The 121,896-nt window shown below is 43.3% G+C and overlaps 1 protein-coding gene across 3 annotated transcripts; it reads left to right on the plus strand.

Moving 5' to 3' along the window:
• Window positions 1-61,812: 61,812 nt before the first annotated feature.
• On the plus strand, window positions 61,813-120,917 carry PLEKHG7 (pleckstrin homology and RhoGEF domain containing G7). Of its 3 annotated transcripts, none has more exons than XM_072146556.1 (18): window positions 61,813-61,867; window positions 90,439-90,894; window positions 90,980-91,147; window positions 92,464-92,486; window positions 101,389-101,516; window positions 103,231-103,271; window positions 105,408-105,506; window positions 108,171-108,320; window positions 108,531-108,626; window positions 108,810-108,911; window positions 110,515-110,628; window positions 111,795-111,969; window positions 114,458-114,573; window positions 116,146-116,239; window positions 116,319-116,398; window positions 117,148-117,301; window positions 118,154-118,251; window positions 120,544-120,917. In XM_072146556.1, exons 2-18 carry the CDS (start codon window positions 90,454-90,456, stop codon window positions 120,652-120,654), a joined length of 2,190 nt encoding a protein of 729 aa, XP_072002657.1. In that variant the 5' UTR covers window positions 61,813-61,867; window positions 90,439-90,453; the 3' UTR covers window positions 120,655-120,917. The 3 variants fall into 3 exon arrangements, with proteins under 3 accessions (XP_072002657.1, XP_072002656.1, XP_072002655.1); XM_072146555.1 differs by lacking the exon at window positions 61,813-61,867 and adding an exon at window positions 72,462-72,528; XM_072146554.1 differs by lacking the exon at window positions 61,813-61,867 and adding an exon at window positions 72,579-72,805.
• The last annotated feature ends 979 nt before the right edge of the window (window positions 120,918-121,896 follow it).

Below are 121,896 nucleotides of genomic sequence, written 5' to 3' on the forward strand. Positions count from 1 at the left end.
CTTAGAATAGATTAGACTTATTCTCTTATCAGGTATACACCAGATTCAGGTTTTTAAAAACAGCATTTCAATATTTAACAAATCCTTTTTATGTCAACTGACTTATGTTATTAACACACTAGGAAAAAAAAACGAAAATACAAAAACGCTTAAAGTCATACAGTATCAAAATAAAAGGATTATCATTGAAATGTAAATGCAGAATATTTAAAAGCTTAACACCTTTAATTCACAGCACAGTCAGAGCGACTACTAGGATATGCAAAGGATTCCGCTGGGACCACAGACAACAAAAAAGGATGGAAGAATCAGACATAATAGGAATTAAAAATTTCCTTGTTAGAGAAAGGATGTTAAGTGTTCCATCCAAATGCAGGTTAAAATTGAAACGTGCCCACTGTACTTTCTAATTAACGAACAGGACATTGCATAATATACTAGAAAATATCAAATTAAAATAATTTAATATAGCACGCTCTAGTTATTAAATTAGCCCATACTTTGAGTTTGTAGACACAAAGTTTTCTTACATTTTTTATTACATATTTTAGAGGAGAAAAGGAAACAAGAAACTACATCCGCTGTAACTGAAGTAAATATAAATGTATATATATACAATGTTGGAGTATACACAGGTGCTTACTATGCTCTATTCTATGTACTTTAATCAATGCATCTGTGAAAGTGTCCAAATCTATCATCTATATGGGGTCTGGTGTGCTGCTTTTCCATACATAGATTTCCAGATTAACAATAATGATATATAAAATCAATAAGTATTTTTTTACAATGCAAATTCCTGTAAGAACAACATCACTATGAGTACTGGTTTGTATTAAGAATCCAGTACACCTCTAAGCTGCATCATAGGCATCTCTTGTAGTCATATTCTTTGGGTTATACACTGACAGAGTACCTGTGTTCAACAGCAATAGAGAAATTCTTTTTTACTTTTGGAGAAGAGCTAATTTACAATAACACTAAAAAAGGGTGGAAGCATTAATTACATATGTTCTGCTACCATTTGGTTTGTGTGATGGTTTTCTGGTTTTATGTACATGATGTATACGTTGTCAAATGGAATCTTAAAGGAGGTTTGACCATACAAACAGTTTTGTGTATATTGTTGATAGAAACAGGACTGTGAATATGGATTTATATTCCTGGATTGTAAGTGGACTGGAGGGGTGTCCTCACACTGCTGTGCTGTCAGAACTCTGCTTTAGACTGCTCCACAGCCCCTCTCCTCCGAGTAACTGCTATAGACCAACCAGGAGAAAACTAAGTACTGTACTGGAGACCCTGGGGAGAAGAAAGAAGAGGTCTTTTCTCCCCTACTCTCCTTACAATAAAGTGCTTAAATAGTAGGGACTATTGAATTAGGCGCTCACTTGGTAAGCTGTGTTTATAGCATTAAGCAGAGCTGCTGGGTCTTAGCAGACTGACTATAGCTCTACCGAAGACTCCTGGCCCCTGTTCACTTGGTACTGCTGGGTCTTAGCAGACCGACTTCAGCTCTACCGAAGACTCCTGGCCCCTGTTCACTTGGTACTGCTGGGTCTTAGCAGACCGACAGCTCTACCGAAGACTCCTGGCCCTTGTTCACTTGGTACTGCTGGTCTTAGCAGACCGACTTCAGCTCTACCGAAGACTCCTGGCCCCTGTTCACTTGGTACTGCTGGGTCTTAGCAGACCAACTAGAGCTCTACCAAAGACTCCTGGCACCTGTTCACTTGGTGCTGCTGGGTCTTAGCAGACCGACAGCTCTACCGAAGACTCCTGGCCCCTGTTCACTTGGTACTGCTGGGTCTTAGTAGACCGACTACAGCTCTACTGAAGACACCTGGCCCTTGTTCACTTGGTACTGCTGGGTCTTAGCAGACCGACTACAGCTCTACCGAAGACTCCTGGCCCCTGTTTACTTGGTACTGCTGGGTCTTAGCAGACCGACTACAGCTCTACTGAAGACACCTGGCCCCTGTTTACTTGGTACCGCAGGGTCTTAGCAGACCGACTACAGCTCTACCGAAGACATCTGGCCCCTGTTCACTTGGTACTGCTGGGTCTTAGCAGACCGACTACAGCTCTACCGAAGACTCCTGGCCCCTGTTCACTTGGTTTTGCTGGCTCTTAGCAGACTGACTACAGTTCTACCGAAGACTCCTGGCCCCTGTTCACTTGGTACTGCTGAGTCTTAGCAGACCGACTACAGCTCTACCAAAGACTCCTGGCCCCTGTTCACTTGGTACTGCTGATCTTAGCAGACTGACTACAGCTCTACCGAAGACTCCTGGCCCCTGTTCACTTGGTACTGCTGAGTCTTTGCAGACCGACTACAGCTCTACCGAAGACTCCTGGCACCTGTTCACTTGGTACTGCTGGGTCTTAGCAGACCGACAGCTCTACCGAAGACTCCTGGCCCCTGTTCACTTGGTACTGCTGGGTCTTAGCAGACCGACAGCTCTACTGTAGACTCCTGGCCCCTGTTCACTTGGTACTGCTGGGTCTTAGCAGACCGACTACAGCTCTACTGAAGACACCTGGCCCTTGTTCACTTGGTACTGCTGGGTCTTAGCAGACCGACAACAGCTCTACTGAAGACTCCTGGCCCCTGTTCACTTGGTACTGCTGGGTCTTAGCAGACCGACTACAGCTCTACTGAAGACACCTGGCCCCTGTTTACTTGGTACTGCAGGGTCTTAGCAGACCGACTACAGCTCTACCGAAGACATCTGGCCCCTGTTCACTTGGTACTGCAGGGTCTTAGCAGACCGACTACAGCTCTACCGAAGACTCCTGGCCCCTGTTCACTTGGTACTGCTGGCTCTTAGCAGACTGACTACAGCTCTACCGAAGACTCCTGGCCCCTGTTCACTTGGTACTGCTGGGTCTTAGCAGACTGACTACAGCTCTACCGAAGACTCCTGGCCCCTGTTCACTTGGTACTGCTGGATCTTAGCAGACCAACTACAGCTCTACTGTAGACTCCTGGCCCCTGTTCACTTGGTACTGCTGGGTCTTAGCAGACCGACTAGAGCTCTACTGAAGACACCTGGCCCCTGTTCACTTGGTACTGCTGGGTCTTAGCAGACCGACTACAGCTCTACCGAAGACTCCTGGCCCCTGTTCACTTGGTACTGCTGGGTCTTAGCAGACCGACTACAGCTCTACCGAAGACTCCTGGCCCCTGTTCACTTGGTACTGCTGGGTCTTAGCAGACCGACTACAGCTCTACTGAAGACACCTGGCCCTTGTTCACTTGGTACTGCTGGGTCTTAGCAGACCGACTACAGCTCTACCGAAGACTCCTGGCCCCTGTTCACTTGGTACTGCTGGGTCTTAGCAGACCGACTACAGCTCTACTGAAGACACCTGGCCCCTGTTTACTTGGTACTGCAGGGTCTTAGCAGACCGACTACAGCTCTACTGAAGACACCTGGCCCCTGTTTACTTGGTACTGCAGGGTCTTAGCAGACCGACTACAGCTCTACCGAAGACATCTGGCCCCTGTTCACTTGGTACTGCAGGGTCTTAGCAGACCGACTACAGCTCTACCGAAGACTCCTGGCCCCTGTTCACTTGGTACTGCTGGCTCTTAGCAGACTGACTACAGCTCTACCGAAGACTCCTGGCCCCTGTTCACTTGGTACTGCTGAGTCTTAGCAGACCGACTACAGCTCTACCGAAGACTCCTGGCCCCTGTTCACTTGGTACTGCTGGGTCTTAGCAGACTGACTACAGCTCTACCGAAGACTCCTGGCCCCTGTTCACTTGGTACTGCTGGATCTTAGCAGACCAACTACAGCTCTACTGTAGACTCCTGGCCCCTGTTCACTTAGTACTGCTGGGTCTTAGCAGACCGACTAGAGCTCTACTGAAGACACCTGGCCCCTGTTCACTTGGTACTGCTGGGTCTTAGCAGACCGACTACAGCTCTACCGAAGACTCCTGGCCCCTGTTCACTTGGTACTGCTGGGTCTTAGCAGACCGACTACAGCTCTACCGAAGACTCCTGGCCCCTGTTCACTTGGTACTGCTGGGTCTTAGCAGACCGACTACAGCTCTACTGAAGACACCTGGCCCTTGTTCACTTGGTACTGCTGGGTCTTAGCAGACCGACTACAGCTCTACCGAAGACTCCTGGCCCCTGTTCACTTGGTACTGCTGGGTCTTAGCAGACCGACTACAGCTCTACTGAAGACACCTGGCCCCTGTTTACTTGGTACTGCAGGGTCTTAGCAGACTGACTACAGCTGGCCCCCTGGCCCCTGTTCACTTGGTACTGCTGACCCCTGGCCCCTGTTCACTTGGTACTGCTGAGTCTTAGCAGACCGACTACAGCTCTACCGAAGACTCCTGGCCCCTGTTCACTTGGTACTGCTGGATCTTAGCAGACCAACTACAGCTCTACTGTAGACTCCTGGCCCCTGTTCACTTGGTACTGCTCGGTCTTAGCAGACCGACTAGAGCTCTACTGAAGACACCTGGCCCCTGTTCACTTGGTACTGCTGGGTCTTAGCAGACCGACTACAGCTCTACCGAAGACTCCTGGCCCCTGTTCACTTGGTACTGCTGGGTCTTAGCAGACCGACTACAGCTCTACCGAAGACTCCTGGCCCCTGTTCACTTGGTACTGCTGGGTCTTAGCAGACCGACTACAGCTCTACCGAAGACTCCTGGCCCCTGTTCTCTTGGTACTGCAGGGTCTTAGCAGACCGACTACAGCTCTACCGAAGACTCCTGGCCCCTGTTCACTTGGTACTGCTGGGTCTTAGCAGACCGACTACAGCTCTACTGAAGACACCTGGCCCTTGTTCACTTGGTACTGCTGGGTCTTAGCAGACCGACTACAGCTCTACCGAAGACTCCTGGCCCCTGTTCACTTGGTACTGCTGGGTCTTAGCAGACCGACTACAGCTCTACTGAAGACACCTGGCCCCTGTTTACTTGGTACTGCAGGGTCTTAGCAGACTGACTACAGCTGGCCCCCTGGCCCCTGTTCACTTGGTACTGCTGACCCCTGGCCCCTGTTCACTTGGTACTGCTGAGTCTTAGCAGACCGACTACAGCTCTACCGAAGACTCCTGGCCCCTGTTCACTTGGTACTGCTGGATCTTAGCAGACCAACTACAGCTCTACTGTAGACTCCTGGCCCCTGTTCACTTGGAACTGCTCGGTCTTAGCAGACCGACTAGAGCTCTACTGAAGACACCTGGCCCCTGTTCACTTGGTACTGCTGGGTCTTAGCAGACCGACTACAGCTCTACCGAAGACTCCTGGCCCCTGTTCACTTGGTACTGCTGGGTCTTAGCAGACCGACTACAGCTCTACCGAAGACTCCTGGCCCCTGTTCACTTGGTACTGCTGGGTCTTAGCAGACCGACTACAGCTCTACCGAAGACTCCTGGCCCCTGTTCTCTTGGTACTGCAGGGTCTTAGCAGACCGACAACAGCTCTACTGAAGACACCTGGCCCCTGTTCACTTGGTACTGCAGGGTCTTAGCAGACTGACTACAGCTCTACCGAAGACTCCTGGCCCCTGTTCACTTGGTACTGCTGAGTCTTAGCAGACTGACTACAGCTCTACTGAAGACACCTGGCCCCTGTTCACTTGGTGCTGCTAGTCTGCTGGGTCTTGTTCTCTGCGGGGCTGTGTCGCGACTGATTCCATGTGATGCTGCACTCACTAGTGTAGGGACCTACTAATTTTGAAGTGGTTAGTGGGCCTATGCAATTTGATCAGAATGTAACATCAAGTTGATATTTAGCGACAATAGATCTTTGTATAATGTGAGGATGTGTGGTGCAGAACTCTTTTTCTCTAAATGTGAAAAGTTTTGCAAATGTAACACAATTTTGCCAGTCTTATGTTTTTCTAGTTCTTTTCTGCACTCCTCTCTCAATAGGAAGTGGTGCTGCTACAATCCAGCAGATAGGACATAGGACACGAGCCAGCTCATACACATACATAGGGAAGTTGCAGTACTGAAAACAAGTAGAAAAACAATTTAGCTGATATAACTGTTAGATCTACTGTTAGAAGGGAATAGTTGGGATAGTCATATTCTCGGTTAGGCTCCATACACATCCAAATGAGCAGACATGTGCCGTGAGCCATAAACCGAGGAAGCTGAGAGGCAGTGCCACTAATCAGGGTAGGCATAGGACCACCTTTTCTGGTGCCAAGTCATTTTTGCGGCTAGCTTACGGCTGCTTTTAGCGTAAGTGTGGATGATATATCCCAGTGGGTAACACGGGAATCTGCAATAAAAAATGGGGGTTCGTATTTTAGATTTTTAAGTTGCACCCCACCCGCTGGGGTCGGGGTAAAGGGCTGTGGCCAGGTATTATTGGAGAGATTTTGAAAAAATGTATGTCCTTAGTTTTTGGGTCTGACATGTATTTTGCTAGATATTGACCGTCCCAACATTTTGTTCCTCCCTGGATGTGAACAAGCAATAAAAAGTGTCTGAAGTTTTTTAACCTCCACATCAGCACAACTAATGGTGAAAACTCAATCAAAGCTAAGCTGCTGATTTGAAGAGAAAAACTAATGGTAATATCTATGATATATAAGAGTTAGGTTTTTTAGCACAAATTAGACCTTAATTGTCTTGCATTTTGCTATTATATCTCCACTATTGTGTCCTGTAAACCAATATATATTCTATCACAAAATGGATGAAAATAAATTCAGCCCTCAGGCACATGGCTCAAAGGCTGTCCAGAGGCATCTAGAGCTTTTCTCTGTCAGAATTCCCTGTAATATATTGCATAACTAGTCTGTTTCTGTGGGAAATGCTACAATAGCTAAAAGCTAAGCGAGGATAATAATAGTGATTTTTCAGTAGCAAAAAATATCTGCATCCACAAGGAAACCATAAAAGAACATTATACTTAAAGTGACCATAAGATGTGGGCTCTTGCTCTGTGGATCATCTTGGTTTACTATTTTCAAGATTTCAGAAAACCATCTATTTACTTGAGTGTAGCTAGTCTTTGTGCTTTTATGATACTAGATATCTTCATACTCATGATACCTCATACTGAGTGTGCAATCTATCCCTTCATATATATGAATTGTTTAAATGTATCTTTATATAACCCTTTCAATAAGTGAACACATTACAATTATGGCTAAGTGAGGTGAGATTATGATGTGGATAATTGAAGTTCGGAGAGAATGATGTTGTTCATTGGCCACAAATAGGATGATGCATGCATGGATTAATTGGAAATTTGGGCTGAAAGTTTGAGGAAGTATTTTGGTTCCAACAGCCGGTTATTGTTTTGCTGTGCGGCAAGCCACCTACCGGAAACCTGCAATATGTCTTTATGCCACAGACAGAGGGTCCATCTGACAACATATAAGGTTGAGGATGCAGCGGTAGACATGAGGCCAAGAAAGCAGCATGTTCTGGTTCAATTGGCACAATTTATTTAGTATAGCTCCCAACCGCTGTCCTGCCGTACCAGGCAGTTGGAAGATTGTCCCGGACTGCCAATCACTGCCTGGCTTTGTCCCGCCTCCACCTGGTCCAATGCATTACAGCTACATAGCAGCGGAGACATCAGGGCCAGAAAGAGGCAGGATCAGTTCCCAGCGACCTCCACACATATCTGCTTCTCTTAAGCAGTCATGTAAGGAGGTAGCTCCTCCCATCAGCTGGCATTAGGAATTGGAATTGTAACAAATGTCTGGGGAGGGCTTTAAAAATAGAAAAACACCACTCCCCTTGTCCAATTTAACTGGTGAATTTTTTTTTCTATAGAGCCCATCACTGAAAGCATTTGTTTGAGCTTGTACTCCTGCATGAGTTTCAGTGCAGGAAAGCAACTATAGACGAACAGAAGCTGACAGTGATGGGCAGTGCTTTTTTATTTTTAAAGCCTTTAAAGCATAATTTTAAAAAATCCTTTCCCCAGACAAATGCTTTAAGTAATCTAAAGTAACCCCATTTAGATCCTACAGAGACACACTGAAGTAGGAAAGTCAGCTGTTGGTCGTGATACATTTATTAGCATTCATAGCCCATCTTGAGTATATGACAGCTGAGCCTCCGATTTTGTTTCTAAGTTCATGCCCAGTAACTTTTATTTGCTGGGCTACATTTGCAGAAATGTCTGCATTGCTTTCATGCTTTACAGTCTTGTCCTGAGCATGTGTTTTCTTCATTATTCACTTCTAAACATATAAATGAGGCTGGCAGACAGCATTTTTTTTTGTCTATTTTACCAAAAAAAAAAACATTGTGAGCAGGTGGCACTAATGCAAGTGTCACAGCAATTTCATGTTTCTTAATCCAAAGATTAAGTGCTGTCTTTGGATTTCAGTTCCTTACTACTGTACTTTGTAACAACATATCTATGCTAAAAGTAACATACAGGAAGGTTTTGTCTTTATTTCCATATAGTAAATTCAGAGCTGGTGAAGGAATTTCTGAGAGTCCCATACAGGAAAATGTTGTGCCCTTCCTGTCCTCGGCATATATTACAGTTTCCAATCCTATAACATCTTCAGGCAGATCTGTGACAGAAGCTCCAAAAGGTATTCCCCTAATCAGTTGAGAACCTCTCAGGTTGGGGGTACGTACGTTCCAAAAAACAGCAAGTGTAATCTGTATGCACTGTGTAATCACAGGCGGCTATCCTGGAGCACAGCACTGTGGCACTGTGTGTATTCTCACAATTGTATCTGCTTGTTAAAGACGCCTCTGGGCCCACTTTTCCAATCGCCCTGATGGCGGCCTTGTGTATATTTGTAGTAAGACTGTGTATATTAATCATCCTGAGATCACCAAAATATAACATACCTAGACAAAAGTAAATAAAAAATTAATTATTTTATGAAAGAGATTTGCCAACAGTTATCCACTAATGTCTGATTACTTGCAGTTGACCACTGCCTTCCCCAACATTCACAAAAGCAGTTGTCTGCTCCGTATATTCACTGGTATCTGACTCCCAGCCCATAAAAGGTAAAAGAGCCTTAAGTATTAGCCTAGGGTGGGAAATGCATTGGTCACAGCCTCCACCCAGTATATAACTAGCTAGCCCCTTGCCCCCTAGGATATAGCCAGCCAGCCCATGCCCTCTAGTATATAGCTAGCCAGCCCATACCCCCAGTTTATAACTAGCCAGCTCATGCTCCCTAGTACATAGCCAGCCAGCCCATGTCCCTAGTATATAGCCTGCCAGCCAATGCCCCTTAGTATATAGCCATTGGACCCATGCCCCCAGTATGTAGCTAGTGAGCCCCCTTTCCCCAGTATATTGCCTGGCAGCCCATGCCCCCCAATATATAATCAGCCAGCCAATGCCCCCTAGTATATAGCCTGCCAGCCCATGTTCACTAGTATATAGCCAGAAGCCCCTGCCCCAAGTATGCCAAGTAGAGATGGGCGAATCGATTCGAAGTGGAATTTGATCTGAATTTCAGGGAAAATTCAATTTGTCATGAATCCGAAGTTTACGATGATTCATGGGAACAAAGTTTTTTTTTTCTCCTTTATTACCAAAATGGGCACGAGCACAACGTGTTACATGGGGCAGAGAACTCTGGGAAGAAGAAAGGAACACCCTTGATCACATGTGCAGACCTGTAAGCCAATCAGCGACCGTCAGTCTTATGTGATGTCACAGCCCTATAAAAACAGGCAGCCATTTCACATTGCATGTGCTGTCTCCAGCGTCTAGCTGTTTGTACAGTACTGTGCTGTAGTGATTTTTGCTCCAATCCCGGGTGTCCGTTTTGGAGGATCTGTATACCCCAAATAGCAGTTCTTTTTTGTTGCTGAAGTGAATAGGAAGAAATCTGTGTAAAATCCACTTAGTTTCTGTAGTGATTTTTGCTCCAATCCCAGGGTGTCCGTTTTGGGGGGTTTGTATACCCTAATTTGCAGGGTTTTTTTGTTGCTGAAGTTAATAGGAAGGAATCTGTGTAAAATCCACAGTTTCTGTAGTGATTTTTGCTCCAATCAAAGGGTGTCCATTTTTGGGATTTGGATACCCAAATAGCACTTCTGTTTTGTTGCTGAAGTGAATAGGAAGAAATCAGTGTAGAATCCACATAGTACTGTGCTGTAGTGATTTTTGCTCCAATCCCGGCAGTCCATTTTGGGGGATCTGTATACCCCAAATAGCAGTTATTTTTTGTTGCTGAAGTGAATAGGAAGAAATCTGTGTAAAATCCACTAAGTTTCTGTAGTGATTTCTGCTCCTATCCCAGGGTGTCCATTTTGGGGAATCTGTATACTCCAAATTGCAGCTCTTTTTTGTTGCTGAATTAAATAGCAAGAAATCAGTGTAAATCCACATAGTTGCTAGAGTGATTCTTCCTCCAACTCCAGGGTGTTCATTTTGGTGGAGCCAAATTTCAGTTCTTTTTTGGCAAAGACATAATAATTTCAGGGAAATTATAATGAATGATGCATGTAGCGTCTCTAATCTTCAAATTTAAATTAAAATTCAAACTTCGAATTCATTTCAAATTTTGGCCTACCATGTTGCTGCCACCTCCAGAATTTGCTGACCTCCTGCTGCTGCCACCTGACCTCCTGCTGCTGCCACCTCCACACACTGTTATTGTGCCTCACTGTGGCCTACCATGTTGCTGCCACCTAAAGAATTTGTCATCATGCCACTCTTTGACCTCATGCTGCTGCTGCTGCCACCTTTGCAGTTCTTTTTTTTTAGACATAAGATTTTCAGGGAAATTGTAATTAATTATGCATGTGGCGTTTCTACGGCACGTCAGTGGGGCAAGCAAGCGGAGCATGCCGGCAGAGGCGCACGTTCGCCGGCTAGACTTTCTGACTTCCTCCACACATGAAAGTCCTGTGTTGCGTCACTTGGGTGAAGCTCTCTTCCCCGCTTTCTCAGCCTGCTTTGCACCAGCGCCTTGACCTGGTCGTGGGACTCTACATTTTACACAACTGCTGTACATCACTGCATAAATGCCTGAGCCTTGCTCTCTACTTGCACTGCCTGCCTGAATGGATGGGAGTGATTGATTGATTGACTGACGCATACACACACTCTATCCCTTTGTTCCTCCACAGCACGTCACCAGGCGAGCGATCGGAGCATGCTGCCAGAGGCGCACCCTCTCCTGCATCACATTCCGCCACCTACCGGTCACACTTCCACACATCGAAGTCTCTTGTCTCGGCTCCACCCTCGGACCTTCAGACACACCAAAACTACGCCCACCAGGGGCGACCACACCCCGGAAAATTAAGCCCACCTCCGAATATTAAACCACTGACGAGTAATGCACCCGTTGACCTGTATTAGACCTGTGGCAGGTGGTCACAGTGCCACAGTGCTGTGCTCCAGGATAGCCGCCTGTGATTACACAGTGCATACAGATTACACTTGCTGTTTTTTGGAACGTATGTACCCCCAACCTGAGAGGTTCTCAACTGATTTGGGGAATACCTTTTGGAGCTTCTGTCACAGATCTGCCTAAAGATGTTATAGGATTGGAAACTGTAATATATGCCGAGGACAGGAAGGGCACAACATTTTCCAGTATGGGACTCAGAAATTCCTTCACCAGCTCTGAATTTACTATATGGAAATAAAGACAAAACCTTTTTGTATGTTACTCTTAGCATAGATATGTTGTTACAAAGTACAGTAGTAAGGAACTGAAATCCAAAGACAGCACTTAATCTTTGGATTAAGAAACATGAAATTGCTGTGACACTTGCATTAGTGCCACCTGCTCACAATGGTTTTTTTTTTTTCGTAAAATAGACAAAAAAATGCTGTCTGCCAGCCTCATTTATATGTTTAGAAGTGAATAATGAAGAAAACACATGCTCAGGACACTGTTAGTTTGTAAGATGTATGCATCTGTTAATAAATCCTGCTCTTGTTTGAAGTTTGAAGGCTCTAACTTATTTGCTGCTTATCAAACCTGCTAAATCTGCAGGGGGTTGAATACTACATGTAGGCACTGTGTATATATATACTGCAGTATAATTTTGTTTATTACAGGGGGCGTGTTCATATATTGTTAGGGCATTGTCCTTGTTAGATATGCCACTATAACGTATAAGTGGGTCTTCAAGTGCAGATATCACAAAATATCTATCACCATTATATAATTTTATTTTTTGAATCAATTGGTCCCAAAATAAAATAACAAGACTAGAGATGAGCGAACACTAAAATGCTCGGGTACTCGTTATTCGAGACGAACTTTTCCCGATGCTCGAGTGCTCGTCTCGAATAACGAACCCCATTGAAGTCAATGGGAGACTCGAGCATTTTTCAAGGGGACCAAGGCTCTGCACAGGGAAGCTTGGCCAAACACCTGGGAACCTCAGAAAAGGATGGAAACACCACGGAAATGGACAGGAAACAGCAGGGGCAGCATGCATGGATGCCTCTGAGGCTGCTTAATCGCACCATTATGCCAAAATTATGGGCAACAGCATGGCCATGACAGAGTGACAGAATGAAGCTAGATAGCATCTAAAACATCCAATAATTGACCCTGACACTATAGGGGACGGCATGCAGAGGCAGCGGCAGCAGGCTAGAGAGTGGCATGGCGACATACCCTAATTGGACTCAGGCTTCAAACCAATGGGTGTCAGAGAGGAACCAAAGGAGGTGAGCAAGAAGCGCTCAAATAATATCGGTACATGATAAAAGTTTGCCAGTATATTTTGTGGATTACACAGCAGGGTGGCGACAAAGTTAACATGGAAGCCATGAAAACAACCCAAAATTCTGCCTGACACAGCTCGTTTGATAAGGGGACCATGTATGCTTACAGTTCATGCCAGTCGCTGCACTGGCTGCCAGTCTCCTTTCGAATACAGTTTAAAATAATAATAACCCTCATCCATAAAGCTCTGTATAATGCTGCACCCCCCTACCTCTCCTCTCTTATCTCAGTCTATCGCCCAACCCGTGCTCTTAGATCCGCCAGTGATCTTAGATTAACCTCTACCCTAGTGCGGACCTCCCACTCGCGTCTCCAAGACTTCTCTAGAGCTGCACCAATTCTATGGAATGCTCTGCCCCGGACTATCAGACTAATACCTAACCTCCAAAGTTTCAAACGTGCTCTTAAAACCCATTTCTTTAGGCAAGCCTATAACACTCATTAACTGCATGAAGTTTTAACTCTTCTACTAACCCGTCCTGTGTCGTCCTCCCATCTGTTATCCAGCAACCAACAGGCACCAGACTTCTCTGCAGTCCCATTCACCCTGGACCTGGTATATAAGATGACGGCTGAGTGGTTCAAGCGACAGCAATTCCATTTATTATATTTTTTTCTATTCCCTAAGAAGAATGGCTTGACCATTAAATATTCTTTTACCTCGTGTTACCCCATCATCTTCATAAACCGTAAGCTCTGGCGAGCAGGGACCTCACTCCTGTTGTTCCATACAAATGTTGTGCTCTGTTACATTACATTTGTATTTGTTTCCTATGATTTGTAAAGCGCTACAGAATATGATGACGCTATATAAATAAAGATTATTATTATTATTATTATGGAGGCAGTGAACTAGTAGTAGATTAAAGGTGCTGCAACTATGTTAGTTGGATCTTGGGATGGAGCTGGCGCTCTGCAGCCAGGCGAGCTTTTGCCAATCCAAGCCCCTGTCTCTAGGCTACTCCCCAAACAGCACTTCTAAGAACCTTTTGTATAAGATCAAGTGTAGTAGCGTTCTTATAAGTTTAGGATATGGCGGGTGAGGGGAATGTAAACAGATGCGCAAGAAGCGCTGAAATAATATCCCTAAATGGTAAAAGTTTGCAAGTATATTTTGTGGATTACACAGCAGGGTGGCGACAAAGTTAACAACTTTGATGTGGAATGCCCTGTAATAGCTCTTGGGCGGTGTGCCTTTTATCGCCTAGGCTCAGCAGTTTCAGCACCGCCTGCTGTCGCTTAGCGACGGCACTGCTGCTGTGCCTAGAGCTACCGACTGATGGCGCCATGCCCACGGATGGTAATTCGGAGGAGGAGGAGGTGGAGGAGGGGTGGGAGGAGGTATAGTAGGCCTTTGAGACCTGGACCGAGGTAGGCCCCGCAATTCTCTGCGTCGGCAGTATATGACCAGCCCCAGGGTCAGACTCGGTCCCAGCCTGCACCAAGTTAAGTGTAGTAGCGTTCTTATAAGTTTGGGATATGGCGGGTGAGGGGAATGTAAACAGATGCGCAAGAAGCGCATGATGCGCATGGAGCTGGCGCTCCGCTGCCAGGCGAGCTTTCGCCAATTCAAGCCCCTGTCTCTAGGCTACTCCCCAAACAGCACTTCTAAGAACCTTTTGTATAAGATCAAGTGTAGTAGCGTTCTTATAAGTTTAGGATATGCTGGGTGAGGGGAATGTAAACAGATGCGCAAGAAGCGCTGAAATAATATCCCTAAATGGTAAAAGTTTGCCAGTATATTTTGTGGATAACACAGCAGGGTGGCGACAAAGTTAACAACTTTGATGTGGAATCCATGAAAACAACCCAAATTTCTGCCTGACACACCTCGTTTGATAAAGGGACGATGTATGGAGGCAGCTATATGGACGACTTTTGGAGGTAGCAATGGAGACAACGTGTGGAGGCTGCTATGGAGACAATTCAATTTGGATAGTGCCTGTATGTGGCAGTCCCAAACATTTTTCAAACCAGAGGAGCAGGTAGGTGGCCCTGCAGTAAAATGGAATAGATTGAGTGCCTGTATGTGGCAGTCCCAAAAATGTTTCAAACCAGAGGAGCAGGTAGGTGGCCCTGCAGTAAAATGGAATAGATTGAGTGCCTGTATGTGGCAGTCCCAAAAATTTTTCAAACCAGAGGAGCAGGTAGGTGGCCCTCCAGTAAAATGGAATAGATTGAGTGCCTGTATGTGGCAGTCCCAAAAATGTTTCAAACCAGAGGAGCAGGTAGGTGGCCCTGCAGTAAAATGGAATAGATTGAGTGCCTGTATGTGGCAGTCCCAAAAATTTTTCAAACCAGAGGAGCAGGTAGGTGGCCCTCCAGTAAAATGGAATAGATTGAGTGCCTGTATGTGGCAGTCCCAAAAATGTTTCAAACCAGAGGAGCAGGTAGGTGGCCCTGCAGTAAAATGGAATAGATTGAGTGCCTGTATGTGGCAGTCCCAAAAATTTTTCAAACCAGAGGAGCAGGTAGGTGGCCCTCCAGTAAAATGGAATAGATTGAGTGCCTGTATGTGGCAGTCCCAAAAATTTTTCAAACCAGAGGAGCAGGTAGGTGGCCCTCCAGTAAAATGGAATAGATTGAGTGCCTGTATGTGGCAGTCCCAAAAATGTTTCAAACCAGAGGAGCAGGTAGGTGGCCCTGCAGTAAAATGGAATAGATTGAGTGCCTGTATGTGGCAGTCCCAAAAATTTTTCAAACCAGAGGAGCAGGTAGGTGGCCCTCCAGTAAAATGGAATAGATTGAGTGCCTGTATGTGGCAGTCCCAAAAATGTTTCAAACCAGAGGAGCAGGTAGGTGGCCCTGCAGTAAAATGGAATAGATTGAGTGCCTGTATGTGGCAGTCCCAAAAATTTTTCAAACCAGAGGAGCAGGTAGGTGGCCCTCCAGTAAAATGGAATAGATTGAGTGCCTGTATGTGGCAGTCCCAAAAATGTTTCAAACCAGAGGAGCAGGTAGGTGGCCCTGCAGTAAAATGGAATAGATTGAGTGCCTGTATGTGGCAGTCCCAAAAATTTTTCAAACCAGAGGAGCAGGTAGGTGGCCCTCCAGTAAAATGGAATAGATTGAGTGCCTGTATGTGGCAGTCCCAAAAATGTTTCAAACCAGAGGAGCAGGTAGGTGGCCCTGCAGTAAAATGGAATAGATTGAGTGCCTGTATGTGGCAGTCCCAAAAATTTTTCAAACCAGAGGAGCAGGTAGGTGGCCCTCCAGTAAAATGGAATAGATTGAGTGCCTGTATGTGGCAGTCCCAAAAATGTTTCAAACCAGAGGAGCAGGTAGGTGGCCCTGCAGTAAAATGGAATAGATTGAGTGCCTGTATGTGGCACTCACAAAAATTGTTTCAAACAGAGGACCGGGTAGGTGGCCCTCCAGAAAAATTAAATGCATGAAGTACTATAGCAAGAGCCAGTGGGCCCTGTCAAAAAATAGCCATTTTCCTCTGCTTTACTGTACAAAGAGGAGGAGAAGGAGGAAAATGAGGAGGAGGAGGAGTGGATCAATTATTCAGGTTGAGCTTCCTTCACCTGGTGGAGATTGGAAATTCTGAGAAATCCAGCCTTTATTCATTTTAATAAGCGTCAGCCTGTCAGCGCTGTCAGTCGACAGGCGTGTACTCTTATCGGTGATGATGCCACCAGCTGCACTGAAAACCCGCTCGGACAAGACGCTAGCGGCAGGGCAGGCAAGAACCTCCAAGGCGTACAGCGCCAGTTCGTGCCACATGTCCAGCTTTGAAACCCAGTAGTTGTAGGGAGCTGTGTGATCATTTAGGACGATGGTATGGTCAGCTACGTACTCCCTCACCATCTTTCTGTAAAGATCAGCCCTACTCTGCCGAGACTGGGGACAGGTGACAGTGTCTTGCTGGTGTGACATAAAGCTGGCAAAAGCCTTGTAAAGCGTACCCTTGCCAGTGCTGGACAAGCTGCCTGCTCGCCTACTCTCCCTCGCTACTTGTCCCGCAGAACTACGCACTCTGCCGCTAGCGCTGTCAGAAGGGAAATACTGTTTCAGCTTGTGCACCAGGGCCTGCTGGTATTCATGCATTCTCACACTCCTTTCCTCTGCAGGGATGAGAGTGGAAAGATTTTGCTTGTACCGTGGGTCCAGGAGAGTGAACACCCAGTAATCGGTGCTGGAATAAATTCTTTGAACGCGAGGGTCACGGGATAGGCAGCCTAGCATGAAATCTGCCATATGCGCCAGAGTACCAACGCGTAAGAATTCACTCCCCTCACTGGCCTGACTGTCCATTTCCTCCTCCTCCAACTCCTCCAACTCCTCTTCTTCTGCCCATACACGCTGAACAGTAAAGGACTCAACAATGGTCCCCTCTTGTGTCTCGCCAACATTCTCCTCCTCTTCCTCCTCATCCTCCTCCACCTCCACCTCCTCCGATATGCGCTGAGAAACAGACCTGAGGGTGCTTTGGCTATCAACAAGGGAATATTCTTCCCCTGTCTCTTGTGACGAGCGCAAAGCTTCCGACTTCATGCTGACCAGAGAGTTTTTCAACAGGCCAAGCAGCGGGATGGTGAGGCTGATGATGGCGGCATCGCCACTGACCATCTGTGTTGACTCCTCAAAGTTACTCAGCACCTGACAGATATCAGACATCCACGTCCACTCCTCATTGTAGACTTGAGGAAGCTGACTGACCTGACTACCAGTTCTGGTGGAAGTTGACATCTGGCAGTCTACAATCGCTCTGCGCTGCTGGTAAACTCTGGATAACATGGTCAGTGTTGAATTCCACCTCGTGGGCACGTCGCACAACAGTCGGTGAGCGGGCAGTTGGAGGCGGCGCTGCGCTGCCCTGAGAGTGGCAGCATCTGGGCTGGACTTCCTGAAATGCGCACAGATGCGGCGCACCTTCGTGAGCAAATCAGACAGATTGGGGTATGTCTTGAGGAAACGCTGAACTATCAGATTTAACACATGGGCCAGGCATGGCACATGTGTCAGTCTGCCGAGTTGCAGAGCCGCCACCAGGTTACGGCCGTTGTCACACACAACCATTCCCGGCTTGAGGTTCAGCGGTGCCAGCCACAGATCAGTCTGCGCCGTGATGCCCTGTAATAGCTCTTGGGCGGTGTGCCTTTTGTCGCCTAGGCTCAGCAGTTTGAGCACCGCCTGCTGTCGCTTAGCGACGGCACTGCTGCTGTGCCTAGAGCTACCGACTGATGGCGCCGTGCCCACGGATGGTAGTTCGGAGGAGGAGGTGGAGGAGGGGTGGGAGGAGGAGGAGGCATAGTAGGCCTGAAACACCTGGACCGAGGTAGGCCCCGCAATCCTCGGCGTCGGCAGTATATGAGCAGCCCCAGGGTCAGACTCGGTCCCAGCCTCCACCAAGTTAACCCAATGTGCCGTCAGCGATATATAGTGGCCCTGCCCGGCAGCACTCGTCCACGTGTCCGTGGTCAGGTGGACCTTGTCAGAAACGGCGTTGGTCAGGGCACGGATGATGTTGTCTGACACGTGCTGGTGCAGGGCTGGGACGGCACATCGGGAAAAGTAGTGGCGGCTGGGGACCGAATACCGAGGGGCGGCCGCCGCCATGAGGTTGCGAAAGGCCTCGGTCTCTACTAGCCTATAGGGCAGCATCTCCAGGCTAAGCAATCTGGAGATGTGCACATTAAGGGCTTGGGCGTGTGGGTGGGTTGCACTATATTTGCGTTTCCGCTCCAGCGTCTGGGGTATGGAGAGCTGAACGCTGGTGGATGCTGTGGAGGATCGTGGAGGCGACGATGGGGTTTTTGTGGCAGGGTCCTGGGCAGGGGGCTGACTAGCAGCTGACACAGGGGAAGGAGCAGTGGTGTGCACGGCCGGAGGTGAACGGGCTTGTTGCCACTGAGTGGGGTGTTTAGCATTCATATGCCTGCGCATACTGGTGGTAGTTAAGCTAGTAGTGGTGGAACCCCTGCTGAGCCTGGTTTGGCAAATGTTGCACACCACAGTCCGTCGGTCCTCCGGTGTTTCCTTAAAGAACCTCCAGACTTCTGAAGATCTAGCCCTCGCCGCAAGAGCCCTCGCCACGGGAGCTTCACTAGTTGACACATTTGGCGCTGATGCACCAGCTCTGGCCCTGCCTCTCCGTCTGGCCCCACCACTGCCTCTTCCAACCTGTTCTGGTCGAGGACTCTCCTCCGTCTCAGAAGCACTGTGTTCACCCGGCCTCTCAACCCAGCTTGGGTCTGTCACCTCATCATCCTCCGATCCCTCAGTCTGCTCCCCCCTCGGACTTCCTGCCCTGACAACAACTTCCCCACTGTCTGACAACCGTGTCTCCTCATCGTCGGACACCTCTTTACACACTTCCACTACGTCAAGAAGGTCATCATCACCCACAGACTGTGACTGGTGGAAAACCTGGGCATCGGAAAATTGCTCAGCAGCAACCGGACAAGTGGTTTGTGACTGTGGGAAGGGTCCAGAAAACAGTTCCTCAGAGTATGCCGGTTCAAATGCCAAATTTTCCTGGGAGGGGGCAGACTGGGGGGGAGGAGGCTGAGGTGCAGGAGCTGGAGGAGTGGCGATTTCGGTGACATGGGTGGACTGCGTGGAAGACTGACTGGTGGTGGACAAATTGCTCGAAGCATTGTCAGCAATCCACGACATCACCTGTTCGCACTGTTCTGGCCTCAACAGTGCTCTACCACGAGTCCCAGTAACTTCAGACATGAACCTAGGGAGTGTAGCTCTGCGGCGTTCCCCTGCTCCCTCATCAGCAGGTGGTGTCTCACCCCGCCCAGGACCACGGCCTCTGACCCCTGCAGTAGTTGGACGCCCACGTCCCCGCCCTCGTCCTCTACCCCTAGCCCTCGGGTTAAACATTTTTAAAATGAGAGTTATAACTTTATTTTTTTTTTAACTTTTTTTTGTTTTTTTTTGTGTTTTTTGTTTTTTTTTGTGTTTTTTGTTTTTTTTTGAGTTTTTAAAACCAAACAATGCTATCCTATTGCTATGGCTATTTTCTAGCCAAGTATCAAAGCACACTACTATGCCAGATGAGATGACACTGAGTTAGTGCCTAATTGAAATCCAACCCCTACTAAATTTTCCCACTTCGGTCTTTGCTATGGATATGTGCGTCACTAAGCGCAGAACACAGCGGTCGCAAGTCTCACTACAAATTGCTCAGAATTGGCTAGTACATGCACTGCAGAAAGTACAGCCACCAGCAGATCAACCAGAAATCAAATATATAGAACGCTACTGTATGCGTAAGTAAGCTCTTTGTATTCTCCTATGGCTATTTTCTAGCCAAGTATCAAAGCACACTACTATGCCAGATGAGATGACACTGAGTTAGTGCCTAATTGAAATCCAACCCCTACTAAATTTTCCCACTTCGGTCTTTGCTATGGATATGTGTGCCACTAAGAGCTAAACACAACGGTAGCAAGTCCCCCTCCTAATTCCTCACAAAATGGTACTAGATGCAAATTAAAATAAAAAAAGTAGAACGTTATTGTAGCCCTAAGAAGGGCTGTTGGGTTCTTTGAGAATCACTCCTGCCTAACAGTAAGCTAATAGAACACCCTAACGCTTTCCCTGAGCAGCAGCAGCTCTCTCCCTAGCGGCATCCAGACAGAGAATGATCCGAGCAGCGCGGGCAGCGGCTAGTCTATCCCAGGGTCACCTGATCTGGCCAGCCAACCACTGCTATCGACGTGTAAGGGTACCACGTCATGCTGGGTGGAGTGCAGAGTCTCCTGGCTTGTGATTGGCTCTGTTTCTGGCCGCCAAAAAGCAAAACGGCGGGAGCTGCCATTTTCTCGAGCGGGCGAAGTATTCGTCCGAGCAACGAGCAGTTTCGAGTACCCTAATGCTCGACCGAGCATCAAGCTCGGACGAGCATGTTCGCTCATCTCTAAACAAGACCATATACCTTCCATCAGCCCCAGACAGTTTTTCTTTCCTTTCTTTCCTGGCGCGATGACGTCATGATGCAAGCCATGAAGGTGAAAGCCCTACCACATTGCGCTCATTATCAGCTATACCATTGTCTAATTTAGTACTCAATGTAGCCTGTGAGAGATAACAATGCTAAGGAGAGGGGGCCAAGAACTTTTCTTAGCGCTGTGCCCTGAATCTGCATGACAATGAGCTGCTGCTGGCCCCTCTCCCCCTGTGGGTCCAGTCGTTACACCCCACGAAACATTCTGAAAAGCTTTTTATTAGGCCACATCCTGGAAGCCAGCAAAGCTGCCTTTACCTCCAATGGTTTTTATCCATTCAGTTTCTTGACTGGCAGAAGACAGCTATAATAATATGCATACAACATATAAGTGTAAACTATAATTGATACACAGCTCCACAACTGGAAAGATTTTGGAATGAATATCTTCAGTATGCAGAGCATATTCAGTGTGGAGAGCAGATCAAAACATCCTTATCACTAAAAATACACACAGTGCTAACTACCTGCTTCCATGCTCTAGTCACTTCTCATCCCCAACTGTGCAAACCACAAACACATATATGCAACTGTGAAGTAGACACATTTCTCCATCACACTGAATAACAGGAAAATGTGCCAGAGTATAAAATTATTTACACATTTCAGGAGGCTAAATGTCATAAGGTCATTCAGGGAAAATGGCACAATACTTAACTGAGTTGCCACTTCAATACCTGTCAGTTTAACAGTTCTAGTCTATCCCAGTTGCTTAGACTAAAATAGCTGACCACTTGTGAATGAAGTATCACCAGTAAAACCTGCAAGCACAATCTGCTAACATCACCTACTGAGAGCAATGCAACACTTATTCTAGTTCAATGTGGTATTTTATCTTTGGTACTTCCATTTGTTGTCATCTTGATGTTGTGTATGTGAACCCATTACTGAATGTACAGAACAATGGAATTAATGGTGCTCTATAAATTAAAATTTATGATAAATAATAATAATTCCTTTATTTGTATAGTGCACACAAATTACACAGCGCTACATAAATCAGTGATAACAAAGCAATTCAAAATAGGCTTTGTCTCATTATATTATACATAAGTGCCCTTGTATTATACTGTATATAAAATTCATTCTCATTTAGTAACAGCTTTTCTGTAACTACAGACATAGCAACTTTAGAAAGAATAGAAGAAATCCTGTGCTCATATGTCATTATCGTCAATGTTTGTTCTGAGTTTGGAAGACCCCCGGATAAATAACAGATGGGTTAACCCAATAATTATCACATCAATATTTTATAATTCTGTATTTCTAATACAGAATGCAAGTACTCCTTAATGTAAAGAGCCTCATATTCCTTCACATTTGTACTGTATCTAAAATCGCCTGACTTGAAAGTGACTACTGTATATGGCTATAATACAGAAAGAATAAATACATTAGAAAATATCTGTATTTTGTGGTTATCTCTTCAGTAAATTGTGCTGCAGTAGCTGTCTATGGGATTAGAACAGGCTAGCTATACTTTACCCTTGATGAGTATCAATTATCACTGGGCACCTAAGACGCTGTTCCCTATGTACATTTGTTCCATCTCTAGATCTCTTTATGAAGGTATTATCCAGTGCATATTGAGAACAGCCCACACGACCTGCCATTATACCAACACATTAACCTAAATTACTGGTGCAGCTTATTATATTCCACCCCTTTATCTGTCACAGTGTCAAAATGCTCCATAGATTGTAGTTTTTATAGCTTAATTTTATTCTACGGTGATGAAGGAGCTAAGGCTGACAAGAACATGTACTGGTCCTGGAGACATCTATGAGTCTAGGGCACAGTTTGCTCTCCCTTAAAGGGAACCGGTCACCAGTAAACCCATTGTTAGCACCCCCAGTCTCCACAGAACATTGTACATACACTGCCAAAGAGTTTTGTACAAAAAAAAAGGTTTTACAGAAAAAAATAGAAGTTATATAGTACCTTTTAATGGCATGTGCTCTGTGACTAGGTATTCGGCCCGTGGGAGTGGCTATAAGGGACCAGGGGGCGTCGCTAAACTGAGTGATGGCTGTTTTCATATATTTGAAATATATAAATAAATATATATGTAATACACACACACACACACACACACACACATATATATATATAAAATATTCTACCCATGTACTGTAGAAACTGGAAAACATTAGCATTCCTTAATCAAAGCCTCAATACCACTTAATAATTCATCCTGTTTGCCTGCATGAGGTCATCTCTTATGGCTATATACATGTTCCAGTTTAAGATATTATAGACTAATAAACTGTATATTAGAGTTATCATTCAGCATCAGTATACTGGGAATTCAGTATGCATTATGCCATCAGTGATAATTCAGCATAGGCTATTTTTACTCAAGGTCAAAAGAAACAAAGCGGCGTCACTTTTAGCAGTATGATAATATAATGGAGTTAGCTTTCAAGAGATTGATCTTGTGCAGGCTCATTTGCTAGGTTTTAGTGTTGCTATAGAGAGCCATTAATGTGTGTGAGAGCCTTCTTTAAAACCAAGACAAAGCTATCAGGTTTGATAATTCTTGGCTCGCAACTCCCAAGAGCATGACGTATTCTCATCAACAGTAAATGACCGAATTCTGGCTTGTGTATTATATTAAAGCTTGTTTGGTACGGGATTTGTACACCGACTAATCAGAGCTGGCACATGATCGAACGAGAATCAAAGGATTCACAAATAACTTTAAGCTAAGAACTAAGAAAGAAAAAACAAATTCTCCCTATTCTCCCTTCCTTCAGAATGGCCAGACTCCACCGAGTAACACTGATGTTTATCACATGCACCCTCATTGTCTTTATAACAATCAATGCTTCTGCGGGAAGAGAATTTTGAATTGCAAATCGAGCAGCTGCTGTGGTACTATGGACACAAGAGATCACTGAGGTTTAATTCTCAATACCGCTGCCCATGTGCAAAAGGATTAACTATTAAGAGACACCAGAGAAACCCAGACACTGAATCACTAGCATTCTCCTATTTTAGGAAATAATTGTTTGCACTCATATTTACTGCCAAGGTCCACTGCGCCCTGGCAGCCATTTGTCATACACACAGAGGAAGAAACAACCATATAACATGATGCAATGTTACATTGTAAGTGTCCCTGCAGCACAGTAATATAAGCCATTTAAAGGACCATGAGATACTACATAGTTTTTTATATATCTATATATTTTTTCTTGAGTTTATTGGGGGTTTTCCAAGAAGTTACAACAACAGTCCATTTTCTAATTATGATTTTCTATAAGCCCTTAGTGGTAGACATATTTTATCATTTGAGATACCAAAACATTGCATAGGTAACTATCTATCAGCCCCTACACAAATAACTAAATAAATGTCTAAAAACTAGTTTTTCTGTAAGAGAACATGGAAAAGGTTAAATTAAATCATTAACAAACACCTGAGAAAACTCAGATTACTTTTTCTAACACCATAAACAATTGCAGGCATGCATAATCAATATTCTGTCAATTTTCCGGGACAAAAACTATTTTAAAAATATGCAAAGTACGGTAATCTTAAATGCTTTGGAATTGTTAACAGACCCCCTCCAGCTCCATATACACGGCGTTGTCAACCCCCCCCCCCCCCCCAAAGCACTTCAGAACCACAGATCAGTTCCTACAGCCTACCTGTTCTTCCGACATCACTTCTCTTCTTCAGTACCCCCGCACTATCCACCTACCACTCTGGCATCAGGAGAGTTGCATTGAGGGTGCCATAGGTAAGCATCGGAAGAGAAAAAGGAGAGTAACATCTGAAGAACATGGGGCATTTATTATGCCCTGGAGCCTGGAGCTCGGCTTTTTTATAGAGAGGGAAGGAGCGTTGAGGAGCGCTAACCCTTCTCCGTTCTGCACCCAGCCGTGTGCTGTGCCCAGTTTCCGGTTGAGCACATGGTCGTGAGTATGAGGCTTAAGAATAATGCAAAATTGTGATGTCAGTCTTATTTAATGGTGACATATTACATGTAGGGGAGAACTGCCCCATACTTTTTCATAAAACTAGCAGCGTTTTGAGAAATTTGGTATAGTTATTATCTTTACTTCTTGCTATGAATAAGGGAAAGTGAAGAAATAAAGAATAACAGTTTTTATACAGTGCTGGGATTATTTTTGATCCAGTCATATGACTTTTCTGCAGTTCAAGAAATGTCCAATTGCATTATGGACTCCAAACATGGAAATTTCCCTGCCTTATAGTTGAATTTGTAACTTTAAGCATTTACCAAGATACTCGATAACTTGTAGATAACGTATCTTAGTAAACTTTTTGTGGCAACCATCCTGGATTCATCAGGACAGTCTTCGTTTTTCACAACTATCCCGCCGTCCTGGGTGGTTGGCCCACTGGGTCCTGCTTCATCCTAGTCCTGACACACTATGGTTGCAGAGCAGTCAAGGCTTCGAGACCAGGAGGTGGGATCAGCTTCCTAAATAAAGGTCTGCTTCTCCTCTTCAGCAGACCCGTGTGAAGATGGCACCTCCCCTGAGTGTCAGAGGCCATAATATGATGCAGATGGAGGACAGGGGCCACAGTATGGAGGGCAGGATCCACAATATTAAGAGTATGGAGGACAGGGGCCACAATGTAAAAGGGATGGAGGCCAGGAGGGCCACAATATGAGGGGGTGGAGGACAGAGGCAACAATTTAAGGGGGTTGCTGGACAGAGGTCACAATATGAGGGGGCTGGAGGAAAGGGGGATACAATATAAAGGGGATGGAGGACAGGGGCAACAATATAAAGAGGATGGAGGACACAGCACATGGTAGTCACAGCATGTGAGGACACAGTAGAAAGGTAGTCACAGCATATGCCTCCCAGTAGATAGCACCCCCAATTTATTATATCTACTATACCTCCTAATTTATAAAGGCTGTGTTCATATAACATAAAGCTCAAAATGCATTAACAATACACATACAGTTTATATTGTATATACCATATATACAATATACACATGCCCGCCAGTTGATAGGTAGCCACCACAGCACATGCCCCCAGTAGATAGGTAGTCAGCACAGCACATTTCCATCAGTAGATAGCTAGCCACTGCAGCACATGTCCCCCAGTAGAAAAGTAGCCACCGCTGCACATGCCTCCAGTAGACAGGTAGTTACAGCACATGGCCCCCAGTAGATAGGTAGTTACAGCATATGCCCCCCAGTAGATAGGCAGCCTCAGCACATGCCCCCCTGTAGATAGGCAGCCATAGCACATTCCCCCCTGTAGATAGGCAGCCACAGCACACGCCCCCCCTGTAGATAGGTAGCCACAGCACATGCCCCCTGTAGATAGGTAGCCACAGCACATGCCCCCCCCCCCCCAGTAGAAAGGTAGTCACAGCACATGACTCCCAGTAGATAGGTAGCTGAAGCACATGCCCTCCAGTAGGTAGATAGTCACATTCTTCCAGGTGCTGGTGAGTACCGCCGTCTACTCTCCTCTATGACCCAGGCGCAACACCTCTTAGGTCATAGAAACAAGTGGTCATCTTCGTCCACTTTCCTTTGTGACCCAGGTGCGGCAGCGCTTGGCTCATAGAGAGGAGTGGTCATCGGCATCCACTCTATGACCAAGGCGCCCTCGCCTAAGCAATGATGGCGGGGACGCATTCTGGGTCAAACAAAGGCCAGAGACAGTGGTAACATTATCTATGGACATAATAACTATGCCATACCTCCTAAATGATGACATTTCAAAAGAGAGACAAATGCTTCAGCAAACAGAATTTTTTCATTCACAGTCCTCACCGGATGATTAATGAAAGCAGGACAAAAAACATCTTAAGTTACTACAGGAACCACCTAGCATCATATGTGTTTATTGATTTTTTTTCTTGAACAAAGTTGTCCAAAGCCTTTCAGCACAGGTGCAGCTACATGTAATGTTTTCCCCATGAAGAGATCCAGATCCCTACAGTTCTCATAGATGTACATGTACCAAGCGTTCTGTTCTGCGGGAAAGGTTTTCATAACAAAGTGCACAATCCTTTCTGGAAAGAGCTGGCATCCCTCCAGTGTAAAGCTATTTTGCAATTCTAGTCTATGTAGTCTACATTCTAGGAATTGTTTTATAAAAAGATACAAATAGTTCTTCTCCTCCTCCTTTTCCTGCAAATATATTGGTTACACCTCAATGTGTTGTAAAATGTCAGCATCTACCCCCTTTTAACCCTGTTATCACATCACATGCTATTACCATTCCTCTATAACTTTATATGTTACAGATTAGTTCAGTATATATAACTATGTATTCAGTTTACAAAATTGAAAGGGGTTATGAAGACAAATTGTGCCAGTTTTCTGTGGGACTTTACATGTTTTTTAAGGTGCAAACTGCTTGCACAGGTATTTAAGAAGTGTCTGCACCACATTTGTGTTGAATGCGACCGTTTGGGGCGCAACCGCACTAGGCTTCATGCAACACAAATTAGGGGCATTCCGGTAGGACCATGCACCAAATTTATCATGCAAAGTCCGACAGAATTGTGTTGCATGCCCTATAGTAAAGGTGCACCAAAAAAAGTGGTGCACTCTGTTGGGCCAGTGCAGAGGACGCCAGATTCATGAAGGACAGGCGCCAGAAATCGTGGATCTGGCGCCCCCTGCACACTACACAGGAAAACTGCATTTAGTGCGCACTGCACTGTTCTTAGTAAATGTGCCCCTATGTCTTTTGACTGTATAATAAATGCTAGGAAAATAGTTTTAATTCCAAGTTTTTGCTTGTTTTATTTATGTTGCTAAATTTGTAACATTTTTTTTATATTGGTGTAAATATGGGTAAATAACACTATTCCACTAGTATCGCATAGTTTTCAGGAATAAAAAAAATTCCACCATGTTAACATGGGCCAGAAGACTGTAGGATATTTCTTACAAAATTCTGCTGCAGTATTGACCCATGTGGACCTTGCCTACAAAACACTTTTCAAAAATATTCTATAGAAACTAAATCTGGCCACAGCTTTTGTGACCAAATGAAAGGTAATTGCTATCTGTGAATGTGCTGAAACTTCCTGTAGTCAGTAGGCTTGTACTTTTGTCGTCTAGACACAGGACTGTTTTTATAGCTGTAGGATAGACCACTTACTTATAATGTTACATATATGCTTACAGATTACAGAAACTGTGTTGTCCAGCAGAAGTGAGCGCCACCTAGTGGAATTTCAGAATAGCTGAAGGATATGCTGCAGTGCTAGTGATAGTCTCTAATGTAGTTAACCATTATCTACAGTAATATTAAGGTATCTGTTACCTTTTGTATGTACAGGTTTCCATGGGAATTTTTTATTATATTTTATAATATATATTTTATTATATGAAAATTTAATACTATTTGGCATTCATGATGTTGTTGTTAAATGTGGGAATATATGAAACAACTGAAGCAGTGTATTGGTTTAAGAGCAAGATTCATGTAATGAGTTTACTTGGAGATCATGTGGACCTTAATATGAAGGAGGACAGAGCGATGTGGCTGCTTGGGTAAAATTAATATATATATATATATATATATTATAGACAAAATAAGTGGGAAGCCCTGGATTGGAGCAGACCTCTCACCCACAGCAGAAAGCTGAATGGTAGTCAACAATGGGGTGGGATATAGAAAGGATTCCAACGATGCCAGAATCAGCTGAATAACACCTACTGAAGTGCTGGATTTGGTGCACGAGGTGAAAGGTTATTTAAAATAGTGCTGGGGCTGAGGGGGCAATAAAGATTAAAGATTTCCTATATCATGTAAGCCATGCATCTTGATTACTATTTTGTTTGCTTACTATTTTTCTAAAAGCATAAAATAAATTGATGTCTCCACAACCTATACAAGGATAGTGTGCATCAGCTAATACATCAGCAATGTTATTCTATGTTTTGAACATACATCCCCTTAATACAAATTCTAATATTTCTACCTAAAGTAGAGCAGAAGTGTCCAAAAAAGTTAAACATTTTTGTATGGTAAATATATAGTTTAATAGACTGCAAACTATGTTTCTAAAAATGTGTCCTACTTGTCCCAGGATTGAGTTTACTACAGTTGTATCTGGTCTGGACATGTCCCTGTGAGTGAAGAGGTAGTACAGGTGGCCCCCTTACCGGACTTACAGACAACCCCTAGTTACAAACGGACTTCTGGATGTTGGTAGTTTACTGTACTTTAGCCCTAGGCTACAATATTAAGCTAGGCTTAATATAAAGCTACAAATTAGTTTTATTGTTAATCCTGGTTCTAATGACAATCCAACATTTTTAAAATCCACAATTATAAAATATATAATTATAAAATATACAATTCCAATTTACATATAAATTCAACTTAAGAACAAACCTACAGAACCTATCTTGTATTTAATCCAGGGACTGTCTGTACTGAACAGTCAATGTTCGCTCAGGGGACTTGGGGGCCCTTTTTTCCAAAGAATTTGACATGCAGGAAGGATTTGGAATCTGCTACAAGTGACTGGACACTTTCACCATGACTTTTACACTTAGAAATAGGACGATGACACATTCTTAAAGTGTAGATGAACCCTCAATACATTTTTATGCTCAGAAATAATCTTCTGTGCAGTAATAAAAAAGAGATCTAAAAGTTGTGAGAAAAAAAGTTACAAAAGATATTATACATTCATAGAACTTTACATCGTCAAATGTTTTTGCTTTATTGTCAGAAATATGATGGAGAAAGGGTCTAGGTTCCCTTTGCCCTTTTACACGTCTGCCATCAAATGAAAGGTTAATATCATGCAATGGCGTCCAGCGGCTTCCTAATAAACTTATGAATGAGGAAGAGACAGCTGCTGCCCTTCCCCCCTCGGCCGTTGTTCTGGAGCACATTAACCCCTGTCTGCACAGGGGAGCCCCTTCATTTTACAAGCATCTTTTGTTCTTTAAAGTACATGTCTGTGACACTCAAAGCTCTGCTTAAATCTCTCCCCGCACCATTGCCTCAGCCTCAGGCTGTTATGACGCAGGATACAATTTCACACACAATGTATTGGTTTTGTTTGCTTAGCCAGGATTGGACAAGAGCTCTGTACTTTTAGCCAATCATCTGCTGGTTGTCAGGCTGCCCTTTCTATTTTTAGCTGATTCATGTGTACACACTCTCGGGCAGACACTCGTGAGAGTTGTAGCTGGAGGAAATGAATGGCAGAAGAATTCAGTAGATCCTATTGAACGCTGCATATTTTTCTAATTTAACGAGTTGAAATATTTAGAGAGATTATGTAAAATATAGCTGGGAACAAAATAAAATTCTTGCTCATGTGAAGATTGTATACTGTATAAAAAAGTACTTTTTATTATGAGTACTAGGTGTATACTGAACCACAGCATGCCTTATGTTATGTGTGTGGGAATTCCTGAAGTCTCTCACTCCCATTTCTAAGTTTTTTTTCCTGTGCTGCACCTACATTCTCAAATGCCTCAAAACATACTTTAGCCATGTCTTTAACCATAAATCTAAACATCCAAAGTTGTAACTGTGTCTTAACATAAGTTAAAGGAAATCTACCACTCCCTAGAAGTAAAAAAAATCTACCCATACTCACCTGTCCTCTTCTTCAGCCCTTGTCTTCTCTAATCTTGACACACTGGGATCCCTTGAAAAAAAACTGTTATAAAAAGCAGCTGGAGTGCAAGGACAAGATGTCCGGTGCTATGGGCTGCTAATTATTCCCGCCTCTCGCACCTCCCTCTCCTATGTTGGAGAGGCAGATTATGGACCCCTTTTAAAGGCGGCATATCGCCTGAAAAGTCAATTACAGTAATTGAAAGGCAGAGCGGTGCAGCACAACGTCATCATGCATACCGGCCTGTGTCACTACACAGTAGATGTGTCTGCTGGCGTCGATGGGAGAGGAGCTGTGGGGGAGCACTGGGGCTGAAGCGCCAAAGATTTATCAAGCTGTCTGAAAGTCAGAATATTTCTAGTTGCCCATGGCAACCAATCACAGCTCAACTTTCATTTTACCAGTGCTCATGAATAGCAACTAGAAATATTCTACCTTTCACAGTCCTGACAGTCCACAAACACTGCAATGTTTGAATCCCCAGGAGATACACAAAATCCACTCCACCCTTCTCATGATGTGAGTAGCCCATAACCGTGCCACATTTTCTTTTCAGCTGCACATCAATCTGTAACCCCTTATTTGCCACAATGCCCTCAATTCATCAATTTTGTTTTACTCATTGATGTTCAGTGCAAATGTAGAAGTGAATCCCAGCACTGTGACTAAAACATCTTGGTTTATATTATATAATCATAGGCAGTAGCGGACATGCTTCCTGGCCAATCACCAAACAGATCGACCCACTGATTGGTGTACCTTTGTAACGTGTTATTAAAGAAGTTTCTCATACACATGTGTTATTGAAGAAGGTTCTGATACCCTCACTGATTCACTTTGCCATGCAGCTGTATGAAAGGTCCAAACCTGCTGCAGAAAATATTCCCAAAATCATGACAGTTCGTTCACCACCTTTCACTGACTTCTTTAAACACTTTGGGTTCAGTCCTTCCCCAACTTGGTCTAAGGATCCATATAAAATAAACTTGCTTTCATCATTAAAATGTATTGTGGACCATTTCTCCTCTGTCCCCACAACATGCTCTTCAACATAAATGAGTCTGGCCTTTTGATTCTTTCTGCTAATGAGAAGTTTGGTCACTGCAGTGGGCATTCAGTCCAAATGTTCTTAAACATTGAGACACTGTATAAGGAGACAGATCCTTACCATGTTTAGTGATGTACTGCCAAGCAATTATAGCTGCAGAAAGATGGGGTTTCCAGCTAGAGAAATGAGAGGTTTTTCTGTAGGATAGGTAATTGTCATGAGATGGGTGGGATGCAACACCTGGAACCACCGTCCACAGGACAGAAGCAGACAGCATCACCCACAGTGCAGTGGTGGTCCAAAACCATTACAGCCTCAGGTCCCATTAATTTCAATGATAAGCCATCCTATAGTAGCCCCAAACCACCACCATACAATAGGAAGAGCTGTCCAACCCCTTTCAGTCACGTGCTAAGCAAAGGTGCTGCATCCCTGCTCTCCCTTGGATCGGTTGTGGTGCCCGTCACCACACCCCCACCCATCACATGTTAATGAAAGTGTGTCTGCACCCCTCAAGTAATGCCTATGGGTAGTATATCTAGAGCTTCGTTGCCTCAAAGGGATGATTTACTGTACATAAATCATATTATATAACATTATGAATTATGTCTATTTCCATGCAATACATACAGAGCATGGCGGTCAATCTGATTTGCCCCTCGGTAAATAATTATGGCGGCATAAAAAATGCAAAAATAGATAAAAAATACAGTTAACAACCAAACTGGTCAGAGAGAACAAACTTGATGCACAGCAGACACCCAGTCCCCTTTTCCCAGGCCAGTGAACAAAAGAATAAAGCCCTTTGCCAGCCTCTCATGAAATAAAATAGAGTTTGTTAATTGGAGGGTTATCCAATTACCATATATCGGCCCTCACCAACCTGTATGTCCGTTCCACTCATATCATTTAGATTGTATACTCTTATGGGCTACATGAAAAAACATATTCCAGCTCTGTTCACATAAAGCTTATGTTCTCTAACTTTAGTTCAGAATACTGGGTCACATTTCAGAAGTATTTCTGACATCATGGATTCATTGTCTGCATTGTCTGTGTTACATCTGCTAGGACATAATTCTCTGTGGTAACAGAGCGGGGAGCAATGTCATTTGATTAATACAGCTTTGTGCTGACTTGTATTCACTGGCTAGTAAGGACATGATACAGAATAGCTTGTTCTACGAACACTAACTCCTTCATAGGACATCAATGATCTGTGGCATTAGTTGCTGAAAAATCCACAAACAACTACTTTTTGCAAATCGTATTTGAAAAATAGAAAAACTTTAAATTACAACTGTATAAAACTTTTGCCTAACTCTGCACTAAGCAAAAATAAGCAATTTTCTAATTTACTCTAATTAACTGGTGAGCAATAGAGATGAGCGAACATGCTCGTCCGAGCTTGATGCTCGTTCGAGCATTAGCGTACTCGAAACTGCTCGTTGCTCGGACGAATACTTCGCCCGCTCGAGAAAATGGCAGCTCCCGCCGTTTTGCTTTTTGGCGGCCAGAAACAGAGCCAATCACAAGCCAGGAGACTCTGCACTCCACCCAGCATGACGTGGTACCCTTACACGTCGATAGCAGTGGTTGGCTGGCCAGATCAGGTGACCCTGGGATAGACTAGCCACTGCCCGCGCTGCTCGGATCATTCTGTGTCTGGATGCCGCTAGGGAGAGAGCTGCTGCTGGTCAGGGAAAGCGTTAGGGTGTTCTATTAGCTTACTGTTAGGCAGGAGTGATTCTCAAAGAACCCAACAGCCCTTCTTAGGGCTACAATAACGTTCTACTTTTTTTTTTTTTTATTTGCATCTAGTACCATTTTGTGAGGAATTAGCAGGGGGACTTGCTACCGTTGTGTTTAGCTCTTAGTGGCACACATATCCACCTCAAACACCAAAGTGGGAAAATTTAGTAGGGGTTGGATTTCAATTAGGCACAGTCTGCCATTTTTCCTTTTTTATTTTACGTTTATTTTGTTTAATAACTCAGTGTCATCTCATCTGGCATAGTAGTGTGCTTTCATACTTGGCTAGAAAATAGCCATAGGAGAATCCAAACGGCTTACGCCTACAGTAGCGTTATATATTTGATTTCTGGTTGATCTGCTGGTGGCTGTACTTGCTGCAGTGCATCTACTAGCCAATTGTGAGCAATTTGTAGTGAGACTTGCGACCGCTGTGTTTTGCGCTTAGTGACGCACATATCCATTGCAAAGACCGAAGTGGGAAAATTTAGTAGGGGTTGGATTTCAATTAGGCACAGTCTGCCATTTGTCCTTTTTTATTTTACGTTTATTTTGTTTAATAACTCAGCGTCATCTCATCTGGCATAGTAGTGTGCTTTCATACTTGGCTAGAAAATAGCCATAGGAGAATCCAAACGGCTTACGCCTACAGTAGCGTTATATATTTGATTTCTGGTTGATCTGCTGGTGGCTGTACTTGCTGCAGTGCATCTACTAGCCAATTGTCAGCAATTTGTAGTGAGACTTGCGACCGCTGTGTTTTGCGCTTAGTGACGCACATATCCATTGCAAAGACCGAAGTGGGAAAATTTAGTAGGGGTTGGATTTCAATTAGGCACAGTCTGCCATTTGTCCTTTTTTATTTTACGTTTATTTTGTTTAATAACTCGGTGTCATCTCATCTGGCATAGTAGTGTGCTTTCATACTTGGCTAGAAAATAGCCATAGGAGAATCCAAACGGCTTACGCCTACAGTAGCGTTATATATTTGATTTCTGGTTGATCTGCTGGTGGCTGTACTTGCTGCAGTGCATCTACTAGCCAATTGTGAGCAATTTGTAGTGAGACTTGCGACCGCTGTGTTTTGCGCTTAGTGACGCACATATCCATTGCAAAGACCGAAGTGGGAAAATTTAGTAGGGGTTGGATTTCAATTAGGCACAGTCTGCCATTTGTCCTTTTTTATTTTACGTTTATTTTGTTTAATAACTCAGCGTCATCTCATCTGGCATAGTAGTGTGCTTTCATACTTGGCTAGAAAATAGCCATAGGAGAATCCAAACGGCTTACGCCTACAGTAGCGTTATATATTTGATTTCTGGTTGATCTGCTGGTGGCTGTACTTGCTGCAGTGCATCTACTAGCCAATTGTCAGCAATTTGTAGTGAGACTTGCGACCGCTGTGTTTTGCGCTTAGTGACGCACATATCCATTGCAAAGACCGAAGTGGGAAAATTTAGTAGGGGTTGGATTTCAATTAGGCACAGTCTGCCATTTGTCCTTTTTTATTTTACGTTTATTTTGTTTAATAACTCGGTGTCATCTCATCTGGCATAGTAGTGTGCTTTCATACTTGGCTAGAAAATAGCCATAGCAATAGGATAGCATTGTTTGGTTTTAAAAACTCAAAAACACAAAAAAAAAAAAAAAACACAAAAAAAAGTAAAAAAAAAATTAAAGCTATAACTCTCATTTTAAAAATGTTTAACCCGAGGGCTAGGGGTAGAGGACGAGGGCGGGGACGTGGGCGTCCAACTACTGCAGGGGTCAGAGGCCGTGGTCCTGGCCGGGGTGAGACACCACCTGCTTATGAGGGAGCAGGGGAACGCCGCAGAGCTACACTCCCTAGGTTCATGTCTGAAGTTACTGGGACTCGTGGTAGAGCACTGTTGTGGCCAGAACAGTGCGAACAGGTGATGCCGTGGATTGCTGACAATGCTTCGAGCAATTTGTCCACCAGTCAGTCTTCCACGCAGTCCACCCATGTCACCGAAATCGCCACTCCTCCAGCTCCTGCACCTCAGCCTCCTCCCCCCCAGTCTGCCCCCTCCCAGGAAAATTTGGCATTTGAACCGGCATACTCTGAGGAACTGTTTTCTGGACCCTTCCCACAGTCACAAACCACTTGTCCGGTTGCTGCTGAGCAATTTTCCGATGCCCAGGTTTTCCACCAGTCACAGTCTGTCGGTGATGATGACCTTCTTGACGTAGTGGAAGTGTGTAAAGAGGTGTCCGACGATGAGGAGACACGGTTGTCAGACAGTGGGGAAGTTGTTGTCAGGGCAGGAAGTCCGAGGGGGGAGCAGACTGAGGGATCGGAGGATGATGAGGTGACAGACCCAAGCTGGGTTGAGAGGCCGGGTGAACACAGTGCTTCTGAGACGGAGGAGAGTCCTCGACCAGAACAGGTTGGAAGAGGCAGTGGTGGGGCCAGACGGAGAGGCAGGGCCAGAGCTGGTGCATCAGCGCCAAATGTGTCAACTAGTGAAGCTCCCGTGGCGAGGGCTCTTGCGGCGAGGGCTAGATCTTCAGAAGTCTGGAGGTTCTTTAAGGAAACACCGGATGACCGACGGACTGTGGTGTGCAACATTTGCCAAACCAGGCTCAGCAGGGGTTCCACCACTACTAGCTTAACTACCACCAGTATGCGCAGGCATATGAATGCTAAACACCCCACTCAGTGGCAACAAGCCCGTTCACCTCCGGCCGTGCACACCACTGCTCCTTCCCCTGTGTCAGCTGATAGTCAGCCCCCTGCCCAGGACCCTGCCACAAAAACCCCATCGTCGCCTCCACGATCCTCCACAGCATCCACCAGCGTTCAGCTCTCCATACCCCAGACGCTGGAGCGGAAACGCAAATATAGTGCAACCCACCCGCACGCCCAAGCCCTTAATGTGCACATCTCCAGATTGCTTAGCCTGGAGATGCTGCCCTATAGGCTAGTAGAGACCGAGGCCTTTCGCAACCTCATGGCGGCGGCCGCCCCTCGGTATTCGGTCCCCAGCCGCCACTACTTTTCCCGATGTGCCGTCCCAGCCCTGCACCAGCACGTGTCAGACAACATCACCCGTGCCCTGACCAACGCCGTTTCTGACAAGGTCCACCTGACCACGGACACGTGGACGAGTGCTGCCGGGCAGGGCCACTATATATCGCTGACGGCACATTGGGTTAACTTGGTGGAGGCTGGGACCGAGTCTGACCCTGGGGCTGGTCATATACTGCCAACGCCGAGGATTGCGGGGCCTACCTCGGTCCAGGTGTTTCAGGCCTACTATGCCTCCTCCTCCTCCCACCCCTCCTCCACCTCCTCCTCCGAACTACCATCCGTGGGCACGGCGCCATCAGTCGGTAGCTCTAGGCACAGCAGCAGTGCCGTTGCTAAGCGACAGCAGGCGGTGCTCAAACTGCTGAGCCTAGGCGATAAAAGGCACACCGCCCAAGAGCTATTACAGGGCATCACGGCGCAGACTGATCTGTGGCTGGCACCGCTGAACCTGAAGCCAGGCATGGTTGTGTGTGACAACGGCCGTAACCTGGTGGCAGCTCTGCAACTCGGCAGACTGACACATGTGCCATGCCTGGCCCATGTGTTAAATCTGATAGTTCAGCGTTTCCTCAAGACATACCCCAATCTGTCAGATTTGCTCACGAAGGTGCGCCGCATCTGTGCGCATTTCAGGAAGTCCAGCACAGATGCTGCCACTCTCAGGGCAGCGCAGCGCCGCCTCCAACTGCCCGCTCACCGACTGTTGTGCGACGTGCCCACGAGGTGGAATTCAACACTGACCATGTTATCCAGAGTTTACCAGCAGCGCCGAGCCATTGTAGACTGCCAGACGTCAACTTCCACCAGAACTGGTAGTCAGGTCAGTCAGCTTCCTCAAGTCTACAATGAGGAGTGGACGTGGATGTCTGATATCTGTCAGGTGCTGAGTAACTTTGAGGAGTCAACACAGATGGTCAGTGGCGATGCCGCCATCATCAGCCTCACCATCCCGCTGCTTGGCCTGTTGAAAAACTCTCTGATCAGCATGAAGTCGGAAGCTTTGCGCTCGTCACAAGAGACGGGGGAAGAAGATTCCCTTGTTGATAGCCAAAGCACCCTTAGGTCTGTTTCTCAGCGCATATCGGAGGAGGTGGAGGTGGAGGAGGATGAGGAGGAAGAGGAGGAGAATGTTGGCGAGACACAAGAGGGGACCATTGTTGAGTCCTTTACTGTTCAGCGTGTATGGGCAGAAGAAGAGGAGTTGGAGGAGTTGGAGGAGGAGGAAATGGACAGTCAGGCCAGTGAGGGGAGTGAATTCTTACGCGTTGGTACTCTGGCGCATATGGCAGATTTCATGCTAGGCTGCCTATCCCGTGACCCTCGCGTTCAAAGAATTTATTCCAGCACCGATTACTGGGTGTTCACTCTCCTGGACCCACGGTACAAGCAAAATCTTTCCACTCTCATCCCTGCAGAGGAAAGGAGTGTGAGAATGCATGAATACCAGCAGGCCCTGGTGCACAAGCTGAAACAGTATTTCCCTTCTGACAGCGCTAGCGGCAGAGTGCGTAGTTCTGCGGGACAAGTAGCGAGGGAGAGTAGGCGAGCAGGCAGCTTGTCCAGCACTGGCAAGGGTACGCTTTACAAGGCTTTTGCCAGCTTTATGTCACCCCAGCAAGACACTGTCACCTGTCCCCAGTCTCGGCAGAGTAGGGCTGATCTTTACAGAAAGATGGTGAGGGAGTACGTAGCTGACCATACCATCGTCCTAAATGATCACACAGCTCCCTACAACTACTGGGTTTCAAAGCTGGACATGTGGCACGAACTGGCGCTGTACGCCTTGGAGGTTCTTGCCTGCCCTGCTGCTAGCGTCTTGTCCGAGCGGGTTTTCAGTGCAGCTGGTGGCATCATCACCGATAAGCGTACACGCCTGTCGACTGACAGCGCTGACAGGCTGACGCTTATTAAGATGAATAAAGCCTGGATTTCTCATAATTTCCAATCTCCACCAGGTGAAGGAAGCTCAACCTGAATAATTGATCCACTCCTCCTCCTCCTCATTTTCCTCCTTCTCCTCCTCTTTGTACAGTAAAGCAGAGGAAACTGGCTATTTTTTGACAGGGCCCACTGGCTCTTGCTATAGTACTTTATGCATTTAATTTTTCTGGAGGGCCACCGACCCGGTCCTCTGTTTTAAACAATTTTTGGGAGTGCCACATACAGGCACTCAATCTATTCAATTTTTCTGGAGGGCCACCGACCCGTTCCTCTGTTTTAAACAATTTTTGGGAGTGCCACATACAGGCACTCAATCTATTCTATTTTTCTGGAGGGCCACCTACCTGCTCCTCTGGTTTGAAAACTTTTTGGGACTGCCACATACAGGCACTCAATCGATTCCATTTTTCTGGAGGGCCACCTACCTGCTCCTCTGGTTTGAAAACTTTTTGGGACTGCCACATACAGGCACTCAATCTATTCAATTTTTCTGGAGGGCCACCTACCTGCTCCTCTGGTTTGAAAACTTTTTGGGACTGCCACATACAGGCACTCAATCTATTCTATTTTTCTGGAGGGCCACCTACCTGCTCCTCTGGTTTGAAAAATTTTTGGGACTGCCACATACAGGCACTATCCAAATTAAATTGTCTCCATAGCAGCCTCCACACGTTATCTCCATTGCTACCTCCAAAAGTCGTCCATATAGCTGCCTCCATACATCGTCCCTTTATCAAACGAGGTGTGTCAGGCAGAAATTTGGGTTGTTTTCATGGATTCCACATCAAAGTTGTTAACTTTGTCGCCACCCAGCTGTGTTATCCACAAAATATACTAATAAACTTTTATCATTTACCAATATTATTTCAGCGCTTCTTGCGCATCTGTTTACATTCCCCTCACCCGCCATATCCTAAACTTATAAGAACGCTACTACACTTGATCTTATACAAAAGGTTCTTAGAAGTGCTGTTTGGGGAGTAGCCTAGAGACAGGGGCTTGGATTGGCGAAAGCTCGCCTGGCAGCGGAGCGCCAACTCCATGCCAAGATCCAACTAACATAGTTTTAACTGCAGAACCTTTAATCTACTACTAGTTCCCTGCCTCCATACATGGTCCCCTTATCAAACGAGCTGTGTCAGGCAGAATTTTGGGTTGTTTTCATGGCTTCCATGTTAACTTTGTCGCCACCCTGCTGTGTAATCCACAAAATATACTGGCAAACTTTTATCATGTACCGATATTATTTGAGCGCTTCTTGCTCACCTCCTTTGGTTCCTCTCTGCCACCCATTGGTTTGAAGCCTGAGTCCATTTAGGGTATGTCGCCATGCCACTCTCTAGCCTGCTGCCGCTGCCTCTGCATGCCGTCCCCTATAGTGTCAGGGTCAATTATTGCATGTTTTAGATGCTATCTAGCTTCATTCTGTCACTCTGTCATGGCCATGCTGTTGCCCATAATTTTGGCATAATGGTGCGATTAAGCAGCCTCAGAGGCATCCATGCATGCTGCCCCTGCTGTTTCCTGTCCATTTCCGTGGTGTTTCCATCCTTTTCTGAGGTTCCCAGGTGTTTGGCCAAGCTTCCCTGTGCAGAGCCTTGGTCCCCTTGAAAAATGCTCGAGTCTCCCATTGACTTCAATGGGGTTCGTTATTCGAGACGAGCACTCGAGCATCGGGAAAAGTTCGTCTCGAATAACGAGTACCCGAGCATTTTAGTGCTCGCTCATCTCTAGTGAGCAACTAGCAGAGGTTTTACCTCGCTCCCCTGGCTAATCTCCATTTGTGATGCTTTCTGGTTGCCATGGGAAACCGTATACTATAGCTAGGGACAACAGGAGGCTTGTTGCGTGGGGCTGTAGGACCTGTAGTGATGTCACAAGCATGTGACTCATCACATGCTTCAGGTTGTCCTGTTCTGGCTTCATTGTCCTAAGCTAATGTCCCAACTTGGAAGTGCCCACCCACAACAGTAATAGCTGCATCTAATTTCAATGTTAAATTAACCAGATATATCTCAGGCTAGGAAGAAGCCAGACGCATGATACAGGTATTGTTGGAATTGTTATCAAAGGCTTTTTTCCAGCTGGGCTAAAACTATTTTTACATTTAAACTTTAAGAACAAAACAAATTCTGTCTTGGCGGGGCCTTGGTCACAACCAAAGTGGTAAGTGCACAAGCACTGCAAACCCCCAATATCTATGCCCAGGAGCGTTGCTAGGGTGGAAAAAGATCCGGAGCACGGGCCCCAATGCATGTGTATTAGACTTTTAGTAATCCCCCCTGTACATAACCCCCTCACATGTGCTTGTGCCAATAACAACCTGACAGTGTATACAGCTACAGAAACCACAGGAGAAACCCCTACTTTTTCCCTCCAGTGACTGCAGGTGACGCGTCCTCCATCTTCTCCATTAGACATCACCACATCTTATGTTCCCCATTGTCCCTACATCTTGGACAGTGTTATCCTGCTGCTGCCCCCAACAATCTCCCCCAAATACTGTAAGGCTTGCATTTAAACACCAGGAGCTTGATACCCATCACACTGGTCTCACTAGAAAAGCAAATGAGATCAAACTGAGGCCTGTTCTAGTTCCACGTTTGAACACGCTCCAAGAAATGTCCCCCACACAGCCCCCCAGTAACATGCCCCACACAGATACCCCCAGTAACGTGCCCCACACAGCCACAAAGCAATGACCCCCATACATCTACCACCCCCAAAATGTTCCCCACACAGCTACCCTCAGTAGCTAATGTGCCCCCACACAGCTACCCTCAGTAGGTAATGTGCCCCCACACAGCTACCCTCAGTAGGTAATGTGCCCCCACACAGCTACCCTCAGTAGCTAATGTGCCCCCACACAGCCCCCCCAGTAGCTAATGTCCCCCACACAGCCCCCCAGTAGCTAATGTCCCCCACACAGCTACCCTCAGTAGCTAATGTGCCCCCACACAGCCCCCCAGTAGCTAATGCCCCCCACACAGCTACCCCCAGTAGCTAATGTGCCCCCACACAGCCCCCCCAGAAGCTAATGTCCCCCACACAGCTACCCCCAGTAGCTAATGTCCCCCACACAGCTACCCCCAGTAGCTAATGTCCCCCACACAGCTACCCCCAGTAGCTAATGTCCCCCACACAGCCACCCTCAGTAGCTAATGTCCCCCACACAGTCCCCCCAGTAGCTAATGTGCCCCCACACAGCCCCCCAGTAGCTAATGTGCCCCCAGACAGCCCCCCAGTAGCTAATGTCCCCCACACAGCCCCCCCCAGTAGCTAATGTGCCCCCACACAGCCACCCCAGTAGCTAATGTGCCCCCACACAGCCCCCCCAGTAGCTAATGTGCCCCCACACAGCCCCCCCCCAGTAGCTAATGTGCCCCCACACAGCCCCCCCAGTAGCTAATGTGCCCCCACACAGCCCCCCCAGTAGCTAATGTCCCCCACACAGCCCCCCCCCCCCAGTAAGTAATGTCTCCCACACAGGACCCACAGTAGCTAATGTCCCCCACACAGCCCCCCCAGTAAGTAATGTCTCCCACACAGCCCCCACAGTAGCTAATGTGCCCCCACACAGCCCCCCTGTAGGTAATGTCCCCCACACAGCCCCCCAGTAGCTAATGTCCCCCACACAGCCCCCCCCCCCAGTAGCTAATGTCCCCCACACCCCCCCAGTAGCTAATGTGCCCCCACACAGCCCCCCCCTGTAGGTAATGTCTCCCACACAGCCCCCCCAGTAACTAATGTCCCCCACACAGCCCCCCCAGTAGCTAATGTGCCCCCACACAGCCCCCCCTGTAGGTAATGTCCCCCACACAGCCCCCCCAGTAGCTAATGTGCCCCCACACAGCCACCCCCAGTAGCTAATGTCCCCCACACAGCCCCCCCTGTATGTAATGTCTCCCACACAGCCCACCCAAGTAGCTAATGTCCCCCACACAGCCCCCCCTGTAGGTAATGTCTCCCACACAGCCCCACTTACCTCAATGATGCAGGTCTATGTGTTCACTGTGTGTTTCCCCGGCAGGTCATGTGACCATGACATCATCACAGGTCCTTCAGAGTATTATTCCTCCAGAGGCTGCAGCCCCTGCTGGGGAAAGCAGTGACTGCACTCCTTCTCATCATGATCTGTGGAGATCGTGATGAGAGAGAGGAGGATGCGCAGGGGAGATCCGGGGCTCCAGCCAAAAGATCCGGGGCACGAGCCCCGGATCTTTTGACCTAGCGATGCCCCTGTCTATGCCACTGCTAAAGGCCGAAACTAACTGGGACCATGTGGTGCTAACACTACCTTCCTAATATTGTGAAGTTGACCCTTTGCAGAGTTAAAACAATGTTGACCCATCACCATACCATATATACTCGTGTATAAGCCGAGTTTTTCAGCACAAAAAATGTGCTGAAAAACGTCCCCTCAGCTTATACACGTCAATGCACGAGTCAATGCACTTAAAAAATAATAAACTTATATACCCTCCGGTGGCCCCGATGTGCAGCGCTGCTCCCCCCATGTCAGCCCGGCTCCTCTTCTGGCTTCCGTTCCTGTCTTCTTTCTTCTGTAACATCGTGCTGGGTGCCGCCATGTTTTTCTCCCTACTATGCGCCTAAGACAGGCGAGGAAGCCAGAAGAGGACCCGCGCAGACATTGGGGGAGCAGTGCTGCAAATCGGGGCCACCGGAGGGTATATAAGTTTATTATTTAAGTATTTTTTTTATTTTTATGCTGGGCTGGCTGTATACTACTGGGGGCAGGCTGAGGTGGCTGTATACTTCTGGGGGCAGGCTGGGCTAGCTGTATACTACTGGGGGCAGGCTGAGGTGGCTGTATACTACTGGGGGCATGCTAGGGTGGCTCTATACTACTGGAGGCAGACTGTGGTGGCTGTATACTACTGAGGGCAGGTTGGGGTGGCTGTATACTACTGGGGGCAGGCTGGGGTGGCTGTATACTATTGGGGGCAGGCTGTATACTACTGGGGGAAAACTGGGCTGGCTGTATGCTACTGGGGGCAGGCTGGGGTGGCTGTATACTACTAAGGGCAGGCTGGGGGGGCTGTATACTACTGGGGGCAGGCTGGGGTGGCTGTATACTACTGGGGGCAGGCTGGGCAGGCTGTATACTACTGGGGGCCAGCTAGGCTGTCTTTATACTACTAGGGGGGTCTGTGACCAATGCATTTCCCACCCTCGGCTTATACTCGAGTCAATAGGTTTTCCCAGTTTTTTGGTGGTAAAATTAGGGGTCTCGGCTTATACTTGGGTCGGCTTATACTCGAGTATATACGGTATATTATTAGCAGCAGATTTTTCAAGTTGTGTGAGTTGTAAGGAATATCATACATGTCTGCCAGAACATTATTGATCGGTTTATGATCAATAATAGTTTGGGACCAACGCGATGGCTTGAGCCTTAAGTCATGTTCTGCATACCATTCCATGCATCTGCAAGAGGGAAATATATACAGGATATCTTTTCTTTGTTTGATTGGTCCTTTTCCGATGCCACTCTGCCCAATCGAGGTTCTTTTAATGGTAGACAGGGGGCAGCATTGGCACTCTGCAAGTCTATGGTTATACTGCAAAAGAATATGCAACTACATGCACTTTAAGGGGACTTCTGAAAGTTTGTAATATTTGCATACTAATAGACACGCTATTTAAGTTTCACACATGTTTCTCTGTAAACTGGTCCTTTTTTGCGGCTTCCACAACATCAATGTCAAGAACTGGTCGTTTGCAGCTTACTATTTTCCATCCCATAATAGATATCACGATAACATGAATGGTAAACAGTAGTTAACTATAGGAGAAATCGCAGCAGAAAGCAGAAAGGCCATAGGTCCATAACGCCACTTCAATAGAGCCAGTGTGTATGCAGCTACCATCCACGGGAGTTGAACCACACATATGGTCTCCTTTTGTAGTCAGAGGCGTTTACCATGCTAATTTTAGAAAGCTTTCTGTGTTATCTGTGTGAACATAACACAAAAACAACAATTGTTATTGTAACCTTATTGTTTGTCCTGGTATCCAGTGTTTATTGTGGTTTTCGATGATTATATCCAAAACCTTGGACTTTTTGCATACATAAAATCCAATGTTTCTGCTATACATGTATCTTCATTTTGTTTGCCTCTTTAAAATGTTATTGCGATGTGCACCTAGCCTGTAGAGGCAGGAATTATTCATCACACTTATATGCATTCATTAGAAAGCCCTTGGGTTCTTTCTTTTATGATGTGATTTGAAGTCCCTCACAATCTGCTATTTATGAAAAACTATAAAATTTAACAGAGCTGGCCTAGAGGGGGATGATCCACAGTGCAGAATTTCTGTATTATAGCTTGTTCGGAAGAAATGCATTTCCTAAAATAACTATTTGTATTTGATATTTTCCTATTTTCCTCTTGCCTTCCTGAAGTAGTTTTTATGCTTTTAGCTAAAACACAATGTATTCAGCCTCATTTACAACTTTATTGTCTTCATCTTATTTCTATATAGGGTTCATGCAAAATTGGACTATTACTCGTGTTTACAGTGGTTGTAAAATGGTGTCTGAAAAGAGCATTTAATGTGCTTCCTTACACTGAAGGAATTGAAATTTACCTAACCATTTGGACAACTTCTCAGGATATGCTGGCACATGAGATGGAAACTACTTCTGCCCATTATGACATACAGTATATCCTCCATTTTATTGATTTTCCCTTATACAGACTACATCTCTAATTCTCGGAGTTGTCACATAGCTGATAAGTAGATAGTAGTAGTTATGTTGTCTCCTACAGACAGCGTATGGGAAAAAAACATAAGATTCTGCTCCCTAAGGCCTCATGCACATGGTCATAGTTTTTGCCATGTACTGTATGCGGTCACATTGCGGCGCATGCACTGTGTATTACCACCCAATGAACTTGCCAAGCAGCCACAAATTATGAGACAGGTCCTATTCCTAAACGGATTTGTGACTTTCAAAGGACATTAGCGAGATGAGTAGTGCTCACATGCGGATGTTTTACAGGCTACAAGTGTACATGGCCCATTGCTTGCGCCCTGGAAATTTCACATGGTCAGGTGCATGAGGCTTAAGGCAAAGGGTCAATCTCACAATAAAACTTGTATTGTGTGTTTGCTGCAATGCCCAGACTGAATGCTCAAAAACCGGTGTAACAGGCCAGAGTATACCCTCCGCCCAGACTATACCATGGTTATAGTGACCTAGGCCAGTTTTTACCCGGGATACAAAGTGGTCTAGGCCATTTTCTACCCCCTAAGCTTTTTTATACCCATATCAGTAATATACACAAGAATTACTTATAGGCCTAGGTCAGTGATGGCAAACCTTTTAGAGACCGAGTGCCCAAACTACAACAAAGACCCGCTTATTTATCGCAAAGTGCCAATACAGAAATTTAATTTGTGATTTATACTCCCTTCTCTGTCACAGTTTTCATTGATACCAGCACTCTGAGGACACCAATAAAGCAGAAAATAGTCCCAGGTAGAGCTGTCACTTTAAAATAGCTCTGTGCACAGCAAGTCCTGGGCAGTCTGGGACTGTAGGAAGATACCTGGAGTCCTCTCTGGTGATGGCCTGAGTGCCCACAGAAAGGGCTCCGAGTGCCACCTCTGGCACCAGTGCCATAGGTTCGCCACCACTGGCCTAGGTCAAACTATACCCAGGAAATAATCTGGGATGGCCTGCTACATTGGAATTGAACTCAACTGAGTTCAGTTCTAGTTTCTGAGTGTTCAGGCAGGAACTTGCAGCAAGCACACAATGCGAGTTAGATGAGAGTTTGACTTATTAAACTCGCTTGTGGGCAAGAGGCCTAACTCTTTTATTGTACTTAGAAGCAAAAACAGTGTTATTCAGGATATTATAAAGAAGTAGTGATCAGTATTGATACTGATATTTTCAGCAGCCTCTACCAACAGTGCAAGATAGAAGGGAAATGAAGGACAGGAATCGAACCTTTGCTTTGACAAATAAAATTTAGTGGGAGTAGATTTTAATACAGAATTACAGACAGGAGCATGATTGCACAATCTGATATTACAGAAGTTAGTGTAAAGCAAAGTCATAAAGCAATGTCATAAAATAATATTTTTCTTAAAAACAAATTTTTCTAAAGATTTTACTAATAGAGATCCTTGTAACAACCTACTGCAACATCCCCCACCGGGGCCTAGCCCTTGAGGTGAGGCCTGGTGACAGCCGGGGCCCGCGGTACCGGAGTGGCTGGCGGTTGCGGCCTAAGCACGCTATTGTCACGGTGCTTGGTACGGGGGAACCGGAGGGCTGTCCTACAGCCTGGCAGGTCTCCAGCAGGGTGGTGTTGGCAAGAAATGATGAGGGAGCGGCTGCTATAGCGGATCTCCCTGGGGCAACCCCTTAATGTCCCGGGTGTGAGTCTCTGTGTGGTGGACAGGGTGCCGGTGATGATGGGAGTTGTAGTAGCAGGGACCAGACGGAGGCAGAGGTTGAAGAAAACAACTTACAGTTCTTTATTGGAACCGCAGGAACTTCAGCAAACGTGCCTTTAACAGGTAGATGGAGTACTGGAGAGGTATTTGGAGGGAGCCGCAGGATGTAGGTCACCAGCCTGGATGTAAGGGCAGGCTGGGAGGCAGCTGTGTCCTTAGAGGAGGCTTCAGCTCGGTCCTGGATCTCTTCAGGTATCACCCTTGAAGGTAGGATGATACCCCTTTCCTCACTACACTAACTCTAGTCTTATTGTTCCACTTCAGGCAGGGGCTAGGCTCTTCCTGCACTGGTCTGGTATGCTAGAGATTCTGAGCTGCTGCTCAGCTAACTACTCTCTGCTTGCGTCCTGCAGACCCAGAGGGCCTGACTAGGACCGGTCTATTCTCCCTTCTGGGAGAGACTGCTCTCTTCTCTCTCTGGGGAGAGACTACTCTAGAACATTCCTGGCCAGAGGTTTTATTACCTTCCCTTGGTCAGGTGGTGGCTGCTCCTCCAATTACCTCTCAGTGCACAGAGACAGGATGTAACACAGACATTGGTTGACATAATTACATCACAAATTAACATCTGCCTTGCCAGGCAGGATTAACCACTGCAATTTCCCCTTGATCCTATAAGGACCATGTAGTGTAATGTGGTGTTACCTACAGGTGGGACGTATTCGCAAGCACTACCTCGCCATTGCATCGGCGAGGGTGTTGCATACCCCGGGGGCAATTGAAAGAGCCGCCCTCGGCTCGACTACCGATGTTTTGAGGCACAGAGGGGGCTAAGGCACTTCTGGGAAGTGCAGGCTATGTGAGGTGTAGGGACAAACCGCCCATGGTCCTGGAGACAGGCACCTGGGTTGGTGTCGGACTAAGACAAAAATATGTAAGAGCTGTATGACAGTTGGTCGCTGACGCCATTAAACCGAACTGTACAGTAGGAAAGGTGTGGTGTCATGTCCTGTAATCCACTCCTTGCACCAAGGCCTGTATATTTGTTTGATCAACGCTTCTTCCCTGGCGGCAATTATATAGTGTGTCTATCTGCATTGCCTTAGCATATGCGACACGAGTACCTCCTGACTGACAACCTTACCCCTGTATGAGTGGCATCCAGGTGCTATCTGTGTAACACCCCCGGTCCCCTAAAGACCCGCAGTTTACGGACTACCCCCATGTGCAAACCTCGGTTTGAGGGATCAGGTAGCGGTCAGTGTTTTACATAGAAAGACGGTCCGACACAGCCACACTACAACCTGAAAAGCCTATGAAAGGGTTAATGCATACTACTGGCATATATTGACAGTGTGCAAACATGTTAGCAAAATCACAATGGCTTAGCAGCCCAATGGGTACACATCTTATAACATAACGTTACAGATAGATAGGCTACTCAGGGTAGCGGAATAAATGTCTCTTTTCCTGAAAAGAAAAGGCATAAAGAAGTGCAAGCAGAATGTCCGTACCTAAAAAGGAAGGCATTAAGTGCAAAATAATAAGTCAATAGCAATAGCAACTTTTCCCTGGAGTATCTGGCAAAAGTCTCTCAGAAGGTCTCTACTGACAAAGTCCATCTTCTGGGTACAGCCCTTGATGTGGGGGAAAAGTGCAATGAAGAGGCAAAGGGTCTCCTCTATTTGGAGAGGGACAGAGTCCTTTGAAGAAACTCTCTGCTGTGGCAGAGGAAGGGTGCTATCATAGCACATGACAGTGCATAATCTCTTGACTGAGATAAATAAGGGTAAGAGTCTCAGGAAAGCCTCTGGCTCTATAGGGTAGGAAAAAGCAAATATACATATGTACAAAGGACAAAGTACCTGAAGAGGGCTTTCAGCCCATCAGGGATTAGTCAGTATCGCTGGGTTCAGCAAAGACAGGATCCAGCTCCTGCAGGGAATCCTGTGCATCCTCAGCGGGAGTAGGTGTCGACTGGGGACACCCGGTGGCAGCAGTGGGTACTGCAGGTGCAGCAACATCCTCCGGACCTTCAGGGGGAGGAGCGCTGTCGCCCGGGGTGTCGGCTGTTCCAGCCGGGGGCTCAACTGAGCCAGGGACCACAGAGGGGTCCAGGAAAAAATAAACGGAGTCCAGCGGCCGCGCCGCGGCTCCTTCCAGCTCCGGTTCTTCCGGGGCCGGGTCATCACCCCATTGGTAACCGGCACGGGGAGATGCGGGCCTAGATGGAACCTCCGGACAAGGTTCACTAGCCGGGATGTCTTCTCCCACAGAAGAGCCGCGGGACCTGGCAATGCTCCCGGCAGGGGAGCCGGTGGGGGTGGCGCTCTGTATCATGCCCGGCCCATGGATGGCAATGGGACCCGTACTCACAATTACTGTGGATGGGGCATTCACGTGGGTCACCGCCCGGGGACTTGCAGCCGAGGAGGAAGAGGTGTCCGGAGACTCCGGCCACTCGTCGTCCTCATACCAGTCGTCCTTCGGGAAGTAGCGGTCCTCGTCGGAATCGGGGATCCGGATCACGCCAGCCGCCCAGGGTCCTCGAGGTCCTTCCTGCAGGGAGAACTTGATACACTCTCCCGGCTTCAGGTTGTGCAGGCTCTCCGGCAGATCAGGTCTCTTGACGGACCGGCGGGGTATAAATACTTCCCGTCCGGTGTAGTCCTGGGTGGCGAAGCCATAGCCTTTCCGCTTGTCGAAGAACCGGACCATGCCGGTGGTGCGATTCTTCTCGACCCAAGCTCCAGCTGTAGATCGGCCGGCCATATACCGCTGGGCCTCCTTCTCTCGGCGTCGCTGGTCCGAGACAGCGTCTCGGAGTCGCCGGCGGGCGGCCTCACCTCGGCCTTGAGGCTGCGGAGGTTTCGGTGCTGGGGCTCGTGGCTCCGGTTCAGGCTCGGATCTCCTTGGACGACAGGTAGGTGCCGGAACAGGAGCAGGAACCACCGGAGGGTCAGGAAACACCACATCGGGGCTAGCAGGCCGCGCAGCCGGAGTAGTAGGCCTCGGAGCAGGTGGAGCGGCAACACTAGGCCCAGGCGTTGGCTCAGCAGGAGTCGGGGCCTCCCCACGGGGCGCCTCCACGTGGACCCGCGGTACCGGGATGGTAGCCGGGATAGGGCCGAAGAACCGCCCGGGTGGGATTTGGTACTGCGTCACCGTTTGGTAGCATGTCCTGGTGACGAAGGCCCGAGTCAATCCTCGGTGCAGCCGATGTCCAGCGGAGGGTCTTCGGACAGGCTGCGCAGAGACCACCACCATAGTCTCTAGGACCTCGTAAAACTCCGGACGCTCCACAGGAGGGAGAGGCGGAGGACCCCACATGGCGTTGTCCTCTCTGTCCAAAGTCCACTCCAGTTCTGGCGCTTCTCTGAGGCAGGGCAGGAAGTCCGCCTCGAGCCAGTGGGAGGAGTCCGAGTCCTTCCCGCCAAGAGCTGTGGCGGGCTCTAATTTTTCCTGCGCCACAGGAGGCGGGGTTCGCGCGCTTCGCGCGGGGGTGGAGCTTGATGCGTCATCTGGGTTTCCCGCCAGTGAAGGTTTTGGCGGGCTGGAATTATTTGCTGCGCCACAGTTTCTGAGGAAAAAATCTTCGGGCGCGGCAGCGCCGGATGTAGCAGAGCTAGTACAGTTCTTGCCAGGATTAACCTCTGGAGCGCGGGAGCGGCGCTCGACCGCACGTGGCAGCAGTATAACACAGTTCATTCCAGAAACGTACAAGTCCTTAGGCCTAAACCCGGATGGCAGCAGGGTTAGGCAGCACAGTCTTTTAATAAAGGAAAGTCTTTAATGCCGTAATAAGGCACAGAAGTCTATATCCTGTTCGTGACGCCACTTGCAACATCCCCCACCGGGGCCTAGCCCTTGAGGTGAGGCCTGGTGACAGCCGGGGCCCGCGGTACCGGAGTGGCTGGCGGTTGCGGCCTAAGCACGCTATTGTCACGGTGCTTGGTACAGGGGAACCGGAGGGCTGTCCTACAGCCTGGCAGGTCTCCAGCAGGGTGGTGTTGGCAAGAAATGATGAGGGAGCGGCTGCTATAGCGGATCTCCCTGGGGCAACCCTTTAATGTCCCGGGTGTGAGTCTCTGTGTGGTGGACAGGGTGCCGGTGATGATGGGAGTTGTAGTAGCAGGGACCAGACGGAGGCAGAGGTTGAAGAAAACAACTTACAGTTCTTTATTGGAACCGCAGGAACTTCAGCAAACGTGCCTTTAACAGGTAGATGAAGTACTGGAGAGGTATTTGGAGGGAGCCGCAGGATGTAGGTCACCAGCCTGGATGTAAGGGCAGGCTGGGAGGCAGCTGTGTCCTTAGAGGAGGCTTCAGCTCGGTCCTGGATCTCTTCAGGTATCACCCTTGAAGGTAGGATGATACCCCTTTCCTCACTACACTAACTCTAGTCTTATTGTTCCACTTCAGGCAGGGGCTAGGCTCTTCCTGCACTGGTCTGGTATGCTAGAGATTCTGAGCTGCTGCTCAGCTAACTACTCTCTGCTTGCGTCCTGCAGACCCAGAGGGCCTGACTAGGACCGGTCTATTCTCCCTTCTGGGAGAGACTGCTCTCTTCTCTCTCTGGGGAGAGACTACTCTAGAACATTCCTGGCCAGAGGTTTTATTACCTTCCCTTGGTCAGGTGGTGGCTGCTCCTCCAATTACCTCTCAGTGCACAGAGACAGGATGTAACACAGACATTGGTTGACATAATTACATCACAAATTAACATCTGCCTTGCCAGGCAGGATTAACCACTGCAATTTCCCCTTGATCCTATAAGGACCATGTAGTGTAATGTGGTGTTACCTACAGGTGGGACGTATTCGCAAGCACTACCTCGCCATTGCATCGGCGAGGGTGTTGCACTACCATCAGCTATGGTTGGAGTCAACTCATTATCATACATAAATTCATTATGCACATTGGTATTTTTTTCTCTTTTGTTATAGAAAAAAGAAACAGAAGTCCTCAAAGGGACAAATACATCATATAATAGACCCAAACAGATCCTCCTGATGGACCCCATACAATTGAGTAGCAGTTGAGAAGCTAAAACCAAGCTCTGCCACTACACAGGAAGATCACTAATATCCTTTAAGTTGGAAGAACTCTATGACAACATGCTACAAGGAACTCAGCACTGTGTATCACTCTGATGAACTATAGCTGCAACATCCCCCACCGGGGCCTAGCTTTTTTAGGCCTGGGGGCAACTGAATTGCTTTTGGTACCTGAGTGGCTGGCTGAGCACGGTCTAGCCTAGATTTACAAGAAAGAAGTAAAAAGCTGCTGGTGAACGATAGTTCTCTCTGGAGCAACCCTGATGTAGGTGAGGGTCCCTGGGTGTTGGTAAATGGGGTGCCGTTGCCGCAGCTTTAGGCTGGGATCACAACCATAAAACTCACAGGTCATTTATTCCAGAACATGGAACGGTCACAACAGCAGATAACAGTTCAACTGGTGCAAGTTTGCTGGTTGGATAGTGGTCAGCAAAGGTTGCTCACAGCCTGGTATAGGTAGCTTCAGGCTAGAGGTGAGGAGTGCTATGCAGTACTCCAAGGCAGACTCTGGTTGATAGCTGAGTCCTGCATGGGCCTGATGGCTGCAGGTCATGTGGTGATGTGTGCTGTGCCTCAGCACTCTCTGGGTTCTCCTTTGGGAATGGTCAGCCCAGGTTTATTATCCAACCAGCACCTTTGTAACAGAGGTTATCAACAACCTTCTTTTGGCCAATAATAACATTAATTCCAAGGCAGGTTTTATACAGGTGCATTGCCATTAATAGACACTTGGGGTCTCACTGAGGGGATCAAGCTCAAAGATTCCTATTACATCTATTGTGAGATTAGTTTTGGCAGGGTTTTTGCACAGATCACATCTGCCAACTTAGGGCTTATTCACACGGCCGTCTGCGGGGACGTACATGCGGCCGCAAATTTGCGGTCGCATGTACATCCCCATAGACGGCAATAGCGGCCCAGCGCAGATACGGTGCCACACACCGCACTCCTCCTCACCTCCAGCACACGGCGGGCATACCGCGTGTGAATGTACCCTTATAGGGAGAGATCCACTTGAGAGTCATAGACACAACGTTACTGTGCTGATGACATCATCTCTGATCATGTTATATGAGTAGCATAGCATAATGGAGCAGATTTATGAAAATGGTGGTAAGGTAAGACAGTGCAGAGTTAGACTAGACAGTCATACTCTGCACCTACTATTAGTTGGTTTATTTTAGGCCAGAATACTAGGACACAATTCTGTCAGGTCAGCAGTAATTTTGACACAAAGACATCTTTAGCGCAAGGCCACATCTCGCGCTAGTTGTAGGAAAGCCAGAAAACTGCCTAAAACCTTTTATAAGTGTGGAGCAGACAGTTTTTTAGTGCAAATTATGACAGAATTTTATTGTGAACAGATGCCTGTAAACTTAAATGGGGCTGTATAATTAATTAAAATCTATCCCATGCACAGGTTAGGAAATAAATCTGGGTCTCAGCTGTAGGACCCCCTGCAATCAGAAGAACTGGGGATAGCAATTGCATGGTCTGCAAGAACCATAGAAGGCCATGGCGCACAGGACTTCTATGGAACTTCTAAAACTCTGCACAGGGTTCAATATGATCATCAATTAAAATAAATATAATTTCTGCTAAAAAAAAATATATATTATAAAAACACAATAGTAGTGTGATCTCCAGTATATACTGATAAATTATTCAACTGATTCAATAAAGATGTTGAATTGTAACACATTCCATTGGTTGTAATATTCTTTCCCTTTGGGTTCAATGCCACCTAGTGGTGAAATACTACTATGGAAAAGCTGCTATGCTAGAATATTATCATCTGCCTTGTATAATCCCAAAACATATAGTAAAGTACTCACTGTACCATAACTGTCTATAAAAATGAATACCTCACAGACTGGTTTACCAATGAATGAGTGACAGGGGAGTACAACATCTAGGAGATGATGCACAATACATTGGGGGTCATTTACTAAGGGCCCGATTCGCATTTTCCTGATGTGTTACCTGAATATTTCCGATTTGCGCCGATTTCCCCTGAATTGCCTCGGGATTTTGGCGCATGCGAACGGATTGTGGCGCATCGGCGCTGGCATGCACGCGACGGAAATCGGGGGGGGCGTGGCCGAACGAAAACCCGACGGATTCGGAAAAACCGCCGCATTTAAAAAAAAATCTGTCGCTGAGCTTGCACTTACCTTCACGCGGCCCGGCTCGGTGAACTCCAGTGCGCTCCGATGCTTTTCAGCGCAGCAGCGCCACCTGGTGGACAGCGGAGGAACTACCTTAATAAATCCCGGCCAGACCCGAATCCAGCGCAGAGAATGCGCCCTGGATCGCGAATGGACCGGGTAAGTAAATCTGCCCCATTATATATGGCATGTTATGATCAGACGGCAAAAAAAGTGTTTTTTGTTGCCCAATGAAGTCAAATAGAATGTGAAAGGGGTCAAGTATTCATGTGAGCATGTGCATTATTAATAACCAAGCTCACCCCATAATATTCATTAAATTCATAGATTGTTAACTCTTGTAATCAAGGCCCTCATATGACCATGTAATTACTCTTTAATTTTATATGTAACCCATGACTTGTAAAGTGTTGTGGAATATGATGGTCCTATATAAATAAATAAATAAAAGATTTATTATTATCTACTATTAATCCAGCATGATAGACCAGTGAACTGAATATTACACTGAAAACAGCAATAATACTGAGTATAATAACAAAGTATGGAGTTAAAATTATCTTTATTATGTCACTAGGGGATTCAGATTTGAGAACTTCTTTTTCATGGGCAAACCCCTTTAATTTTGGAGACATGTCCCTTGGTCTGACAAACTTAATTTGAACTGTTTGGCCATAATGACCATCGTTAAAAGGAAAAAGGAAGAAGCTTTTAAGTTTGTATCTCAATACCTTTGAAAATAAGGACGACTACAAAAATGGCTCAGTTACACCAGTTCTGTCAGCAGGAATGGGCCAAATTCCTATCAAGTATTGTGAGAAGCTTGTGGAAGGATATCCAAAACATTTGACCCAAGTCATACAGTTAAAGGACAATAATGAAATATATGTAAACCTTTGACCTTGCAGAAAGTCATAAAAATGCCTTAAAAATTTCTCTCGTTATTCTGGCATTTGGTAAATATAAATAATTATGGTAATCTTAAATACCGTATATACTCGTCAATAGGCAGCCCAGCACTTAAAAAAAAATTATAAACTTATATACTCACCCTCCAGTGGCCCCGATGTCCGCGCTGCTCACCCGATGTCCGCGCGGGTCCTCTTCTGTCTTCTATCTTCCTCTGTCTTCTGTCTTCCGCAGGGCGCCGCCATGTTCTTCTCCGGCCGTCGCATAGTATGACGTCAGCACTGGCCGCGTCATACTATGCGCCTGCCGCCTGGGAAACATGGCGGCGCAGGCTGGGCAGGCTGTATACTTAAGGGGCAGGCTGGGCTGGCTGTATACTTAAGGGGGCAGGCTGGGCTGGCTGTATACTTAAGGGGGCAGGCTGGGCAGGCTGTATACTTAAGGGGGCAGGCTGGGCTGGCTGTATACTTAAGGGGGCAGGCTGGGCTGGCTGTATACTTAAGGGGGCAGGCTGGGCTGGCTGTATACTAAAGGGGGCGGGCTGGGCAGGCTGTATACTTAAGGGGGCAGGCTGGGCTGGCTGTATACTTAAGGGGGCAGGCTGGGCTGACTGTATACTTAAGGGGGCAGGCTGGGCAGGCTGTATACTACTGGGGGCAGGCTGGGCTGGCTGTATACTTAAGGGGGCAGGCTGGGCTGGCTGTATACTTAAGGGGGCAGGCTGGGCAGGTTGTATACTACTGGGGGCAGGCTGTATACTTAAGGGGGCAAGCTGGGCTGGCTGTATACTACTGGGGGCAGGCTGAGATGGCTGTATACTTAAGGGGGCAGGCTGGGCAGGCTGTATACTACTGGGGGCAGGCTGGGCTGGCTGTATACTTAAGGGGGCAGGCTGGGCTGGCTGTATACTTAAGGGGGCAGGCTGGGCAGGTTGTATACTACTGGGGGCAGGCTGTATACTTAAGGGGGCAAGCTGGGCTGGCTGTATACTACTGGGGGCAGGCTGGGCTGGCTGTATACTACTGGGGGCAGGCTGGGCTGGCTGTATACTACTGGGGGCAGGCTGGGCTGGCTGGCTATATACTGGGAGGCTGTGACCAATGCATTTCCCACCCTCGGCTTATACTCGAGTCAATAGGTTTTCCCAGTTTTTGGTGGTAAAATTAAGGGTCTTGGCTTATACTCGCGACGGCTTATACTCGAGTATATACGGTACCTAAAACGGGAAATGTTTATTCCGATTTCATGTCAGATAATGAGAAAATATTAAATATATGTCTTTTTATATAGTGTATGTAATCTTATGCAATTCGTACGAGAAAAGGAATAAAACACTGCTATAAATGTATGCCAAAGGTTAAATCTAACTTGAACCCAGATTAAAAATTAATACTATGCCAGAAGACCCCAAATCAACCTCACAATTATGAATATATCACAAAACTTAGAACTAGAACCAGTGGTATAAAGTACACGTTACACTGTATTTTAAAAATAAGAAAATAACCTTTATTAACCCCTTAAGGACGCAGGGTTTTTTCGCTCATTTCTCGCTCTCCACCTTCAAAAATCCATAACTTTTTCATTTTTACGTGTACAGACCTGTGTGAGGGCTTATTTTGTGCGTAACAAATTTTAATTTCCCGTAATGTTATTTATTTTAACAAACCATGTACTGCGAAGCTGAAAAAAAATTTCAAATGTGGAAAAAATTTTTAAAAAACGCACGTGCGTCATGTTCTTGTGGGCTCAGTTTTTACGACTTTGACTGTGCACTCAAAATAACAGCTCAGCTTTATTCTTTGGTTCGGTGCGATCACGGTGATACCAAATTTATACAGGTTTTTTTGTGTTTTAATACATTTTCAAAAATTAAACGAATGTGTACAAAAAAGAATTTTTTTTTTTTCCCATCTTCTGAAGCTAATAACTTTTTCATACTTTGGCGCACGGAGATGTGTGAGGTGTCATTTTTTGCGAAATGAGCCGAAGTTTTCATTGCTACCATTTTGAAGTCTGTGCAACATATTGATCATTTTTTATTCCATTTTTTATGTGATGTAAAAAGGTGTAAAAGTCGCATTTCGGACATTTGGGCGCCATTTCCCGTCTCGGAGGTCACCGCCGGCCGTAACCGTTTTTATATTTTGATAGATCGGACATTTTGGGACGCGGCGATACCTAATGTGTCTGTGACTTTTACTGTTTATTATGTTTTATATCAGTTCTAGGGAACTATTTTTTTAAACTTTTTTTTTTCTTTTTTACTATTTTTTAGACCATCTAGGGTACATTAACCCTAGATGGTCAGATTGCTGCTATCATATACTGCAATACTTCTGTATTGCAATATATGGCATTTTTGCAACACATTCATTACAATGAGCCACTGGCCACGTGTACCCCCACCTTTGTATGAAGAGGACTCAGCCCGTGAGCCCTCCTCATACACACCTTATACCTCTGCGCCGTAGAGCTACAGCGCAGAGCGTTAAGGGGTTAATTACATAATTTGATAAAACGTATATATATATAAAAGGATGGCTACAGGAGAGACACAAGATTTAAACAGACCAGGTAACAGGGTATACAGGAAGTCAGTAGTACATTGTAAAGGGCAATACTGTAACATCCATATAGATATGCAACAGCAATATATAAGCCCATCCAACTCACAGTTGTTCTACCCGGACAGCACATATAAAAACGTTGTAGTGTATATTAGTTCATACGCAATGTGCGTCTGTGAGGAGGATAACCTGTAAACCATAATTACCTGGCGTTTGAGCCCCCAACACGCGTTTTAACCCACCGGTTGTTCACCTAAAAGAACGTGCAAAGTCTGACAGAAAACTGATGCACAGAGCTTAGAAATATGCCCCACTGTGTCCTGGGTCCAGTGTAACTTCCATTTCATTCAAGGAAGCCATTTCTGACGGCCCTGAGTATTTTATTTAACATTAGCAATCATTCAATACAGGCTGTCCCCTACTTAGGAACACCTGACTTACAGACGACCCCTAGTTACAAACGGACCTCTGGATTTTGGTAATTTACTCTACTTTAGCCTTACGCTACAATAAACAGCTGTAAGAGTTATCACAGGTGTCTGTAATTTAACTTTATTGTTAATCCTGGTTCTTATGACAATCCAACATTTTTAAAATCCAATTGTCACAGAGACCAAAACAAATTCTGCCTGGGGTTACAATTTACAAAAATATACAGTTCCGACTTACATACAAATTCAACTTAAGAACAAACCTACAGAACCTATCCTGTATGTTACCTGGGGTCCGCCTGTATTTTGATAATCCATGGACATTCATCAGTTGCATCTTACTATCAGTATATAAATATCCTCCTTCAACATCTTCCAATGTGTGGTCAACGTTTCTGAACAAACAGTATGTATACTGCACTATGAAAAACCGTAGCTAGTAGCGTGGGAAAATCAAGCACCATAATAGAAGATAGCACTGAACAATAGCTTGACAACGCCTGATGCAGATGACATTTTTTAACATGAATAAACCTGCGAGCTTTCAGCAGCCGCTGTTTGAATAACTGCAGTGGCACAGAACGGTATCATACAAGCTGATGGTTGTGCAATGAAGTTGCAATTAGAGTTGCCCCTGGAAGTGTGACCGGGAGAGTGTGACCCCGGGAAGTAAGAAGACTCCTTTGGGGAGACTTTGCCATTAAAGACCGCCTCAATCAACCGTGGATTTCCGATATGTTTAATTGACAAACTTCTTTGCAGTAAATGAAATGGACACTTTTAACCATAATGATTAACTGTGTGAAATTTAATAATGAAAATTTGTTTTAGTCAACAATCATCTGGAAAGAATATAACTATATTTTCATTAATTGGAGGAATATTTCCAGAACGATCTAGAAAGATTGTTCATTCATTACCCTGTTCCAATTAACATTGAACAAATGTAACAAATGTCAAATTGGACCAGTACATTATATATGTCTTCATCTGCAAAATGGTCATTAACCTTATCTGCCTGATCCAAGTCAAGTGTGCAGCAGCCAGTGGGCAGAGATGGGATAGAGGTAAAGAATATTCAGATAACAAGGTAAGTATGTTTTTTTTATACCATTATACCATTGGCTACTGTGGAACATCAATTTGACTTGTTGCTACAGTGTGGCTATCACTGTCACTACTGGCGACTGGAGGCAGGCTTTGGTGCAAGCACTATTATTACTGGCTACTGGGGCAGGCTCTGTAAATTCTGGCTACCGGGGCAAGCACTGTGACTAACGGCTACTGGGGGGCAAACACTGTGTTTAGTGGATACTGGGGGCAAGCACTGTGCTTACTGAATACGGGGGGCAGACTCTGTAACTATGACCACTGGGGGCAGGTTCGCTGTTTACTGACTACTGGGGGCAGACACTAGGGAGACCGGAGACAGGCTCTGTGACTACTGGCTACTGGGGACAGGCACTAGGGCTACTGAGGACAGGCACTGTGATTACTCGCAACACGGGTCATAGACTGTGACTACTAGAAGCATCACTGTGGCTATTGTTAGCAGGCACTGTGACTACAGAGAGCAGGCACCGGGGCTACTGTGGGCCAGGTCTGTGATTACTGGCCACTGGGAAATGCTCAGAGTTTACTGGCTGCTGAGGCAGAGGGACTACTGGGGACAAGCACTGTTACCACTAGTTACAGGGGCAGACACTGTGACTACTAGGTACTGGGACATCACTGTTACTTCTGGACGCATCACTGTGACTACTGTGGGCAGGCTTAATTACTACAGGCAACTGGGGGCAGACTCTGTGACTACTGGCTACTAGGGGCAGGCTCAGTGTTTATTGGCTACTGGGGAAAGGTACTAGGCCACTGGGGGCAAGCATGGTTACTACTGCCTGCAAGAGGCAGGTGCTATGACTACTGGAAACTGGGAGAAAGCACTGTTGCTTATGGCTACAAAGGGGCAAGCTCTGGCTGTGACTACTGGCTATTGGGGGAAGGCTCTGTAAAAACTGGCTTTTGATGGTTTATTTGTGTGGCTGTTGGCTACTGAGGGCAGGCTCTGTGACTACGGGCTATTGAGGGCACACATTGGGGTTACCAGGAGCAAACACTCTGACTTTTAGCTACTGGGCAGGCATTGGGGCTCCTGGGAGCAGGCTCTGTCACTATGGTCTACTGGGGGGAATCAGTGTGACTACTAATTACTGAGGGCAGACACTGGGTTTACTGTCTACTGGGCCCGGCACTGTGACTACTGGCTACTAGGAACATTACTGTTACTTCTGGAGGAATCACTGTGGCTACTGACCACTAGTGGAAGGCACTGTTTCTACTGGCCACTAAGGCAGGCTCTGTGTCAACTGGGGGAAGGCTTTGTGACTAATGGCTGCTCTTTGTTTACTGGCTACTTGGTGCAGGTTCTGTGAATACTGGCTACTGGGGGTAGGTGTTGTGACTACTGGCTACTAGCTGAAGGCTGGACTTCTGGCTATTGGGGGCTGGATTTTTATATTTATGGTTTTGTAAAGGGGCTGTATATGTCTATACATGAGTTAAATACAAAAAGGTTGATTTAAATAGTATATTAATATAATGTGCATTTTTAATATTGGAATCTTTAATTACAGTTGGTATCATTTATTTATCACGCCACACAATGGGATGGACTTCGCCCTGCCAAAATAGAGAGCCTGTTGTTAAAAATTTGAATTCCCCCCCTCCCCCCTTGAGCTACAGAATATAATGATGCTACATTATTAAAGATTAATTATTGTTTGCAAGTCTTGGGCCTTTTCAGCACAACAGTGATTTTTATGCATTTTGGATTTTTAACACACTCTTGGTTTTCCTAGTTTTGGCACATAGGGGCACATTTAATTACCCGGTCCATTCGCGTTCCAGCGGTGGCTTCTCGGACGAGCGTTCGGGTCTTCCGGCGATTCATGAAGGTCCTGCGCCTGATGTCCACCGGGTGTCGCTGCTGCGCCGAGGTCCGCCGAGTTGTGTCGGAGTTCACTGATCTCTTCCTGGTGCATGTGAGTATGGCCCGTGCGACCAATTTTTTGTTTTAAATGCGGCGGTTTTTCCGAATCCGTCGGGTTTTCGTTCGGCCACGCCCCCTGATTTCCGTCGCGTGCATGCCAGCCGATGCGCCACAATCCGATCGCATGCGCCAAAAAACCCGGGCAATTCATGGAAAATCGTCGCAAATCGGAAATATTCGGGTAACACGTCGGGAAAACGCGAATCGGGCCCTTAGTAAATGACCCCCATAGTCTGTGATGCAAATCACTAAGCAAAATAATAACATGTGAATAAACCCTTAAAAGTAATCTGTTAGCATGTTTGATCACACACAACTACAGACACACCTTTGTGTGTGTTGCTAGAAGCAGCAGGAATGTGAAATAATTGATTTATATTCCATGATTATAGATGGAATTTAAATATGCAATTGATTTATCGAAAATTGTAAGACATTTTATTGTGGTTTGGTAATCAAAGCTCTACAGATATTACATAAAGGTAAGGTTAATTCATTTTTGAAATGACAGACATTGCAAACAATCTAATTTCTTCTCACTTTCTGACAACCATATTTTTCAAAATGAAGATCGCACAACATGTTCTTACGAAAAATACCTTGAGGCTGCTGAGTATTTGTGTGGAAGATAACTGTGGATGACAGCACTGACTTGTAAACTTAACATATTATTATGAATATGTTAATTTATGAAGCTAAGCCAATATTAAAAATGAATAGGAACATTCAATACTAATAGAGTTTAGTTATTATTGATCTTCATTTTAAATACATTTTATTTGCTCGATTAATCTTCAGTTGTTTAAATACAAATTTACTTATTGAGAAACTATAATGTTCCTAGAATCTAAGTGTAAGGACTTCACTTTGGCGTTGTTCAGTAATATCCATCAATGCCTCACAAAGCCATTGATTTCTATGGGTATTTTCACATTGGCTTGTATTTTCACTGATCTGTTGTTCGTGTAAAAAATTATGAAACTTGTCCAATTTTTTTTACTGATGCGGATCAATGAAGGCTATAGAAGTCTATGGATTCGCAAAAAAAAAAAGGGATGAAACATCCATTTTTTTCACTGATTAGGCTGAGAAACCAGGTGTGAAGTTCTCTCACTCTATGATATAGGTGTGGCACCTACGTCATGTTCATGAAGAAGTACCCTGCAGATAGAAGATGAAGCCGCAAGCGCCCTGGCACAGCAGAAGGTAAATAATTTATTGTGCAGTCTGAACTCTGCATTATTAAAGGGAGGCCTCCTGAAATCTGCATTAATTAATACAGTAGGTACGGAAAGTATTAAGACCCCTTTTCATTTTTTACTCTTTGTTTCACTGCAGCCAACTGGTAATATCGAAAAAAGTTATTTTTTTACTCATTAATGTACAGACAAGAAAAACAGAAATTTCACATGGACATAAGTATTCAGACCCTTTGCCTCACGTGCAGTCCATTTCCATCTGACCCTCCTTGAGATGGTTCTACTCATTCATTGGAGTCCAGCTGTTTTTAAATAAACTGATTGAACTTAAAGGGAACATGACACCACATTTTTCACAAATACAGCTGGTGGCGGGTTCCCATAAATCACTAGTAACTAGGTGACACTCTTCTTTTAGCTAAAAATAGTTTCCCTCAGAATAACTATGTGATATATCAGTTTTTCTGGTTTAATAAATTAGCAAAAATATATACATTTCCGTTTTTTTTCCGTCAGAGGTACAGAGTGTACATTAATGAGCATAAAAAAAGATCTTTTTTGATCTTACCAATTGGCTGCAGTGAAACAAAGAGTGAAAAGAGGGGTCCAAATACTTTCCATACCCACTGTATATGTTAAATAAATGGAGATATCGCCTAACCAATTTCACACACTCCACCACTATGTCAGATAACCAATCACACACACCGGGGGGAGGGAGAAGCAGTGTGGGGCAGCCCCCGCAGGGAAGCCAAGTAGGATGATGAAGAGGAACAGTGCAGGAAAACACAGCACAGCTGATGTAACGGCAAATCAGCATTGGTCACTACACTGTCCCTCACCATTCTGCTGGCTTGTTTGAAGGGTAACACAGTGACAAATGCTATTGTAGATCAACTGGGATGCAGGTAGTGAACATTGCACATGGAACACCTAGACAGGAGATGCACGTTCATGTGATGGAATCCGACCAGAAGGGAAGACCTGTGCGACCATAGTCAGCAGTTTATGGTCGGATCCACAGGCAACCAAATGAAACAGTGAAGAACGGATGGAGACAGGTAATCTATATATATATATGTATCTGTGAAATGCTTGATTTTTATAACATCAAATTACAAAATTGTTATTTTTTTTTATATAATTAAGAATTTTTCCTCCATGAGAATACAGAATTCCCAAAAAGTGAAGTAATAATATAAAACATATCTTTTAATAAGTATAGCTTAAAATGACAATCAACACACCTTCAGCATTCCATGCCGAAACAGCCAGAACAAAAATGGCTGGATGGGCCATAACTATAGAGGGGTAACTAACGATATAAACCATATAAGGGATAAAAATAAATGGTTAAATCTTACCTGCAAGCATGGTGGCAGGAAAACAGGTGAGGAAGGCAGGCAGGAAGTCAGAGGAAATCGGTTGAAGATTAATAATAGGATTAGGATGGACCATCCCTGTAAGGCCCTAATGTTCAGTAAACTTGACCTTGTCATGCTCCACAAATTGAATCCTGCTCTTACAAGGGCAGTACCAAACTCACCCTTGTAGCTATGCTCACACTTGTACACCCTGACAACATCCTGACTCGTTTCTGGAGTTTCAGAGGAGGAAATGTGCAGGAGTCACATCCACATAGCCTGAATTAAAAAAAAAAACACCATTTGCATAAATGAAACACAGTGACGTAACTAGAGTCCTCTGGGCCCCAGGGCAAAATTTCCCACAGGGCCCCCCCTCACTATGCATAAAAACATTGAACTCCATCTACCAGTAGCCATAATCAATGTACCCCCATCCACCAGTAGCTATAATTAATGTCCCCCCATCCACCAGTAGCCATAATCAATGTCCCCCCCTCACCAGTAGCCATAATTAATGTCCCCATTCACTAGGAGCCATAATTAATGTCCCTCCATCGATCAGAAGCCATAATTAATGTCCCCCCTCACCAGTAGCCATAATTAATGTTTCCCCATCCACCAGTAGCCATAATTTATGTCCCCCCCCCACCAGTAGCCATAATTTTTGCCCCCCCCCTCACCAGTAGCCAAAATTAATGTCCCCATTCACTAGGAGACATAATTAATGTCCCCCCATCGACTAGAAGCCATAATTAATGTCCCCCCTCACCAGTAGCCATAATTACTGTCCCCCCTCACCAGTAGCCATAATTACTGTCCCCCCTCACCAGTAGCCATAATTAATGTCCCCCCCATCCACCAGTAACCATAATTAATGTCCCCCCTCACCAGTAGCCATAATTAATGTCCCCCCTCACCAGTAGCCATAATTAATGTCCCCCCATCCACCAGTAACCATAATTAATGTCCCCCCTCACCAGTAGCCATAATTAATGTCCCCCCTCATCAGTAGCCATAATTAATGTCCCCCCTCACCAGTAGCCATAATTATTGTCCCCCCATCTATCAGTAGCCATATTTAATGTCCCCCCATCTATCAGTAGCCATAATTATTGTCCCCCATCTATCAGTAGCCATAATTAATGTCACTCCATCACCATTAGCCATTATTAATGTCCCTCCATAGGTAATATCCCCCCAAATAGCTATTTCCTAACTTTCACCTATGCCCCCCCCCCCCAAATAAAATCGACCGCGCACATCGACCGCGCACCCCCTATGGCCACAAATAATAGTGTTCACATAAAAGAAACAAGCAAACTTCTCAAATAGACCAGAGCTAATAGTGCCAATAATACCAATAGTACTAATAATACTTCTATGCAACAGTATGAGCCATAGTTCCTGTATAACAATATTATTTATAATGCCACTATTCAACCAAATTGCCTATATGCAGGCATCTGCATAAACCCTGATATTGCTACTAGTGATCATGTAGTAGCACACAGCTTTAAGAGTTACAATTTATGAGAACAGGCTACAGTTTCAGCATGTCTGGATTACCATCTATAGGAAATGTGTTCACCTGTGTTGACATAAAATGACAAGCTGACATTAAATAAAGAAAGGTGCAAAAGGTAATACAGACTTGGACAACAAATGGACAAGTAGGTAAATCTCCGGTCATTACCTGTGTGTTTGTGAACACGTCAAACCCATCAATCCTTATTGGTGCTGCAGTTATATTGTAATATGATTTTATTTCTGAAAAGAAGAAAAATTGCCACAATTTCTGATTATTTAAATATCTACAATAGTAATTTTCAAGATATGCAAGGTTTCCTAGCTAATGGTCCAGTACAATATAATTTCTATGATTCAAATCCAATCTGAGCCAAGACACATGGAAAAAGCAAAGCTTTCTGTTACTCCCTGTTATAGAACAAAGCAACAGAAATTATATACTACAGGTGAACAGAAAGTCTTCTTTTCCACAGAAATCTGTGTTAGGCTGCATTCACACTACCGCAAGGGGGGCGTATATATGAGCGACGTATATATGGCCGATATACGTCCCCCATGGACGGCAATGGGAGAACGGCGCCCTACGGGACTGCTCCATGCCCCGTGAAAAAATAGGACATGTCCTATTTTTTCAGGGCATGCGGCGCCGTGCGCCATATATCCCGATGGAGAGGGGCGGGGGTGAGCAGCGCTCTCCCCCTCCTCCTCTCCCCGCGCTGCCGTGTGCCCGCCGTGCTACGGTACGGCGGGTACCGGTCGTGTGAATCCAGCCTTAAATGCAGAAATCTGCAGCTTTCATCACAATTTTGTAATATATAATAGAAAAAATTATAAGAGCTGCAGTGCATTTTTCCCACTTTAAGTAATAGAAGGGCATGCTGAAAACTCCAGAACACAGATGTGAATAAAGTTTAAGAAGGTGCTTCTGGCATTAAAACGGGAATCTGTCATTGCTTTGGTATGGTTGGAAAGTAAGAGTTCTTCATACAGAGTGTTTGCCAATTAAGGCTGACTTTTAGAAATGTGGGGTCCTATAGCCATTGACGCTCCGCTGGAGGATTTTGGGAGATATGCAAATACATTTTCCATGATGGGATAAGAAAAACATTTCCACTGTGCTACCTTGTTAGGCACCTTTAGCATCAAGCATGACTTTCAAGAAGCCTAATGGCATGATGCAGGATTAAAGCCAAACCAGAATATCTATTGCAGAAGGAACAGACTTCCAGGTCTAGACAGCACTGTTTTGTTGTCTTTGCATCCCATCAGTACAGTGTAGGAAACTGGTTCAGCAGAGTTAGAGGCCTTTGACTAGCTAGGGTCAGGGAGTAATGGCTCTTCTTATGGAGACTTTGCCTTTTCATTAACCCATCCTGGAAAATGTATTTGTACAGTATATTTCTAATTGCTGTGTGAAAACAGAAAAAAGGGACCGACTTAAAGATATTGATATGGTTTTGTTTATGCAAAATTCTAGTTCATTAGGTGCAGTGCAAGGTAAACACTTTATGATCCTGGACTCCTCTCCATTTTGTGCACACATTCATTAGTTTTTCATATTAATGAGTGCCAAATGCTACTGATTGACAGCTTTCTCCCTATGGGAGAAAAAAGGGACCGACTTAGGACATAGGGAGAAAGCTGTCAATCAGTAGCATTTGGCACTCATTAATATGAAAAACTAATGAATGTGTGCACAAAATGGAGAGGAGTCCAGGATCATAAAGTGTTTACCTCGCACTGCACCTAATGAACTAGAATTTTGCATAAACAAAACCATATCAATATCTTTAAGTCGGACAAGACAAATATATCAGGAAGTTCATTCAGGACTATTGATGGGAATAAAGCGAAAACTCCATGACTGGATCCCCTCTTAACTACTTAAAAACCCATAATACACAATTTTATCAGGAAGGAAAAGATTTTCCTTATGGAGATTGTCTTTGCATCCCACCTTTTCAGGTTTACAGAATCTTAAAGGCCATGCTTGCCCTGCTGGGGATTACTTAGTAAGGAATATGAAAATAAGCTTTCCAGGGTAGGGAAAGGAAACATCCAGTAATACCTTGAATGAGCTCGCTTAGTTAATAAAAATGTAGTGACATGGCATTAAAACCAGTAAGTATTTTCCAAACTGAATAGACTCCCTACTGTTCACAGGGCTGCTGTACACAAGATATGAGTGCATCTAAACGGTGCAGTGTAAGGAACTGGTTTGGCTAGGTCAAAGGCCATAGACGTTAGTCGGGAAGGGATTCATTTCCCTTATGGACATCATCATACACACATCAATTTCCAACATGTTCATGCTATTATTATGGGATGTCTGTGTACAATACAGGGGAGCATAATAGTAAATAAAAAAAACTGCAACTCCCACCATGCCCCCAGGCTATTATGATGGGAGGATAATTTGAGGAAGGCATACAATGAGAAAACAATTCACAACATATCCATTGCTAAAAGATCTAATCCTTTAGATAATGGGGGGTCAGTTATCATGACTTGTATACCCTGTGCCTTGTTTACTGCATTGCAAAGCATGAAATTGTCACAGAACAGAGTTTATCTATTGTCTGTGCCAGAATCCTGGTTAAGGTTATAGCTGAGATCTGTGCCAAGGTGAAACATCTGGGTTTCCACATGCGTCTGGGGCTGAAATATCAACTCTGTCACCCTTCTTCTCCACACAAAGGACACGGTAAAGGAGCTCTGCCTCCTTATAGGTCTTCCAGCTGTTACTTTTCTATTCCATCACATAGCCACACCCCTCTAACAACTTCAACATCCCCCCCCCTGCGCTCATAGGAATATCACTGACACCATGACAGGTCCTTTAATGACACAAGGGAACCTGATAAAGCTGCAGCATTTTCCCTTTAAATGATTTCTGTATATTGCCTTTAAATAGGCTATTATTCCCCTTGTGACAAATTGTTAAGACTAATTGTGTGTGTCTAACATGTGTAAATTTGAAACATTCTATTAAGACTTCCTTTAATATACACTCACCGGCCACTTTATTAGGTACACCATGCTAGTAACGGGTTGGACCCCCTTTTGCCTTCAGAACTGCCTCAATTCTTCGTGGCATAGATTCAACAAGGTGCTGGAAGCATTCCTCAGAGATTTTGGTCCATATTGACATGATGGCATCACACAGTTGCCGTAGATTTGTCGGCTGCACATCCATGATGCGAATCTCCCGTTCCACCACATCCCAAAGATGCTCTATTGAATTGAGATCTGGTGACTGTGGAGGCCATTTGAGTACAGTGAACTCATTGTCATGTTCAAGAAACCAGTCTGAGATGATTCCAGATTTATGACATGGCGCATTATCCTTCTGAAAGTAGCCATCAGATGTTGGGTACATTGTGGTCATAAAGGGATGGACATGGTCAGCAACAATACTCAGGTAGACTGTGGCGTTGCAACGATGCTCAATTGGTACCAAGGGGCCCAAAGAGCGCCAAGAAAATATTCCCCACACCATGACACCACCACCACCAGCCTGAACCGTTGATACAAGGCAGGATGGATCCATGCTTTCATGTTGTTGGCGCCAAATTCTGACCCTACCATCCGAATGTCGCAGCAGAAATCGAGACTCATCAGACCAGGCAATGTTTTTCCAATCTTCTACTGTCCAATTTCGATGAGCTTGTGCAAATTGTAGCCTCAGTTTCCTGTTCTTAGCTGAAAGGAGTGGCACCCGGTGTGGTCTTCTGCTGCTGTAGCCCATCTGCCTCAAAGTTCGACGTACTGTGCGTTCAGGGATGCTCTATTGCCTACCTTGGTTGTAACGGGTGGCGATTTGAGTCACTGTTGCCTTTCTATCAGCTCGAACCAGTCTGCCCATTCTCCTCTGACCTCTGGCATCAACAAGGCATTTGGATCTGGATGTTTTTTCTTTTTCGGGCCAATCTCTGTAAACCCTAGAGATAGTTGTGCGTGAAAATCCCAGTACATCAGCAGTTTCTGAAATACTCAGACCAGCCCTTCTGGCACCAACAACCATGCCACGTTCAAAGGCACTCAAATCACCTTTCTTCCCCATACTGATGCTCGGTTTGAACTGCAGGATATTGTCTTGACCACGTCTACATGCCTAAATGTACTGAGTTGCTGCCATGTGATTGGCTGATTAGAAATTAAGTGTTAACGAGCAGTTGGACAGGTGTACCTAATAAAGTGGCCGGTGAGTGTATATAGCTGTATTATTATATTCCACAAATCTTTTTCTAGGGCTTGTAGGAATTTCCTTATGAAACAGTGAAGACTGAACAAACCGGATGACATGCAAGGTTCCCACTAATAAACAGGTGCGCTCAGGATCTGTGGTGTGGAATTTACATCAAGGTTCTCCATTCAGGCTATTAAGCCACCTGCATGGAAACATGTGCTCAGCCTAAGTAATATGTCTTTATAATGTGTAATTTACTCAACAATGGACAGCTCAAATCACATAGGCAACCTTTTGTAAAGTATTTGCCAGGCTGGTGACCATGAAAAATCTGCTTTAATTTCCATTTCCCTACCTCTACTTGTATCAAATGGTATGAATGAAATTCTCTATGGAAGAAATATTTCAAAATTCATTGGAACAAAATATTTTTTTCTAGTTTTGGGGAATCATAGGTCCACAAGTACATAAAGTACACACTCACTTTCACAATTACTCATTGTTCTGATGGTGAAACATTGGATATAATAGCAGGTTCTAAAAAATCCACATTGACTTTGTGATAGTATACATCAGCCATCTCAACATGATCCGCTGCTTTATAACTATATTTTCTGCTAAACTAATTCTGTGAAGATAATTTAGTTCTGCTTGTGGTTAGAGCTCCATGTATCTGCTGATCAGTTCCCTTTAACCATTTCTCTACCCTTGACGCCATCATTTTGATTTCATTTTATGGGCTGTGATGGTGGTTTTAAGAAAATTAGATAGATAAAAGATAGATAGAGATAGATAGCGGCTTTAACCCCTTCCCGACGCGCGCCGCATATTGCAGCAAAGGCTTACCGGTAACACCCGCGATCGGTGCTAGCGCATGGGCGCCGCCATCTTGTCGTGGATCGCTGCTCCCCGATGACGTCACGGGGAGCGGCGATCCGTCGCCATGGTAACCTCGGGTGTTCCGAATACCCGAGGCTACTTCGTTTTAACCCATGCATTACAATGTGCTAATTGCACATTGTAATGCATGGGGAGTAAAATCCACATATACTGCCATACTGTAGTATGGCAGTATATGATAGGATCGATCAGTCTACCTAGGGTTAGAGTACCCTAGGGAGTCTGAAAAATAGTAAAAGTAAAAATAAAAAAAAGTTTAAAAAAAAAATTATAATAAAAAAACCTAAAAATTCAAATCACCCCCCTTTCCCTAGAACTGATATAAAAATAAATAAACAGTAAAAATCATAAACACATTAGGTATCGCCGCATCCGAAAATGCCTGATCTATCAAAATATGATAATGTTTTTTCACTATGTTTAACCCCGTAACGGAAAATAGCGTCCAAAGTCGAAAATGGCATTTTTTTGCCATTTTGAAAAATATAAAAAAATTAATAAAAAGTGATCAAAAGGTCGCAAAGTCCCAAAAATGATAGTAATGAAAACACCATCAAAATTCGCAAAAAATGACACTATCCACAGCTCCGTACACCAAAGTATGAAAAAGTTATTGGCCCCAGAAGATGGCAAAATAAAAAAAAAATATTTTGTACAGGAGGTTTTAATTTTTTTAAATGTATGAAAACCTATGCAAATTTGGTATCCACATGATCGTACCGACCCAAAGAATAAAGTAGACATGTCATTTGGGGCGCTCAGTGAAAGCTGTAAAATCCAAGCCCACAAGAAAAAGTCACAAATGTGGTTTTTCACCATTTTCACTGCATTTGGAATTTTTTTCCCGCTTCCCAGTACACGCCATAGAATATTAAATGCCGTCACTATGAAGTGCAATTTGTTACGCAGAAAATAAGCCATAACACAGCTCTTTATGTGGAAAAATAAAAAAGTTATAGATTTTTGAAGTTGGTGAGTGAAAAATGGAAGTGAAAAAACTAAAAAAGGCCAAGTCGTTAAGGGGTTAAAGCCTCAGGCAATATGACTGGGATGGGTCACTTAATCATGAGACTATAGAGTAGCCAAAAAGACTATAGCTTACTAGATGATTGAGGACCAGAAGGGCCATAGGAATGAGGGGAGCACACTATCACAACAACCTTGGAGTGGTGCATTAGTAGTGTCTCTGTGAGTCGTAAAGCATTTAGTTTGAGTGTTCCAGCATTGCAGTGATATGGAACCTAAAGATACATATGATTGTACTTGACACGTGTATGCACCTCCATCCGTAATGCACATGTATCCATCAAGCTTTTAACTAAATTTTGCTGTAAGGTTACATGTTGGATCCCCTCTCTGCACTTTGCAGGCTTTATTCCATAAAGATCAAAGTTATCCCAATTTAGCTTGTGCTGGATGACTACTATACAAACGAAGGATTGTAAACCAAGCACAGTGACATACTGGTGTGTGGACCCTCTGGCAGGATCTGCTCTTCTTTTAGCTTCTTATGCCATGGCTTTTAAGAAAACATGCTTTAAAATTATTCAAATGAAGCTCCGTAGGCTTGTTTACATAATTCTAAAGCGTTTTTTTTTTTTAAAACCAGGGAATAAGAAGATAAATGAAGAGCAGATCCTGCCAGAGGGGGACCACACCAGTATGTTAGTGTGCTTGGTTTACAATCCTTCGTTCTGGTGGTAGATGTCCTTTAAAGTTGATGAAAAATTGTTTGTTGAGTGAAATTTAACAATGGACAGACCAGCATATGAACTAAATAGTGTAAAGCGGAGTCAGCAGATCATTTGAAGGGATTTTCTGTCCCCATGGGTGAATTTAAACTTGCTTCTGCCTGAGGCGAGCTATAGAATGGTGCCCCCCTCTGCCATATCCAGTAATATAACAGGTTATTGTTTAATTAGTGGGTTCTTCATGCAGTATCTCACACCAATGCTGACATCAGGTGTGAAGAGACACTATTTTTAAGTGGCAGGTCCTGCTTTAAAGCAGGTGACTGCCCCCCATCTTGCTGCAAGTGGTGCTGGCTGAGGCGAGAGGCTCAACTCGCTTCATGGCTGGTGCATCCCTGTCTGTCCCCTATCCATTTTTCATAGTAATGACCTATCCACAGAATAGGTCATCAGAATGTGATAGGTGGGGTTCTACATCTAGACCGTAGACCAATCGGCTTTTCCTGTAGCTTGAGAGAGTCAGATCCTATAAAGTGGACACATGCATAAAGCTTGCATCAACACTCAATTTTTACACAAATACTATTGCAATTTTATTTCTCTATGTGCAGAACACAGCGGTTTTCCAGATTGGAAAATTGGTGATCCTTCACTGTATATGATGTTTTTGCATCTGTGAATTATAGGTTATACTTTAATAACAAGAAAACCCCAAATACAATATCACTTCCATTTCTGCAGTCATTTGACGGTATGGTGCACAACCCTACATTTAACTGTAAAGCACCTGTGGAAAGTTGCACCATGCTTGGTGCGGACATTGTTGCTTTTCTTGAAAAACTCCAGCAATGATTGGAAGAAAAAGTCTATTTCTGTCATGGAATGAGCAGCTCACCTTTAAGGGTGGGGATAGACAAGAGTAGAGTGCTGCTGTGAATTAGGACCAGTTCTGTCAGTGACTCTATACCTGATTGACCTGTTCCCTGACGTATGAGTAAGTAATTGGAGAAAAATTAGAAATGTACTGATTTACTGCAGAAAACGGGAAAATCATATGAATGGTTTTTATCCTGGAATCAGAAGGCAGCCGGGACATAGATATTGCTCTGTCACAGAGGAGGAGGAGGCTTTCCCATAGTCACAGGAATGCACAGAAACAGTCGGGTGTGTGCCGGCTGCTCCCTCACTGACTGACACACAGGGGATTTACTACAGAGAAGTGAAAAACAAGCTGCAACCTTGTGACACGGAATGGTGAAACCCTTCAAACCGTAAGTCTGACAAATGCCACACAGGATTGAGAGGAGTGTTACTCGTGCTGGGCGCTTGACTCGGTGAAGGGCTTTTATCAAATTTACCTCAGACAATGTTTTGCAGCAAGGAATCCTTACTTAATGGATAGATGTTGCACTTTTTGGGGGCACCCTATTTAGAAAGCCATGTGGCATTCACTACTCCAAAACACATCTCCGTCTGGCAAGATAACATATTAATTCTGCATTATTTCAGTATTCATAACCACTTTCCATTCTTACTGTGATATTCATTTTATAACTTTGGCATCTTTGCCTCTTTACTACAATGTTCTACACATAGCATACGTTTAGTTTCTAACCCCTTTATATTGTACATGTTCTATTGTGGTGAACATGGCAATTAACTAAACCAGTTTTAATGGCTTCGGGTCATTATTGGGTGTGATAATCGTCACCTGAGTGGCACTGAATGTGTGAGGGTTGTTTTTATACCTAACCTTTTTTACCAACCAAACTTTATTTCTACAGCGACATCATATAAAGAACAAAAAATTATTATTACACATGGCAATCCCTTTTCACAATGAAGCAGCTATAGGGATTAGCTGATCTCCATGGTTGTGCTTCTAACACCTTCAATGAACTCACGTCTCTAAGGAAAGATGCATGTAGGCACACACATTATTACCATATTAGTACCTTATGGTACCTCGTTACTATATACATTTTTGAAGGAGTATGTAGGAGATCTGTTCCTCATTGATTTTAATGGGTGTCATTTAATTTGTCACCCATGTAAAGAAATAGCTGAGATTTATTGAGTTGGTTAAATGAGTGTCCCACCAATGATCCCTTCTGAGCTTCTGCAAGTCCCATCAACATGAATCTGTAAGTTTGAATTTTCTGCTACAAATCGTCCACGTGCGAATTCTGTCTTATTAATTGATGGTATTTTGTTGTCACAATGGCAGTATTACCCGTGACGGTATCCCTAGTAATCCTACAATGACTCCACTCTAATGTGTATGCTTAAGAGGTTTTACAATAGGACTGGAAGAGATATAATCTAATGAATCAGAAATAAAGTTCTTTGCATCAGGCTTAATGTTTACAGTCATATTATATTAAGTTCACATTAAACAGCCATTTAATAAAGGGACAGATGTAAACTATGAATGGCATGTCATTAGTCATACATTTATTGGGTTCAGTGCACTTATATGGCTAGTAAAGAAGTATTTCTATAATGCACTGTAATAGGCCTCTCCTAGTTGTAAAGAAAAAAAGCTTAAGCAGGGTGTGATGTTTGGACGACAACCAATTAAGTCATTCCTTTTATGGCTGTTAAATGAGGGGTATTAATTCATGTAAACCTACATATTGGACACGTGAAAGAGCCGCAAAACTTTCTCTTCTGTGAGAAAATCTTTTTCATTGCTGAAGGGATTATATAACATAATGGTCTCTTGTACTTTGCCGGCTTCCATTTTCATTTGACTCTCGTTATTGTTGTGATGATTCTATATTTTGCAATAAAAACATGTTTAAAGGATTCATATCATATGTCATCTATTGTTAATACCAGGTGGAATACACCTCCATAGTACATTGGCATTGGGACAGAGCTGGGGAAATCTGAGGAGTTAGGTAATGGATGCATTTAGAACTTAAACAATAGACAAATGTTGGTCAAAGTAACTTATTTGGGCTATGATCTATTATGTGTGGGAGTCGTCTGATTACCTTCCATTGGCAGATGACAGGAAAAAAATCTTATGACATTTTATTGATTAGTTGTAGCCATGGAGGATCAGAAATAGCTTATTCCCATTTCCTATTGATGACTTCTATAATGGCTTATACTTTGCCAATATGAATTTTAATGGTGTCTATAGAATTTAAGACAAAGATAATGGATCCAGCAATCTTATTTTTTTTTAAAGAGTCCTTTATTTCATAATAATAAAAATTCATTGAGACAAAAATATGAAGTATAGAATACAAGCTTGTATCCAGTTATGAAACAGGCAATAACCTATGCGTTTCAGACATCATAAATTAGCGTCCTTACTCATGGTTCAACTAACTAAAGCTCATTTAAATACCCCACCACACCTGAAGGGAGGACCCAATGCGCATGCTTCTAACCCATTAGTACAAAACTCAAATACACATTTTCAACAGTGATACAAAAACCTAATATAAATAGATGGTATCAGTACAATTAATTAAGACCTTTTGGATGTCTTGTGTCTTACAGAGTTTGTTGGTTTTATCCCCTTCCCTTCCTTGGTTGAACTTGATGGACAAGTGTCTTTTTTCAACCGTATAAACTATGAAACTATGAAACTATAAATCTCTGTCAAGAAATGCTTAAAGAAGAGAAATTTCTTGTAAGTGTATTATCTGTCTTCGATGCACCCTTAACAGATAGCCAGGTAGATTTTAATCTATCAGTATTGCTCCTTTACAATGAATCGGAAACAACATTCCCTATAGTTCGGTTTCTACGTGCCACAAAACGACCTGTTAAGGGTTCATACCCGTGTGGTGGCAGAAGGTATGGTCTGTAAATACATATACACTTCCAAAGCCTTCTTTTCATGTAGTAATGGTCAGGAATTCCCAAATATTGGAATGGTTAATTGCAACTGCCAGTATGTTATGCTCTTGGCCACATGCACACTCTGTTGGCTGCAATATGAAAGCAGCACCGTTAGGAAAAAAAAGTATATCTGAACATGTTAATCAAACATCGAAGACAGATAACAGATAAGACAGAAATATCTCTTCTTTATCTTAGCATTGTGACCACTGGACCCCACTGAACCACCACGGACGATGACATAAGCTGATCCAAGTGGTACCTGGTTTTCACCAGAGCCCACCGCAAAGCGGGTTGGACTTGCTGCGGTGTGGTACCACCAGGTTGTTCCACAGGTGCGACTTTGTCCGCGGTGAAGGTCAGGACAGAGCAACAGGTCAGGGCAGGCGGTCAGCCTTTAACTAAATCCTGGAATGGCCATCACCAGTCAGCGGTGCACTGACCCTTTAAATTGTTGCGAGCTGGCCCGCATGCCCTAGGAGTCGGGGATGCGCACACACAGCCGCGGGAGCCGAAATAGTAATGGGGACAGGTGAGTAGCGTGGGCGCTGCGCTGGCGGGCATGAGGGGCACTGTGAGACCTCAACCCGTGATATGGGTCGCGGGAGCACCTGTGACAAGCATTTCTTGACAGAACACAACAGAGATTTATCTTACTTGCATTATGCCTATAGAGGGGGTTGTACCTCCAGCAAGGGAAGTGGATAAAACCCACAAACTCCGTAATCGGGAGATATATTTCCGAAACGATAGGTTCATACTGATACCATGTATTTATATTAGGTTTTTGTAGCACCGTTGAATATGTGTATTATATATAAGGGGCTCCCAGCACAAACCTACGACCACAGAGCATAGAATAGGTAAGGTGCTGGACAGGGCTGGACGGCTAGAACAACAGGGGAGTGAATAAATTAAAAGACAAGGTGCTCTGAGGTGCTCCAGTGACATAGCTCGAACTCTATATAGCCGCAATCGTAGCATATAGTTACTCAGGAACTTCTTAGTAGGACAGTAAACCTAGTAGTTGTACAATAGGTTACAAATTTCGAATATGTAGGAAATTTAAGAAAATCCTTTGCCAGTCTGACTTTTTATGTATCTGCTTTATCTAAGCAAATGAATCACTAAATAATTACAATAACTGTATTTCTAAATTCATAAAGTGCCTTCATCTTCTGCCGCTCTTTATATTTTGTGGGATAAATATACCATAACATATATAATGAGACATTATAAAGTTTTAATCGGTAATAGTAATGAGTTCATTGGAAACAGCTTACAATCTTTGAAATGTGATATCATAAGAATTAAAGAAAGACCCAACCTTGTCCCCATTGTTGGACTAATGACTGCCTCATGATCAGTGTAAGTTGGTTTAAAAATCACAATGTTTGCTGGAGAAAACACATAATAGCGCTGGAAGGCATATTAGCAATAGAAATCAAAGCTTGTGATGTTATCTCACTGGACAGGATGACACATATATATATGGCTCAGGGGGAAAATTACATACATAAAAGGCAAACAGACAAGCAGTAAGGCAACATGTTGGAGGCTGGAGGACAGAGGTTAAAACACAGACAATGAAGGTAAACAGACACTAAATGACTTGGTCGGTCATTAACCAGAAGACATGGTCACGGAGAAACATTATAAAGAGTCATTTACTAGTGATAAGTATAAGATAATGCATGGGTACCACACTGTCATTCTATTTCAGGTAACCAAATATGCAACCTTCAGCTTGTATAACCTGATATGACAATGAAACAGATGTGTGTATTTGCTTGGTATTAGAAAATTGATAAAAAAACATGTGGTTGTCGTTTATTACCCATGTTACCTTAGTAAAGATATAGCATTTAATCAACTAAAACAAGAAAGTAGTGATGAGGCATTACAGGATTAAGAGAGAAAAATTCACTCTGTAGAAGGTTAATAAAGGCAGTAAAAACAGAGACTGAGATTATTCTCTGGTTACATAAATAAGTAGAACATAAAATCAAAAGTGTTGGCCCTCTGATGAATTATCTGGGTGTAATAATTGAAGGAGATAAGGCAAAAGACAGCAAGCCTTTATAGCACTCCTGATAGTATAGTGACGATTCTGTTCCATCAGGCAGAATATTTCATGACAACTCCTTTTGTCTCTGATGTATCACTGCAGAATTTATACCCAGATGTCTTTAGTTTTTGCCCCACTGCACCCCTAAACGACTACAGTTGCTCACTCGTGAAAGATTATTAATAGCTATACAGAAGCCACCTAACCAATTTATACAAAGTGTCTACAATCAAGGTATTTACAGGTATATCATGAAATTTGCTGTACCCCATTAATTATCAATTTGGATACACTTCCTCCAACAATATTGTCTTTTCTAAAAATTAAAAGAGTAACATACCTCTTGCAAGTGATCCTCCTGTTGATGGGATCTGACCACGCTTGGGAAGGTTGACATAGGGGATGAAATGATGTCCTTGCCCAATTTGCATCATGGAGAGGGCACATAGTGAGTTCTCTCAGCACATATGTTAAGGATGCACAAACAACTAATTTTATAGCACAGGGCTGTCAATATATTTTGGCAGGGGCCTGAGGATACCCTGACCTGTGTGCCACATTGTGGGCCCATGTTCTGACAGCATTTGAAGCATGTCACTGGAAAGATTCTGTTTCTTTGGATTGATACAAGGATAATGGGGTGCTCATATTTATAAAATGGCTAGAAATCATCATTAATTAAACTTACTCAAACTGGAATGTACCATTGGTACTACAATGGTTATTTGGGGATTTAAACCCATTGTGCAGTGATTGATAAAATATTAAAAACAAGTGGTTTGTTTTATTATTGTTCTTAATGACCTGACCTGGGGTTTACAGTGGCAAATTTCAATATTTATGGATGATACTGTGCTCTGTAACAGACAGAATATAGAATATAATATTAAAGAGTGATTTGTGAAATCTGGAAATGTAGGCAGAGACATTGGCAGTAAGGCTATGCACATGAGCAGATGAAACTAAATTTCATGATAAGAACATAGATTTGCCATTATACAAATTACAACTAGACATGGAATATTGTGTACCATTGTGGGCACAAGTATAAATAAAGCACAAATAAAGGAGCTGAGCTGGGATATGTGCAGAAGAGAGCATGAAAGCTGAGTAATCTAGCTACGTGGTGCAAATATGTAAATGGACTATACATAGCTCTTTCACACCAAGGCTTGTGGCCAAAATAAGCAGGCATTCTCTATGCCCCAAAGAAAAGACGGTTGTACCGAAGCCATAAACAGGGATTCTTTTCATTGTAATCGCAGTGAGACCACAAAACTATCTGGCCCCACATTTTGTTATGGCTGATACTTTGCATATGCTCATATTCTTGATCCAGGGAGTTTTCTGCATTGTTTTTGAATTGCTTTTATGTTGTAATATGCAATGTACATAAATGGGCCTTAGGGGCACTATAAGGAGTCTATTTTCCATATGAAAAGATTAGTACTATGAATAAAACCTTTTAGTTGGGAAACCTGGTACAGATAATAATACAAATAATTCCTTTATTTAGATAGCGCACACAGATTATGCAGCGATGCACAGAGTTTTACCAAATCAGTCCCTGTCCCCTTGGGGCTCACAATGTAATCAACCTACCAGTATGTTTTGGAGTGTGGGAAGAAACCAGAGGACCCGGAGGAAACCCACGCAAACACGGAGAGAACATACAAACTCTTTGCAGATTTTGACCTAGATGGGACTTGAACCCAGGACCCTAGTGCAACACTGTAGTGCTAATTACTGAGCCACCATGCTGCCCAGATTTTGCTTTGGGGTCAGGCGCTCCCAGTTACTTTAAGGAACGCATTTTATTCAATGAACTGAAGCATGTGAGTCTCTATTAAATTAAAATATGACGTCAAGACAGAATACATTTTATTACAAATAATGTTTTCCTTTATAACTAGTATGTACTAGCCTTCTGCCTAAAAAAATTAACCAAATATTACATTTTCTCCAGATTACATTATAGGCTTAGCAAATATCATCTAAATACAGACAAAGAGAATTTTGCTGAAAACAGAAAATGAGTTGTTTGTGACTGCAAGATATGAGATGCCATAGACAGAACTACTACAGCTCTGTTCACAGCTCATCTGTAGTACAGAAATACTGATGCCATCTTTAACACACAATAACACACAGATAAAAGTAGTAAATACTTTAACAGTAAAGTTTTCTGATAGAATTCCCTTATAGTGGACTGCATAATTTACTGCACTAAAAAGAAGGAATGCTGACATGTTGCTGGCACATACTATCCAGATATACACCATTGCAAGACCGTATATACTCGTGTATAAGCCGAGTTTTTCAGCACAAAAAATGTGCTGAAAAACCTCGCCTTGGCTTATAGACGAGTCAATGATTAAAAAAAATAAATTAATACTCACCCTCCGGTGCCCGATGTTCGTCGTACACTGTGATGCAGCGCTGTCACCGCTGATGACGTCATCCACAGTGTGCGACGGCGCGATCTCCCGGCCAGAGAAGATAGAAGAGTGAAGAAGCCGCTGGGAGCCGCGATGGGAATCGGAAGCCGCCGGGAGCCGTGACGAACATCGGGGACAACGGAGGGTGAGTATTAAGTTTATTTTTTTATCTGTATGCTACACAGGCTGTATACTACTGAGGGCAGACTGCATACTACTGAGGGCAGACTGTATACTGATGGGGGCAGGCTGTATACTGCAAGTGGCAGGCTGTATACTGCAAGGAGGCAGGCTGTATACTGATGGGGACAGGCTGTATACTGCAAGGGGGCAGGCTGTATACTACTGGGGGCAGGCTGTATACTACATGGGGGCAGGCTGTATGCTACATGGGGGCAGGCTGTATACTACATGGGGGCAGGCTGTATACTACATGGGGGCAGGCTGTATGCTACATGGGGCTGGCTGTATACTACATGGGGGCTGGTTGGCTGTATACTACATGGGGGCTGGCTGGCTGTTTACTACACCCTCAGCTTATACTCGAGTCAATGGGTTTTCCCAGTTTTCGGTGGTAAAATTAGGGGTCTCGGCTTATACTCGGGTCGGCTTATACTCGAGTATATACGGTACAGGCAATCCCCAGGCTACATACAGGCAGGGGCAGACTGGGAATTTTAAGTGGCCCTGGAAAAAAATGTAAAAGTGGCCCCACTCTGTGGGTGGGGTCAAAACAAGTAGGTGTAACCATGTGATTTGGATGGAGTTAGTAAACTCCACATGAACTGTTTATAGATGGTCTAAATCAACATGTACAGCGCAGAGAAAGAGACTCATACTGCCTCTCTTATACAGGAATAAAGCTTCTTTTTTAAAAGAAAAAAATATATACAAAGAAAAAAACTACTGCAATACTTTCTCCGTTAAACACAAATATAACTACTATAGTACTGCCCCTATGTACAAGAATATAACTACAATAATACTGCCCCCTATGTACAATAATATAACTACTATAATACTGCCCCCTATGTACAAGAATATAACTACAATAATGCTGCCCCCTATGTACAAGAATATAACTACTATGATACTGCTCCTATGTACAAGAATATAACTACTATAATACTGCCCCCATGTACAAGAATATAACTACTATAATGCTGCCCCCTATGTACAAGAGTATAACTACAATAATACTGCCCTCTATGTACACGAATATAACTACTATGACACTACCCCTATGTACAAGAATATAACTACTATAATACTGCCCCCTACATACAAGAATATAACTTCTATAATACTGGTACAGGAATATGCCATATACCACCACCAGCCAGCCCCCCCCCTTTGTATATACCCAGACAGCCGCCCCAGTATACAGCCAGCCCCCCTGTATATAGCCAAACAGCCCCCCCAGTGTATACAGCCAGCCCACCTTGTATCTAGCCAACCAGTTCCCCGGTATCTAGCCAGCCCCCCCTGTACATAGCCAGACACTCTCCAAGTATATAGCCAGAACGACACCCCCCCCCCTCCCCTCCACGCAGAAAACAGCCAGCCCTTCCCCCCCAGTATACAGCCTGCCGGCTCTCCCAGTATACAGCCAGAGCCCCCCCACCCCAGTATACAGCCAGCTGCCCCCCCCCCCCCCCGGTATACAGCTTGCTGACCACCGCCCGTTCTCCCGGTGGGTCATATGGCCAGCCCGCCACTGCATACAGGATAGGTTAAGTAGGTTTGTCCTTAAGTTGAATTTGTCTCTTTTAAGTCGGAACAAGTATATTTTGTAAGTGTAACTTCTGACAAAAATGCATTCATTTTCAAAATTTTGAGTTCTCATGGGGAAAGGGTTAGCAATAGAGATGAGCGAACATACTCGTCCGAGCTTGATGCTCGTTCGAGCATTAGCATACTCGAAACTGCTGGTTGCTCAGACGAATACTTCGCCCGCTCGAGAAAATGGCAGCTCCCGCCGTTTTGCTTTTTGGCGGCCAGAAACAGAGCCAATCACAAGCCAGGAGACTCTGCACTCCACCCAGCATGACGTGGTACCCTTACACGTCGATAGCAGTGGTTGGCTGGCCAGATCAGGTGACCCTGGGATAGACTAGCCGCTGCCCGCGCTGCTCGGATCATTCTGTGTCTGGATGCCGCTAGAGAGAGAGCTGCTGCTGGTCAGGGTTAGCGTTAGTGTGCAGGTAGATTACTGTTAGGCAGGAGTGATTCTCCAAGAACCCAACAGCCCTTCTTAGGGCTACAATAACGTTATACTTTTTTTTTTTGGGGCTTGCTGGCACTAGTAGTGCAGCTAGTACCATATTGTGAGGAATTTGCAGGGGGACTTGGTACCGTTGTGTTTAGCTCTTAGTGACACACATATCCACCTCAAACACCAAAGTGGGAAAATTTATTAGGGGTTTGATTTCAATTAGGCACAGTCTGCCAGTTTCTTTTTATTTTACGTTTATTTTTTCATAACTCAGCGTCATCTCATCAGTGTGCTTTCATACTTGGCTAGAAAATAGCCAAAGGAGAATCCAAACGGCTTACTTACGCCTACAATAGCGTTATATATATTTTATTTCTGGTTGATCTGCTGGTGGCTGTCCTTGCTGCAGTGCATATACTAGCCAATTGTGAGGAATTTGGAGTGAGACTTGCGACCGCTGTGTTTAGCGCTTAGTGACGCACATATCCATCGCAAAGACCGCAGTGGGAAAATTTATTAGGGGTTGGATTTCAATTAGGCACAGTCTGCCATTTCCTTTTTATTTTACGTTTATTTTTTCATAACTCAGCGTCATCTCATCAGTGTGCTTTCATACTTGGCTAGAAAATAGCCAAAGGAGAATCCAAACGGCTTACTTACGCCTACAATAGCGTTATATATATTTTATTTCTGGTTGATCTGCTGGTGGCTGTCCTTGCTGCAGTGCATATACTAGCCAATTGTGAGGAATTTGGAGTGAGACTTGCGACCGCTGTGTTTAGCGCTTAGTGACGCACATATCCATCGCAAAGACCGAAGTGGGATAATTTATTAGGGGTTGGATTTCAATTAGGCACAGTCTGCCATTTACTTTTTATTTTACGTTTATTTTTTCATAACTCAGCGTCATCTCATCTGGCATAGCAGTGTGCTTTCATAGTTGGCTAGAAAATAGCCATAGCAATAGGATAGCATCGTTTGGTTTTAAAAACTAAAAAACACAAAAAAAAAGTAAAAAAAAAATTTAAGTTATAACTTTCATTTTCAAAATGTTTAACCCGAGGGCTAGGGGTAGAGAACGAGGGCGGGGACGTGGGCGTCCAACTACTGCAGGGGTCAGAGGCCGTGGTCCTGGGCGGGGTGAGACACCACCTGCTGATGAGGGAGCAGGGGAACGCCGCAGAGCTACACTCCCTAGGTTCATGTCTGAAGTTACTGGGACTCGTGGTAGAGCACTGTTGAGGCCAGAACAGTGCGAACAGGTGATGTCGTGGATTGCCGACAATGCTTCGAGCAATTTGTCCACCAGTCAGTCTTCCACGCAGTCCACCCATGTCACCGAAATCGGCACTCCTCCAGCTCCTGCACCTCAGCCTCCTCCCCCCCAGTCTGCCCCCTCCCAGGAAAATTTGGCATTTGAACCGGCATACTCTGAGGAACTGTTTTCTGGACCCTTCCCACAGTCACAAACCACTTGTCCGGTTGCTGCTGAGCAATTTTCCGATGCCCAGGTTTTCCACCAGTCGCAGTTTGTGGGTGATGATGACCTTCTTGACGTAGTGGCAGAAGTGTGTAAAGAGGTGTCCGACAATGAGGAGACACGGTTGTCAGACAGTGGTGAAGTTGTTGTCAGGGCAGGAAGTCCGAGGGGGGAGAAGACTGAGGGATCGGAGGATGATGAGGTGACAGACCCAAGCTGGGTTGAGAGGCCGGGTGAACACAGTGCTTCTGAGACGGAGGAGAGTCCTATAGCAGAACAGGTTGGAAAAGGCAGTGGTGGGGCCAGACGGAGAGGCAGGGCCAGAGCAGGTGCATCAGCGCCAAATGTGTCACGTAGTGAAGCTCCCGTGGCGAGGGCTCCCGCGGCGAGGGCTAGATTTTCAGAAGTCTGGAGGTTCTTTAAGGAAACACCGGATGACCGACGGACTGTGGTGTGCAACCTTTGCCAAACCAGGATCAGCAGGGGTTCCACCACTACTAGCTTAACTACCACCAGTATGCGCAGGCATATGAATGCTAAACACCCGAATCAGTGGCACCAAGCCCGTTCACCTCCGGCCGTGCACACCACTGCTCCTTCCCCTGTGTCAGCTGATAGTCAGCCCCCTGCCCAGGACCCTGGCACAAAAACCCCATCGTTGCCTCCACGATCCTCCACAGCATCCACCAGCGTTCAGCTCTCCATACCCCAGACGCTGGAGCGGAAAAGAAAATATAGTGCAACCCACCCGCACGCCCAAGCCCTTAATGTCCACATCTCCAGATTGCTTAGCCTGGAGATGCTGCCCTATAGGCTAGTAGAGACCGAGGCCTTTCGCAACCTCATGGCGGCGGCCGCCCCTCGGTATTCGGTCCCCAGTCGCCACTACTTTTCCCGATGTGCCGTCCCAGCCCTGCACCAGCACGTGTCAGACAACATCATCCGTGCCCTGACCAACGCCGTTTCTGACAAGGTCCACCTGACCACGGACACGTGGACGAGTGCTGCCGGGCAGGGCCACTATATATCGCTGACGGCACATTGGGTTAACTTGGTGGAGGCTGGGACCGAGTCTGACCTTGGGGCTGGTCATATACTGCCGACGCCGAGGATTGCGGGGCCTACCTCGGTCCAGGTCTCAAAGGCCTACTATGCCTCCTCCTCCTCCCACCCCTCCTCCACCTCCTCCTCCGAACTACCATCCGTGGGCATGGCGCCATCAGTCGCTAGCTCTAGGCACAGCAGCAGTGCCGTCGCTAAGCGACAGCAGGCGGTGCTCAAACTGCTGAGCCTAGGCGATAAAAGGCACACCGCCCAAGAACTATTACAGGGCATCACGGCGCAGACTGATCTGTGGCTGGCACCGCTGAACCTGAAGCCAGGCATGGTTGTGTGTGACAACAGCCGTAACCTGGTGGCGGCTCTGCAACTCGGCAGACTGACACATGTGCCATGCCTGGCCCATGTGTTAAATCTGATAGTTCAGCGTTTCCTCAAGACATACCCCAATCTGTCAGATTTGCTCACAAAGGTGCGCCGCAACTGTGCGCATTTCAGGAAGTCCAGCACAGATGCTGCCACTCTCAGGGCAGCGCAGCGCCGCCTCCAACTGCCCGCTCACCGACTGTTGTGCGACGTGCCCACGAGGTGGAATTCAACATTAACCATGTTATCCAGAGTTTACCAGCAGCGCAGAGCAATTGTAGACTGCCAGATGTCAACTTCCACCAGAACTGGTAGTCAGGTCAGTCAGCTTCCTCAAGTCTACAATGAGGAGTGGACGTGGATGTCTGATATCTGTCAGGTGCTGAGTAACTTTGAGGAGTCAACACAGATGGTCAGTGGCGATGCCGCCATCATCAGCCTCACCATCCCGCTGCTTGGCCTGTTGAAAAACTCTCTGATCAGCATGAAGTCGGAAGCTTTGCGCTCGTCACAAGAGACGGGGGAAGAAGATTCCCTTGTTGATAGCCAAAGCACCCTCAGGTCTGTTTCTCAGCGCATATCGGAGGAGGTGGAGGAGGATGAGGAGGAAGAGGAGGAGAATGTTGGCGAGACACAAGAGGGGAGCATTGCTCAGACCTTCACTGTTCAGCGTGTATGGGCAGAAGAAGAGGAGTTGGCGGAGTTGGAGGAGGAGGAAATGGACAGTCAGGCCAGTGAGGGGAGTGAATTCTTGCGCGTTGGGACTCTGGCGCATATGGCAGATTTCATGCTAGGCTGCCTATCCCGTGACCCTCGCGTTCAAAGAATTTATTCCAGCACCGATTACTGGGTATTCACTCTCCTGGACCCACGGTACAAGCAAAATCTTTCCACTCTCATCCCTGGAGAGGAAAGGAGTGTGAGAATGCATGAATACCAGCAGGCCCTGGTGCACAAGCTGAAACAGTATTTCCCTTCTGACAGCGCTAGCGGCAGAGTGCGTAGTTCCGCGGGACAAGTAGTGAGGGAGAGTAGGCGAGCAGGCAGCTTGTCCAGCACTGGCAAGGGTACGCTTTACAAGGCTTTTGCCAGCTTTATGTCACCCCAGCAAGACACTGTCACCTGTCCCCAGTCTCGGCAGAGTAGGGCTGATCTTTACAGAAAGATGGTGAGGGAGTACGTAGCTGACCATACCATCGTCCTAAATGATCACACAGCTCCCTACAACTACTGGGTTTCAAAGCTGGACATGTGGCACGAACTGGCGCTGTACGCCTTGGAGGTTCTTGCCTGCCCTGCCGCTAGCGTCTTGTCCGAGCGGGTTTTCAGTGCAGCTGGTGGCATCATCACCGATAAGCGTACACGCCTGTCGACTGACAGCGCTGACAGGCTGACGCTTATTAAGATGAATAAAGCCTGGATTTCTCATAATTTCCAATCTCCACCAGGTGAAGGAAGCTCAACCTGAATAATTTATGCACTCCTCCTCCTCCTCATTTTCCTCCTTCTCCTCCTCTTTGTACACTAAAGCAGAGGAAACTGGCTATTTTTTGACAGGGCCCACTGGCTCTAGCTATAGTACTTTATGCATTTAATTTTTCTGGAGGGCCACCTACCCGGTCCTCTGTTTTAAACAATTTTTGGGAGTGCCACATACAGGCACTCAATCTATTTCATTTTTCTGGAGGGCCACCTACCTGCTCCTCTGGTTTGAAAACTTTTTTGGACTGCCACATACAGGCACTCAATCTATTTCATTTTTCTGGAGGGCCACCTACCTGCTCCTCTGGTTTGAAAACTTTTTTGGACTGCCACATACAGGCACTCAATCTATTTCATTTTTCTGGAGGGCCACCTACCTGCTCCTCTGGTTTGAAAACTTTTTTGGACTGCCACATACAGGCACTCAATCTATTCCATTTTTCTGGAGGGCCACCTACCTGCTCCTCTGGTTTGAAAACTTTTTTGGACTGCCACATACAGGCACTATCCAAATTAAATTGTCTCCATAGCAGCCTCCACACGTCTCCATTGCTACCTCCAAAAGTCGTCCATATAGCTGCCTCCATACATCGTCCCCTTATCAAACGAGGTGTGTCAGGCACAAATTTGGATTGTTTTCATGGATTCCACATCAAAGTTGTTAACTTTGTCGCCACCCTGCTGTGTTATCCACAAAATATACTGGCAAACTTTTACCATTTAGGGATATTATTTCAGCGCTTCTTGCGCATCTGTTTACATTCCCCTCACCCGCCATATCCCAAACTTATAAGAACGCTACTACACTTGATCTTATACAAAAGGTTCTTAGAAGTGCTGTTTGGGGAGGAGCCTAGAGACACGGGCTTGGATTGGCGAAAGCTCGCCTGGCAGCGGAGCGCCAGCTCCATGCCAAGATCCACCTAACATAGTTTTAACTGCAGCACCTTTAATCTACTACTAGTTCACTGCCTCCATACATGGTCCCCTTATCAAACGAGCTGTGTCAGGCAGAATTTTGGGTTGTTTTCATGGCTTCCATGTTAACTTTGTCGCCACCCTGCTGTGTAATCCACAAAATATACTGGCAAACTTTTATCATGTACCGATATTATTTGAGCGCTTCTTGCTCACCTCCTTTGGTTCCTCTCTGCCACCCATTGGTTTGAAGCCTGAGTCCATTTAGGGTATGTCGCCATGACACTCTCTAGCCTGCTGCCGCTGCCTCTGCATGCCGTCCCCTATAGTGTCAGGGTCAATTATTGGATGTTTTAGATGCTATCTAGCTTCATTCTGTCACTCTGTCATGGCCATGCTGTTGCCCATAATTTTGGCATAATGGTGCGATTAAGCAGCCTCAGAGGCATCCATGCATGCTGCCCCTGCTGTTTCCTGTCCATTTCCGTGGTGTTTCCATCCTTTTCTGAGGTTCCCAGGTGTTTGGCCAAGCTTCCCTGTGCAGAGCCTTGGTCCCCTTGAAAAATGCTCGAGTCTCCCATTGACTTCAATGGGGCTCGTTATTCGAGACGAGCACTCGAGCATCGGGAAAAGTTCGTCTCGAATAACGAGTACCCGAGCATTTTAGTGCTCGCTCATCTCTAGTTAGCAAGAACGCTTCATTACAGAGACCCTGGATAACTCTTACAGCTATCCATTCCATTAACAGTACAGTAAATTTCCGCCATCCATAACTAGGAGTTGTCTGTAAGTCAGGTGTCCTTAAGTCAAGGACTGCCTGTATCTCATGGGTTTTGCTAGCTACAGGCTATGGACATGTTAATTGTATGTCAGAAGCATGGTATGAACTTAACCAGCAAAAAGACCTAAGAGTAGCTGAAAACCTCCTAGACTTCTCGCTCTAAAAATAATTAAATACCACATCCTCAGTATACTGCTACATGTTGGGGTCACCGCTACCTTGTATGAAAAACAAGAAGTGTGGGCGAAACAAGAACTGGGGTGTCCATTTGCCATACCGTTCAAGCACCATGTGTAAGACACTGGTCTAATTATGTATGTCCAGAGCATTAGGTTTATCTGAATAGAGATTATGGAGGATATATTATCCTAATGACTAGGACAGTACCCGAGAGGTGCTTACTGCTTTAGTCGTGGCTTTGGACCACAATTACTGTTTTTCTCCTGATATTATACTTGCTGTGATTACTTATTTTTGTGTGTGTCTTATTATGATTATGAAATAAAAATACATGAATTTCATGTTGTTTTAATAAACAGCAGGTTCCTGCTCCTGCTCTATAACATGCTGCCAGTATTTTCCTTGTGACAAGTTCCCTTGAAAGAAATAAGGATACAGATATTTTTTTATTCTTTAATGACACACCATTAAGGAAAATGTTATTTATTCACATTATTTTCCATGGGCACCTTTATTGTATGTCCTATGACTTATTGTACGCTGTAATTATTTTAGTTTGTCTGTACCTACTATCAGTGGCAGTGGGTAAGCATTCAGCAAGTTCATGGCCACATACTGTAATATTGAGCTGCATATTGAGTTTTTTCATTTAGGTTTTTTTTCCCAATTTACATCTACACTATACAGGCGGTCCCCTACTTAAGGACACCCGACTTACAGACAACCCATAGTTACAGACGGACCGCTCTGCCTACTGTGACCTCTGGTGAAGCTCTCTGGAAGCTTTACTATAGCCCCAGACTGCACTGATCAGCTGTAAGATGTCTGTAATGAAGCTTTATTGATAATTCTTGGTCCAATTACACCAAAAATTTTGAAACTCCAATTGTCACTGGGGCAAAAGAAAAAAAAAATGTCTAGAACTTCCATTATAAAATATACAGTTTCGACTTACATACAAATTCAACTTAAGAACAAACCTCCAGACCCTATCTTGTATGTAACCCGGGGACTGCCTGTACTCATTTTATACAATTTATATGTTGTCCCTAGATATTGTGCAGTAAAGCATTTACTAGGCTTTCTGTTGAACCCTACATTAAAAAGTATCTACAAATGTTGTCTGTGACCTACCCGCAGATTGATGTATTATTTTCAGGAAGGTGTATTAAGGCTGCTATGTGACATAAGCAGTCATCATTACTATACATATTTAGATGGGGAACACATGGGTACTCCAACGGCCATGTTTACTTTACTAAAAAGGATGCATGTGGCATTCATTACATATACTAAGACTTGTCTGTTTGATGCTACAACAAAAAAATAGTTATACATACATCAGTCAGGTATGTTAATAAAAATAAAAAAACACAACTACTCTTTCATGTCAATATGCTGAGATTATGTTTGTCCAATTTCTCCAAAGCTCAAAAAGGATTAATATGTTCCATAACACTGCCTATAACAATCCATTGTTTTAGGCATGGGTGATTGTTCCAACTTGTAACTGATATCTGTCATTAGTGGGAGTCTACCATCTCCAACAAGCATTAGAATGTGCTGGCAGCATGTTTTAGAGAAATACTGTATGATTTCCAACATGCCTAAATTATTCTGCCCGTTATGTCATATCCAAGATATTCCCAGTTTAATCCATATACTAATGAGATAGTTGGTGCACCAAGGTAAGATTCCCAGCACACAGCGCACCACTATTCCCACCATAATCACTTCACTTCTCTAAATATTGCCCCATGCTTCTTACAGGGCAGATTTCCTGGTTATCTGATGGAGAGTTTTTAGGGTTCTGAGGACATGACCTTGATGCACCAACTACCCACTTAGCATACAGATTACATTGAGACTTTCACATAAAAAAAAAAATGATCGACAGAAATAAGGTATTTTTGAAATCATTCTACATTTTTCTATAACATTCTAATGTTATGAAAATGTTTGGGGGTTTATTTAAATTAGTGAATTATTATTTATGGTATTATATATATAATATCTGCTATTTTTATTTATGGTATGTTATTTTCCCTTTATATAGAAATATGTGAGAAAAATGTTGGAGCCAGTGCAGATTTGTTTCCAAGACATGGACAAAGAAGACATGATTACAGAATGCACAGATGAAGATAACAATGTGGATGTTTTTGATGTCAGCTTATCATCTCCTTCTGATTCACATACACAGAGTGATGAGCTAATTCTAAATAACCTAAAAAATGACAGAACCACTCTTACAAATGAAGAGCTCATATTGGATAATAGTAAGAGGCCATTAGAAAAATTACACAGAAAAGCCAATATCCCTCCACTTGTATTATTAGAGACAGATGGAAACTACAGTACACCATTCCAGTTCGATAGACAAGCACCTGGCAGAATATCGACTTCCCCGACACTAAGGAGGCTGAGAAAAAATACTATAGGAAGCTACACATCATTACAGGATGTTTTTGATGTCTCCAAGTTTCCAATTCACAAAGAAGAATGTGTCACGGTAAATTTCTTAGTTTATTCTTGTAACTATTCAGAGAGCATACTTATTACTTCATAAAGTTACTCTGGTCTTGTCATCTCCTTAGGACAATGCATCTTGTGCCTCTCAAAACCTAGAAGATTGTGTGAAAACCGATGACCATGCTCCCCAAACAAATGATACTGAAGATGTAGAGTCTGCAGATAAAAGCTACAACATCACAACAACAACTGAAACAAAAGGAGATCCTCACATACTCAAAAACTGTGCTGAGGTACAACCTTTACTTATGTTCATCAGTATATAACCATAGTCCAAATGGTAGTCATTAGGTTATGTCCATACAAATCTGTTATTCTTACATTTCTATCTTAATTTATGGATCTAAAAATGGATATGATATGATACACATATTCCTTGGTGTTAATTTCACATTTGTTTGTGATACAATGTAACAAATAATATAAGGAATAGATGTACTTTCATAACTTTTAACTAAAAAGTTCAAAGAATGAACAGTTGAAGCTGAAGAAATTAGTTGTTTCATCAGTTTGTCAGATTTTTACATCAATTTAATGTTCTTTATTGTAAAAAAAATACAATCTAAAAAACAATAATTTTTTAACACAGAAATAAATGGAGCTGATGCTATCAGAGTCAGTATTAATAGTCTCTGCATCTACCGCTTCTGAAGATTCGATGATAGAAATAACACTTCATGCATTGCTTTTTCTTCCCTTCAAAACTAGAAAAACCATAACAAAACCCAATGTAACCCATTGTAAGTTTATGGGTTCTGTTGGGTACCAGGGTTATGATTTGTATTAACTCTACCAATGTGCATAGCTTCAATTACTATAAACATGATGTGTGAACCAACTAATGCATTCTGCAAAATCCTTTTTTTGTATCTGGATATTCAGTAATTATCTGCAGGTGAACATAACTATATATAGCAAAGACTAATATTTTCAGAAGAGCAAGATTTATACATTATGCAGGTCCGTTTTACATTATCCTATATTATATGATACATATAAAATCTATATGTAGATCACACTATTTCTCTAATAAAGTGGGTCATCACGTCTGTAGGTAGACAAAAGAGTGAGACCACATAGTGCTCAGTAATTCTGGCACCGTTCTACTTTCTCATTAATTGCCAGCACTGTTTCAGTTTTTGGCCAGACAGCAGAAGGCTGTGACAGCATCAAAACCCTGGCAACATAATCCTGTCATAATGATTCATTGTCAAAGCAAACCATTCTAGTCTTACCACAAATAAGTCAAATAGACAAAGAATGAATAGAAGTTCTACAAATCAACTGATATGGCAGAGCACAAGGCCACTGCATCTCCTCCATTACTATTCTCTTAAAAATAATAGTTAGGGGGTGCTAATGGTTGCACTAGGAACCTGAAGCTTAATTTGTCCCATGTGGTGTCCGTGGTGACCAGTACTATAATTCAGAAATTACATGTTTTGCATTGAAGTTATACTTCTATTTAGATCACTTTTAGAAAGACCAAATATTTCTGTAACAGCAAAGCATACAAAACTAAGTGTATCATGATTGTTTTGTCTTTCAGATGAAGGCGTTCCACCAGTCACGGTAAGAGGGAAAAAAACTATATTTTTTGATCCATGAGTTACAGCATACCTGCCATACCTGCCAACTTGGATTCTGTTGTAAAGCAGCATTTTTCTCTTTATTGAATGTTAGAAAATGATTTTGAAATCTTGGCTGGTGCAGTATTTCTGGATTTTAGGAAAATGCCTTGCTGCACAGTCTGCATAATCTTCTATAGCGAAAACACATTGTACAGCTCTGTGCACAAATACTAATCACTCACATTAGAGTAAGTCCCATATCGGGGTCATAATCTAATTAAGAAAAGAGAGATGACTTATGGCAAGGCAGAAGAATAACATAAGATGGATCCCTCTTATCACCCTTATACACCAAGAATAGCAGGTGAAAGTTGGAGTCAAATCACACCATGAAATATTTCTTCAAGAAAATCTTGCTTAATCCGATGTACTGGTTGACCAAACTTTCTGTGTCACTTGTTAACTCTTAAAGGGCACCTATAATCAGTAGCCCTTTTTCTAGCTCCCAATGTCACCATTAAAAATAGTGTGCACATTACCAAAGTGTTTTTATAATACAACTGGATGAAAGTTTACCTTTCTCTCATGCAGAGGAGTGTCCCATGGGAGCGGCCAGTGAGGAGTGGTTCCCCTCCCCCACCCTCTGGAAATGCGTCTATTTCAAATTTTAAAATGCCCATATCCCTCCTATTTGCAATAGTCGCAGAGCAGTTTCCCAAGGGTGGTGGGGAAACCACTTCCCACTGGCCACTACCATGGGACACGAGACACTGCTCTGGAGAGAGGAGGGTAAACTTTCATCTAAAACCCATTTTTATCATAAAAACACTTTGGCAATGCGCACATTATTCTCTATGGGGACATGGGGGAGCCTGAAAAAGGGCCCCTCATGACATGTTCCCTTTAATGTAGGTTGTAAGTGTAATTGGAATAGATAATAGTGCAACATAAGCCATCTCGCAAGTGGAGATTTTTAGATTTCTATTTTTATGTGTAATATTTCATTCATTAGATACCATATTTAAGTACCATAAAGTGCCATATTTAAAATGTTAAACTTTTATGGCAACTACCAATAAAAGTTAAGTTTTGATATAATATTATAACCCACATCTATTACTCAACCTTTCCCTTATTTGTGAAATTATGGTAACAATAGAGATCCACTATCATTTCTGCATGACAGTGATACCTCCCTACCCACACAAGGGTCAAAAAAAAGTTAAACAGTAGAAAAATTAAAGATGTTTGCGTGAAATAATAGCTGTGCAAACATTTCTACTTATGTTCACTAGAAAATGGTTAGAAGCAATAGAAGGATATTTTAGGATATAAAGCCTGTAAACATAGTTGGAACCAATGTGTTGTTAGTTACAGGAGCTGTGTGGACTAAACCGCTAATAAAACCGGCCAACACAGAAATAAAATAATAGCTGCAACAAGCATTGCAAATAAAGTATCTCCCGTGAATCAAACAGATTGTATTTGTTGCTGATCTGCTGCCAGAAGTATAATATACTGTCGTGCCTGAATGTGAAGCGGACTAGCCAGTTATTTGTGTACACAACAACATGCAGCCAGGAGCAGTCACGATTCAAAGAAGTGCATGAGAAGAATATGATCTCTCTCTTTACCTATATCTTTCCAACCAATGACAAACCATGAAAAGAACCCTCAGCCTACACTTATTTTCAGTGTGCTGTACTCACTGAGCCTTAGCATGACTCCTACATCTTTATAATGCAATAGAAGTCATCTGGAAAAATAGTTCTGTAATATACATAGTGTTTTACTTAAGTATTTGAGGACAGTAGAAATGGAATGCAATCTATGAACTTGGTTGGCTCCAGGTTTCAGTAGGCCCCTGGGCAGGGAACGCACATGGTGGCATTAAAAATTCAGAAACTAAAACTGTCTCCCGTTCCCTAAAATATTCCCTAGTTTATGACCAAGCCCCCTCTAGGTTATTTTATATAAAGCCCCCTCACCCTATGGCTTCATTAGATTCAGTCCCCCTCACCCCCATGGATTCCTTATGTGCAGCCTTTTGTGTGTCCACCCAGCAGCTCTGGCATTTGCACAGGTATGCCCAGTGCCAACCCTGTCTATGAAGGTAGAAATTGCCTTTTGCAATAACACTTTTGAAGAATTCTTAGTTAATGTAGTGTGGGTCTGCCATTCAAGGGGTTAATGCTTATATTTGGAGCAAGTTACTTAAAGTCAAAGTTACTTGTGGTTTGACCACATAGATCCCCAATGATTACAAGGACTGAGGTCTCTAGGATAATGTAGAAGAGGTATGCATCAGTAGATAGTGTCACTTGTGGGATACCTCCTTTCTTTGTTGGAGCATTTGTTTTCTTCTTTCAATACTGCCCTGCACCACATACTATCCCTTTACACAATAATAAACATACCTTGCAGAAAGAAGGTGTACAAAGAAGAAATATGTGCATCAGTAGGCACGGCCCTACTCCTGGTGCACCAGGAAGCTAAGTTTCATATAGAATTTGTTCAAGAATGGCAGATTGTTATGAAATTTGAAACATATTTCTGGGAAGCATATTAAGGGCCCTAAACAATACTGGTTTACTTGTGGGGTAATTTTATGTTAGTAGACTACCTTTAATAATTCAATTGACAGATCATTGCATAGTAATGTAATACAGGCTTGTATATTGCTGATATTTGTGTTCTGAAAGTGCTGAATTCAGACTGAAAGAAAAAGATAAGCTACATCCAATGCTATACAGGCGGTCCCCTACTTAAGAACACCTGACTTACATACGACCCCTAGTTACAAACGGACCTCTGGATGCTAGTAATTTACTGTACTTTAGCCTTAGGCTACAATAAACAGCTATAACAGTTATCACAGGTGACTACAATGAAGCTTTATTGTTAATCCTGGTTCTAATGACAATCCAACATTTTTAAAATCCAATTGTCATAGAGACCAAAAAGAATTTGGCTGGGGTTACAATGATAAAGTATACAGTTCCGACTTACATACAAATTCAACTTAAGAACAAACCTACAGACCCTATCTTGTATGTAACCCGGGGACTGCCTGTATATGGCATGTCATGTGATTAGTTGCAGCTGATGGTTTTAAGTGGTAGTGATAGAGACGATTTACAATAGTTTTGCTGTGTTTGCATATTTAAAGGATAGAAAAGAATAGAGCAGGAGATAATTGTAAACTTTGCAATATACTTCCTTAAATCAGCTACCATTGCCTTTTTTCTTCTTCTTCTTTCTCCTACCATGAGCAGTTTAACAAAAGTCCCATACACAACATCAAAATAAGCTGATTTACACAAACTGCTTAAATAAGGAAAAAAAGGCAGAGGAAAAATGACACTGCAACACATTTTCTTAATAAAGTATATTACAGAGTGTATTGTTGTCTGCTATTTGGTTACTATTATTTTAATATGTGACTAACATGAGGTTTCTGACAGAGACATATTTATCTTTGTCTTGTTTGGAGGGTTCACTGTAAACATTAAACCCTTGTTAAGACACATTTATCCATACAAATGAGTGATACTGCCAAGCTAGTTACACGTACAGTTGGGGTGGTTTATTTACCACTTAGAAATAATATAGGTTTCCATATTGGGTGCACTTTTACAGCACATCAGACCAATGATCGGCAGGCTCTTTAGCTGAAAGAATAGAGCAGTACCCTGCGTCTGTACAATAATGTCCATGAGGAATTTTAATTATTTTTTTTTTTACAGTAGGGTACAGTAGTTTCAAATTTGAGAAAGTTACTTGTCCTTACATAAGATAACTGTTTCAAGCTTGGTGTAAAGATAACACTTCAAAAAATGCAAATCATTGTAGTTGCTTAATTTTTGGTATAAGGTGGGTTATATACATACATGTAAGCTTTTGCTTGTTTTACAAGCAAATTTAGTTGTGGATACAGAATTGGGAATGCAGTTTACAGTTAAATGAGACAATGCCCCGTATAATACGTTTTAGAAACACCAGGAAGATTTAATATTTCATTGCCCTGGTTGACTACTTTAGTCTTTTCTTCTTAGCATTTCCTGATTGAGAAAAGTCACTTCCGCAGTCAGTGATTGAGTGAATCTGTGTTTTAGTTATTTTTTGGGTGTCAAAGACACAAAGAAGAAAAGAAAACAACTTGACCAGACAGCTTAAAAACAACAGAGTAGCAGGGGATTAGCGATTTATTTGTGTTAGAGTGCAGCCGAGCATCCATTCAAGCATACATGACTTTGAGAATATCCCAGAGGTAGTTGGTGCAGATCTCTGCTAAGAGGACACTTGTTTAATGGACACTCTAGGAATAGCTAAAACTAATACAGTGAATTATACTTAGCATAGGGCCTGGGAGTACTAGGCATAGGCATAAGACCAGCAACAGTTTGTGTAAATCACCAACTCCTCAGCCTGTGCACTAATTCATTTAATTTCTGTGCAAAACAACAGTCACATTGCTAACAACTTGGCATCTCACAGAAAAAAAACATATTTTGAAAATTGGAAGGTAACATTAAACACAATAGTATAGACATACCCAAACAGTTTTTGGTAAAAAATGGCTTTTACCAAAAACAGAAAAAAAGGAAAACAAGTTCAAAGTGTACCTGTATTGTATGCTGAATCTAGTCTCTTAACCCATTGGTGTGGCTATCGAGGAGCGGTTCCCTCAACCACGGGAAACCATTTTCCCATTTTCTCTTCTGCTGACTGCTTAAGGCAATTCTTCTGCCTGCGTCAGCATCTGTTGGCATCTATAGCCGGACATGCACAGATGAAGCGGAGCCACACCTGGCCTCTGCATCAATCTGCGTTTGCGCCAATAAAAGCTTGGGGTTGCTAGGCAGTGAGGCGCCGGGAGGTATGCAATTCTGTAGCTAGTTGCGTACCCGCCTTACTGCCTAGCAACCCCAAGCATAGAGTGGCACATGCACAATGGCGGAAGGAGCTATGCGTGAGATGGAAGCTTTTCTTATATTTGAAAATGACGCATGATGGAGTGGTTTCCAGAGGGTGGGGAGGGAGTAAACGCTCCTCAATGGCCACGCTCATGGGGAAAGGAACTGGTCTCAGTATAAAATACATTTACACTTTGATCTAATTCATCCTTTTTTTGGTAAAAAAAAAACATTTTTACTACAAAAAACTGTTTGGTTATAACTATACTATTCTCTATGGGGACATGGGGGAGCCAAAAAGGCTTGTATTGACAGGATCCCTTTATTGCAAATGTAAACGCAAACACAACACGGCCTGAGAGTTACGGTTCATGAATTGTCCAAACTTTGGAAGAATGCATTAACAGATGTTTATTTACAGATCATTTTCAACCCTTAAAGGGGTTGTCCGAGATTAGACAAAAATATTGTGGTGGCCGGGGGCCGGACAAACCTCCCCCCCGGGCAACAATGAGATTTTCGTCTAATCTCGGACAACCTTTAATCCATAAGTGTGCTTACTTTGTGAAAGTGGTGACAGTATTCACCTTATATAACTCACTGAAAAAAATCAATGCAGAGTAATTGTCATAACAATGTAATATTTATTCTTCCATTGTTTTAGGTTATCTTTCTTTAAAGTGCAAAGTTTAGTTAAAAAGTTTTTCTTTCCATTGATACAAATCCAATTTTAACCCCTTAAAAGAAATCTCACACTAGCTACCACTAGCTGGTATACATATTAAACTACGAATACTTACCTTGGCTCCTCTTAATGTTGATTCTAACAGTGTCCTTCTCTAATCTTGACAAGCCAGGATCACCTAGAAAAGAAACTTATAATTAGGAGGCCGAAGCGTTTTAGACCCTTTTCAAGACCTCTTTTCATAAATTTTGCCTCAAAATCATCCATTCAATAACCAGGCCATCAGGTGGAGGGCCCTGACCCCTGGATAGTAAACTGGTCACTGAGACAGCAAGTCCCTTAATTCCAGGAGGACCCATGGAAAGTTCCCTAAGGCTGGAAAACTGAGCCCAGCAAGGTTAAAAGGGGGCAATCAATATTATCCTTCACCCTGGCGTGCTCAGGTCTCCTTCCAGGGACAGGAAACCAACTGAGGAAGGGGAGGAGGAGTCTCTTTTAATGCTCAGGTTTCCTGTCCCTGTGGGGCAAATCCCTATCTCTCTGGTGGTGCCGTTGTGGCGAAATAGAAAAATAAATATCTTAAAATAAATAAATAAAATTGTTGTTCATTTAAGGAGACGGTATGGGTAGCAATGATTGAACCCGACCAGCACTGTTTGCAGGAGAAGAGGCAGCTAGAAATTTCAATTAAATGCCCTTTTTTGAGGCAGTGTGACGTACAGTGTTCCCAGATGCCTAACAACTTGGAAGATGAGGATAGGTTGGAGGATTAGGACATCTACCATGATAATGATGAAACCAAAGTGCCAATTTCTGTAGATTTCTGCAATGCAGAGAATGAGGGCAGCAGTGAGGGATTGGTGGAAGAAGATCTGAGTCGTGATGATGATGTCCTATACCCAACATGGTTCAGAGGAAGTTCAGAGGATAGTTTGAAGGAGGAAGTGGTGGTCACAAAGCCCTTGATAGCCAGCAGAAGGTGTGGAAGCCACGGATTCAGAGCTGCATCAAGCAGCCTATAGTCACAAGGTGGTCTGCTACAAATCAATGTGCACACAATAACAGACCCATTGAATCTCCATGACGTGACATTTTCCACATGCCATTTGCATGCTGTACCACCAGTCCCTGAAGTGAGTAACAACTAGTGTATAACCAAGTCCCCAGCAAAAAAAACAGCTGTAGTATGTGACACTGTAGTAGGTGACACACCAAAAAAACCACAGAAATACCTAAGGCTCCCTCTGCTGCTTTGATTGTCTAAGCCTCTACTATTGTCTCCCAAGTGACAAGACCAATTGTCTCCCCTCAAAGGGGGGCTGTAACACCACCGCCAACACAATCATCAACAAGCCTGTCTACACCATTCCAGGGAAGCATTCAGCTTCAAAACCAAACAATAGAGAAATAATGTAAGTTTGGCCCATCTCACCCTTGAGCCTTGGTCCTGACTGGGGCAGTTGAAACTTTGCTGGCCTTAAAAAAGCTATCATTATATACAGCTCTAAAAATCTTTTGGCAATGGCTGTCCCACCATACATCATTCCCAGCCACCACTACTTTTCTGAGCAGGCTATCTCCACCCTGTACCAACTTCTCTCGTCAAAATGAAATGAAAACGTAAGCACATTTCACAAAAAAATGACGCCTCACACAGCTCCTTACACCAAAGTATGAAACAGTTATTTAATTTTTAATTACATTTTTGAAAATGTATTAAAACACAATAAAACCTATATAAATTTGATATCCCCATGATCAAGCTGAACCAAAGAATAAAGTAGACATTATTAGAGACTGTAGTATCATTTGGAGCGCACAGTGAAAGTTGTAAAAACTGAGCCCACTAAAAGTGGTGCAAATACATTTTTTTGCTAATTTCACAACATATGGATTTTTTTTCCAGCTTCCCAGTACATGGCATAGAATAATGAATAAAGTCACTGAGAAGTAAAATTTGTTGCGCAGAAAATAAGCTCTCACACAGCTCTGTATATGGAAAAATGAAAAAGTTATGGATTTTTTAAGGTGGAGAGCGAAAAATTAACGAAAAAAGGCTGCGTCCTTAAGGGGTTGGAGAATGCAGAAAGGCATATTTGCACTGAAGGTGTGATGGGCTTCTGTAACCTGTCTTTAGTGAAAATGAGTTCCCTGCCAACTGGTTCCTTTTTATTTCTTGTATACACTAAACCATAAACTTGAAAATTCTAGGCTTTTTCATCTTAAATGGAATTTTAATAAACAGAAAATACACAATAATCCCTATTCATGGAAATCTGTTGGGTTAGGAAGGATTCTTAGTAAAGCTTTGAAGTATCCGTGTATACAGTTAATTAACACATGCCACTCAAGGAGAATTAACTTTGTAGAAATTACCTACAGTTTTAAGGCCCAAAGGAAAACCTGAATTTTACATTCTTATATGAACTTCATTATTGCATTCCTTAGCAGAAAAGCATTATGTGGCCCAATCTGATATTATTATTGTTTTTAAGAACAGTTTTCTATATAAAAAGTTTTTATATAAAAAAAAATGTAAAAAAAAAATGTTAAATCATACTTAATTTTCTATTTTCTATGTATCATTTTTCTATGTAGCAATTTTCCCCTATGCAACATCCAAGTGGTGTTTGTTTGTTTGTTTTTTTCGCTGCCTTCAATGGCCCAGAGTTGCACACTATTCGGATCAGAGTAGTTCATGCTGCGTGGATGTGTTCAATAGAATGTGGCACAATAGAATTCCTTCCGATGTAGACTTGGGACAGAACTTTTTCTCGAAAATTGCTCTTGGGCAAGGGGTCTTAATAAGAAGCAGGAGCATCACATTTAGATTTAGAAATTTAGATCAGTACTAAACAGCTTTGCTATAAATTAAGCACTTGGGTGAGTTTATCTAAAGTACCCTCTGTGATTTTACTTCTTATCCCTATCTCTTTCCCTTCTTGATACATATCTATGAGAACATGTAATTTGATATTCAGATGTACTGTAATGAGGTAGTGTAATGTCTGTCGGCTGCCTAAAAGCAATGATGACTTCCCAATGGCCAACTTGAGTTTTCCTTGGTGGCCTGGTAAAAAAGATCTTCAGTACTTTACAAGTTCAATTTCTATTATAAATTCAAGGTACATTTCACAGGAAATAGAGCAAAGTAAAATTAAAATGAACAATTACATGATATATCTTTATTTACAGAATGATCCTCATGTATACGGTAGTTTGCTGTACAATGGTTTTTATACAATCCGGTAATTTTATCACTGTATAAAAGAATTAAATTATAATTTGTATTCTTTTCAAAGGCAGAGTGAGCGAAGACGTAGTTCTGTGGTCTTAAGTATACCTGGACTGGAAGTGTTCCCTGGAGATCTTCTGGTCTCAGATGGTGCTTCTGATTACATGTATCACACACCATGGCTTCCCAACAATGGTATGAGTAAGCATTAAATGCTAATAACTACAGCCAAAACCACAAATAGTTTATACTAACCTAGGATTAAAATGGTCTAAGCTGGAGAACAAGTTGGACAAAGGTTGCCACCCACATCTCCCAAGTATTAGCTGAGCCATGATGCCTAATGTAGCCTACTATCTGATAAAAGGTATTACTTATCCCCAGAATTATTCTTTAACCAAGAATCATATTTAGTTTTGCTGACAAAGTGGACTTCTAGTCTGTATTAGTGGAAAGTCCAAAGTTCCTAATGCGTAAAGTACATGGCTCTCTCTTTTGCCAAGTTTAAAATTTGTGACTATAAAACATAATTACTCTATTTATCAACACCACTCTCTACTCTTAGGCTATATTAAGCCATAAGGTTATAAGACAGTTGTATTTTTATTGATGGGACAAAGGGCAGTAATGTCTGGGGTTTTTTTTACAGTTTTTCAGTTATCTATGAGATAAACAGAGTAAATTTTCACAGATAAACAACCCCACTATTCATGGGTTATGTCTTATATTTGTATAACCATTGAAGTTAGGAGAGCTACGTTAGTAAATATATCCATAGCAATCACTTGGCTCCACCACAATGCCTTTTCACATTTTGTTTTGTAAGCCATGGAAAAAGTGTAGGATTCCCCTCAGGACCCTGCTTGTAGTAAGGCAGAGGCAGGGACTGATATCCGATATATGCAGCGTCTATAATACACTGCATTAACGGAGAAATGCAACTGTATATTGAACGCTGAACCATAGTATATATTATATATACAGGGTTGGGATGGTGGACTATCTAGGAAAATACACGGATCAAAAAAATGAAAATATAGGGAGTTGGAGTTGGGGACACCTTAAAAATCTTAATTGGGAACCCCAATTTTTCAGATTCAGATTCCCCAGGAAAAATTACATTGATTTGACCTAGGGCTTTTTTTAATTTTGGTGACAGATGGCGCTGTAATTGTCAAAAATCAAATTGTGTTCAAAAACGTAGAAGGAGGATAGTTTAATGAATACACATCAGATCCAAATTGTGAAAATAGATGTATGCAATATTTTTTCTAAAAGCTATCCAATGTTACCAAATTTGACCACTTAATGTACAGCATTCAATATTTAAAATTTTGTAGGGAACAAAAAAAAAATCTCCATCTTCAGAGGGGAGGAGACGTAAGTAAATCAAGCTCTCTAATGAGCCAAGGGACTCACATTAAACCAACACCCATAGAGAAAAGAAATCTACTAAGTCCAAATTGGTGTTCCTAGGTTATGTAGTTTCCACATATAGAAAATAGATCCCCCTCTTTACTACCGAAGGGGTGGATACAGAGTGAACTTTAGTATCATTGGATATATAATAATTGGAAATATTTGTCACATTTTTTTTTTCAGTCCAATATGTATTTCTCAAGATATCTACATTTTTGAACAATTTGTACCCATCTTGGCAATTACAGCTCCATCAGTCAATGACAATTATTAGAATTTTCCTGGGGTAGTGGTAGGGGGCTGAGTTTGGTATTACTATTTGATAGATTTTATTTGATAGATTCTTCAAACATATTTGATTTGACACTTATATGTATAGTTTATCAATCTGATGTGTATTTTGAGAGATAATCCACCATCCTGGCCCTTTTCACTCCATGTTTAGCGTATGATACGTTATATTAAAAACTACTTTTTCTCTGTTAAATAGATGCCAAGAAACCGAAATGGCCTTTTTCTAAGAAGGCTTCAGTGAGTACTTTTCTTATAAACAGATTTCGTGAGACATGTATTGGCTTGTACTGTACTGTTATACACTCACCGGCCACTTTATTAGCTACACCTGTCCAACTGCTCGTTAACACTTAATTTCTAATCAGCCAATCATATGGCGGCAACTCAGTGCATTTAGGCATGTAGACATGGTCAAGACAATCTCCTGCAGTTCAAACCGAGCATCAGTATGGGGAAGAAAGGTGATTTGAGAGCCTTTGAACGTGGCATGGTTGTTGGTGCCAGAAGGGCTGGTCTGAGTATTTCAGAAACTGCTGATCTACTAGGATTTTCACGCACAACCATCTCTAGGGTTTACAGAGAATGGTCCGAAAAAGAAAAAACATCCAGTGAGCAGCAGTTCTGTGGGCGGAAATGCCTTGTTGATGCCAGAGGTCAGAGGAGAAAGGGCAGACTGGTTGGAGCTGATAGAAAGGCAACAGTGACTCAAATCGCCACTTGTTACAACCAAGGTAGGCAGAAGAGCATCTCTGAATGCACAGTACGTCGAACATTGAGGCAGATGGGCTACAGCAGCAGAAGACCACACCGGGTGCCACTCCTTTCAGCTAAGAACAGGAAACTGAGGCTACAATTTGCACAAGCTCATCGAAATTGGACAGTAGAAGATTGGAAAAACGTTGCCTGGTCTAATGAGTCTCGATTTCTGCTGCGACATTCGGATGGTAGGGTCAGAATTTGGCGTCAACAACATGAAAGCATGGATCCATCCTGCCTTGTATCAACGGTTCAGGCTGGTGGTGGTGGTGTCATGGTGTGGGGAATATTTTCTTGGCACTCTTTGGGCCCCTTGGTACCAATTGAGCATCGTTGCAACGCCACAGCCTACCTGAGTATTGTTGCTGACCATGTCCATCCCTTTATGACCACAATGTACCCAACATCTGATGGCTACTTTCAGCAGGATAATGCGCCATGTCATAAAGCTGGAATCATCTCAGACTGGTTTCTTGAACATGACAATGAGTTCACTGTACTCAAATGGCCTCCACAGTCACCAGATCTCAATCCATTAGAGCATCTTTGGGATGTGGTGGAACGGGAGATTCGCATCATGGATGTGCAGCCGACAAATCTGCGGCAACTGTGTGATGCCATCATGTCAATATGGACCAAAATCTCTGAGGAATACATCCAGCACCTTGTTGAATCTATGCCACGAAGAATTGAGGCAGTTCTGAAGACAAAAGGGGGTCCAACCCATTACTAGGATGGTGTACCTAATAAAGTTGCCGGTGAGTGTATATCAGATTGATATCAGATAGTAAAAGATTGAACTTATGACTTAGGCCCTGTGGTTGGACCCCAATCAATCTACAACTCACCCCTTATTTTATGGATAGGGAATAACTTCTTTAAAGTTTTCCCATAAATCATCTTAATAGAAGACACTGCTACAGAGATTGTAGACTGTGTAACAAATTCAGGTGAAGAGGAGAGGCACAGGAGAAAACTAGATTAAAGAATAGAATTGGGTGGGCAGAGGAGGAATTGGAGGTGCTGAGATGCTGAGGGTTCAGTTTCATATGACCTTTATACACAAGCGTAAAATTATAAATGGTAATTATTTGGTTAACTGACTTAAAGGGGTTGTCCGAGTTTAAAAAAAAAAAAATATATATATATATATATATATGTGGCTGGGAGCGGGCTGCCTAAAATAATAAAGCTGTACTTACCTCCGGTGCCCTCCGGTATTCAGCGCCGCTGTCGCTCCGGTCCGGGCGCCATGTAAACAAACATGGCCGCCGGAGCAGCGCTGCATTCAGCTTCCGGCCGGCCGTGGCCGAGTACGCCTATCCATCCCTATACACAGCATTGTGTATGGGGGCCGGAAGGTTGTCGTGTCCGGCCGGAAGCTGAATGGATACGGGAGGGCACCGGAAGGTAAGTACAGCTTTATTGTTTTAGGCAGCCCGCTCCCGGCCACATATATTTTTTTTTCAAAACTCGGACAACCTCTTTAATGGCAGGACAATGGCATAAGAAATAGATGAGATGCTAATTGTAGTGGTAAAGACAGCAGCGATGGGAACAAGCACTGTAGTGGTATCGTGGGTAAAGACTTTATCTTTGTATTGTTTCTTCCCATAGTTCATTAAAGGCAAACAAAAGCAAGGTTGTGATTTGGAGAACTGTCTATCAACGTTCAAAGTTCCAGACTTCTCTGAATATGATTTCTATAGTATTAAGGTATAGTAATGAAATATAAACTTGTGTTAGCCTCCCGAATATGAAATAGAAATACAATCATGTAATTTTTGTGACAGAATATTAACTTAAAAGGGGTTCACAGTTTAGAAAAACATATTTGTTCAAAAAAAAACAGTGCCACAATTGTGTACAGGATGAGTGCAGTATTGCAGCTTAAGCTAAGTAGAGACATAGTAGCACACACATCCAATGGACAGGTCTGGTACGGTTTTTAGAAAACTATGATTTTTTTAACCATAAACAACCCATTACATACATAGATAATGTTCAAATGTGATAATCATTTTTATGTAGAACTAACTGTAGCCCCCGGCATTGCCCAGCATGATAAATAACTGCTTTTATTCTAAATAGAATAGGTTAACAAAAAATATTTAAAAATATCTAACTCTATATCTATATCTCTATGCCTCTATGTCTGTCTGTCTCTCTGTCTGCCTTTTTCTGTCCGTCTGTCTGTCTGCCTGTCTCTCTCTGTCTGTTTCTTTCTATATCTTTATCCATATTACTTCACACATAGGTGTCTTATACTAATTGCCTATAGTAACTAATCAAATCTCAGAGCTCATAGTAATGAGCTGTGGCAAAATATAAGCTGAGCTGTGATTGGTTGCTTACTGCCACAGCAGCAAACAGGTGAAAATTTTCACTCAAAACCTAGTCTATAACGTTCCCTGAGTTAAAGAGAACGGCTGTGCAAACTTTAGTGATTGTAAACGCGACGGTGCAGATTCCTTTAGCGGACATACATACATATACACACACACATACCGGTGTTCTTATCTTTATATATAAGATGGCCTATAACACCTACTAAGATGAGATCTTATAAGAAGGAAGAAAAATTACATTTTCCTTTAACTCTTCTATAAATAATGTTACCACGTCAGAATTTTTAATGAACAGAGCAGCCAGTCACGCATCCAGCATCTGCTCTGTTCTTCTCCCCGGTGCTGACGGATATAGCCGAGCACTGCACTCAGTGCACTCGTTTAACTTAAAGCGTACCTGTAAAGCTATAGTGATTTTACCAAATTATTATATGTGATTTCCCCTTTGAAAACAAACAGAACGATGCCTACTTTGTGCTGATCATTCTTTTCTTTCCAAAGTTATGGCATTTTCTGTTCTGAAAGTGTTTGATAAAAATCTTTCTCACTAGAGGTGAAGTGGGCGGAGACTAATATCTGTCAGTCTATGCCCTCAGGCTGAGGCCAGTTAGCTTGCCCACAGATTCCATAATACCTTGTGTTCTCTCTCAAAGAAATTTTGCAATAAATCCATTTAGTTTCCCACAAGGAAATCCACTGAACACTGCACATTGCACTTACAGGATGTATATGGTGACCAGCCTGGCAGCCTCAATCACATGGAGGAGCAGGGAACATTTAATAAGTGGAAGAAATTATTAGTATGCGAAGTCTGTGTTGTGTGCAACTAAGGGTTAATAGTTTATCTACACAGGGCTGATAATGTTGATGACAAAGTGGGGGAAGTGAGCAGCAAGAAGAGCAGAGACAGACAGATAAACTTCTGTAAAATCACAGACTGGGATGGAGGGACTGATAGGGAACAGGGGAGACTTAAAGAGGACCTGTCACCCCAGAAAACCCACCCACCAAATGTGCCCCCCATAATCCTCCCCCCAGCCCCTTTCTCCCTAGCCATTTTTTTTTTTTTATTTATGTGCAGTAAATAGATTTAAACTGATCCGACCTCTTACCAAATAAGAGGTCAGATCCTGTATCTGGTGTGCTGGCAGTTGGCGGTATTCATAAGGTGGCCGGACGACACCCCCCAGCATGCCCCTTGGTCACATTGTAGGAGAACGCGGTGCGTGCGCGTCGCACTAACAGCAGCTGCCGGCCTAATTCACATTACCGGCCGTACTGCACTGTCAACGGCTGTGGCCGCGCTGGGCTTATTTACAGCATCGCAGAGAGCCGCCAGCGATGTGATGCTGTACTGCCGGCTTCTCCTACAATGTGACCGCTGGCAGGGGCGTGCTGGGAGTGTGTCGGCCGGCCCCCTTATGAATACCACCGACTGCCAGCACACCAGATACAGGATCCGACCTCTTATTTGGTAAGAGGTCGGATCGGTTTAAATCAATTTACTGTACATAAATTTTAAAAAAAATGGCTAGGGAGAAAGGGGCTGGGGGGAAGATTATGGGGGGCACATTTGGTTGGTGGGTTTTCCGGAGTGATGGGTCCTCTTTAACCTCACTATTCTGTGCATGAGACATCTGCAAACACTCCAACTCTACTAAGTTCACTGAAGCATTACCTCCTCCCCTCCTACCAGGAGACCGACAGTGACAAAGTGTAAACAAACTATGGCTTCATAAGGCTTATCAGCATATGGAGAGGAGGCATCCATTGCAGCAGTTCGGTAATCTGAGGGCTATAGCAAGGAAACTACTGCATTTAGGTAATAAAGATAATAGGCAAAGATGTTTTACATCCCAAAAGCTATTGATTTGCGATAAATAAAAAACCTATACAGTTACTCTTTTAGCTCTGTAAGAAACAAATGTCTGCACCGCAGAAGGCCTCAGGCAGGCCCAGGATGGGGAAAAAATGATTAGTGATGATTTTGGTTAATACAATATTTTCATTTTTTTGGATTTCTAAACTACAGGATAAAACCTGGGATGAATTCAGAAGTACACAGACTATCGAGAATAAACACATAGTAAGCCCTTCAAACAGTAAAAGACAAGCGTCCATTTGGGAACTTTTTACCTCTGAATGTACTTACTTTCTGGAACATTTACTAGTAATTAAAATGGTGAGTTTAATAAATTTTTTTTCTGAAGAATATCAACACAGCGCACATTTTCATCTTTATTGCAGTCTAAGTATAGCTCTGATCTATACAGCTAGATGGGATTTGTTGAGAGAGCTGACTGGATGTCTCCTGGATTTACATTTTAGGCTTCATATATGCTTTGTGTATAGTTTAATGATAATAATGTATTACATTTTCTTTTTTTTACAGATATTTTTTCATGCACTAAAGCACTTACAGAACAATGATCTTTTGTTGGATGTGGATTCGGTTAGACTCTTTGCAAATTTGGAAGAGCTGAATCAGGTTATTTGCTTTTTTCATTGAAAATATTTTCGTACATGTAGTTTGGCATCAACTAGAAGCCATAGATTAGAGAACAATTTCTGCTGCCAACTCCTGTGACTTCTGTGTGTATGTTAAAAAAAAAAATCTGTACCCGAATTATTATTGTAAATGGTACTCACTATGGATGTTCTTTTTCATTAGGCAAGCCTGAATTTTGCCACCGGCCTGTTTAATGCTATTAAAAGCATAGAATTTGGATCCACAACTTCCTTCTCCTTACCACTAGGAGACATACTAGCAAAGGTCTGTTTCGTAACTATAGGTATTAATGTATGTCATAAATTATGGATTAAAATGCCTTTGCCAGTTATGTGTTGAGGGGAATCAACTTGGCCTTATGAGATAACATAATTAGCACCTGGTCTGTGGACCAACTGCCCCCACTCCTCATCTGTGATTCCCCTGTCTTATCAATAGATTGTTAATTGGTTTCCTGTGTCCCTTGAATAGAATTTTTAATAGACCCAGACGTCTTGACACTAGCGTGCATGAGTCTGTACTATATGTCTTAAATGGCTACTTAAGCATATGGCAAAATAATACTTTAAAGAAAACATAGTAAAAAATCAAATATTAAAATTTCTGGTCAACAAATCTGTGATCAGTATCCTCTAATAGTCCTGGGGTGTCGAGCACCCAAGATTTCGGAGTATGGGAGCCAAGAAAATGGCTATTAGACCATTGGCTCAACATTTCATAATGGTGTCTGATATTGTTGTATTTGTTAATTCATGCTGGGAAATGTGGTGGGCATATTAGGAATTAGTGTGAGAATGCCATTCTATATAAATGGGCAGAGCTTAAGGGTTTATTTGCGTGGTTCCGTGGGGAAGGTGCACCCTGTGCTTGGACTCCGGTGTGGGGGGGTTCATGACAATGTACATAGGGCTGTACAATGTGATTTGCAGCTGATGATAGGATCAGTAAAATAAGGCAAATGGCTTATAAGGGAACACTAATTTGGCTATATTTCCATGAGTGGTGTAAAAATTGGCACCGTAACTCTTTTCCTTCTTTCTTCTCCACCTCATCATGTGAGACTTAAGCTGGTCCTATGTTCTATTGACTGACAGCCTTACTTCCAGCTTGGCTCAGCAAAGTATGTCATCTTTAGCTGGACATCTATGGTAGATGTTTATCTTTCTAAAAACAAGAGGAAACTCAAATGTCTGATCTTTTTCTTGCCCAGCATCTGCCAGAAGCAGAAAGTCAGAAGCACCTCCATGCACATTAGAAGACCCCAAAGCAAATGGAAACAGCACATTCGGCCAACATACATCTAATGTATATATCCAGCTTTAGTGCGACTGCCTATTGCTAACATGAGTCACTGTAATTACCCTTGTTCAATCATTTTGTGTCCCACAAAATCCAGCAACAGTATCCCTCCACTTCACCCACCTCTCTTCCTCCTGTTCTATAACCCACTCCTCTGTTTCCCAAATTAGACCTCATAATTATAACTGATAAATTCTGCTGCTTAAATACTGCACAATGTAGAAAGCAACATGGCAGCAAACATGCCAGAGAGTACAGTTGAAAGTATCATGAGCAAAAAAGAGAAATAATGAAGACATCATGCCCTACTAAATACACTGACAATATAAGGATATGCACCACTAATGGGAGCTCAAGAGTTTACTGTATACTGCTTATATATTGCCAGAATGGGCATTAAGCCCTAAATCTCCTCCTAGTGAAGGCTTCTATGGGGCAATATCTCCCACATTTTTTTACCAGACCCTAGTGCTTTGAATATTAATAGTACATATGTACAATATACCATGTGATTTGAAGGATTTATCCATACAACCGTATGACCAAGTGTTTTACCTTGATTTTGCAGTATTTCAAAGATAATATCTGCTTAAGTCATCAAATCTACTGCCTGAATTACACATCTGCGATAATCTACCTGGAGACATTAAAGCAGAGAGAAGATTTTGCAGCATATATAAAAGTAATATATTTTGTATGTCAACATTTGTGTTGTCACAAATTACATCCCCTCTTGAAGTTTGTGTCTATTATCTCAATGATGGTCTATACCAGCACCATATTCTTAGTGATATGCTAGCTTACATTTTAAAAAGGGAGTCTACCAGTAGTTTTGAGCATATAAAGCTGCAGACAGTGAAAGATAGCAGTCTTGCAGGCCTGTGTAACCTTAAGTCATGTAACCTTTATGATTGTTAGTAGCAGCAGAACTTTAAGTCTCCTTAAACTGTTTTGTTGTGAGATTTAGCATTGAACTGCTCCACAGCTCCCATCCCCTTCTTCTGCAGTATTCAACCAGAGACCTGCTGCAGCCTTTATTTACAGCAGGGGTTTAAGCATACAGCTAAGGGAGCAGCAATGTGAGGACAACCCCCAGTTATCCAAGTCCAGCTACAATCTTGGAATATGAATGCATGTTTCACAGTCCCGCTGCTACTTACAACATAGACAATAAGTATGAATACACAGCTCTCTATGACTGCAACTTTGCATGATCAAAAAGATTTGTTGCTGTTGTCTCTCAGACACAGACACTAATGGTTAGATGTCAGATAGGAACAGTACTGTTTAACACCTTAGTCAAAGGGGATCTCTCAGAACTCCTCACATGTCGGTTTTGCTGAAAACTTAATTTCATTGTAAAATAAGAATGGTGTAGCACATTTTCTCTTATATCCCACAGAAATGTAATAATATATTGACACCAGGTATAACATGCTATGCATTAATCCATATTCTGACACTATCCAGCCAGGTGCACCATGAATTTTATGTTTTGGGGAATACAAGTACTTATTAAGGCCCCGTGCCCCCGACCCTATAGTGGTTGGTGGTACAGACGCATCACGGACCCCACAGAGGTCTATGGCACCTGTTTATGATGCGGTAACACTCATGTCCTATATTTTGCTGCTTTTTGCTATGTTATTGTACAGTCGCTCAGCTTCCATCCTGCACTTGACTGCATACTCACCTGAGTTACAACCCGGGCAAGTAGAAATTTGTGTTCATGAGGCCTAAGACACGTCAAAACATGTCATACGTCCTGTTGAAAAAGGTTGTTTGGGTTCTAGAATATACACTTCTACAGACATCATAGATGCAATATATTTTCTTTTGTTTTTATAGTGGTGTGAACAACAGGAACATTGTAGGCGACTGCACCTAACTGATTTGCTGGTAGCACCATTACATCGACTAACTCGATATCCACTGCTCCTTAAGAACATATGGAAAAAAAGTAATGATGCTGCAGAGAAAGTTTCCATCTATTCCATGAAGGAAAAAGTTGAAGGTTACATAAGTAAGTCAAGGGTCTGGTTGCTCCTAACTGATTTTCACCTTAATGTTTTATTTATTGTCTCATTTCAAAACGTAAGTCAAATGCTGCGTCTAAACATGGACATGAGCTTAGGGGGGTTTGCCCATGAAAAAAAAAAAAATTACAAATTTCAATCCCCCATGATGTTTACACAGTGAAGATCATTCTTAACCCCTTACGTTACAATTTTACTCCGTTAAATTGCTGTTTTAGCTCCTATCACTCCTTAGGCTGCTCAGTGCAAAATTCCAGGGTATGGACAGGGACTCTCTAAGCAGACGCTTCATGATTCCTCTAGTTTTGTGTGCTCACAATGTGGCTATATTATCAGGGTACAGGTTTATATACACTTTCATTTAGCTTCTGAGCATACAGCTTGGAAAGAGATGAGACAGATCAGAAATCTACAAGATGCATATTTCACATGACATTGATCTGCTATCATAGCCATTACATACTGTTAGATCTGCTACATACCTCCCTCCCTCTCCCCTGGATAAAGATCTTATCTGCGTGTAGCTTGTAGCTTTACCGGCAGGAACTCAGTGTGTGTGTGTGTGTGTGTGTGTGTGAGCTCATCCTGGAATGCAAGGGTGGTGGATAAAAGCAGAGAGAAGCTCAGCACTGCATCAGACAGAAGAACATAGAGGCCCATTTAATAAGGACTTTGGGCTGCACTTTAGTCAGACTTTTCACGTTCTTCAATGGTAAAACGGCTTGCACAGGTATTTAAGTAGCGAGTGTGTTGCGATAGTATCGCACGCAATCCTTTTTTTGGCTCAGCTGTACTGGCTTCCATGCGACACGAGTTAGGGGATGTGCTGTTGGACAGTCCGACTGATTCGGACTAAGCCTGGGATTTAACTTTCAAATTGCGTCACAAGCCCTAGCACTTCAATGCATCTAAAAAGATGGTAAAGTCCGTCGGACCTGAGCAGCGAAGGGTCACATGCAGGATATCAGGCGCATGATCTAAGTGAATCGCAGCACAGTGCATTACAGTCGGACAATGCACTGTGAACTCCGGTAACCGGCTAAGTAAATGTGCCCCAATATGTCTACCAATCATAAAGTCAGAAGTTCCGGGGTTGGGTCAACACCAGGACTGATAGAGAGAGGTTGAATTATATCTGTGAAATGCTGCATTTTTGTTAATAACAATGAATTAGAGAATGTGTTATTTTGTTATCCTGAGAACATTAAAGAATCTTGTATTTGTGGAAATACCCTTTCAAGGGAATTACCAGATCAAACTTAGAATCATTATGCTGAGATCAGTTCAGTACAGTAAATCCTGCAAGCACATGGACCAAGTTTGTGGGACCAAATTCATTCATGGACACAAGTCATGATGGTGACTCATCATTAAAGTAGGACCCCAATCACCTACAGTAATTCAGGTGACACAGTAATCTGGTTTTATAGTGGAATAATCTAATCCTTGCAGGATATGTTTCTGTAATTATGTATAGAGTTTACATTTCCTAAAAGTGAATGTAGGCATCTTGAGAGCTGATTCTCTTATCACAATGATCAATGCCCTGACAACCAATCACAGTGAAGCTAATGGTGTCATTGAAAGATAAAGATGAAAGCTCAGCTGTTATTAGTTGCTAGGGGCAAAAAAAAAACATTTTTATAAATCTGATGTTAATCTGAATGTGTCTCTGATGACTTTTCAGTGAAAACAAAAGAAAAAAAATCACTTGTGATTGTAAAAACAGTGTTCCATCATCCATACCAGCTTAGTGCAATTCATGACAAATTAAGTTATAATGAGCAAAACACAGTGTGACGCAGAACGGAATATGTGAATGTGTGCCAAGGGAAATGCCAGGAAACATTCCATGAATAGCAAGAATAATTAAATTTTCTCTGACAGAAGATAGTGGGAGGAGGTAGAAGGTGGTGGATTTGTGAAAATATGTTGCATTTATATTGTTTTAACCAACTATGCACAACCCATGTTATACAAAATATAAAATTGTCACCAACATTTTTAGTCTCTGCAAATAAAAAAAAATAGGAAGATAACCGAAGTAATAAAATGTATACAAAAATATGACCTATAGTTTTATGTCTGAACGGCATGCTTATTTGTTTATATGGAACAATAGGTCCCTAGCATGTATACAGCTATAGGGCAGGCTCTGGGGTATCCATACCGCTTAAAAACCAGTATCTCAGGTCTGTAAATGTCCAGCAGCTTTATCTGGAAATCTGGTAACAGCAGACTTGTCCACACAGTCAGAGTATCTAGGAATCTTTGGATTCACGTTAAATACTGTACTAAAAACCACATAAAAGACACATTTATTAGTGGATACAATGCCGTTATATCATAGGAGGAACTTAAGTCTTATAGTGTGGTAAAAAAAGGACATTATAACGAAGTATGAGATAGTCCTGGATTAACCAGTTGATTTTAATCATTTTAGTATCGTGTAAGAGTTTTCTTTACATTTTGTAGGAGATCTTGAAGGAAAAGTGAAATGGCTGGACAAGTCCCAGAAATTCAAACAACTTCAGGATGTTATTGTGTGGCCATGTCTATGGGAAAGAGATAAGCGGTTCTTCATCCCAGAGGTATTTTTATGTGTTTCTAAGTTGGGGAATACTTGAGGTCAAAGATTGAATGACAATCTATGAGGGAGTTCTGCCAGCACTGAAATAACTACAAATTCCTGCGTACTGACAGAAATTGCAATTGATTATAAAACTATGCCATATGGCGTGATGGTGGCGCAAAGGGCGTAGCTGAAGTTGGAGTGGGAACTTTCTAGAAACCTGAGGTTTTTGCACAAACCTATTCTAGGTCGGTGTAGTTTATCCGCCAGTGCAGCACGGATCATTATGTATCCGCCGTGGCAGAGGGGCTTTATCATTTGGTAGTGCAAGGAGCACCAGAATAGGATAAATCTCCCCCTTGGAGTCCTGTTCATTTTGATACAAACTAAGTGATGCTTCTTCTTGTGAGGATTCGCTGTGGGAGAATTTAAAACTTACTTCCAGGTTCCCCTACATTATAAAAGGGGTTAAGTTTTCAGCAGCAGAGAGGTCTGAAGACCATATTAAAAATAATATGAGTTTTGAGCAGCAGAGTAGACTTTATGATCAGATTACAGTCTGAAGACCATATTTAAAAAATAAGGGATGTCTATTTTGTCTCCCTCATATTACAACATTTCTGAGGCATCTTTTCTCCAAAATCAAAACTGTGCTATTTTTATGTTGTTACTCCCAGTAATCTATGGTTAAATTGACATACATATGTATGCTCAATATGTATGCTCTACATATCCAACATGTCATTGCTGACGTTCTCACAAGGTATAAGGATATGATGTAGAATAGATAAGTTTAGGGAGAGTGGAAGTTCACTTCTGTGTAAGTGACATGTCTGAGTGAGTGACAGGTCCTCTTTACATTTATTATATTGAACACCACTGCTACAGAAGAGTGACATACACTACAACTATTAATAGAATGTCTACAGAATTTGTATCCATCCTTTGGTGCGTCATACACGTCTGATGAGTGCATGTTGTGCATGTGGTATCCTGCGGCTATAGCAAAATTGTCTTTCATGGGAAACATTTCAAACGTGTAAAGGCTGTCAGCTGTAATGTCTATATATTGCCTTTGTACTGCCTCTTCACCATGAGGAATACATACTATTCAACCTCTATGTAAAGGGACTATGTCAACAAATTTTGTCTCATCAAAGCACTAGCCCACTTATAAGACCAAAAGCATGCTTTGAGGCATAGAACCAGAGGGCCTCTGAATTTGCAATACCCCTGCAGCATCTAAAGTTGACTCATCTGAGGCAAAATTGACTCTTTTTAGATCATTTGCACATGACTTTGGAGGACAGTTTTATTCTTCCACATGTGACTTTTTATCAGATTTCTCTTGCTCTGTTGCCTCCACCTCCCTATATTGCACTGAACTAAGAGTTAAATATTTTCTTTAGAGGACTGAAAAGGTTTCTGAGCTTTGCCACATAGCTTCAGGGTATTGAAAGGATAACTTCCTGGAAAGTGAGGAAATGCTACTTTTTTAGCACAGTTTAACCATTGTGTAAATTTACAATGCAAATCTGCCATACCTATTATTCTGCTTATTTTTATGCATTTTTAATTTTTTGTTACTTAGGGCCTGAAGCACTATTTTAAAGACTCGAATGTAGAAACCATACTCTCTTCACCCAATAGACAGCTCCTTTATGAGGGAAGGCTCACATTGACAGGTCAGTATTGTATTGTACCTTATGTAGTGACATGTTATTAAATTAAGTCTTTAAACATAGTGTATATACTGTTTTCCAGAGAGCACACGTCTACTGGACGTATACCTGCTTCTTTTTGATGACTTTCTACTGATAACGAAAATTAAAAGACACAAACGGGTAACTGAGTCACTGGAGAAAAATAAGCCTCATGTTCTAGGACAACTTTATTCTAATCATTATATGACTATTCCAGATTTTGAGTTGCATCATAAACTTCTGTGCTAAATTATTGGGAGGCATCATATTTATACCTTGGAGAATGATGTTAAAGGAAATCTAATGTCTGATACAAACTTTATAAAGCAGCATCGCTGACAGAATCCACTTTGTACCCTGAGACAGGATCCTTATATTAGTAGTTTTATGGTCCTCTTTTCTTAAAGGACATCTACCACCAGGATGAATGATTGTATGCAAATGAGCCTGAGGGGCTCCAGGCTCCATTAACACCCATGGAGCCTGGAGCCCCTCAGGCTCATTAGCATACAACCCTTCATCCTGGTGGTAGATGCGCTTTAAAAAATATGCTAATGAGCTGCAAGTGCTCCAAGTGGCATGTTATTGCCTGTGCAGTCGGAATCTGGAGAGGCTCTGGGGACGCTCCCCTGAGCACTTGCAGCTCATTAGCATATTTTAGAACATCATTTTTTAAGGAGAAGACTACATGACAAAACTATTACAAGGCCAGACCCCATCAGTGTGCAAAGTGGATTCAGTCAGTGATATTTCTTTATAATGTAGGAATTAGACAGTAGATTTCCTTTAAGCTGTGCATGGATTTGAGAAAACTTAATTGGTAATTTACTTATGATTATAGTTGATAAATAATGTTTAATGTAAGTAATAAGTAAATATTTGTATTACAGAAATCTTCAACTATAGAAGCTAGTACAATGTATCCATCGTTACATCCGGAGCTGCAGTCCATCATGAAAGAAGGGGGTTACTGTAAGGTTCTGGACCAGCCAATCCCACTTGACAGGTTGACCATTAAAAGCATTGACCTTTTCCATGTAACAGGTAAATTAATGCAAATGGATGATGAAAAAAATTTACTTTGACTAAACATTTTTCTATCCTGTACAAAGATATAAAATATAAAAATACACAATGAAGTGTATTGTCAGCAAGCCTCTTATACTATTACCGAGAATACTGCTTGGGTAATAAGAAGTGATACTTGGCAACTTTAAAAAAAGGGTTAAGTTACAAGTCCAACCTGAATTCTGTCAATAGTGGGACTATTATAATGTGTTGACATACATTCATTCTCATTATACAGAAAATAAAAAAGACAACTGCGCCATAAAAAAAAAAATAGTCACAGGGTCTGTCTCTCCTATTTCATCACAAGAGGACATTTCTTTTAAAAGGAGATATTTGATGTAGAGTAAGAATGGTTATTAATGCAGCCCCTTCATATGTAGGCGTTTTCTCTTCTTAGTTCCTTACAATATATGTGGATAAAGCACCGACAGTCAATGGAAAAAAAATATATCAAATCTCCTGGAATGGAGAAAGGAAGCAATAAATCTTTGTTGAGTGAATCAAGATAACAGCGCATGTTACTGCAAGTTTCTATTGATTTTTTTTGTCTTGGCTACAATAATGGGCTGTTTGGATCTGTAGTACAGGTTATTTTCAATTTTTCTTATTTTGTTAGGTATGGGTATTCTAAATCACCCTGTTTCTTAGATGTAATACAATGCTGCACAGAGTACAGCACTATAAAGGGCTTTCTGCTGACAACTAAGTCATGTTAAATGCAATGGGGTGCAGTGTATAGGACCTATGCACAAGGCCTGTGTCTTATTATCTAGGGTATATGGCATATGCATCATTTTACAAATTTATGATGTCATCCCTTGGCAGTGTATGGAATGAAGCATGCATTTTTGATCCAGCATGAAAATCGCTATAAGCAGTGTATTGCTGCCTTCATTTTGCAAGCAAATAGTGAATCCGCTAAGGTAAGTTGTACACCCCACAATAAACCCTGAATAGTATCTTATAGGTGACTGTAATTGTGGTGACTCTATGTTGGTGCTTTTAAGATCCAGTCAAGGAGACGGGCAGCACCTGAGAGAGTGGGCCGGCTGTGCACAGACCTGCATGACGCATAATACCCACACACATGCACTGCTTGAGCTGTATTTTTAGATCTTTATACCCTCATTTTTAGACCAATACCTTTAAAACCCCACAAGCAAAAACATTTTGGAGCACATTGATTTAAAGGGTCAACGGAGTTCACTAAAAGTGCATTGTCTGTCTATAAAGCCGCGTGCGGCGATTCACTAAGCTTATGACCCTGAAATCATAAATGTGTTGCTTCTCCGCTCAGGTCCAGCAGAGTTCACCATCTTTTTTTGTGGAGCATCTTTAACATAGGGCATGTGACATAATTCGAAAATTAAATACGGCGCTCTGTCCGAATCAGTCGGACCGCTCCCTACTTTTTGTCACATGGAAGCCTGCCAACTGCACCACAAAAGGGTAGCGTGTGCCAGAATCCCAGCTCACACACTTCTTAAATACTTGTGCAAGCCGTTTTAGCCCTGAAAAAGATGCACAGTCCGACAAAAGTGTGCAGCGCTACCCTTAGTAAATGAGCCCCTTTGAGTCAACTGCCCAAATCCCACAAACATCCACATCACCAGAATGAAGCTATATTCATAAATACAGATCCCAAAGCGAGTAGTATAGCATAGAACCAGTACCAAAATCAAGAAAATGAATTACACTACACAGAGGAGATGTAGCAGCATTCTGAGCTCAGAACCCAGCAGTAGCCAAAATTGTCATCACAGGGCCCCACTGTAGCCAAGATAGTAAAAGTGCACTCACTGTAGTAGTAGTAGTAGTAGTAGTAGTAGTAGTAGTAGTAGTAGTAGTAGTAATATAATCATAGAGCCCCACATTAGCCAATATAATAAAAGGGCTCCACAGTAGGCAACAGAGTGCCGGTGTCCCCACAGTAGCCAATATACAGTCATGGCCAAAAGTTTTGAGAATGACACAAATATTATATTTTCACATGATCTGTTGCCCTCTGGTTTCTATGTGTGTTTGTCAGATGTTTTATCACATACAGAAATACAAGTGCAATCATATTATGAGTAACAAAAGCTTTTATTGACAGTTAGAATGAGTTAATGCAGCAAGTCAATATTTGCAGTGTTGACCCTTCTTCTTCAGGACCTCTGCAGTTCTCCCTGGCAGCTCTCAATCAACTTCTGGACCAAATCCTGACAGATAGCAGAACATTCTTGAACAATCAATGCTTGCATTTTGTCACAATGTATTGGTTTTTGTTTGTCCACAAGTTCTCAAATGGGATTAAGATCTGGGGAGTTTCAAGGCCATGGACCCAAAATCTCTATGTTTTATTCCTTGAGCCATTTAGTTATCACCTTTGCTTCAGTGCTCCATCATGCTGGAAAAGGCATTGTTGATCACCAAACTGCTGTTGGACTGTTGGGAGAAGTTGCTCTTGGAGGACATTCTGGTACCATTGTTTATTCATGGATGTGTTTTTAGGCAAAACTGTGAGAGAGCAGATTCCCTTGGCTGAGAGCACCAGCCTCCTTTTAAAGTGTCCAGTGGTGCGATTCTTACTTAATCATGACAGATTGGGGGAAAAAAGTTCATTTTCTAGGCAAATATTGTCTTTGCAATTAACTGCTGCTAAGCTGATCACTCTTTATAACATTTTGGAGTATATGCAAATTGCCATTATAAAACCTGATGCAGTAGACTTTGTAAAAATTAACATTTGTATCATTCTCAAAACTTTTGGCCATGACTGTAGAAAGATACCGATAATTGCCCCATAGTAATCATAGTACCACACAGTAGCCCATATAGTAACTATAGTAGCATAAAGCAACATATTCCCATAGTAGTCACCAGTATCCCTTTTGTCCATAGGATTTGTTTGGTATTGCGGCTCAGCTTTATGTGAACGGGGTTGTGTTCCAGACAAATGTTATGGACAAAAAAAGCACATCATTTTGAATCTCAAATGAATGCAGATTCCAGCACGATCACGGAGGACGCTTGTAGTAGTTCAACAGTTTTATTTCATGGGTAAAAAGTCACAAAACATGCAGCACATGGACATAAAAAATGACCTACGCGTTTCGTCTGGTTAAGACTTAATCATGGTCCCTTTTTGAATCTAATCTGTTCTCTGCTATGTAACTAAAATATGGTACAAATTCAACTAACACGGCTAAACATTTTCTAAATATATTTTACAGAAAATGTGGATCTCACAAATTGAAACTGCCATTTCTTGCTACAGTGAAGTGTACGAATCAAACAGATCATCATTATTATTTGGGCATCCTGTGGAGTCAGCCGAAATATAGCAACTCTGAGATAAGAGACGTGGATTTTATTTATATGCCTTGTTTACATTTTTGTTCATGTTTTCTTTTGGCTTTTGCTGAAATTGTAACATACTGCAAATATTTTTTAACTACTTTTGCACTGGTTTTATCACTTAACCTTTTGATATTGTATATAATCGTTGTGATAATTATTCAAAGCTTTCATTGTTGTTTTTGTTTTTTAAGATATCTTTTGCTCAAAAAAGTTGCACATTAAATGCCCCCTATTGAAAACTTAACAATTATATAGTAATATACTGGATCATATGTTATATTTCAGATTAAAGTGGCTTGTGTCTTACACATCATGGAGCTGCTGGAGAAATGTGGAACATACAACTTTTCAAATTTAAAGGAGGACAAAAGATTATTTGGCTGGCCCAAATATACACGTACTACTAATGAGAGGCTCTCCACCAAGGCTCGGAGAGTGGGGTTCAACAACCTGTAATCCCGGCTTCAGTATCTCACAAAAGTGCACCACACAAATATTTTATAAGTCAGTGTACCACTGAATGTAAATTTGGTGTGTCCTCAAAATAACACAAAACTATTGTCTAAATTATTGTCACCAAAAGAGAGTACACCCCAAAGTGAAAATGGTCAAATTTGTCAATAATTGTGGGGTCCCTATTACTTTGCAGCACAGCCTTAACTCTTAGTTCACAGGTGGAATACTCTCCTGCTCCTCCATGATGTCACAACAAAGCTGGTGGATGTTAGACATCTTGCGCTCCCCCCACCTTCAGGATACCCTACAGATGCTCAATAGGGATTAGGTCTATAGACCTTGGCCAGTCCAGTACCTTTACTCTTAGCATCTTTAGCAAGGCAGTGGTTATATTGGAGGTGTGTTTGGAGTTGCTATGTTGGAAAACCAGTTTCAAAAGTGGGGGGACCATAGTCTGCTTCCGTATGTCACAGCACACGTTGGCATTCAAGTTTCCATCAATGAACTGTAGCTCCCCAGAGCCGGCAGCACTCATGCAGTCTAACACTCCTATCAACATGCTTGACTGCAGGCAGGACACTCTTTACACTCTCGTCTTTACACTCCTCAACTGGTTGGTGCCGCACACTCTTCACACCACCTGAACCAAATAAGTTTATCTTGGTCTCATCAGACCACAAGACATGATTCCAGTAATCCATGTTCTAATTCTTTCTTCAGTATACTGTTTGAAGGCTTTCTTATGCAACATCTTTTAGAAAAGGCTACCT

The sequence above is a fragment of the Engystomops pustulosus genome, chromosome 4 (genome assembly GCF_040894005.1).
Source record: "Engystomops pustulosus chromosome 4, aEngPut4.maternal, whole genome shotgun sequence".
NCBI lineage: Eukaryota > Metazoa > Chordata > Amphibia > Anura > Leptodactylidae > Engystomops > Engystomops pustulosus.

Excerpts from the sequence above, each read along its gene's own strand:
- PLEKHG7 (XM_072146556.1), top strand. The coding sequence starts at position 90,454 with ATGTTGGAGCCAGTGCAGATTTGTTTCCAAGACATGGACAAAGAAGAC. Across the intron at positions 90,895-90,979 it reads ACAAAGAAGAATGTGTCACG|GACAATGCATCTTGTGCCTC; the intron begins GTAAATTTCTTA and ends TCATCTCCTTAG. Across the intron at positions 92,487-101,388 it reads AAGGCGTTCCACCAGTCACG|GCAGAGTGAGCGAAGACGTA; the intron begins GTAAGAGGGAAA and ends TTCTTTTCAAAG.